The following is a 144179-nucleotide window of genomic DNA, read 5'->3' on the forward strand; positions in this document are numbered from 1 at the left end:
GTTCCTATTTAGGCAGCACTTAATCAAAATAGAAAATTATCATTCTGCAACATTTTTGAGAAGCAGCTGTATTTGTCCAAACTGCATCACCCACAAAGAAGGCAACTTTTTTTTTTTTTCTAAATAAAACCAGCATATTACTCTTTTATGAGAAACAAGGTTTTTAGGTATTCTCATGAATAACATAGCTGTTTTCATAATTTGTTGTGTTCTAACATAAGCTCACAAGCCTTCATACATAAGGGCAAGGATTGTCAAAGGACAGAACAGGTTTGAAAGGGCTGCTGTTCAAAATAAATATTTATATAGTTCATTGGGGAAAAATTCCCCACATATATTGCCCAACTTTTAATGTATTTTTGGCTTTGGTAGTGATCTGAAGCAGCCCCTCTTCTCTGTTCATCACCTCCCATTAGTAGTGGAGTGGCAGAGACACAGTGGCAAAAAGCTAAAGTACTGCCTGAGAAGAGCATCTCAAGAAAGGCTATGATTTCTGAACAGATAAACCCAATATGATTGGGTTTATTTTTGGGTTTATCTTGGGTTCCTTTAAAGAAGGAACAGCCATGGGGGCATTAAGGCAGTGAGACCACATACCACCCTTGTTAAAACAACCTTGCTTTAAGTAGACAACCACAACACCTTAGCTCTATTTTTTTTTTTTAATAAGATGCTGAAGTATGCCATCAAAAGGCAAGCAAGCAAATAAGGACTTAGAACTTGACTTATTTCCCTGTGTAGGCTGCTCTGAAGGCTCCTCAAGCAGAAAAGCTAAATAGAGCTTCCCTGACTTCAAAATTTCTCATCCTTCCTTCTCAAACCAGAGCAAGTCTTAGAATATTACACAGTAACAGATACTTGAGGTCTCTACAGCTTCAGTCAGGTGAGAGCAGGGGAGCTAGGAGAAGACTCCCCAGTCTCTCCTTGAAAAAGGGTAATTTCTACAGCTTTCCTGCCAAAAGCAGTAGGAATGAGCCTGGCACACTTTGACTGGAAAGAAATCCCACAAACAGTAAGGGCAACAGATACGCAGAAACGAGTTTCAATAGAACAACAAAAGGCAGATTTTCTGGCACCTCCCTGAGAAGGTAATAAATAAAAGTAAAATGCCTGACCATCTCAGATTCTTTGTGATAACAAATCAGACACTGGTGATGGCGGGAGGCTCACCCTGTAGGTTAAGCTCTGCTCTGTTCTTTTTTGTAGCCTGTCCAAAGCAATCCAGGACTGCAGTCCTACTCCAAACACCAGCAGCTCCCCACTGAGCAGGGGTGATGGTTTAGGAGTGCAGACTCAGCAAAAGGGCTCCTCCTCTTGCTCAGCCATTTCCCTCCCTGTCCCTCCTCTCTGCTGACAGTATCATGGGAGAAGAAGGTGTCTCTAGAGAAATGGGGACACTGTCAGTATCAGCACCTTTACATTTAACTCAATAGCAGACACCCAAGGCTACTCTAGCTTGGCATTTGTGACTTTTTTTAACATGAAGGCAACAGCAATTAGCCTGGTTTATGCTTTGTGTATATCCCCCAAACCTCACTTCTTACTTAAATAAATGAACCGTTGATCCAATTAGAAGATGCTCCATTTCAGACTTCTTTATCTCCTCCCAGCCCCTTTTTTGTACTATGAAAAATAGGAAGTTGAGGCAACTCTGATTTGATATCAAAATTAGCTTCTCTCACGCTCTCGAGCAACAAAGAAAGTTGTTAAATGGTCATCTGGAAGAATTGCTCATTTTCCTTAAATTTTCTTTTACTCTCATTCTCTCATTCCTAGAAGGACTGCAACAGAATGACATCAGTTTGTAACCAAGCTCACTGCCCATTTCCTGTGGCTCCACTCTTTAAAATTCCTAAAATCTCTTTGTGAAATGGCAAACTCCCAAACATCTACATGCTGTTCAGTTTTTCCAAGGTACAGCAAAATGAAGCTTTTTGTAGCTCATATTTATAACTCACCTGAACAAACACCTTTTAGGGAGAATTTTGGCAAGGCATGAACTGGGCTACAAGGCTGTCAGCTTCTATCCACTTTTTAGTGAATTAAAATAAGACAACAGAATCAAGCCTATTGTTTGACTAGTCATGTATTTATTTGTGGTTTTAACATGCAAAACCAGTATAACAATATAGAAGTTAGGAAAAAATACTCATGCAGAACGAGGCTTCTACTTGAACTATCCTCCACAATCACTAGTTAGTTGATTTGTCCCAGTATTTATAGTTCATCATTACAACTGCCAAAACTGGCAACCAACAGGATTGTTGTCTTAATTAAGGACAGTAAACAGATTGTCCTATTTTTTTAAATGTAAAAATCTAAAATGTAATACTTCACAGTTTAACATGTTTATTCATTTAAACGAGCTAAAAAATAGTGGTGTGACATCTGCTTTAGAGACACTGGTACCTAACATTTTGGCTGTCTCTCCACCAATTTGGTTGTGATTGAGGGGGCATAAAAGAAAGAGTAGAAGATTCTGTCAATTAAATACATTGATGAACTACAAAAATTAATTTTCCACTCACGGAAAGGTGTAGAAACACATCTACAAAACAATGTATTACAGCAATCTAAGGGGATGAGGGAGAGAAGTGTTGCAAAATATCTCCATTGGCTATTTCAGTGAAAAATAGTGTAAGCATAAGATTACAGACAATCTTTGCCAGTTTATTCATCTCATGGCTTCATTTCCCAAAGTGCAGGCATAATCCACTACAGAATCTTTTAGGAAGCAGTTCCAACATCACGTTTCTGCTGTCGTATTGATGTGCCATGCTGTTATTTTCTTAGTCATAAGCACCACTAATTATTGTGCTACTGAAACTAAAACTTGAAATACGATCAAGGTCTGGAGTATTCTTTTTGTTGACACTCTAACTTGCCTAGTCTGCATTTCAAATACAGTGCTTTACTGAGAATTGTCCTGAAAGAATTTGACCCTCCCCAGCTGGCTCAGTTGTGCTTTATAGGCACAGTTCTCTATCAGAGGCAAATTAAACATTCTAGCAGGAACTGTTAGCAATGTTTTCCACCCTTTAAAGGGCAGCATTCAGAACTTAGCCCTAAGTTGGGCAGATCAGCCTCTTCCATGGTAGCAATTTTCAAGGAAATGGAATGAGTGGGTTTTTTTAGGATTTTAACCATGCCTTCATGTAGTAGGGTTGTATAAAAAATTGTTTTCAAACACTTTCTTAGGTCAACTACTCTAGAGGACACCTAAGGGAACACATGAACTTGCCCATGTTGCATGTGTCTGCAGTCAGATGTTGCAGTCTGCACCCTGTCCCTGCCACAGCTGCTCTGATGAGGAGGAGCTGTGACAGAGCCCGAATCACACGATGTCTTTATGATATGCAGCACTGAACTTTTAAATAAAGTGTTCTTCAAAAAAAGTTTAAATGTCTCTCTAGGGTCCATTAAGGGAAATGTTTAACATGTCTTCTAAGCTTCCAGTAAAATATATTTATGGACTCTAGGAAGTAGAGTTAAAGCCTTTCCTTGGCAATGTTCACCGGTAGCACTTGTAAAGTTACTATACCGAGGCTTCTGTCTGAGATGGTCTATCTGCTGGTTCTGCTTTTGTAGGATCAAAGCGAAAGGGAAAACTGCTGAGGAAAGATTTACCGAGCAAAATCACTGCTGGAAGACTTTCATGCCTTCCTAACACGAGACTCTTCCAGATGGGACATCTGCTCCCACCCACAGAGTAAGGACCCAGTACAGGCATCTCCATCACAGCCTCTGCTGGGAAGAAATTCAGTTTACTCCACAAGCAGAGAGCAACACCAATACTGAAGTCTACCCTTCCTCTGGAGGTCAATGTCCTTGAAAAAAACTGCTCCATCAAGCCATGGCTGCTCTGTAAATGGTTTGATCAGCAATCTTTCCTTGAAACAAATGTATAAAAGTACTATAAAGTTAATCTGTATGAAGTTGATGGGAGCTACATGGAACAACTTGGCAGAAACAGATCTGCTCTACTGGTATTGGATAGGATGCCAAGGCAAGTTCTCTTTGTTGTCTTTTAAGCATTCATAGGCTAAACTCAGATTTAATACGAGCTTAGGGGCTAGAGCTGCTTAGAATAATACAGATATTCTAAAATGGGTTAGTAGCACTGCTCACATTTAAAGACTGCTATTAAGACAACTTTAAATTCTTTTCAAATGTATATACAACTCCATGTGATACTTCCAATACTAACAAGAGCACAAAAATAGTAAAAAAACATTTATTATTAAAATAGACACTGAGCAACTCATACAAAGACAGGTGGTCCAAAAACCAAGAGGCATATTTCAATCTCAAATATAATTAAGGGCAAAATAAACCATAGTCTGTAAGATTAAAATCAGCTTCTACTATGAAATATCAGGCATAGACAATGTAGCACTCTGGAAAGCATAAATAACCTCAAGTCAGATTCTTATTTTTCCTTGGAGTAAGTAAGTAGCAATTTCATGAACTCAGGAGAATCATAAATTAGTAAGTTCAAAACCAGACCTCATTGCTAATATAGCTATGCTTGAGCCTTTTAGAAAAGCAAAGATAACTAATCTTATGAAAAGTGGAAGCTTTTAGGTTTAAAAAAACTATCAACATAGTCCCAGGAATTATTGCAATGATAAAAGTGTATTTGCTGCAATATCTGCCATGTGCTTCTTTGTAGACTGAACAGAAGTCTCTCCAGTTTATCTAAAGAAATTTTCTTGTTCCACAAGAGTATCATGTGAATGAAAAGGTCTAACATAAAAAAAGCCAGTAGACAAACTGCCAACTATGGCACTTGTGGGCAATATGGACTGAAAAGCCACAAGTGAGGGACGCTTCTTCAGTCACATATATACATTCTTCAGCTTTTGTCTATGAGTCATGATGACAGGAAATGCAATCTTCCTTTTCTAGGAACTTCATAAATTTGACAGTAAGGATAGCTTGCTATTTAATGTAGCAGCTTTGGAAAGCAAGTTACAATACAACCTACATGAAGGGGAAAACTACACATCATTCTCAGACCACACACCACTCAGGGAGCTATGTGCAGACATTTAGAATGCATTTTTATGGAATAAGAAAATTGCTCATGCAAAGTAACAGGATAGTTCTGTGACATGTGGTATGGCACCGGTGAAGTGCCATATCCAAGAAGACAGCTTGTGCTATGCTTTTCTCTCCACTCTGTGGGGCCATGTGTCAGATATTGCTTCAGCATAAATGTAACATGTTACAAAGTGGTAGGTCATGTGTGGAAGTATTAGAGGACTACAAGTCATACGAATGCATAAATGTTAGGATTTTTTTTCAAGAACAGTCATAACTAGAAAATGAGAACTATTTGCATGTATATGCTCTTTCCTACTCTTCTTGGAAGACTGTTGTATTCTGAATTTCGAGAGGAGCTAGTTTGCATTGCATAAAGTGAATGAGGAATGTGACAGGTAGGAAGTGGATCCTTAGAGACTCATAAATTTTATGGTCACAGTTACTGTATGGTTTAAAAATTAACTGTATTGATTGAAGTTCCTTAAGTGGTGTTAATGGGACTATGTCAATTTTAAATAAATATATTTTCCATTATAATGTTTGCTATGATTTGTGTCCCTTTGTCTTCAAAATCACTGTAAGAAATCCTAGTCAGGTATTTCTGGAACAAGACAGTAAATATTTCAGTTGTAGCTAAGCCTAACATTCAGCCCTGAAATTGGTATCAAAGATAAATCCAAGCTAGTTTGCTAATAGGATTTCAAAATTATGATAGCTTTCTGGAAGTCAAACTATCTAACTCCCTTGCCTCATTCAGCACCAATGGCTCTATGCTTTTCTTGGTACAACCAGGTAAAGACAGATCACTTTTTAAAAGGATCAAAACTGACCCTTTACAACCACAAGCTCAGTCATACACCAAAGCTAAAGCCAGAATTTTATAGCTCTCTGAAGCTGCTTTGACATACTAATTTAGTCAAGCTGCTTGTGGTTAATCAAAGGGATCAGAAATGTTACACCTATGGTACTTATTCTGAAAGGTACTTTGCAAGAACTGAAGGAAGTCATGGAGCCAAGATAGTCCCAATTATTAGTATGGATGAAAAAAAAGGTTTCTTAGTACTTAACACTTCTCACATTAGTTTGATTATTAAAATTGTATAACTGGAAAGCATTTTTTTTTTTTACAACATACTCCTAATAGGTAGAGCAAGATGATACCACAACCAGCAGAAAGAGTATAATTAAAAAAACAATTTTGACTTCATATTAATAATAGAGCAATACACTAATTAAAACCAACATCGACTGAACTTTCTATTTACACTAGTACAGACAGCACAGGAGGCAAAGAACTGTGTTTTAGAGGCATATGTGAATGTTAGAGCTTCTGTCATCCAGGTGCCATTTCTGACAGAACACATGTGTGCTGAACAGTTGGCAAAAGAATGAAAAAGATTACTGCAGATATATGGGCACACAGAATCTGGGATGACATAAAATTAAGTCCATATAGGAGGTGACAGACTGCTTCTAAAAAGATTTTTTTTCATACAATTTTTCGCATCTTTGTGCATGTGTGTGTGCACAAATGCACAAGAAAGATTAAAAGAGAAAGGATGAGGGTTTTTTTGATATATTTTAAATACAAATCAAGAAAAGACTTTTCATTTGGTATTTCTGCTTTCATTTAAGAAAGGAAAAGGAAACTAATTTGGCTATTATGAAACTTTGATTCCTAAATTTGGTCAAGGCAGACTCTCCTCCTATGAAGTCAGTATCAATGTCCATTATAATTATAGCACCTCTCTTTTGACATCAAATTTCTCTGCCTGAGGAAAAAAAATATGTAAACAAGAAACTTCATGCATTGTACTGCTGCTCCTGGCTTTGGTGTTAACCAAATACACTTGCCAGGCACGACTGTTCTCTTATTTTGGAGAACTGGAATGTAAAAGTCATTGACTACTGCAAAACTTTCTTATGAATTTGGACTGCAAGAAATTGTATCATTTACTGTCTCACAGTGAAGGTTCCTACGTAGCCTTGTTGAAGCTGAAGAAATCTTGATGCTGGATTCATTGCATCTGTTAGTTTTCATCTGGATCCAGATCAAGGTCAACTTCATTGGAAATGTTAAGATAAAAGAAAGCATAGAAAGCCAACAAAAATACCAGTATAGCTGCAAGGACAAGGGCAACTTCCTGTAGAAATAAGAGAAAAAAAGAAAACAAGACATGTTAGAAATAGAACCATATTTAGGAAAAATCAGAAAAAAAATATTTTCATTCTACAATGCACATTAGAATAACATCAGACATATATAACTGCATAAGGCATTGATACTTTAGTGATTTTTTTCCTCTATGATTACTATTTCAGAATGGTGTAAAATCCATTTGCTTAATAAAGACTTTGGTGAGTCTGATATACTGCCAGCAACAGCATTTGGGCTTAAAGATCTTTGGTCTGGTCTAGAAATAGGAGCTCTATATCCTTTTATTATGCTATTCATTCTTTTTTTAAAAGAAAAGACAGAATTCACAAGCCACAGTTTTGAACACAAATTTAAGTTAGAATTTACACTGTGAATTTTGATGTTTTCTACCAATATGTTCCTGCTTTTTGCCAACAAATTTGTAATTTTTTAATGAAGCAAACACAGTATGGTGGAAGTCAATGAAAATTGCTACCTCTACCTCCCAACCTCCTGGCATGCATTACAATATGGAGCTACAAAATCCTTCAGAATTGGATGAAACTTTTCTTCATTCCCCTCTGCAATAAGGCAAAAAGCACAATTTGCACTTGCCTCTCTTCCCATAAAGTATTGCAACTTGCTGAATCTTCCTTAATTAACATAAAAGAGACTTCCAAAGTATACATGATTTATAGCAGCTTTCAGAAGCAGAAAAATATTTTTTTACTACATGCCATACTCATTATGGGGCTGCCTATCATATTCTGTCTTAAGGCCGGACTCCGTTAGGCTCCAACCCTGTATCTAAGATAGAAAAAATCATAATACAATCATCCTCTTTATAACACTACTTCTTTTAAATTCAGTATTTCACATTTTAACATTTTTACAAAGCACAGCACACTCCCCATTGCGTCAGCTTTCATTTTGGTAGACAATGAAACAAGAAATATAAATTTCAGAAAAACCCTTATGTTCCTTAGGCTCACAGGAAGTGCCACTTCCACAGCAATTATGCACTGCTAAATTCCCTATCATCATGATGTATTTTTAAAATCACACGCAGGGGTGTTCAAAAGGAACAAGACAGTTTGCAGCCCCCCCAAACCATTTTACCTCTACAAATAGAAGCAAAAAGGAACCCCCAAAATCTCAGGGGCATGTTAACCTGCAAACCATCTGCATGAGAGCAATCCACCTGCATACTTAAAAGGAGAAAAACAGCCCAATGAGTTTATAGAAACTATTCTGAATTGGTACAGAAAGAGCTACATCAAAAATGGGAATGAAAGGAGATGCCTACACCTCACTGAGAGTGTCATGCACACTTTACAATCCAAGGAGAGAACCTGACCCTCTTTGGTGTAAGGTATCATTGTGTCCTCTAAAAGAGTTCAGGTGAATTCTCCCTAAAAATGCCTGGTTCATTCTTTGGACTAGAAGACATTTTTTTGACATTATTAGTCAGGTATGGAGACCCCACTATCTCTAGTTCATAGTGCCTTTGTGACTGACTTTGTCCACTGCCAGGAAGGAGTTAAAACTGTGTTAGCTTCATTTGTTAAAGTCTAGCCCAAATCTGGCATTTTTCTATAGAACAGAATTTCATTTGCATTTACATGAATGCATTATATAGTTTATCAGAATGTTGGATCAATAATTCAACACATGCCATCTAATAAACTTTGAAATACTACTGCCTAGTTGGCGTATGTTCTATAGGAGTCTTTGTTCTATAGAAACCTTTGCTTTGCATTTCATATAGGTGATTGAGATGTACTTAAAAATTTATTTTACCACAATAAAAACACTCCTGCAAATTTGCTGAGGCTGTTTGCTACAGATTTGAACTACATTTTCCTCTTAGAATTATACCATCCTCTGAACCTTATCCTCCTCATTTCATATGATTTGATTAGAAAAAAAAAAAAAACCCAAACAACAAACATCTAATTCACTAATACATTAAAGGAAAGTGATTTTTGCTTTGTTGCAGTTGCAACACGTCAGTATCTCACAAAAGGGCATGGCTGCATCAGACAGGTTTCATTTATTTCCTTGTATCCACAGCTGTGCTCCCAGACCCATCTGGCCACACAGCTACTAATCTTAAGAGGATGTAATAAACAAGTGACATACAACTGCAAGCTCCATCTGCTCAGGAAAGTGGACAACAAAACCGTACAATGAAGGCACCATTCACACTTGACACAGAGAGCAAATTCATTCCAGTATTAAAAAGTTTTTTCCCCTGTTTGGATGTCACTCTTGCTATATTTTCTGCTTTACAATAGGTTCTCCTTCCCTCTCCCTCCTCCCCAGCATACCCTACGAAATGCTGTTGTAGCAGGAGCGAGATTTTGGGGAATGTTTGCACAAAGGGATTTGTTTTCTAGGAAGTGGAAGTGGGAAAGTCTTGGTTTTTATTCTCAGGCTGCCCAGTAGCTACTTTGAAGGGAGTGTTTTTTAATTCCTCTGCCTACATTTTACAGTGAGTAACATTAAGATAACATTACTATTTTCCATACACAGGGGTTAGGAACTGGGTAGCTGGATCAGTATTTATTAACCCTGGGAATGGAAAGCCTTTCTGAGATTCAAGGTTTGAGAATTATACCAGAAACTTAACTGTCAGTTACTGAATAAAGCAGACTAGCAAAAATCTAAAATAAACAGCCTAACAAAGGACACCTGGCTCTCAGCTAGGGACATAAAGTCTCTTAAGAATTGCATCCAGTTTATGAACTTTTATCAACATCAATTTTGCAAGTAAATTGAAAATGAGATGCTACACCACCATACTGTCTGTGCAACAACACTATATATCGTCGTTTTAATTCATTTTACTCTTACCAGGCTTTGCTATTTGTGTTTTAAGCCACACAGAGAAATGAAATGTTAAAATACTCCCTGCCTGGCATACATAACTCCTTTTCTCTTGTACGTTATGGATCATCCCCATCATCCCTCTGTGAAATCCATTTACACAGAGAATTTCACCATGAATAATTAACTAATATAGAAGAAGTCCTATAGAAATAAACTTAAAATGATCACAGGGCATTTCCTCCTTTTTTTCTTTCACAACATGGTACAGAACACTAGGAAATAACATCCGTGCTCTCAAATCCCAGAGCACAGAGAAAGAAGCCTTTAAAAGGAACACAGTTTCTATTATATTCTCTTATATTTAGAATAATGTCTGGAGAACCCTACTGATGTCAGCTTAGTCAAGTTTTTTAGAAACTTTTCCATAAAGGAAACATAAGCCATCAAAGCATAATATAGATTTAAATCTCCTATCAGTTTTTGTCAAATTTATGTCTCTCATGCCAAAATACTTGGATAATGTTCTCAGATTCACGCTCAGGGAGCAAGTTGCAGAGATGGAATCTAAATGAGATTATTCAGGAAATAAAAAAAAAAAAGGGGGGGACTAGAGGAAGAAAAAATGTTGGCTATAGTAACACAAACCTGGACACTGTGTATGGCAGCATCATATCCTACACATATAGAGAAATATCACACTGTTAGGAAATTCTAGATTTTTTCAGTTTTTTTTATTGTCTTTCAAAGAGAGTCAAATGTTTTCTATCTGAAACAAACTTATAACTATGTAAAACAGTACCCCAAATTGGTGTCTTTGAAATGCTAAACTATCACTACCTATTCCTCAATAGAGATAAAAAGAAAATTATGCTGATCAGGACACCTCTAGAAAGGAAACAACCATACATGGACTTCAAAACGAACTTCTAAATTCCATATAATTTTTAACTCGAAAACTTTATCTGGACATTCACTGTGACCATTTTTTCAGAGTTTCAACAAAACTATGCTTAAAAATAGATGTTTACTTCCTTAATGCAGGTCATTCTACATCTAATACAAGGCAACAAAAGTAATTCACCAACTTATCAGCAACTTTTTAGGTTATAAATTTTTTACTGCAAGAATTTTCTGATAGAACAAACATTATCATCTCAAATAATCACAGAAGCCCAGACAGTTAGGGGTTTGAAGGAACCTCAAAAAATCATCAGATCCAACCCACCTGCCTGAGCAGGGTGACCTACAGGAGGTCACATAGGGACACATTCAGGTGGGTTTCGAACATCTCCGGAGAGAGATGCCTGGGCAGCCTGTTCCAATGCTCTGCCACTTTCCCAGCAAGAAAATCCAAACCAAACTAAAAAAAAAACTATTCAAGAACAAGATAAAGAAGCATCTAAAAGGCCTTTCTATATGATAAAAAACTCAGCAGGATTATGGAATCATACAACCCAATGGTTTGGGTTGTAAGGAACCTTAAAGATCATCTAGTCTCAAGTCTGGTGACATAGGCAGAGACACCTTCCCCATGACCAGGATTAATTTGAAACAGCTGAATGCAAGATAATACATACAGGTATCAAAGATGTAGACAGTACTTACAAAGTGCAGGACCCTGCCTTGTAAAACTGTGACTCTAAAAAGGTCTTTGGATTTAAGGGGAAATCAGTCGCTCAGTGTGATCTCTGTATGTGCAAAGACAGAGGGATTCTCAGTAGGGAAAAGACTGGTATTTTATCATACAAAAGACTAAAAGGTTCTTTGGTTACAGCATATAACTATATATACCACACACCTGTATTTAAGTAAGGCTCTTTACTGTGTGGGAGCCTCCCATCTTGCTTACAAGAACCTCTCAAGGTCCAGCTGTGGTTAGATAAGCTTAGCCTTGAAATAAAATGCCATTTGCTAGGACCAGGAATGACTGAGCATTCCAATTACCTCTCGGGGAAAATACTAACTTCCACGGCTGTGAGTATCTTATGGTCAGATCTCTCAGAAAATAAACTTTTATTTAGGTGTTGGGAGGCGTGATCCTGCTTGGAGCTGGCAAACTCAGCCCTCAAGAATGCTCCTCTCCTTCAGAGCTCTGGAAAGATGGGGATTACTTACATTGTTAGTGCTGTATTCTGAAGTATACAGTGAAGTACCTGAAGTACCAGATTGTTAGAAGTAGGGACACATGCTTCAACACTTCAGACTCTTCTATACAGGAGCAAAAGAAGTTTCCTTCCCTTTTGGGAAATTAAACCAATTGTACTGATTTAATTTCTGGGATTTGAGGTTTTGTTGTTGTGAACTGTCAGTTGTAATGTCTGGTCATAAGTAGAGACCAAAGCTTGAGGAAGATGGACTACTGCTCCAAGATGGTACAGAAAACCTTCTCAAGCCCCTACCTGGTTCATCTTGTTCACATGCTCAAAGCCACCACGATTGCTGTACCTATGTGTGCAGGTCAGGCCAGGGTCAGATGAGAGCAATTTGATTTTATTTTTTTTCTTTGTATTGTGTTTTCCCCCCTCCCTTCCATTTTAAGGTCAAGGATCAAAACCTATCTGCTGGAATCACTGGCAATATCACCCTTTGTTCACTGGTGGCATATGAAGCTGCCCTGGTCATGATGTGAGGCACATAAATAGTTTGAAGATCCAGCATTTTGGCCACTGTGAAGTGTTTGAACTTTCTATGAAGTATTTGGATGAAATTTTATGATCTGTAACATATAGAAGGCCAGATCAAATGATCTAATAGTCTCCTGTGGCCTTAATTTCTGCAAAGTTATGAAACCATATTCCCAACTTTTCTTGGCAAATGTAGTTCACTAATTTAGCAGATTATGAATAGCATGAAATCAGAGAATATCCTTTGCCAAAATATACTAAGAATGTCTTGTTATCTATTCACACATAACTCATTCCAGATGAGATAAAGTCGTAGTAGCCAGCTAGCTAGCTACACGATAAAGTAGATATGCAAAAGAATAGACAGACAGTAAGCTCTCACTTTTTTAGGAAACATTTTTTCCTTAGTTCAATCAATGAACTACATTGCTAATAACTCTCTATGGAGTTGTAACGTGCAGTCGGTTAGGTCTTTCCAAGAGGGTGTAAAATACTACTGTTCAGATTTGTGTTTGCCTTTCAGCAAGAGGGAAAACTGCATCATCTACCCTAAGGTCCATAGATTCATTCCTGCAGATTATGAAAAAAAATATCTCCCCAAAAACCACCCATTATTTTTGGCCTCTGCAATACCAAACCCCAGATATCTGAGGCTGAGTTTCAACATGACTCAAAGTGTTTTCTGCTTGCCACTATCCTGCTGTCATCTCTTCCTCCCCCATGGAGAGCAGATTTAGCAATGACAGTGCAGATCTCTTGCTGCTCCACCTGGTAAGGACAGGCAGGTGGGCTTCCACCAGCGTGAGCCCCCCCACAGGGGGACAACAAAACAACCACACAGAGAAGGTTCAGAGGCTCCCTTTTTGGTACTGCAACAAAGAATTTTGTCTTATCCAAACACCAGGAGACATACAACACACAGCCTTCTCTCAAAGTTGTTTCTCCAGACAGGGGTCCTGCTTTTCCAAGAGACACCATATATTTTGGCACTTTGTGCACTACTGTCATATGTATACAAACAGAGCCAGCACAATAGCTCTGCTACAATATTTAATTTTTAAACATGTTTAAAGAGCAAACATTACACTCTGAGTACTAGCATGTTCACCCTGCTTGAACTAACTTTTGATAGTTATTAGTGCTTAGCTGCTTCTCTGACATTATCAACAGAGATAAAATCTCTCATTGGGGAAATTAAAAAGTACTAAAAGGCAGTGACTAAAAGAAACTTTGTTACTTTAAACCTTGCATTAAAATGACAACACAATCAAAGTTTGACAAGACAAGCTAATTAGTATGCCAGCAATGAAATGTGAAGGATCTCCAGGGGACTGGTTCTGAAAAGTTTTATGTCATTTATAGGACCTTTTCTTGAAGAGAATGTTGTCAGTTCTCAAGGTGAAATACACAATAGTAGTATTTCATTATCTTCATAGAAATTAAGGACTAAAACCCCTTCATGATTTTCAAATAATCCTTTTTTTTATTTTTAAATTTTTTCCCTAAGTACTGCAATGTCCTATTTTACAGCCATGAAGATAAGGTCTTCAGGACAGTAGTGCAAAACACAAGTGCAAAACTAGTGGTAAAAGGAGCACTAAAAATCCTATTGTTTCAAGTGGCAGTATGGTACTTACTGTGTTAGATTTTATGGAATTATAAAGTTTTCCTAGAAAGCTTGTACTTCTAAATATATGGTAAAGATATCCTTCTTCTACAATATTTTTATTAACTGCAACTTAGCTTTTTATAAGAAAATGTTAATAAAAATGTTAATATTCTGCATACTGCATCATGTACTGAAGTCTGGAAAACAAATAAAATATATAGCATATGTATGTGTTTCTCAAAGATTCACAAGCAGTTTGGACACTTTTACTGAAAGTCCTTCATACTTAGTACATTGCACTGCAGTTTCACCATTTTGTTTCCGACACTGACTGAAGTTAGTCAACTGTCACAGCACAGAAACAGGTCCCACATCATAAAAAAATACTAAAATCTCAGCCTTTGGAAAGAGAATCATGTTGCTTACCACCATCACAAAATTTTGCTAATATGAAGTGACAATTGTGATGATATTGTCCCAAAGGAAGAGCTCAGCCACTCTCAAAAGCTCTGAATATGAGGAGACCGTTAAAGGAACACACACTTAAGCCTCAAAATAGCTTCATGAATGCACATAACCTGATCAGACACCAACTCTGATGACTCTTCTGACAGCTCCAGACAGAAGGAATGGTTTAACACTCTGCTGTCACAGCAAGCAGGAGACTTCAACAAATTCTTATTTCAAAACATATTCAGAAGACAACAGAGAAGTATCTGGGGTAGTTGTGAAGGATGAACATAAGAGGATTGCTCTTGGACAGCTAGAAGAACTTAAAACCAAGCAAAACAAACCCTTCCTGAGAGGTGGGGAGAGGTACTGGGGTCTCACAGCAGGGACACAGAAGCCATGTTCCTAAGCAGCCTCTCCTGGGGTATGGAAGGTGATTTCACTGCAGACACTGCCCAAGGTGAAGCTCTGCTGAACTGGAGGGATAGGGCAGGGTGAAGAGTTGTCACTGTGAGATGGGAAGGTGTGCAGGTTTATCCCAAGTTATTAAATGTGCCTCAATCCCATGCTGAGAGTTTCAAGGTCTGCCAGTAGAAGTACAGAGTTTTACTCTACAGGGATTGCCCATATTGAAATAATATAACATTTAGTAAGCCTGAGGTTGTTGGTGTTAAGAAGGGTCAGTCAGAAGGATGCATACAAGAGCCCTGCTTTCCTTCCCTCACAAGCATTTCCTCAGAGGGAAAGGTGCCCAATTTACTTTCCCTTTTGTTTTAGATCAGCAATGAGGAAGCAAAGCAAATGACAGTGATCTACTTGGGGATGATTCAGAGTCATATTTTAAGGCCCAGGTGTACAAAAAATATTACAGGTGGAAGACAATACAATACTTTAAAGAATGGCTTTTTTTTTTTTTTTCCTTTTTTTTTTTTTTTAAGAAACAGAGGCAGAAATGGAAGACACTGCACACTGAAACTAGCAGAACCCCAGAAACACAAGATCCAATGACCTGAAGTTTACATGTACACCTTGATGGCAAAAGTCATTCTTAACAACTCAGCTCATATTCTGCTATAACAAGCAGGAACATATTTGTACAAAATAAACAGTTATTGATTTTTTTTACTCAGTAATACTTGATTCTTCATTATACATATGATTACACATATGCATTCCCATCCTCCCCTATTTTTTGAGAATTATTCAAGAAAAGAAGCAAACAAAAGAGGTTCTGAAGGACAAAGGTTCATAGTTTTCTTGCTTGTGAAAGACACGCAGAAACTTGCACGCTTTAAAAGAACCATGTTGTACAGTAAAAGCCCCCAAGTAGAACATCACTTTTAAAAGGTCACGTCATTGAAAGTAAAATGAAAAGTAAAATTTAATAAGAAAGAAGGAAAAAACATTGAACTCCAAAGGTTAATAATCTCCCCTTTAAACAAAAAAGGCAATCTACTTTTTCTCATTAAAACCTGACACACAGCACTAACTGAGGAGATTATGTTGTGAAAACATCCTGCACCACGCGGTAATGCTTGATCGAGATCAGCAATCAGGAGCAAAAAGAAAGCACTGTTTCGTGATTATAATAGCAAATTCTGGAAGACAACCAAATACATCATCTGGCAGCTCAACAGCTGTTACAGCTTGGTAGTAATACCTTGGCATTTGCTGTAAGCTATAACTTGAAAAAATTGATTTCTCATCTGCCAGAAACAAAAAAAATGTTCTCCTTTTAACATTTCTGAAGTTTCTTTCACTAGAATACTCAGGTATTTGATGAACTTTTTTATTCTGCTTGGGTTTCACCCTTGCTACTGAGCTAACTGTATATGAAAAATAAGTTTGTGGGAAAAATACCAAACACAACTTAAATAAACGATATGAAATCAGATAAATTCCATTTTGATGACACACTGGGTAGTAGATAGCACAGAATATTCCTGGTTTTCCTCCCTGGTCATATTCATAGCCACAATCAACTAGTCATTACTAGAATCACAGAATGCTTTGGGTTGGAAGGGACCTTAAAGATCATTTAGTTCCAACCCCCTATATGGGCAGGGACACCTCCCACCAGACCAGGTTGCTCAAGGCCCCATCCAACCTGGCCTTGAACACCTCCAGGGAGGGGGCAGCCACAAGTTCCTTGGGCAACCTGTGCCAGTGTCTCACCACCCTCACAGGAAAGAATTTCTTCCTAATGTCTAATGTTAAGTCTCCCCTCTTCAAGTTTGAAACCATTTCCCCTTGTCCTCTCACTTACATACTTATGTAAAAATCCCTACCCCAGCTTTCTTGTAGGCCCCTTCAGATATTGGAAGGCTGCTCTAAGGTCACCTCAGAGCCTCCTCTTCTCCAGGCTGAACAACCCCAATTTCCTCAGCCTGTCTTCAGGCTGTCTTCAGGTGCTCCAGTCCTCTGAGCATTTTAGTGACTCTATACTTCTATACTTCATACCTTCTTGAAAAAAGGACATTCCCAAAATAAAGTTCAGTACCTTTCCATGTGTTTTGCTGTTAGTTAAGGTGATTTTTTTCCAAGTCAGAGACAGTACACAAGGATGTAGACTGAGATAATAATGCTGAGAATTTACAATACTTAACAAACCCAGTCTTTAAATTACTCCTGGGTATGGGATAGGAAGAGGAAGAAGGAAGATGTTTATTGTAATTATGAAATCATTAAAGCATTTGTTCTGTGGGTAGAGAGGCTACCTGAAAAGATAAATTTTCTATGCATACAGTACTTTGTTGTCCTTAAAGAATGCATCATAACAAGGACATGGACTACATAAAATCTTGTAGCATTGTAACTATTCTAGTTATTTTAGCGTTAAGTTAAAAGCCATCCACCACAGATATTTTAGATTCTAGTATTCCACTTAGATTTTGAAGTGTCATAAAGAATATCTCAGAAATCAATATTCACACAGTACATTCATGGAGAAAAGAAACAACATATACACGAAGGTGATATAAACTATCAAATAGATCTCTACCTTTATGCCTACTGCAGTTTTCTTGGCCTCTGCTTTTAATCTTGTAGCTCTTAACATAGGCCTGGTTTTCTTATAATCTTGTTTCCCTAGAATAGAAAAGTACATTTAGTGAAAGAAGATAAAGAATGTCAGCAATTATTTCAGTTTAAAAGTCAAATCTAACATGTTCAAAACATCTCACAGTCCAGCACTTCAAGCAGGAGCTACTCTGTAAGACAGGGGCTCAGTCTGTAGAACAGCAATCCTTAACACAGACAATGTCAGCAACAAGTAAAAGCCAACAAAGCAGAGTACCTATTACTCCTGAGGGACATCAAAACACACGTAAATAAGTAGATTAATGGCGGATGATATTTTTACCTCACATTTCAGTCAAAATAAAAATTGCATTATAATTGCTGTTTGTTAGTCATCTCTAATTCATATATAAATGTGTAGTACGGGCCATTATGGTAAGTGTAAATGTTTCATCATTCTGAACTGGAACATTTGAAAGTATCACCTCAAGAGTCATGCTGGTCAGTCCTAGCAAGTGCTAATAAAACCATTGTTTCACACCATCTGCTTGTGGAAACACGTTACTTCTAGAATTGTTTCGGACCTCTTAAAAGCTACGGGGACAATCTCTTGCAGTCAAAAAGAATGCAGCCAAGTGCTTGATTACTGTGACTGTAAGAACTGAGTTCACAGAAGGACATGAAAATACTTACAAATGGCATAAAGCATTTATCTCAGTTTAGTAAGAAAGCATAAAACACTTGATTGTTCTCAGGGATATTTTTGCTTTGTCAAGGGCCTTTTGCTGCTACACTATGTACTATTAGTCATAGCTTCTTTAGGTCAACAGAAGTCAAAGTACAGCTACAGTACAGTACAAAAGGAGGAGAAGGAAAAGACTAATTTGTGAAAAAAACTTCTCAGAGAGGTAGAGCCGCAGTACAACCACTTTGGCTTTTCATAAAAGTCCTTTCCATTTTCTCCTCCCTAATGCATACAGGCTTTTTTGTCCTTTTTGCTTATTTCCAAAGCTGAGCTACAATACTTAAAGCAGTAATCTTTGGCAATTTTTAAACATTAATTTAATTTTACATTTAGCTTTCATCATCGTTACACTGAAACAATTTAACCTTTTTCTAAAACTGTGACGGTAGTTTTGTGCATGCAACACTCCCATTTGCTCAGCCACATGTGAATTTACATTCCTCACCAACAGTGTAAGCTTCTCATTTTATGGTCACCTTCAAAAGTGGGATATTATACTGCACTGATGAAATTGTGAAACATGAATTGGAAAAGGAAGTTCTTTAAAATGGATTCATGGAAACACTTCTTTGCTTTTGTCCATTTTTTTCTGTCACTCTGCTGCCACTCAATGCAAAGCTCTTTTCTGTAGCATATTGTGGATGCTCAACTTGCTTTATGAATTTGCGTTCACTGTATAATCTCTCCTCAAACCTAGGGATTATATATTGTGAAGATCTCCGTATTATCCTTTATGTCTTCCATAAAAGACCAGAAATAACTTAGAAAATGCTCAGTGACAAAAGGAAAAATAACTGAAATCATGTCTACTGGAAAAAACCCCAAACATCTATTCAAGGAAACTTCTTAGAGGACAGAGTGAAGAAAAGGTGACAGAATAATTACTCGTGTCTGATGCTCCAAAATTTATTCATCCAGCCAATGCAACTCATTTGCAGGACAGGACCACAGCAGCATTACTCTTTGGAAGTCAATGATACCAGATAAGAGGATGCATCAGGTGTACAGTAATTGTTTTGAATAGTTAGGGAAAAAATTGCAGGAACCATCAAAACAACTAAATCATGAGACGAGGCCAGACAGAAAGACAACATGCTGCCTTCTTCCTATAGTACTGCAGTCGCACCTCTGCTGTGAAATAGTTAAAGAGCTGTCAGAATTTCCACTATAAATGGCATGAATTTATAACTCATAAAAATTCACTCCAGGCTGAAATTTGGCATAGATATATCCCAGCCTTGAATTTTTTTGTTTGTTTGTTGGGAGCCAACTTTCAATAAAGTGATGCAGCTGTTGTTACTTACTTGAGAACAAACTATAGAAATGTATCCATCTGTTTTAAGCATGAAAAATACCTTTGTTTAGAAGTATGTAACTGACAGTGACTAGTTTCAATTTCAGTTCTCGTAATTCAAGTTTGCTGTTCTCCCATCTGGGGCAAATAATGCAGGACAGTCAGAGGTTTCCCTTCCAGTTATGCAACAGGATTAGATAATGAAAACTAGAAAGCTTCAGAAGGCCCATTAGGAATGGGAAACAAATTACCTACTGAAACCCTAACTCCCTTTCCTCCCATTCCCCAACCTCCCTCCTCCTCTCCAAGGCTCTACAGTGACAGTGACACAAGCAGAGGTGAATATTGCACGGGAGACCAGGTCTATGAAGTAGATCTAGTGGTAGAACCAAGTCGATTCCTAGAAAAGGGAAAACACATTGGTGTTCTTTCCCTCTGTTTCAAGCACTCTGGCACAGTTTATTCCAGTGTTCCAGTTTTGTGGCTATGGTTAAGACTGGATTCTACCTATCTACAGAATGCTTCCAGATTTATATTAAATCTGATATGAACAACTAACCTTCCCAATGTAACAAGTAGGCTATTTTAATAATGACTCTAGAGCTGGTCGTTCTCCAAATCTATGCACCTGCCTTTAATTCACCACTCTCCCTGCTAAATATGATAGCCAAAATGGAAGAGAAAAAAAAAAAAAAAAGGTAGGGAAACAGTCTGAGTCCACCAAGTGCAAAAGTTTAAAAAGGACATCTGTGAAGTCCTTTGTAATGAAAACCAGATTCATCAAACGTACTAAAAGACTCTTAAAACATCTGAACTTTCTGAGGCCTTGGGAAAGACATCTGTACAACAGGACTATAAAGAACTATGAAATGCAAAGCCCCTACCACGTGAATACTGATCGTTACCACCTGGAAAGCAAGGAGAAATTAGTAATACAGACTCCCTATGTCCTTCTGGGCCAGCAAATACAACCAGTTGGAATATGTATATTCATATTCCTAATGTCTGCTAGTTTTAGCTCGACTTATTCTGCAAAGTTTCTTGTACATTTATCTGTCAGTCACCAGTTTAAGCTGTTCTTCTCAGGAAGTGACCGTCAAAGCCAGTTAGGATGGGCTCATCAGAGAAAGTACCATTTGTCTACTTCACCCAATGTCTACTCAAGACGTACACTGAATTGTCCTGAGGGAATGTAGGGAGCTGCCAGAAAGATAGAATTGGAAAATTTCCAGGCTAAATCTTATTTTTCATGTTACTTACACAGTATATTTTCCTCTTTTACTTCTCCTTATTGTTATCAACTCATCTCTTTTCTCAAACTCCAATATTGGCTTTCCCTAGCTTTTTTTTTTTGGCACCTCAATTTTAATTTTTTTAATAAATATGCCACTTCTTCCTTTACAACTTTTCCCATGTCAATAATCTTCCTTCTGTTTTTAGACCCAAAGATCTAGTCCACAATAAAGTAACTTTTCTTGCTGACTACAGATATCATCTCCCTGCTTGTCCTGCCTCCTGCCAGTCCCTACCAAGACCAGCTTCCCACCTTCCAGTTTCAGTGCCTGAAGGCCTCCCTCTGCCCTTCTGAAGCTCTCCAGAGCTGACTCGTCATCCCAGCACTTCTTTCCATCCTTTTTCACAGTTTTTCCATTTCTTTGGTGGCAAAGTGACCTCAGTAGCAGCTGAACTGACTTGTGCTCTGTTTACAGATCCTGCTTGGAAAACTTCCCACAGCTAGAAACTAAGACTATTCTACTAGATGTAGGTAGAAAAAGGTGAAAGGTCAAACACAGGTACTTTTTGAGCTATTAAATAAGTTGTATTGTGAAAAATGCCGAAGTGTCTCCCTCGGAGGGAATATTAGGGCTTCCTACAATACGTGGGTTTGTTTCTCCACACATAACCAGGATTAAAAATCTACAAATTTTAGAAGATTTTTTTGTTATTTATGTTTATTCACATGAGACACTGAGATCTCCTGTATCTTGTATTCAATACTTTTAATAACATATTAGAGATGACCAGATTTTGTATATTGAGTATTCTTTGTAACTGAATCTCCAAAAACACTATGATTAACCAAAAAATTAAATCAAATAATACATATGATCTAGAAAAATTCCTTAAGTTCTGGGTGACCTGTTTTTTTTCAGTCTATAGAAATACTGTAAGATTACCAGGTAGTATGCCTAACACTTTACATTTGCATTCAAACCATGTATACATGTAACCCAGAATGCAAGATGTTGACCCCTGTATTTAAGAAAACTGACTGCATTTAAGATTGGATTTAAAAGTGCTGCCATTTAAGATACAATCTGAACAAATCTACAGAGTAACTTTAGGGGGAAAAAAGTAGATTCCCAAACCTTCTAGATATTTACTCTTTCATTCTACCATTAGCTCATTACTGGAACTGAACAACAGACTAGAGACCGCCTCTCTGCTTGTCAATTCATCAGCCTAAAGCAGAACCAGGGCTGCATCTTTGGCCTTTGTTGATGCTGCTGTCCAAGCTTATTATCATATGAATATCTAGTTATTGTTTTATAAATGTTTGCATTTCAGAAGCTCCCTGCTTTCTTTACTCTCAGTAGACTTGACAATATCCAGCTTCATTATCATCATGTGGCAGCATTGCTCTTCGCCTGCATTTGCTACTTTAAAAATTAATGCACTGCTATTTTCTGAATACTGTACTGTGTAAGCTGCTTATGAGTACATTATGCTATCAAGCAAGCACATGCAGAAAAGCTTCCTAAACTGTTATTCTTTCAATGAAAATACAGCTGGTTCTGCTTCAAAGGCACTTCTTTTCACCTGCAAATGGACTTGCTCCTATACTTATTCCTCAATTCATTGTCTTTTATTTGTGTCTGCAAATCTTTAATTGCCTTTAATTAGAAAAAAGTAAATTCAGTGCTTTAATCTTGCAAATACATTCAATCATAATTCTGTCTGGGATGAATACCAAGTTCTATTCACTGACTGATCTTTATAACAAAGGTATATAAATTTATTGTCCGTTTATATAGACCACATCAATTAAGCCACAATGGAAAAGCAAATAGATAAGAGTCAAAATATTTGAAATGAGAAATGTGCAATCTAAATTTAATTACTCAGACAAATTATTCAAAGATGAGTTATTTACAGCATGCCAAAAAACCTGACAGATAGTAAAATTTGCTAATCAACATTACAGATTTAAAATTCCTTTCAATACTTTCACTATAATTTGTAACAACCAACAAACTGCTGTCCTGAATCTTTCAGTGCTGCAATTATAATCATAATTAAAACATTAGTAAGACTTCTTCTATGCAGAGGTAATCCATTTCATATTTTAAAGTATTGTTTAAGGCATATAAAACTGCAAATGCTGGGTAAATTTTAGTTACCAGTAGCAGTTTAACTAAAGTATGTTAATATATTTGATGCTGAAACCCATATTAAAATGTGTACATAGCTAATTAGAAGCTGGAGCCAGACTGTGGCAAGCTTTACTGTCAAACTGGAAGCATGAAATTGTACACCTACTTAAGATGAAATCAATGTTCTTATTACGATTATGGATCTAAATTAGCAAAAGTTCCAGGAACCCTCCACAAAACCCCACAGAACAAGAAAAGAGTCTTCTGGTCTTTTCAGAGTTTCCACAGTCTGACTTCAAGCATCCTCTCCCTTTCACTGCTGTAAGAGGGGTAAGGGAACAGTGAGTTGGACTTGATGATCTCAGAGGTCCCTTCCAACCCAGACAATTCTATGATTCTATGAGATCTCCCTGGTCAGGGCAAAGGTCCAAGGTGGAAGAAAGCTCAGTCACAGTATCCTCCACAGCCTCTTTATATGCAAAACATTGAAGAAGACGACTTCAGTTTTAAGTCATTGTTTATTTAGGTCTCCCTTTGCATCCCATAGAGACTTCTCCAAAGAGAGAATAATAGCAGCCTAGGATGGTCTAAAGTGCTCCCTGGCAGCACCTATTTTTCTGTCATCAACAACACAGACAGTGCAGAGTTGTTCAGCACCCAAGTCAGGTGGCATTGTAACACTTCCAAAAAAGTTAGGTGAAATAAAACTAGATCTGAAGGAGAAGTGGAAAAGGATGATTGGTTTCCTACATTATCAAAACTCTCAGGACATTTGTAGACATTGCTGAAGTATCTTTGAAGTACTAGTACTATGGAGAGAGCATCACAGAGCCACGGAGGGGCTGTAAAATGCATTAAAGGCACAGCTTAGCTGGTGGTGCCCACCCTTGCTAAGGTGCCCAAGCCAGTTAGCTACACCTATGCTGCAGTACCACTTGTGAAAATTGTTCTTCAGAACCATTCCTGTGTAACAGCTGTGGTGCCTGGGGCTTTAAGCTAAAGACTCAAAGGACAGTGTAGGTTAGGAGAGTTTTCTGGAGGTCGCCTAGTTCAACCCTCCCCTCACAACAGAGCCCACTTCTAAATTGAATTTAACCTGAAAGTTAGCTTTGCTTACTCAGGGACCTAGTCTAGTTGAGCTTATCTAGCTAACTTTGAATATTCCCGAAAGTGAAGATTTCCAAATCTCTCCAAGAAATTTCTTTCAACATTTGACCGTCCTTCTGGTAAAAACATTTTTCCCCTACCCAATAGGAATGTTCATGTTCTAACTTGTCTCTGTTGTCTCCCCTACTATTGTGCACCTCTGAGGAAAGTTAGGCTTCACCTTGTCTGTGGCCTCCCATTAAATATTTGTAGACAGCAAAAACATCTCAGTTGAGATTTCTCTTCTTAAGAGTTGAATAAACCAGCTCTCTCACACTCTCCTTGCACATTCTGAGCTTCAGGGGGTTGTCTGAAGCCCTTCACTGGACTCACTTTACTACGTCCATGTTGTCCTTCTAGTTTTGAAGATGGGTATGGTGTTTGATTTTTTTTCCAATCATAAGGAAAAAATTCCCTGGAACCAGCTAAATGGCTAACAGCTCAGGGAGAATTTGGACATAAAATCCAGTTGTCTGAAATACCTTAAAAACAATGCTATAGCAATGTAACTCAAGTGCAGCAAGGAATTCAGTAGGGCCTACAAACAGCAAGTCAATGGACTAAAATGTTCAAATCAGTCTGCACTTTCAACACTTACATAAATTACAGTAGTTTGTTTTTTAATTGGAGGGAATATAGGGGTTTTTTCCTTCATGCCCTTGGACTCCTCAAAACTGAGCTCTGTCATCTCATACACAGTGGCAGAAGTTTTATTTAAGTCTTTTTATTAATGCCAGCAAGTAAGATGTCTGGCATGGTGTTTTTGCAAGTGCTTTGTAAGATGACCCAGATCCATAAAGGTTCTGGCTAGGCACCTAGCTTCTAAGGTGGGCATACATAAGTATATGATGAAGTATCTTTTGAGAGATTTAAAATCAGGCACTATATATACATTGAGTAATAATTGCAACTCAGTGAAACCCTATAAAACTATTCACACACCTGAGACATGCATGCCTTATCCATAACACCATAACTCTAAAACCAGAAGTAACTTCATTTTGGATGTTAGAGGAATCTCAGAAACAAAAATCAAAACCAAAACAACCAAAGAAAAACCCAAAAACCAAAAAACCCCACAAAACCAACAAAATAAAACAAAAAATTCCAAGGGAATTTCAGGCCTAACTTCAGTTAAAATCAGAAAGCAAATCACTTATCAGTAAGTGTGTTATAATCTATGTTTGAGAATCAGTGTTTGAGAATCTTACGTCTACAGAAACGAGGCCAAGCTTTCTTGTATTCATTATTGAATTTTGTGCTCTAAGTGTCACACAGATGTATTCAGTGACCATTTTTTCCCAAAGAAGCAGAAGTAAGATTTTCTTACTTTTAATTGTTGCGATTCCAAACAAACTTTTTGGGCCTTGGCTTAACAGATACATTTTGAAATGCCTTATGTACACTAAAGAATATGTCTGCACTCAGAGAAAGCACTACTCCCCTAACCCCCCATCCCATGGCCTCACTCTTTTTTATTCAGGTTTAATGGCAGCTCAAATCACTGATCATTTTTTAGTCTGGAGAGACAGAACAGCTTGATACTAATAATACATTTGCAAAGGACACATCATCTTTTAACACAACATTAAGTGCTCAGGGACAACTTTTCTTCTGTAGACACAATGAGCTCTGAGCTCAGGCTTGACATTTAATGCTACAAAGATAATCCAACCAGTCATTCAAGAGGGGTAAATTAATTTTCAAGCAACTATATTTCAGATTTAAGCCAACAAGAAGGATGCATTGAAATGAGTAAGTTCCTTTCATGCTGCATGCAAGACTAAAACCACACCAGAATCTAAGGAACCCTTAAGTGTATCAGAATATACCCATTAAATTATTACTCTCTTTCCCTGATTCCAAAATAGAAGTCTGGTCATATTTGTTAAATCTAATATTCTGTCTAGAAACAGAATCCCCTGAAGATCCCTCAGAATTTGCTATAAGGTGCCATGAAAAGCAGCATTTCAATAAAGACATACTTACATTTAATATTGTATTAGACATACATTGATTACAACATGTAAATAAGATCACGTTTAAATTAGTGTCTTTTCTGATATTTCTTTTAAGGAATATTTTAAAAATCTATATAAGCCATTAAGAAATTCAGAAAACCACTTATCAATAATGTACAAAACAAAAAAACCCCCACAAATACTTTAAATCAACTGCTTAGTCAGGTCATTTCATTGTTTCAGTACCTGCAGAATATACTCAATTAACTGCAAGGCAAAAGATCTGAAGAACAGCACTAAAAACATTGATGCTTACTAGATACTATTTGATGGGAAGTCCTTTTTTCCATGTTTCAGTGTTAACTCATCTTTTACAGGATTTTGCTCAAGCCCAACATGTGAATGCCTGAAGCCATTAAAAAGCAAAGCTCCATGTAAAAGGAGTATCCTGAGCACATACATTCTTCAATTAACCTTTCCAACAATCTCTTCAACATTTCATTTCATACAACTATGAAAACACTAAAAACCCTTTTTAAAAATAAAGACAATTAATTTGAAACAAATCACTGCTTGCACGCTTTGCTTCCTCACCATCTACATAATATATGCATGCATTAATGTGCATATGTAGTCTTGAGCACATTTCTATTTGCTATGGAAAAACAACTAGAAGCTGCACTTTGATATAAACAACCATGTTTTAGTAAATTCTGAAAGTTTAAAAGAAAAAAACCCAAACAACCATATAAGAGTAAAGTACTCACCTTTATTGCAAATAAAAGCCATATTTTTATCAAACATCTGGTTAGATGATTTTTGAAAAACAGAAGACATGGTACTACTTCTCTGATGATGAGAGGTGTGGAAAAGGCAGTATGAGGGACCCATAGCACAGAAAGAGCCTCTCTGCTTTCTGCATCCACTTCAAATTTGGCTTACTTAATTTTTATTAACTTTTCTGGCTGCAGATAAAGGAAAATATTATATGCCCCCCAAAAGTGGGAACAGATTTATGGGCAGAGTTTTCTAGGAAGAGAGGGGTATCATGCAGCACCATCATTCCAGAACTGTGCAAGTCCTGAGTGTGCTCTTCTGGTCTTTGCCATCTCAGTTTCTAGAGGTCTCATACTCTTTTTAATATATCCCATTTGAAAGTGTATTCATAGATCACTTAATAGGGTGAAAAGATAAACAGAGGAGGATCTGCCAGATAGGAGCTAAGTAGCAAAACCAAGAAAAGGAGATAATTTAATTATTGTTACAGATTCTGACCTGGAGGACACATCTAGTGACCATGTTCCACACAGGGGCTACAGAGTCACAGAAAAACAGAGACAGGACACAGAAAATGGAGATGGCACAGCCTCATTAGTTTCCCCCCTTCACCAGGTTTAACATAAAAAGTTTCCTCATGTCCAACATCTAACTCAAATCTCAGTATTGAACTCTTAGTACATTACTTTTTGACACATGCAACACAGGCTTGGAGGACAGTTGATTTGTTCCCTTCCTCCTGCACGAGGCTTTTGTATATTTAATGACTGCCATTACACCTCTCAAGTCTTCTGCTCTCCAGATAGCACAAATCTTTCAATCTCAGTCCCTCAGCCTTTTTTTTTTGGCCTCTTCTTGTTCTCCTTTGGACTTTTTCCTCTTCTTTGTACAAAATTGAATGCAGCACTTCATCTGAGACCTTATGGGTATCTTTTATGTATACAATTTCCTTACGCATTCAATCACAGTATCCCTGTGACTCCACACACTGTCATAAACCCTTTCTCCAAAATTATTGCCTAAGCATTTCTGATCCATATTCATTCTGCAGGGTGACTATGTATACCACAGGTACCTTGACCCCTTCCCCTGTTGGTTTATACTCTTTTTTTTTCCCAAGCCATTTCATTAACTACTCAAATTTAGTTTGAATTTTAATCTTAAATACACTAATCTTAAATATTTTTTAATACTGGCATAATTTGTAAAATAAATTGATCATCTCCCTTGCTATTAAAATACTGGGTCCAGGACAGACCCCTATGGATCCCTCATTACACTTTTATCAGCAGAAAACAAACCATTAATAAGACCCACGAACAGCTTTCATACCATTTTGGTACCTATAGTGCAGTAGCTTCATCATATTCATGCATCTCTAGTTTGTTTCCCAGAATGCATTTGTCAAAAAGCCTTGACAAGGTCAAAGCATATGGCCTCTCTTCCTCCTCCCCATAGATAAGGTTTGTAACTCTGTCAGAGAAGAAAATTTGATTGATTTGAGAAATCACATTGGTTGTTGCTCACCTACTTGTACTGTAGTCATGTGCAAGACACTGTCTGTCCCTGTCCTGAAGAGCTTGCTTTGAAGGATGAAGAAGCTGCATTCAATAATTTATGAATACTTCTGTCCCATCTGTTGGCTTTATAATTCCTAGAGGTGAGGTCCAATAAAAGCTATCCTGTACTTATGTGAAAATACTACTAATAGTCCTCCTCTGAGAGCACTTAAAATATAAGAAAAGACAATTTAGTGACTGATGACCTGGACATACACTTCAGTTGCTCACAGGAAAGCACACCCATGTAACAGATGCTCCACAAAAAAATCCTCACTGTTCTCCTTATCCCTGAAACTATAAAGCCAAACACTTTCCCTGTTCTCTTACTTAAATTACACTCTTTACCTTAAACAGAACAGGAACAACTGAAATCACAGGCAAAGTCAAAGATACTCTACTCAGTTTTTTTTTTTTAATAAAAAACCCCCACACATATGTAAACGATTCTAATACCATGATAAAAAGGAAAGGAATACCACTATCCCTCTTTCCCTACTAAAGAAAAGCCCTCCAATAGCCCTGGTCTACATGAACCAGCAAGAAACTCTTCCAGACCATGTCTCTTGCATTAAGTTTAACCTCTTGATCACATGAACAGACACAAACCAACCCCTGCTGAAAAATGTTTTCAGTACCAGTAATTTGAAATTTATTCCAAGTTACTGTAGTCTATGTCATGCTACTGTTAGACAACATCCTTCACAATGACCACTGAATATGCACCACAACATCACCAAGTACTGTAATAATAAAATTAAACCTTCTGCATAAGGGTCGGTGGTGTTTCAGAATCAATCATAGAACCATCAAATAATACAATCTGAGAATGGTTTGGGTTGAAAGGGATCTCACCACTCTCACAAGAAATAATGTCTTCCTAATATCTAACCTAAATCTCCCCCCCTCTTCTAGTTTGAAACCATTTCCCCTTCTTCTCTTGCTATACCCCTGTGAAAAAGCCCTACCCCAGCTTTCTTGTAGGCCTCCTTCAGATGTTGAAAAGTCACTATAAGGTCACGTTGCAGCCTCCTTTTCTCTAGGCTGAACAATCCAAATTTCTTCAAGCTGTCTTCAAAGGAGAGGTGCTGCCCTCTGATCATTTTAGTGGCTCTCCTCTGGACACGTTCCAGGAGCTTTGCATCTGGGGGACTCCAGAACTGGACACATTACTAGGGCTGGGGTCTCACAAGAGCAGAGTAGAGGGGGAGAATCACCTACCTTGACTGGCTGTCTGTGCTTCTTTTGATGCAGCCCAGGACACAGTTGGCTTTCTGGGCTGCAAGCACACATTGACAGCTCATCTTCAGCTTCTGGTCCACCACTACCCCCAAGTCCCTCTCCTCAGGGCTGTCCTCAATCCTTTCTTCTCCCAGCCTTTTATTCACACATGTGATTGCCTCAACTCAGGTGCAGAACCTTGCAATTGGCCTTGTTGAACTTGATGCAGTTTGCACAAACCCACATCTCAAGCCTGTCAAGGTCCCTCTGGATGGCATCCCTGCTGACTTCACCATACAGTTTGGCATCCTCAACAAACTCGCTGAGGGTGAATTTGAAGGATGAGGATCTCTCTCCCTCTGCTGTAGTAACCCCACACTACCTGATGTCTCCAACCTTATTAAATGACTGGGGTCTGTTCCTGAAAGAAGTCAGCAGGACTGTGGCACCACATGGATCTGGAGTTATCCTTTTGCCTGTGTCCCTGCTCTTCCAAAAGCACCCTCCCAGGAGGCACAAACCTCCCCAACTGAACCTGACTATTGATTCTGCTGTTGGACTTTGCTTAGAGAAGGGATAAGGACAGCTAGTCCAGGAAAGGAAGGACACAACCTGTCACCCACACCTTCCTCATCCCCAACTGGAACAGAGGGACACAGCTTCTGTCTCCACTTCAGCTGAGGGTGGCACAGAAAAGCTGAGCAACCTGGGAAACAGACAATGATTTACAAAACAGTACAGGACTTCCACAGCAGATTTTCCAGTATGTATTCCTAACAGTTTCACAGTTTTCTGTTCTCATACACCATAGTACGGCAGTATTTGACTGGTATTAATGTAACACCCAGCATTAAATAATATACCTGATTTTAGCAAAAGCAAAAAAAGTCTTGTGGCAAATAAAGGACATTGGCAAAGTCACATGATGAGCCAGGGACAGAGCCTCAGAGCCAGTGCAGTTCAGGAGAAACGATGGTCACTTCTCTCTCATGCTTGCCTTGTTAAGCTGAAATCCCTTTTAAAATTAGCCCAAGCCTTTGCTGCCAAGATTAAAACCTTTCTTCACTTCAAATCAACTCATTGTTAATTCACCACTGGCTCCCCACTTACTAAAGTAAAAACTTCCCAACTCTGAACAGTCTCTACAGGAGCTAGAATTTATGGGCAATGGACTAAATTTATGGATTCACAGCATTCAACTAGGGGTGCAGAAACTGTGAGGGGCACCCTATGACCAATCACAGCCACACCACACCCCAGGGACAACAGCACAGCCTAAAACAAGGAACAGACGATATCTAGGTGAAGAGACATGCGTAAGGTTAGACTCCAGAAGAATGGCACAGCCATGATCCTGAATGCCTTAACTTCTGATCCAGGGTCTCATCCAGTGGATAATGCTTTTCTCAGGACTGAAAATAAATGGGATGCTGTCTGCCAAGATGCAGTAATTCCTTCTAGTAAGTCCTATCATTCTGGACCAGCTGTATTTTACACAACCATCCCAAAATACAAGTTGTAATTTATTAATTCTGCTTAAGTAAAAGGTTTCCAGGAATACTGTCAGCATTTGCAATTCTCACTTCAATGAAGCATATTGCAAAGGATGCTTTGTCAGACCTATATATCACTGTCACTCCAGAAGTCAATGTGCTGACAGTCTTAGCAGAGGTGGATGTTACAGGATACTGTGAAAGTGATTATGTAAGATGGAAAGTCAGGTTTTTCGAGTCTCACTCCAGCAATGCAGAAATCAGAGGCTTTTCATGGAATTAGTGGGGAAGGGAACATCTCTTGTACACATCACCATTATCCCTTGGGATCCTAAAATTACTTGTAAGGAATAATCTCTCCAACTCACTCATAATTTTAGCACTCCTAAGAACTACATATCTTCAGTTCACCCATAATTTCAACTTATTTCTTTCAACAGAAACACCACCTGACAGGTCTTAACTAAAAGTGAATGACAGCAGCAGCAGCTTACTTAAAAGTGTAAAGGAAATGCATATTTATGAGTACCAGGAGTAATAGTTTATGGACCTCAGAACTAAAGGTGTCATAATATCTTGAAGGCATATTAGAAGACACAATTTTACCTTCAAAAAACAAACTAGGCTACAGCCAATGATAAGATCCATGTTTGTGTTACCATAATAGGATACAGGAATCTGCCCAAATTTAAAATTTACTTTCATTTTTCCAGACATACTGCTCCATCCTTTTCTTTTTCCTTTCTGAAGACTCACAGAAAAAGAACTATGTGTGTATAGATGTAGTGTATTAAAATATGCAAAATAATGGCAGATTACTCCTGACCTCAGGAGTGGACTAGCTGCCTTGCAGGGGAATGTCTGGTATCATGAACAAACACTGCAATCTTCAATATTAAGATGAAGAATAGGTAAGCTTTGCTTCACATCTCTTTAGGCATATAGATTTGTCAAGGAACTTAAAAGACATGGTTTTTCTCTAACCACTTTGCCACCAGAGTGATGGTAATCTGCTGATGTTTTGAATCAAGTCAGTTGGTTTAAATAATATTCTTACTGTGATCATTATTGTATTACAATCAATTTAAACAGTGAAAGAAGACATGTATTAGGGCAATTTATTCAAAGAAACAACAATTGCTCCCTGCACAAGTTTTTCCAAAGCTTGATTCCACAGCATCATCTTTTAAGTGACTACCTCTTGTAGGAAACACACAAAACCTGGAAAGACTGCTGAGGAAAACAGTTTTCCATCTGGAAAACTATTAACAGAGCTGATATAGTAGGGACCAGTTTTCTATTCCTGAATATTCTATAAAATTACTGTATGACCTTGGGAAATCTCTTTTCCTTCCAAAACCTTGGTAGTCATCAAAAAATTCTGAGATCCTGGTCTAATGGTGTAATAGACATAAAATACACTCATGAGTGTCATCTATTAGAGATTATTATCTGATAGTCTAGAAGAATTTCTTTTTCAAGATTTTAAAATCACATTTACAAATATAAGAAACAATTTAAAAAAGTAACTGAAGCTGCTACTGGCCCTTAAAGGCAATTTCTTATTCATTAAAAATGCATGTTAAATATTTATAAATCCACAGACAAAGCAATTTCAGTTTCTGAAACTGAAAGCATGCAAAATTAAGCAGATTTAAAAAGAAAAGTAACTTTCAGCTACACCTGTGCCTTCACAGATTGATTATATGGGTACTCTTGTGACCATAAAGGTGCTGCATAACCTCATGCTCCTCCTTCCTCTTCCTTTGTTGAAGCACATGATACAGGACACAAAACTTCAGGCACACACCACAGATAACCACTGACTTGGTCCAAGTGCATCTCCTGCAGGGAAGTCCTCATGTGCAGTAGCAGCAGAGAAAAGCCCTCACCTCCTGTGGTGGTGGGCTTCCAACAGGCAGGACAGGCTTTGCTCAGAACTGACAAGAGATTTTTTGTGAACCTCCTGAACAGTTCTCTGTTAACATTTCTTGCTCAGATTAATTCTGTTCTTTAATCATACTAGAAAGTACACATTTATTATACCTACCATGCAGAGGGAAAAGGTCAATGCCTTTCCTTTTCAGAGTAATTTTTCAGTTCCACACAACCTAGAGGCTTGTCTCAGGTTTGGAGTGTACTGTTTTTCTGTATGCCTCACTTCATAAATAGATACAGAAACACAGAAAAAACAAAGCCACACACCCTCTCTACGGTCTGTTTTTTAACAGTTCATTTCTTCAAGAGAGGAGACACAACTTCACTTGCAGCAACACCACGGTTCTTATGACAGACATATTTTTTCTAGATCCAAGAAAAGGCCAGTGGATCTCATTATGCCAAGTTATAAGAATTTAGCAAATGTATTTTGCATATGCAGAATACAAGACACTAAATTATTAAAAGAAATTTACTGCAACTTACATTTCAGTGAAATGTGCATGAATTTAAGATATACATCCAGTTACTTAGTTCTTTTACTGCAAAATCCATTGCAGAAATGCAATGTTAATTTAATGTCGGTGTTCTATTCCGCAATTTCTTTTTGCTTATAACAAAAGGGCTAAATAGCACAGCAAAAGGATTTTCCTGACAGTTTACTTTTGGTGGACTAGGGTTTTGGGTTTTTTTAATTGGTTTTCTCCACCAAAATACCATAAGAAAACTCTTTAGGCACCCACCTGTATTTTTAATACAGATATGGATACTAACAAGTTCAAAGACAAATACTGAAAAGTGAATTAATGTCTGCTTCTAACGTTTATACCAGAATATAGAATTTTATGAGTTTTCATCCTTTTATGACAATGTATACTGCTCAGAAGCCCCCTCCTTTGTCAGTATTTAAATAAATATGGAGAACTTGAATTGATCAAGTTGCATGAAATGTAAATGAGGCAAAGGACAAACGGTAGATGACATGCATTTATTGTTAGACTAATAGAAAAGTACAAGAATATTTTTTCATAGAATCATAGAATCATAGAATCCTTGGGGTTGGAAGGGACCTCGAAAGATCATCTAGTCCAACCCCCCCTGCCAGAGCAGGGCCACCTAGAGCACTTCCCTTTCTCAACCATATATTTTGGGTATGATCTTGGAAAAGCCTTTCATGTTTTATTTTATCAAACGTGCAGGCAGTCCCAGATAACAAGTCTTCCTTGTTCTGGGACAGGAAGAGCAGAGATGTGGTAAAGTTAACCATGGCAATAGTCTTACCTCATTCTTCTCTGAGGCCAGCATCCCATAGAACAATTAAATCACAGGTTTCACTGATAAGACCCTGTGACCAATAATCCACATAGATACATCCAGCTTAAGCACTTTATATTTCAGGTGTTTACCCAACTATAACCCACTCTAGCCAGTGTATCAACCTATAGCAAGATTTACTGGGTACTTCCCATGTCCTCAATACAGGCATCCACTTCCAAGACCTGAGTTACTTCATGCCAAAGATTGCAGTAATGCTTAGTGCTGCACACCCATATGAATTTCTTTCAAAATGTTAAGGTTAAAGGTTAAAAGGTTAAAAGAAACCTTGGGAAATTACTGATTTTTTCATATACTGTTCAATACATAAATAGATAGGTGGAGAAGGAAAACTCCATCTAATGACATCATTTCAGTCAGCAATGCATGCAGTGGAGATGGCCCATATTACAAAGCTCTTACTCCACATCCCTTGGCACCTGCAGCTTCTTATTTGCTTACAACATGAAACATGTCCCCAGGTTGCTTGACAACCTAAAAAATACCATGCTTTTCTCTTTTTTTCTCCTCTGGAAATAAGCTAATTGCTAGAAGTATTTGGTATTAATGTTTTTTTTTTTAGTTTCCCATTGGCATTTTTTTGATGACATGAATGTCTGTGTCATATACTGTTCCAATCAGTGGGTCATGCTGCAACAGCTGGGGCTAAGGGGTGTCACAGGAAAGTCCTACCAAAGATGTACAATTAGGGATCCTCTGAGAAATTGCAAGCTCTATTTAATACCAGACTTGTAAGTACTGCAGTGGTACAATATAAAGAAGAAAAAGAGCAGCAACAGCAAATGTACTCCCCCAGCAGTATATTAAAAAACATCTCAAAAACAAATGTTAGAGATGATGCTGTGGAAATGTTTTGATAGTTTCTCCAAATTATTTTGAGAGCCCAGACACTGCTAAAACAAGTTATGATCAAAATGTGCCCCTTTTCCCTCATTTCTCACCTTTCAACATGAATTTCATATTCTCTTCAATAAAAAAGGAAAAAGCCTGTGAAATTCAAGACCATGTTTTCAGTTCTCCTGAAATCTTGATTCTGGTGAAAATACTCAGCATTAATTTTTCCGCAAGTAAAAAGACAGTCAGAAAGTTATGGTAATCCTTCCAAATGCATTTTCAACTTATAAATAACTCAGAAAGCTGCTCCATTTCACAGTGAAACTTTGTCCATATGGAACATATGACTAGGAAGGACTTGGTGAACTACTGAAATCCAGTAGTCTGTGAGTGAAAACACCATTCATTTCTTCTCAGAGCTGATCATAGAAAATGATCGATTTGAAAACAAGATAGAGTTTTGGGGGTTTTTTTTGTCCTTAGTACTAGAAGTAGGCTATTACTCAAGAAGCTCAGTCTCCTGCTGGTGAGAAACTACCTTCTAATATCCAGATTTGTTTTGTTACAGGCAATTTGTATAGATACAGGTTGGGTATATATACGGACTGATGTCTTTCCCAATTGTTTAGTTCCAAAATATCCATTAAGAGGAAGCATATTAGTCTTAGTTTGTGTTCATCTGGTTGAACAAGACTCTTTTTGGTCATCCTAGTAGTTCTTCCAGCACCTCCTTCACTTTTGATTTATCTTTCTTAAGAACAGATGAGCAAAAAAATACTCAGTGTTTCAAAATAACTGTCTCCAGTGCCCTATTTAATGATTTTCCTATTTCTTATGTCTACTTTAAAAACATACGAGGATAAAATATATACTTTGGCTGACCATGAGAAACAAGGGGGTCCTTTTCTCTACGATTTCCAGCTGATGAAATGATAGCATTGGTATCAAGCTAGCTGGTCATCAAAGTAAAGCTATAAGCCATATTTTAAGATGATGATGCAACCCACCCTGACAGTCCCACCCAGAAATGTATCAGAAGTATCATAGCATTAGTTTTCTGGTTCTATATCTGCTCATGCCAAGGAGCATTCTGAGCAGCTCTGGGAACCTTTTCTGTGGTAGGACTCTATGTCAGTACCACTATAACCAAATATTCCCAGCATTTTAGAAACAAATGAGAATAAGAGCAGAGAATTTCAGAATAATTCATGGTGAAAGTGACCTCTGAAGGTTACCTTCTCTAACTAGAAGCTAGGCCAAACTAATTTTGAAGTTATATCACATAGCTCAGGTCTTCATACAACTCAAGTTCCAAAAAATTTCCAAAGATGGAAATGGCACAAGTTCTATGAGCAAACTGGTGTTTAACCCTCTTTATTGATGAAACTTCTCCAAATTACTAAGTCAGTAACAAGCACAGTTCTTTGATAAGATTTTGACAACAGACAACAGGCAAATTGTGAAGAAACATTGTAAGCCTTTCCATTATCTAGATGTTATTAATTTTACCTTCATGCTTACTGATTGGATTTTGCTTCCAGTTACAAGGATAAGCATCTGAAACAACTTTGCTAAATTCAGTAGTGTGATACCTGTCCCAAATCTCCACCACCATAAAATCTACCCTTCCTACTCACAGCCCCTTGACTGTAGGAAGTGTTTCTCTTCAGACTAAAAATTACCTGAAAAGTAGCTGGATAAAGTAAGAAAGTTAACACTGTACTGTGCTTTTTAATTTCTCTCTTTGCATTGGTGACAGAAGTAACATGGGGAAGACAATCCTCTGTAGGCTACATTTTTTCTGCTTTTGCCACAGCCAAAATATTTCTATCTCCTCTGAAGAGTACATGAAAGCAGTTGTCTCTTTGTTCTTTTCATGATGATTACTAACTTGAATTTGATAGTTTTCTCTACACAAACTCAACAGGTCATACTTGCTTTTTCCATTAAGCCATTTGGACAGGAACTCTTCCATGGAATATATGCTATTGGATTTGCAGTTTTCCAAGCTGCCTATCAAGATACATGGAGCCTCCTGTGCTGCAGACATGAGTCTGATTTTCTTGTAACTCTACCAGTCGCTTCCATCTGGTATTGTACTTAACAGGTTGATTTTCTGAGACTCTTCACACTATGAAGTATGTTAAGGATTGTACCTCCAGTTCTATTTGATTTGCAATTTATTCAATGTTTCTCCCTGTGCACTTCATTCTAGTTTGCACAGTCTCCATTTCTTCCAGAAAAGACAGGGGACTGCAGTCTATCTTTCTTTTCTGGAAAAGTATTTCTTCAGAGATAATTCCACTAGTCACTTCATTCCATTTCTTTCTAATATTCAGCAGGTAAAATACACTATAGTATACCTGAGTGTTATGGAAAAGGTGGTAGTAAAAAAAGGACTGTATTCAGGTTCTGTTGTGGCTTCCATATGTATGGAAGATGAAATCATTGTTCACTGCAGACAGTGTAAAATAAGTCTAAAAATACATGGGCTTGAACTACCATAGTTTTTAGTTTTAAACTAATTCAGCCAGTAGGACTGATGGGACTGACAGAAGCCACTAAATTGAAACCAAGGTGATTCTAAGAAGTCAGGGAAAGCCTGTGAAGGAAGCAAGTCCTTACACTTCCTCATCTCTACAGTCTGTATATTATATGGAATATAATATATATATACTATTGGAATACTATATATTCCATATATATATATACACTATATACTATAGAATATAATATACTATTTCTAGACTTACTTGAGGTGTGGCTTGGCTTTGCAGTATGTTCAACAGCAACACTGGCTTGTGGAACTTGATGGCCTGAGTTTTGCTCACCCTTCAGTCCCTGAAGTGTGCCAAGCTGCTCTTCCATGCATATTAGTTCCATTTGTGCATGCAGTCAGATGATGAAGCAGATCAGGGAATTGATTCAACTGAAAAACTTCCCAACATATTTTTTTCTTCAAGCTGGATCAAAATGGTTCACAAACAGCTGTGCTTAGTATACTCTATACTCAGCATGGTATACTATATTCAGGATGGTATAGTACACGTTGTGACATGGGGACAGGAGCAACTAAAGAGTTGTAGCTGTTGCTAAAGGTCACATTGTAATGTCAAACTGTACCTTCTAACTGGTAGTAGTACTGTGGCACAACGTCAATAGGAACTGGAAGTCAGTTCTGCACACTTCAATTGTTAGAACAGTCCCTGGCTCCGTTTGTGCTCAGAGTAGCCCTCTCCCATGCAATTCCTACACACGGCTCAAGAGTTAACATGGGCCTGCAGCAATGCTCAATAAGCACATTGCAAGCAGCTGCTCTGTTTTAGAGATAAAACAGTTTAACAGTATGGTCAGGGTCATTCAATGCCAGTTGGTTTCTGTTCCAGAGAGCAATATCAGGCTCGTTTACCTTGCAAGTGCAGACAAGAATCACCAGCTCAGACTCAGACTTCTCAAGCATAAGAAGAGAAGCCTACAGAGGTGATTCTTACACATCCCCACTCAATATCTGCAGACATTTTAACACCTCCCAGGAGCAGGTGAAAACTTCTTCCATCTCTTCACTGACAGTGACTGAAAGTCCCCCAGTTCAGGTCTACACAAACAGTTGTGCACTCGTTCTGACTGTGACGTGAACCCGGTAGGTGCAAGCCAACATCAAACCATGAGATGCACAGCCACAATGCACAGCATCATGGCCCAGTTAATTATGCTAAGAGGGAGGCAGGTCAGCATGAGTACTGTGTTCAAGAGATTCAAGGCTGAGGGTTTTAACACATCCACCTTCTGAGCTCAGACTTATTCACAACAGTTTCAATGAATCTGGGCAACACTCATCAGTATGCCATAACCTTGAGCTGAAGGGACCATGTCTAATGCTTGAGACATTGTTTCACTCCATATGCCAGTTCATTATCCAGCTCCTCTCTGTTTTGACTGCCAACAAATAATGATGTTTTTCAACACTTCTCCACTAGGAACTGAATGCACAAACATCGCATCATAAATGCCACCCAACATCTGCCAGGCAGTTACCATCTTCCCATAACTAACACCTAGGCTGAACCTGAGCAAGTGATTTAGTGACGAGCTGTGTCACCATCCTCTTACCTATAACACTCTAGATCATCCAGAATCAAATTCTTATAAATGAGAAAGCCCACAGGTAGTCTAGTAAAATACCATAGGAAAATTAATTCTACTAAAGAATACATTCTAAATTCAATTATTTTGTTAATTAAAAATCAAATATCAAAATCAACGATGTTGGTATTGCTACAAATCTTACAGCACCAATGCAGATATGGTGATAATCATATGATAGCCACAAAAAATAAACTAAGAAAAAGGCAGGCTGTTTCCAGATTTTCTATTTAACAGGCAGTCAAAACTCTTGAAAATATTATTATTTAACCTGTGAATTATTTAAGAACAGTGCCAATAGACACACTTGGTCTCCTGGTAAACAGAGTATATATGTAGCTGGGATGATGACAAGGACTAGATTTCAAGTAAAGTATTTCACAGATAAAACATCAAATTAGTGACATGCTTTGTATTATTTGTAAATTTATTAATTATGACCAGAGACTGAATCAGGGCAGGGTATTTGATTTGCCATATTCCACTTCTTATTGCAGAGCTCTCTGTTCACTTCATGGTGCTTTGCTGTACTGAACCAACTGCTACACAAATGAAACATCTCAAAATAACTTAGAATGTGTAAATATTTTCAATAGTGCTTATTTTCTGCCTTTACCATTGAGTAAATGCAAAAGCTAGTTGCATAGTATTTATAGTTTATGTAACTGTAATTCAAAAACAACAAATTCAAAAAGCAACTGCTTTTTCATATTTTTATTCTAGCAGTCTGAGCTTATTATAATCATTCTCCTGCTGCCCTGTTACTTCATTTCCCACCCAACACTTAAAGCCTGCAAGTAATATATAAGGCCTAGAAGACAATCCCATAAATAGTTCAAGACCTTGAAAACCACAATGTAACCAGTTCCTAACTTTCTTCCAAAATAAGGCATAATAGATCTGCACAAGCTTCCACTGAAAAGATATTAATACAAACCAGTTACAGAAATCCCTGACAATGTACAATTAATGAACCACATGATAGCAATCACCAGTGTAAACAAATTCCTTACAAAAGCCAGATGGTCATGCTTACCCTCAACACAGACATCTAACACATTTACTTAAGGCCACAAATAGGTGTGATACCTACTGTACTACATGCTGCACACACGGTCAAGTCCTGAAGCAAGAAGTACAAAAATCCCTTCAGTTAAAACTCTTGAATTGAGCTAAGGAGACTCCTATGTTGTTCTTAGACCATCGCCCTCTGAAATGCTCACCAAACCCCTTGCTGCTTTCCTTTCTGCTAGTCCAGGCAGTGGAGGGGAAACAGAAGTTTTAACAGTGCTGGACTGGAAAGGTAAAAACCTCACTGCACCAAATAGAACAGCACAACACCTGAGAGCATTAGAACTGGAGCACTTAGAACTATGCACCATGTCCATGATGAACATCTCTCAAGCATATCCTGACAGAGACATGTGCACTGGGCATTTCATTCTTATGCCTTCTGCATTGTTGCCTTATGATAAAATAATAAGAAAACAGATTTGTATTTCACTGCCCAGCACTGCCTTGATATTGACCTATTACTTAGAAATCTAAGCACATGCACCATATGCAGAGAATACACATACAGGAACACTGTATACACAGAAAAATTATGTCTGAGATTATTTTAGAAATGGGTGCCTATAGTTAGATTTACAGATTCACATTGAGATACAAGTACTTTGAAGTTCACCCTTCACACATACGAACTAAGATTTTCAAAGCCTGGTGAAAGAATTTCTAAAAACATCAAACTGCTCTGATTCTAAATGTAATATAGGCATGTTTTTATCCCTATAGTGAAACTTTTATGTATTTTGGAGAGGATGCAAAGAGGCTGGTTCAGGTTGACTTTTTTTGACTTCAAAAATTAATCCATTGTAAAATGGATCAGAAGCTGAGAATAACTACAAGCACAAATATGGCTCATTTCAAGCACCCTGTAGACAGCAGATACCTTACAGGAATTCAAAGTGTTTGAAATAACACCATGTTGAAATGCAGTTCAGCAACTGGAAACAGTATGTCAAATTTCACTCTCATTTACATTTAGAAAAAAATTCACAGCAACTCCAGGGAGTGAAATAGTGATATTGTTGATGAGATTAAAATAAGAGCAGGTTATGAGCCTCCATCTGTATAAAAGTACTAAGCAAGTGTGGTATAAATGTATAGCAAAAGTGGTATAATCAAACAAGTTCAAAGAAAGTCTAGATTTTTCTGTGGAGAGGGTCAAGAGCCAGGGGTTAGATATACCATCTTCCTCTGTACACACTCCCACAGTCCCCTGGTTCAGCATCCACCTCTCCAGTCCCCGCTCAGGCTGGGGCTTCATTTACTTGGCAAACGAAAACTAAATAATATCTGTGCAAACACAAGTACATATCCAGATCAACCATAATCTTTTATGCTCTGACCCAAGGCAATAAAATATACTTTTACTTTGGACTTTTAAAAATAAGTGATCACCATACTGTATGTGCTTAAAATCCATCATCAGGCTTCACAGAACATATTTAAAACCATCCCAGTCATCACCAAATCTGGATTAAACTAGCACAGCCAGACAAGGTTTTACTTCAGAGCAGTGTTTTCCTCAGCCACTTCTGCTTTAGTTTCCAAGAAGTGATGCTACTGGCACAAAACTGAAATCCAAGCAGCAATCACTGACCAAAAGAGCTAGTTCAACTTTTGTGACAAAGAAATTCATTCTTCATAAAACCCCCTCCCAAACAAAAGGGACAACACATGGTACCTGTGCTGTATCACTGTGAAGTATTAAACTCAGCATAGGAAAAGATTCTAAAACTTGCCAACAGTCACACATAATAGCAAAAGGAGGAGTTTTTCCTATTTCTCTTTATTATGTGCTTAATAGTACATTTTACTAGAGAAAAAAAAAAAAAAAGAGTAAATGTAATGTTCCATATGAAAAAAAAAATCCCCAACAACTATGGCATGTAATGGAACTGCCTACTTCTTGGCTTGTTTTTTTCACTCTAAATAAATAGTAGGAGAGATGTCTTCCCATTTGTCTCAACATAAAACAGTAAATAGGTGACTGGCAACAAACATGGGGGAAAAAAAGATCACTAATTAAAAAAAAAAAGGTTGGAGAATTTTCATTACATTGACATCAGTCCTGCTACACCTTTGCTTGTGACTGCAGAGAGCAATCTCAATGATGCAAATGCTGCCTTCTGGCCCTGTGTCTTTTCTTAGCAGACAAAAGATGTAAGAATTCCTGTTTTGTGGCAAATAGTGTGAATTTGAAATTTTCAGCACATGTTCAGTCGAAACTTTTTTTGCTGTTGCTGCTGTTGTTTCAGAAATTAAATCTAAAACTTTGATGCTGATGACTAACATTTTCTGACTGAAAACAAAACAATCACATTTTACTTCAAAGTATTTACTTCAGAAAAAAGTATCAAAATGTAAAACTTTTCCTAGAATGCTAGTGGCCAGTTTGATTTCAGTATGGCACTACTCAGAATAAGGAAGGCAGAGGGACATGAACTCTGTAAAAAAGATAGAGAAGGTGAACAACAGAAAACAAAAAGTTGAGGTGCTAGAGAGTAAAGACACTTCTTTTAGCAGTAGGGCAAGTAGAGACGATTATGTGCCACAAAAAGGGTTTTCCTTTAAAGTGAGAGAAGCAGCAGGGTCATACTCATCAATGAGTGGGTAGCTGGAGGTGGGAACCCCAGAGACGTTCTTGCTGTCCTCATCCATCCATCTCACCAACATCTAATCTTTCATATTGTCAATGCAGCCGTATTACAACAAATGACTCCTGGTTTGGGAGACTGGGACTGCTCTCCTTTGCAGTCATCCCACTGACATCTGAGCTAATACATACAGGAATCTGGAAGGCAAGAGAGCCCAACTCTGTTTGCCATACTCATGCTGGCAGACAAGATCTTCTCTGTCTCATTGGGACCCTTGGCACTAGGATGAGATGTCTTTCTTCCATAATAGCCACCAGGTCCCCAACCAAGGAGTTTTTAAAAAGGGGTGACTTTACCAACAGTTTTATCTGTTAGTTCAGGTGGGCAGTTATCTCTCTCACTTCCTGTGTTGCTAAGGCCAGGGTCACAAGAATTCCACCCCATCGCTCTGCATGTGCTATAATAAAAAGCACCACCCCATCATGCTCAGCCTAGTACCTTGTGCTTTCCAAAAAAAAAAAAAAAAAAATTTATTTTCATTCATAACTTTCACTCCTTCCTGGAGAATGTAAGGAGCCTTGTTTACTCCAAAGATCCCCTGGGTTATGCCTGTATAAGCTCCAGCCTCTAAAGGATCAAGCTGGCAAGTTGGAAGATACAGAACAGACAATAAGCAGACCTTTGAGTCTACAAATTGGAGGTTGAATGATTGGCAAACAACCTCTCCTCATGAAAAATTATGTTACAGCAACACAATAGTATGGGAGCCAAAAGTATGTCTATTCCTGATTTGTAGACCAGGTTTTAGTTATGCTATAATCCTCTCAGTATGCCTGCTTAGGATCCCGCAATCACACGAGTCATGAACACTACCCACAAATCCTGTGGCTTCCATGCCGAGCAAGCAACACACCAGATGAAGAAAGATGGAAAATATACATGTGGAATTGTTCTGGGAACTTAAAGCACACATAACAGTAAACAAAGCAAATATGGTGCAAAACCTGTTGCTATTTTCACAGCATTTGCGGAGCAAGGCTGCATAAATGCAGAAAGATGCAAACTGCCTCACACCTTTCCTCCAATCTCAGCAAATTAGGCACAGCAGCACAAACAGCAGCAGTGAGAAGGAAACGCTGTGCAGAAGAGCTGCTTTGTTTGCTGCTGTGCTACAGGTATGTGTTTGTGTATGTGAGAGAGAGCTGAAGAAATGAATGTTTAAATTGCTTTTGCTCATTCCTCCCTCAGAGCCTCCACTGTGCACGGGGATTGAATTGGGAGATTCCCTTGCTGCTGTCCTGCCTTTCCATGCACAGTCTAAGCCAATTTGAAAAAGGTTGCTGCTGCTGTTCCTTGTCCCAGCTGGGGATGTTCTTCGTGAAGTCAGTGCTGGTTTGGTCTGGTAAGTAAAAGGCTTCCTCTGCTCCTCATAGAAAAGGCAGTGCTGTGGTCAGACACGGGAGCACTTTCTGAACTATAGACACTACAGAAAAATTTTGGCTGGTGGCAGGAGAGATGGCTGAAAGCCAGCTGACAGACAAGAGCAATGTTGATCTCCAAATCCTCTGAGAATGCTACTGAAGCAAAGAGCAACCACTAGCAGCATAATGGCAAAAAAGACACAAGTAGTCTTCCCTCATGGAGGAGAGAAAAAGGCAAACGGCTGAACTGAAGCAATCAACACGAACTTGAACCATGGCACAGGGCAAACATGTGGCGTGCCGTATGGAAACTCAGAACAAAACAGAAAGCTTGGAATGAAATTAAATTAAAAGTCTGCTTTTACTTCAAATTACTCCACGAAACATCTAAGTGAAAATTATGTTGAAGTTGACATGACTTTGTAACATGTTGTTCATTGAAGACTGTGACTTTTTCATTAAAAAAAAAACACAAACCAGGTATTAAAAATGTTTCAATCTGTTTCCCTTCTATCCATCAAGACTAGAAAATATTAAATTGTTAGCTAAAAATTATGCCCCACCACTAGGCAGCAATACCTATTTAGCCAGCACCCATCATATTTTCAGGAATCCATAGATACCTACTGCATGGAAAGGAATCACTCCAAACTTGGATTTAAAACTTTAAACAGGTTAGATAAAACATTTTTTTAAGGATAGGTGCCACACAGCCTCCCCTGGCTCACTGTTTCTAGATATAGTCCCATAAGCAATGCAGTCCTGGAGCATCATGGCATTCTTTATTCTAAGAGATCTTCTACTGCATGGCGTCCCATTAAAGCCTTCCTGCAAAAGTACTTATGCTGCCAAATCCAGGGTTTATTTGATAATTTTTTTAAGACAACACTGAAATTCTTCCTATATAATTTTTAATAAGTATCTGAATGAAATCACACAATGAAGATTTAGATCAAGAGGAGCCAATATGAAGGATCTGAACATATCTCCTATAAGAAAAGTCTGGGAGATCTGGGACCGGTTATCCACAAGAATGGAAGGCTTGGGGAGACCTAATCAATGTACATAAATATCAGAAAGCAGAGTGCAAAGAGGATGGGGCCAGGCTCTTCTCACTGGTGCCCAGTAAACAGGACCAGAAGCAATGGGCATATACTGAAACACAGGAAATGACATTTAAATATAAAACCACTTTTTATTTGAAGGTGGTCAAACACAGGAACAGTTTGCCCAGAGATGTTGTAGTCTCCCTCCCTGGAGGGATTAAAAAAGATGTTTGGACATGGTCCTAGGCAACTGTCTCAAGGTGGCCTGGCCTGACCAGAAGGGTTGGACCAGATGACCTCCAGAGGTCCTGCCAACTTCCACCATCCTGTGATTCTGTGATAAAAAGATGGAATTATCATCACTTGCACAAAACTATATAGCAAGAAAAAAAACCATTAAAGAAGTAATGGGAAAAAAAAAAAAAAAAAAAAGAAAGATTTTAATATTCATTATGGCAAGATAAGTTCCTTATTGCACAATATTTTTATTTATTGTACCTAAGAGCATAATGAGAATAGAAGGATGGCTCCACTAAGTTCAGCCACCAGGAATAAAGCTTGACCAAACTGCTTATACATGAAACTCAAAAAACCACCACAACACTGAAGTATTAAAACACATCCACAAACGTTCAATTCCCCCCTCTCACATTCATTAAGTTCACTGGTGAGATCAGAGAACTCATTTCCATTGGCAAACTATGGCTCAATCAGTCAGTGTCCAGGGTGGGAGCTGAAAATATTGTCATCAGAGCACAAGGCAGTGGATAGTCTATTTTAGTTCTTGCTCTCTGTCCCCTAAGGAATACTGCAATCACAGAAACACCTCCTAGGTTATACACTTGATTTGCCTGCTGGCATGAGGTTCTTCCCCACAGTAATGTTTAACACTTGCTTTTGCCAAGTTAAAAGTATTGTGTCACGTCTAAGGAAAATGAGTTTATTATGAGCCCCCTCAGACACTGTATTTTGCACTGCCCAGTGGATCAAGGTGCTGCATCATATAACAGGGAAGCTGCCAAATTGTTCAGCCAACATGCTAACCTAAAACCGGAAAGTCAGCTACGTAACAGGATCCCTCTGAGTGCTGGGCCCAAATACAGATCCTCACACCCTCTTGCTGCAGCATCAGTGCTCTTTCCTGCTCAAGATACAGCTGATCAGTCCTGGGGCATCTCACAGGTGTGAGAAGTAAAACTGTGGTGGTAATGTGCAAGAAATAGACCAAGCTGTGGAAGAGCAAAAGATAATTTTGTGAGTCTCATATTTAGAGGCAGCTTTACACTCTGCTGCTCCTCCAGCAGCCCAGCCTGCTCTCCAGGGATCCCACTGGAGATCATCAGTCCTATAGAGTCCTACAGAGGACTTTCCAAAATTACTTCAACCAGTGGTCACAAAAGGCAGAAAAACAACCCTAAAGAAGGTGGTTGAAAAAGAGGTGACCACGACAAAAAAATATGCAGAGAAAATTCCAGAAAGCTGATGCAATCGTCCTCTCCCCACACAGTTACACAGGAAAAGCTGTCTCAAAGATGAGCTGCAGGGCTCCTACTCCTCACCAAACCTATTTGGGTGAATTATTTGTGCTATGATTTGTTAGGTAATGGTTTCCTTGAAAGGTTTTCTGTAAGAAACCTACAATGCACAAAAGAGGAGAGTCCACCTATTTAAACATTTTTCCAGTATATCTGCTTCCCATCTGTAAAGGTACTCAGAAGTTTTCAGCAGTGGTTTTAATGATCAGAGAGCGAACCAATGAAGCTAGACACACAAAATGACCAAGATTAAGAAAATATAGAGCATTCCACTGCTATCTAAAACAAATGAAATATAAAATAGTTCCTTACTTTCAACTTTAAATTCAGAAAAAAACATAAGCCATATTAAAAGTAATAAGGCAGCACTTAAAAAAAATAAGACATGATAAAAATAAGATAGTTCATATACCCCTCTTTTGCCACGAGAATGTACATTATAAACAGCATTTTATTCCCAGACACTTGCTATTTTTCTGCATATTTAAACACAGATGTGGGTGCTAAGCAACGTGAAACAAACTCATTTACTTAAATAACAGAGTACAGATTAAGGTACTTCAATTTATATACATACTTTTTACATACTGTGTCTGCATTATATTTTATTTTATTTTTAGAGAAGCAGAATCCTCATATATGGATTCCAAAATAAGCCATTTGCATTTAAGCAATTCTGCTATGTATGTATCTGTGTGAGTGCACAGGTGCCCATTCATACGTGTGTGTGTGTATACAAGCTTCCTACACATCTGAATAAGAACAGGAAAAAAAAACCAACTAGGAAAAGAAACAACAGGTTAAGAATATTCCATTAGTGTGAGAATAAATGCAGTTACACAACGTTAAGGTCTCTATAGTTCAGCATATCAAAAACTGTTATGATGTAAGGAAGCATTTTGTCTGAAATGCCTGTATTTTAAACTGGAGACAAACAGGAAAATCAGGGAAGTTCCAAGAGCCCAGAAACATTGTGGAGCTGCCACACTGCAGTATTTCACTAGTACTTCCAAAACCAGAACATGGACTTTTTCAAGTTATCCAAAACACTCTCTTCATTAAAAGTTTTGCTGAATAAATCAGTCAACTGCACATAAAAAAAAGTTTCCCTGTGTTATGCATTATTTTTTACCACTTGGAAGCAAAACAAAGTGTTAAATTCTGTTACACTAACTGGTTTGGCTGGAAAAAGAGGTTTTTTTTCAAGCACACAAAGTTTTCTTCATATCTCTTACCTATTTGCTTCCTGTATTGGTCAACAGGAGTCCTTGCTGTAGAGGCATCTTTTCTACCCATCGTTTTCAATCCAAAAATTGCTGTCAGTATTAGAAAAAAAATATGGATTACTCCTAAATCATTGCTGAGGAAATCAATGACTTAAAGCATCAGAAAGAACTGTAGCAAGCAACATTTACACGATTATGCACAGACTTCCCAGAGTACAATGAGATACTGACTTCACTATTCTGAAGACTAATAGACATATTCTAAACATACCTTTCCCCCCATTGCATGGATTACAACATTACAGAATGGCTGTTAGTTTGAATTAAGAAAAGGGGGGGGAGAAAAAAAAAAAAAAAAGGTAGGGGGGGAGGACAGGGAATGTTAAAACTGATTGCACTCTAATTCAGCATTTGGTACCAGTGAATTAATTACTATATTATTTTTTTCTTTAGTAAACTATGGAGTGAATGTGGTATTGTGAGCTGCTTGTATTGGTGGCAAACACATTCCCACTATGCCCAGGGTCTGAGGCAAGATGAGGCAGATGTGCATCCACAGGTGTAATTACTCAGGAAATCCACCTGAAGACTCAGCCCTCCAGCCACCCTGAGCAAAAGGGAGGAACAAGATATCTAAAATGCAGCAACCCCACACTCTCCTATCTTCTTGGCATGGGGTCTAGAGATCTATGAATGAAAAGAAAGCTGAGGATAAAGGTGAAAGCTGGGGCTGTGCCCATTTTACACCTCCCAGCCAAAAATACACTTAGTTAGAAAGCACCCTGAATGGGCTTCTGTTATTGCACAGCACAAGCAGGTGACACCATTGAATAAGGAACTTTGCTATCTTTCATTTAAGATGCTCTTTTTGGTACTTTGGTGCTTCCACACCGTCCATGTAACTGAGAAAGTATCATCTGAGTAGTATTTTTGCTCCCAACACAGCAATTTAACACGCAAAACCTTATAGTGTCATATTCATCCCTTTTCAGGGCTGCCACCCAAAAGATATAGTAAGAGCGTGCAAACATCCTAATTTCACTTCTTTTTCCATAGCCATAAAAACACCTGGCATTTATAGTCATACTTGTTGCTCACAACACTGGTTTTCAACCATTTTGGCTGGGCTTAAGTCACCACTCAGGGTGATGAAAAGCCCCACCAGCTGACCACATCCATGATGCAAGCATCCCAGTAGCAACTTCTGCATTCACAAGAGGACTGACATTTTTCAGAAGTGCCAGATTTACCACGCAAGCACAGATGATGCAAAACAGCCAAGGTTTTTTTCTCAGCTGGCCTTGGTGAGCACAGGGCTGAGGACAAACTTTGGCTGAACCATCCCAGGTAGCCTGCCTGCTCCCCCTCCTCCCTTTTTAAGCTTCCCAGCTATTCTCCTAAATTGCATTTCTTCCATAAAGTTCACATCGTAAGAAGAGTGCAAAATAAAAGTAGCATTTAAACTTTCAGCTATTTAAGGAAATAACATTGTAAAACTAGTTCTTGGCTTTTTTATGCCAGTGTTAGAGACTGTTTTGACTTTCCTTTTGCAATTTCAATAGCCTACTAATGTTTTGCAACAAAACATCAGCTGTGAAAGATGTTAGCAGTTTTAACAGTGCCAATAAAACACAAGGAAAAAACACAGGAAAAAATTATTTCCCAGCTTAATATAAGCCACAAAGATTCTTGTATTTGCCCGTGTGGCTCAGTGTCACCGACTCCTGCATCTAGAACCTCAACTCCTCTTTGTTCTTCAAAGGGATGCAGTAATCATCATTCATTTCCAGTGCTTTGATGGTTAGATAGCAAATGCCTAGGAAACCCATGGAGACATTAGCACATACAGCCGTGATGTCTAATAAGACAGCTATTTGCATAAAAGATCAGCCACAATTTAAAATGTGTTGTGATAGATGTGGAAAGGGAATAACAGATCTATATTAGCATGTAGGAAAGCAAGATTGTTTTCACAATTTAATTCCTCAGGGAGTGTGGCTCATCACCTTCTCTTGTAAAGAATCCTGCACTCCCTGAGGAAGCAACTTGCCACGAGCCAGAGTTAAACTAAAATATGGATTAATAAGAGATAATATTTATTATTTATGAATCTTGCTGTAGGTTTCTGACATAATTTTCTGATCAGATTTCCATGAAGAAAAAGCTTGGATACTTTATGAGCCACAAAATGTTTTGAAAAACACACTTTCTCCATTTAAAATCATATCCTACAAGCTGACCATCTTAACTTCACTGAACAAAATCTGCACTTTCTTTCCCAGCTACCCCTGGCTGCTCCACTGCTTCCAGTGGCAGTGTCTGGAGGATTTGGTCTTCCCTCCATTTCCCTGCCAAACTGAAGGGATAGGCAGAGCACTGCTCTGCATCCACCTCAAGCAGCCTTCAGGACCCTGCAATGTTAATGGCTACATTAACACTTTAAAAATGTATATATAAAGGAGGCTGTCATTGCTCTTTTTACATATTACTAAAAATACTTCAAGAGTAATTTCAGATCATTTGAAGGCAATGTAAGCTTTCCACAGTTTTTAAGCTTTTATTAAAGGTGGCTTTATGAAAAGGAAGGCCCACTTCAGTGATTTTTTGTTGCTGTTTCAGAGATGTTACAAGGTCAAAAGACAGTTTTGGTTTTGTGGTTCCCTTACACTGTTTTTTTACCCTCTTTCTCTTGCCTGCTAGTAAGTCACCTGTGAAGCCTTACACCCTCAGAAGAACATTCTTTTTCTCTTCCTCCCATTTTATTCACAAGCAGTGACTAATAATAGTACATGCAACAAATTGCCTGTTTTCACCTCCAACTGTCAATAGCATTTTAAGAAATACATTCTGGATGTCCATTCTAACCACAGGAGTGTTTAAATCCCAGCTCACTATCACAGATGCTTACGCTGCTTGTATAAATAAACAAACAAACTAAAATAAGCAATTACTTTAATGAAATAAAAATATACTGTGCATGTCTTTAGAAATACTAATTAAAAAAAAAAAAGTACGGAACTATAGAGCACAAAAAATTGAACTCTGTGCATTTATAGTGCAATACAAATGATGAATAAAAGTGGTAAGGCTTAAAGCATGACCCAGTGAACACACAAAGATCTACACACACAAACTTTCTTAGTGGTGATATTCCATATTATGTCTGACTACTTTTAACAATAAGCTGCCTAAATATTAACAGTGGGCATATTAAAGAAATTATCAATGAAGTGACCGGTTTGCAGCCAAAATATAGCCTGTTAGATGAGAAAAAAGGAAGAAAAACTTCAGGATAGAAAAGAACAGCCACAGAACATAAAAATACTGGGCCAAGTCTTCATCTGTAACTGAAAATGCAGGTGAATGCCCATTGTATAACTGCAGAAGTACCTTATCTTTAATTGCAAATTGATATCTGACTTTAAAATTCTTTTTTTTAATGGTGGTTGATAATTTGAACTCATAATATGAATAATTTTAAAATATGACTGAAAGCTTACTGGAGGCCATGAAAGAATAGGTCTTTCACCAGTCAATGCCATAGCTCACAGTTTAATAAATAATGCATATTAAAACCCTTACAAGTTACAAGAGAGCAAAAATAAAGCCTCCTCAGGTAAAATCCAGGGAGCACATCACATTCTCAGTGAACATCAAGTTATTCCCAAGAACTGCTAGAACTGCACTTAAGTGGGAGGCTATCTGCATGCAGGTATTTTGGAAATCCTTGCTATTGATCATGTGAGTTGGGTTTTTGTTGTATTGCTGAAGTACAGTAACTAAGATATGTCTGTACAGCAGTGGAAGAAATGCAATGGAAGTAACCTGCAGCCAGAATTGCAAGAATAATGCAGATGAACAATTTAACCATACTTCAGCTCATGATTTTAAAAATTTTACTTGAAAGAAAACAGAAAAAAGAAAAAAAATGGAAAAAAAAAGCCCTTCTTCATGATAAGTCTTACAATAGCATTCATGATTCCTCTGGAAAGTCACTCTCAAAGGATGAGACTATTATTTCAAAAGAAAAACTACCTGACCATGATGCTTCTTGCAGAAACTGGCTCACCCTTCTTTGAGGATTTATTTCTGTCATGATTTAGGCCCAGCCATTCATAAACAGGCTTTTAGTAAGAGGAACATTTTAATTTTCATTAATTAATTTAACCTTGAAAATGGCAGAGCTTGATTGAAATTCAGTTATATTTGGGAGGATGAATCAAAAAACCCAAGATCCATGACTCCAGATGAAACAAAAATTACCAAAATAATTTTAACCTTCTGCACAAGCACAACGAACACACAACCATATCCCAAGATACAAACCATCTAGGAATTACAGCTTTTATTCTGGCATGTATCAGGCTGCTTCATGGGTTCATACAAGCAGTAGGAACAAAACATGTTGTTACTTCCAGTAAGAGCTCTTTGTACTCCAAAGAAAGAAGCTTCTCTGTTTGTTATTTACACAGCACCTATGAAACTCATGAAATTAGCTCTAAACATAAGTAACAAAGTAGTACACAGTTAGTAGTAGTTTATTCAACACTCAGCATATCCTCCAGGCTGTTTCAAAATCCTGAGGCAATATATTATGAAAAATAAATTTCATCAACAACCCAGATTAGTCCCACCCAATTTCAGGAAGGTAAGTGAGACACCAGAGTTATACAAAAGGCCACCTCTGCTCCCTTTTACAGTGAATGAAGAAATGCAATAGTAAGGAATCCAAACTGCCTCTTGTAATCTTGCTTTCTTGCTATGCACCTAAATGTCCCCTAGGTACCTACAATTTGGTGGGATTATTTAGGCCCAAATATTTGCATTTGTTCCTTTAGCAAAAAGTCTACTTACATTTGCTACGTATAAAATGCTTTTAAACTTTTCAACTCTTCAGGTATTTCTCATTACATGTAGTCATAACAGACAGGAAGAAAAGTGAAAATTTCAAGGACTGCAAAACCTGAAAAAGATTTTTTCAAAAGACTTCACTCTTATGCAATTTTTTTTTTTTTTTTAAAGCAAGTAGAGGCTATTAAAAATGTCAAAGATTCTTTCCATTCCCAGTAAAATTTGTCACACCTTCTCTGGTAGGAAGAATCAAAACGTACTTGGCAAAAGCTCCCTTATAAAAACATTACCTATATAAAAGGTAGTTCTTCAGCAGTTTTGGTGCTACACTTTTTATAAAAACAATATGGTATTTTGCAGAAGAATATTCCTAATTCTGTGATCCTATGCACCTTACATTTACTCTTCGTTATTCAGATTTGTCATTTGTCTTCAGAACCAAATACCCCACTCACTTCAGAGCTGAGTAGTTATACCATCTGTGAAGCATACATTCATTTCAATATGAAGACAGATCTTATTCTGAACAAATTTCAAATTCCAAATGTTCAAAGATGAACTTTTTTTTTCATTTTTATGAATATATGATGGCAGTGGTGTGTCAAGAAAATATCCTTAAGGAAGTTCATGAAGGGATAAAACATACATGTGGTTCAAGTCTGCTTTACCAGACAATTCAAATGTAGCATTTCCCAGAGGAAAGAGTAATCTCTGCTATAGGCAAAACTACACAATAAATGACACCATATGCAGTATTTCAGAATAACATTCTTCAAAATAACAGAATCTGTTTGTTTTGGTTTGGGTTTTTTTTTTCTTTTTTCTTTTGGGGGGGTGTCTATGGTAGAAATCAGAGGTAGAGAGGGTGAGAAGAGAAAGGGAATCCAGACGACTCTGGTTCCCAGATGCACTTCCACCAAGGATGGACATAGCTTCCACAGGAGCAACCAGAGATGCTGTACCTTCAGACCATAGAGGAGGCTGTAAGTACAGAGGACACTACCACCACCACAACTGCACAAGATGGAAACTAAGCACACACTCATTGCCTCACCAGTTAAAAGTTCATTGAGTCAAGAGCACTTACAAGAAACAATTATTTGTTGCATCTCAGAAGCTGAAGTGGCAGCAGCAAACACTTTGAGATTCAGTTAAATCCAGGCAGTTATATTCCCTCTTTGATCCCCACCACAAAACCCTTCACCACCTATTTCCTTTGATGAAGAAGGGAATAATTTAAATAACAGGTACAAAGCTAGAGGTCATACATCTTAAATTTCCAAATCAGCTAAGCCTGCCTCAGCACTTCACTTCTAATATGTTATGATGTTACAATTCTGGAATAATTCTCAGAGCACCACACGGTTTCACTGAGGTCTTATTCCAAAACCTCAGAAACTTCATTTTGCCCTGCCAGCTGTTACAGCAGCAAGGTAAGAGCCACTTCTCCTTCCCCTTCTTTAAACCAGAAAACAAATCCTCTATTCTTTCCTCTCATTACTTTTGGGAAGCAAGAAAAAGATCCTACTCCTTTCCTAGGACTGTCACAAGTTATACTTCGCTACAATTTTCGATATTGCAAAAAGTAATACAACCCAGTGAAATCTTGTGACTTTTGAAGCTATTCACACTAAGTTATTCTAATAAGTAATTCAATTTTGAGCTTTTTTTGTTTGCTTTTACTGTGACTTTTTTTTCCCCTTGCATTGTCTTGGACTATTAAAAATCCAAAATTTAAGTGACTTATTTAAATATTGAAAAAGTTTCAAGAAATGTGGCAAAACAAGGCAATTTGATTAATTTTTCCTATTTAATTCTAATATTGATATTCCATGTATTCTGACTCTATTTTCACTGAATTTTTGTCTATAGTTCAAGAAGAAAACCAGTTCTCAGGACATAATCCATTCCTGCTTAACTCAGCCTAATCACTGAAAACCAGAGGAAGTGAAAACAGTCACAAATGAGCCACACAGGCATAAAGCCGAGAGGCAGACAAATGTGTCCTTCTGTTACATATTTCACTGGATGGGATACAATATCCCATCACATATGACTTCAAGTAACAGTAATTGCTAAAACTGGTCACTAGGTTTATAGCTTAACTATTTCCTCCCTTCTTACCTTGGGCGAGCATTCAAAAGTTAAAAACAGGCTACAAATAACATCAGCAAATAACACTTCAGTACACATAGACCTAATTGTAACATCTCAGCAAAACAGAGTTATTAGTTCCATTACAAAACCTGGTGTTTGAAAGGACTTAAAAGCTAATCTTTCCATCCAGTGCTCAGAATAAAGTGGGTACTTTTTCTTTCTCTGAGACTACTGCAGCTCAATAAGTATTAAATAGACTGATCTATGAATGAACAAAAATAGTTTTATGCCACTTTTGCAGTCTCACAGGTATTCAGGAAAGCAACTCAGCTTAAAGAAAAAAATAAATACTCCAGTCACCAGGCAAAAGAAACATTAAGTGTAATGAATTTCAATTTGGCCATTTTGGCATCTATGTTTTTTTTCCATTTTTCAATAGTGATTAAAGACAGGGTAACCTATTAAATCTTCCCCATACAGATCAGAAGATAAATCTGCCATAGCCATAGTCTTAATGCAACACATATTTTTGTCTATTTTTTTTTTTTAAATTATTTGAGGTGAAAACCAGTAGATATGCCAGTATATAACAGTGTTAAGATGTCAAATACCAGGTTCAGCCCTGCAGCACTTAAAAATTAGCTCAATAATCAGACTTAATAAACAGATCTATAAATGTTAGAAGCAGTATTTTCAAAATCAAGTCCTACTCTATCGACTTTGAAGAATTAGGCCATAGTTGGATGAAAACTTTAATAATGGCTTAAGTAACATCAGCTCAGTAGTTTCCAAAGTAGTTCAAAACAATAGGGCAGGCACACTCTGCAGATTACATCTTAATTGATCAAGATGTAGCTCTCTTGAAAACTACCTAGACATTCCATTAAAGGCAATGATTTTTAAAATAAAGAATAAAGTGATAGTGTACAAGATACCATCTCTTGAGAAGCCTTATGTTCTATTTGGGCAAAAAGGGAATACAAGATCACTGATATCCATCAAAAACCGGAATTGAACAAAAACCGAATTAAATGAGTGTATCAAAATCAGGCTAAGACCTTTGTATGTGCTAAAGGAAGAAAAACAAAAAAACAAAAAAACCACAAAAACCAAAACAAAACCCAAAACAAAACAAAAAACAAAACAACAACAACAAAAAACAAAAACAAAACAAAACAAACAGAAAAAAAAAAAACCCAAGGTTATGATAACCATTAGAAAATATGGTAAATTGTTCGTCTCACTATAAGGAAGAGGAGACAAGTACGGAGTGCAGCTGGGTAGAAACGACAGCAAAAAGAAATATCAGCAATTAGCAGTGAAGTACCAGTTGAAGTAGCAGAAAGTGATGTGAACATCTGAAGGTCCTGGATGAAATCATGTGTGCAAATGTCTGCCTCACTGCTTTTCACAGCTTAAGACCACAGGATGGGAGGGGACTGTGTAACGTTCCCATTACTCCTGAGCAGCATGTGTACATGTCACAAAGAAGATGGAATTTTGCTGGTTCATTGTCCAGTAGAATCCCTCCAAGGTATGGTATGAAGACTAACATACTGGAAAAAGTACAGCTTTGAATGTTTAAAGTCATGCAGCACATGTGAAATTCTAATTATTGTAAAAATAGAAATGAAATTCTAAATGTAACACTGTTTCATGGATTGCTGCTTTTGGAGACTACACATTTTTAAAATTCTGGGCTCTGATATGTGAAAGATTGCCTTTCTCTGACTTAAAAGATGCCTCTGATCATGAGATTCCTGTACCTCAGACTAGTTAGGAATGGAATAGTTATGAGACTTCTAAAAGATCACCTTGCATGCTTCTTCAGAAACCCTACTAGCCCAAGACAAGACAGCAGAGGACAGCCCACTCCTCCCACTCTAATTTCCTGGGTGCACATCTCTACCCAGTACAGGTTTGCACATGCCCTTGGCTAGAGTCAAAGGAGAATAATTGCTTCAGCACTTCCATAAAGTTTTATTTGAAAGAGAAGGATATACTGCCTGTAATCTACCTGGTAGGTTGCATACAACAAAAACAAACAAGCAACAAACCCAAACAACCTGCTAGAGCATACAGTAAATCTATCTCAGATCACTTCTCGTAAGAACAGGTTCAACACCTACATCACAAGAAACTGCAGGTTTGTTCTGCTCTGCTGCCTGGCCATTACTGTACCAAAAGATGTACAACCTTGTAACCAAGCTTAAGAAGTTTAAGGAGAGCTGGGTCATTTCTGAAAATTAATTAATCTGTTTCTGCTTTTAACTTCCAAACTACTCTATCCCACACACTCAGCTTCACAGCCAGTGCAGTTGTTTCCACACTGGGAAACACTCAAGGTGAGGTTGAAGAGTCTTCTGGACAATCTGCTCCAGCTGAAGTCCTCCCTGCTCACTGCAGGGCGTCAGGCTAGTTGGCCTCTAAAGGTGCCTTCCAACCCAAACCATTCTTCCCTACTGATTTTTTTTTTTAATGCGGTGAGTTAATGAAAATCTATACCTACAGAGTACAGGGGAAACATTTTTCCAGCTGTTCTCTTTTTCCAGCACTGACAGTCCTTCAGTCTCGTCTGAAAAGTTTGATCAGAGAGCTGCTGCCTTAAGCTTTTCTCTGCAAACACCATTCCCTCCCCTCAAAGGTCTCTGTGGTTCAGCACATATTCTATGGAGTCCTTCTATGGTCAGGATATGGAATTGAATTGAGTCTATACAATATACATTACTTGTGTGCAATAAATGACAGAATGCAAGTGCTTTGAATTCTTTACTCTGCATATATGGTTATGTTTTAGAAAGATACCCACATTTAGATCATAATTTCCATGGGTCTATATAAACATGCATGAAGATAAACAAGCCCTCTTCCCATGCAGAACTGGAAGAATTCATCCAGAAGCCTTGCTTTGTAAATCATTTCAGATGTATTTTACTGAAGCCATAAAGGATATTAGCAAGTGTGCTGGGACCGTTTGTTTTAAATTATTATGGTCTGTTTCTTTAGCAGAAGTTACTTATATTATTTAACCCCACTGGTGTACTTAAAATGAAAATAGTTTTAAGATTTTTTTAAATAGGCTTTGTTGCTATAATAATATTTTTTCCAGAGTACTCTATTTCTAGTTAGCTATACTCTATTTCTAGTTCTAGTTAGCAACAATTGAGCAATGCTTTAGTTACCTTTTCACACAAAATTACAGGAAGAGGTATTCATAAATTATATAGATTATGTAAAAAATTCCAAAGAAAGCAACATCCATCCTTGCTCTGACCCGTTCATGACTGCAGAATCAAAAACCTCCCAAAATATTAGCTGTTGCAATACCTTCTGGTTCTACTAAACAATACTTAAGTTTAAAGACACCAAGGTCTACATTTGAAAAAACACGTTACAGAAAGCTTTCCATGATGCATATATACAAGAAAAAAGAATTTATTTCTGTAATGGGAAGAAATGACAAATCCACAGAGGTGCAGCCTAGCCTTTCCCAGGACACCCAACACTGTATGTAGCAGGGCCTCTGCAGGAGCCAAGTGGTGTAGCAAACCAATAGAACTTGCTGAGGTCAATAATGGGAGAGGTAAGGAGGTACCTGGTCAGAAACATCACAGCAAGCCTGAACTTACTCTCAAGCCCACTTGAAAGTCATACTATTGAGGGTAATACTATTAATAGAAGTAAGTTTATGTCCTCCAGGACCTTTATCATTTTCAGATTTTGCAGGACATGTTTTTTGTAGGGATTAGAACTAGATGTAACATTCCAGCAGTGATCTTATTAAAAGGTTCTAAACAGCCCTCTTGCCCCCCCCACCCCCCAGCAGCACCAGCCTTTCTTGCCACTGCCCTGCACTTGAACCCCTTTTGGCTACAGGCTCTTCTGTAGTGAGACAGGACCAGGTGCCCTGAGTTATTGATGAGTGGGTGTGGGTTCACCTGTGTCTGGCCTCCCTCCTGAGCATGTGCAGGAGCAGGGGGCCAATAAGAGAGCAGCTGACACCCACGGAGAGAGCACTCACTCTTCAGTGAGGATTGAGAAGCCCACAGCTCGAGGAGCCCCAGGAGCAGGCAAGAAGGGGTAGATCCCAGAGCCCCAGGAACAGCCCTAGGACATCGTCCAGGAATGGGCTAAACCCCGAGGCCTCAGGATCAGCCCTAGGAGCAAGAAGGGCTCCTCCCGCCTCACTCTTCCTCAAAACCCCAAGCCTTCCCACAGTCAAGGCTTTACAAGATAAAATTTTCCATTTTGCACATACATCCAGCATTCCTTCTTCCTCAACACATTAACAGACTCATGATACCATGATCTCAGATACGCTTTAAACTTCATCCCTACTTCATCAATCACTGAACCACCCATAGTTTGTTGTAATTGCTTTCACGTTTACACACAGACAATTGACTACAACAGGAAAAAGCATCACACCCAACCAAAATGCTGGGGAAACTCCCCACAAGCACTCATCTGCTGACACTGGCCCCCAGCCATTACTTCTAAGTGCTGGCAGCTCTCCAGCTCTTTATCCATTTTATTGTTACTGTACAGTCCTAATTTTTTAATTAATTTTTGTTGAGTAACAGTAAATCAAGGACCTAATCAAATTCAAATATTAGCTATACAAATAGTGTACTTTCAATTTGACAGCCAAGACACAAAAACAAGTAATACACTGCTCCAGGTTAATGTTTTCTTTTGGCAAGGATGCAAGCAATACAAAACTGGACTACCAATGAAATAAAGGATGTAATCTTAACTGGAGGCAACATAATCATCTCCACACACAACAAATGCAACACTAAAACTGCCTACTGGACAATTTCAATGGCATGAAAGATCCTTCTATATGAAAGAAAGATCTATAGTTTATAATACAAGCTTTAGGCACTATCCCATTTAAGATTACACAAAAACATGAGGTGAGAACTTAGGTAGAGATGGTGACACAGTAAAGCCAAGTACTGAGATACCCTCCACACTGACTTGGTACAGCATGAAGTTGAAAACACAGGTAATTTAAAACAAAGTTTAAAACATGTTCAACTTTTCAGCTTGAAACTGCAGAGAAGTCTCATAAGCAAGCTCTGGGTATCTGAGAGACAACAACGTTACTGATCCTGGATGTTTAATCACCTTTCTGCCAGGGATGAGCAACCTGTAAGAAAGGGCAACGAGAGGTGTTACCTTCTGTCCCTGAGGCCCAGGACTCCACTCCCAGCCTACAGATCAGCTCAAATCACCCTTAAAGAAATGTGAGTTAAAGCGAGAGATGGAAACTCTGAGGTGCAGGTATTATTGGCTCTTCTGTACAGACTGCAACCTGAGGGGTGGGGAAATGGCAACCAGCTGGCAGCACCTTTAACGACAGCATCTAAGGCTTCCAGAGCACATCTGTCAGAGACATTCCTGAATAAATTTGAGCATAAGAGTTTGTAGAATTGAGAACTTAAAATGTAAAGATTACAATGAAAACACAATAGATAAAAGCACAAAAAGCTACAAAGGCTGATTGATAATGTAAATGTGAGAGGGAATTATCATGGGTAAACTTAACCTTTTCTTCATTTATACCATACAGCACAGCCTGAGAGAAAACAACTGAAACATTGAAATCTACTACATTTCCAGCCCAATCTGTTTCCCCGCTATAAAAAACAGCTTATAACATAAAGGTTATTTTGTTCCATTATTTATTTCAGTGTAAATAAATTTGGCTTTCAGGGTAGAGGCAAAGAACTGCGGGTAATGTAACCCCATCTTTTGGTATTTTTGTCTTATTTAAGAATAGAAATAACACCATTAGTAGCTAACGACAAACATGTACAAAACAGTGTGCCTCAGTCTGCCTGCTGGATTTTAACTTTCCAGCACCATTCTCAACATCACCCTAGTGCTGTTCTCTCTCATACTTGCCCTTTCTGGAATAAGTGACTTCTCCACCATGAGCTACTGCTGTCAGAACACTCATCCTCCATTTACTCAATTCACGAGCTCTGCATCCCTTCCTAGATTTCTATTTCAGCCTTCCTCTCCTGACTATCTTCCATGCTACTTATGCTGCTATTGGGTTTACATTGGCCAATTCATCACAAAGTGTCTTTCCAATTCTATCTTGTTTTTGATGGTGAAGCTTAATGGATGGAGGACAATGCCAAGAACAATCACAACACATGAATAAATTGTATTTTGTTGATGTATGAACTATCACACTTGACATACTAAAAAGTCCTGGGACACAATAAAGTGTATTGTGTAAAGCTCCACTGTATCATTGCAATATGTGATTAGGGAGACAAAACTGAACTTAAAATTGCTAACACTGATGGCTTAGCTTTGCTGCAAAAAAACACAGAAGAAACTGGAAACAAAGGGATTAGCACTGTCCATGTCAAGAATGCCTGGAGTGTTTACTCAGCCCACTGAATTACAGGTGTATCTATGCACAGCTAGTGATATAAAATCACCTGGGGTGCCTTGACATTTCCCTGTGACCTTCAAGCATAGTTCTAATGAATAAAAACATATCAGAAACCTTAGGCTGTTGTGCTAATGCAGTTTTAATATCCCAATCTACAAGTCCTACTTGAAAAAACACATGCAAGTTCTTTTTTTTCTTCTGTAGCAGTACCATTGACCATGTCTGTCATTATGTAAAACAGAGTTCCCTCTTAAATGGCAACTTAGTTCTTCTGGAACCATCTTTCCTTATCTCCTTTCCAAAGGGAAGAAAGATCTTACTGGCTTATTCTATGTGTCAAAAAATACTTCAAAACTAAAACTTATTATTAAAGTGCTGTAACATAAATTGTGTTTCTTCATCTCCTCTACCAATGACACCAAGATGTTTATGTTGTGCATAATGCTACAATGATATATGAGATCATCAGCATGGTAACTAAAAACAGTTTCACTGTGCCTGTGATTGATAAACTATGGAAGTATTAAAACATTAAAAATGTTAATCTTTGTAATAATCTCCTGAAAAGTTTTTATATTAATTTAAACCATCGATCATTTTAATATTTAATCATTGCAGACTTCATTTGAAATGAGAATAGCCATTCACTGAAAAGCACTTCATTTTTTATATTAAAAAATGATCAGCTTGTATATATTCTGTAAATCTCTTTACATTTTTTCCTCAATAAGTAAACCTTCAAGCAAATGAGAGAATCTACCAGAGCAGAAAAATTTAAAAGAAAATTTGTGTCAGACAACATAAGTTTTAGAAGCCCTGTTTCCCAGGAGTAACTGTGCATTACAACAGCATTATCATAAGAGGGACAGAGGGTTGAGGAAGACTGTAAAAGAAAATCATTAGCTTCTTTGTCTGTACCTCACAACCATCTATGCTTAGTTCTCTTTATGTACCTTATAACACACAACCATTTACTTAGGAAGAGTAATTACTTAATAGAGTGACTCGAATCTCTTACTATGTAATCCCATCTTGTAACATTAGCCTTCTTTAGCAACATATAAAGACTTTCCAAAGTATCTGATCCTTCTCTGTAATTCAGTTTCTTGCTTAATGACAAATTTACATTAATGTGGAAATATCTCAACAAAACCAAAACAAAGACCTTCCTAGTTATAAGAATCTCACAGAAACTCCAAAATTCTAATTGTGATTAATTATGAATAATCTTGTCAGTGTCTGGCTTCTTTTGGAAGATTTTAAAACTTAACTAGCAAACAAATTAATTCATGGTAGTGACAAAAAAAATTGCAAAAAAATCCAAGGGAAATGTCTTCACTACACCACAAAAAAGCCCTCTCATCTTGTTTGCTATGTGGAGTCTACTCAAACTGGATGTTTCCTGGAGGTATTGCCATAAAGTACATTTATCTTAAGTTGTCCTTTTAAGACTGACCTACAGGATTTGGCTGGGATATTTCAACAAAGCAAATCCTACATATACACTGGGCAATATTACAGATTAAAATATTACCTTATATGACTAGTCTTTGTTCTGTGTTTGTGAACATTAACTAGTCAAATAATTTTTCCCTGTCTGCTATAAAAATTGCACACAAATTGGCCTTCTTTTCTGAAGAGGCTGCAGAGTATAATGATGAGAATTACGAAAAAGTCAGTGAGCTGGCAGAAGAGGGTACAGAATCCTCTGATACATATGAACTTATGCTGTACAGTTCAAGATTATGAAAATAAAGACAAAGTAATAAAGAGATGTCTTCTTGATTTTACAAATACAAGTACGTATCTTGTTGCATATTACCTTTTGCTAAAGTCTCTTTATCAGGAAAATTCTATGGAAAAATCCTGCTCATTCAATGTGATGCCACAATAGAATTCAGGAACTCAGGTGCTTGCATCTGAAATGGAAGAGACAGTCTTGTTTCTGTGGACTTTAACAGACACACATATATGTGTTTGTATGTATATTGATATAAGATTTTAAAAAGTTAATCATAACACTAGTTATACCAATACTAAGAGAAAGTTCTGTTCCAGTAATTTGATTTAAAAAGATCTGTCACAGAATCATCAGACTTGGAAGGGGCCTCTAGAGAGCATGTAATCAAACTCTCCCACTAAAGCAGGATCACCTAGAGCATATTGCACAGGACTGCATCCAGGCAGGTTTTGATTTTCTCTAGAGAAAGGTACCCCACAACCTCCCTGGGCAGCCTATTCCACTGCCTTGTCACCCCCACAGTAAAGAATTTTTTTCTTAACTGGAACTTCCTATGTTTCAAAACCTAGATATTTGTCACATATTTGTGTTGAACCAATGTGGTGTTTTCTACAGTGCTTTTGCATATACATAATATTGTTTTAGACAGACTAGGAAGTGTATAACACTGCTGTAATCTCTACTTGGTTAAATTAATATATTAAATTTACAGAACCACAGGATCATTAATGTTGGAACGGACCACTAATGGTCATCTACTCTACTGCTGCTCAAACAGGTTCAGCTAGATTATACACAACTTAAATTATAAAAAGGATTCACATATTGAAGCAAGAACAAGAAAACATGAGCACTTGCACTTTCCTAAAAAAAGGTGTCAGCTGTTTGTATTGGTGTGTTTCATTTATTTTCAAGTCCACACTTCTTGTCTTCTCTATACTCTACACTTACAGTACAGATCTGAAGTAGGCTTACATCTTCCTGGCTTACATGAAGACAGAAAGTAAGTCACAGGAGGGAAAATTGTACTTATTCACAATTAAACATAATCATGGCAACAAAGGCATCTGCCAATTTCCTCAGTGAGTACACAAGCCATTTTCTGAACAACAAAGTTTATCCCTACCCTCTTTTGTACCAAGAGGTGAAATGATTCCGCCAAGGAAGACACACCAAATAGCACTACTTAAGAAATGGTTTCATTTTCCCCATAGTCACAGATTTTTGTGTATCCCTTAAACACAACTTTCTGCAGCTTTTGACTTTGAAATTCACACATCAGTGGCTGGAAGAAAGTTAACATGACTCTAGCAACAGGCACCTTTTCAGTCTGATTAGCTCTTCAGGAATGAGCCTGGTCCTCAGCATCAAAGCACTCAAACCCTGGATGACATGTAATTGAATTACTGCGTGACTGTGTGCCCTGTACCCACAGACCAGGTTTACCATAATCTCTTTCCAAGTGGCTTTCTGGTACTGTGCTCTGTCCTATTAACTATGTAGGCTGGCATAAGGCACAGCAGTCTGAGGGAAGCATGAATACACTGGCAGAAATCCCTGCCAGCATTTCACTATTTGAAACGTTGTGCCTCCCATATTTCTGTCCAGGGTTCTCTGAATGTATGCGTGACCACCACACTCTGCAGAAAACACAAGGGACTCTAATGTACCCGGAACACCTCACACCTGCAAGGTAAACAGAGCCAGCTCAGCGAGCCCGGCTCCGACCAGATTTACTGCCTGTGCACAGGTGGCAGACCGCATACAGCCCCGTTACACACCGCATCGGCAGCACCTCCCACACCTCCTGGTCTCAGTGGATCTGGGGGTGTCAGCCGGAGCGCCTGGGAACACACAGAGCGCTCTGTCCCCTTCCCAGACAGCAGGAAGCCTCACGTAGGCGGCGTCACAGCCACACCGCGCTGCCACACGGGCGGCATACGAGGAGCTGCGGTAAAGTTGCGGGGTGTCGGCGGCACCGTAGGCTCCTGTCAGCGCAGCCCGCCTGACAGCCCCCCGGGCCAGGCTGGAGCATAGCCCACGCCGACGAGACCTCCCGGTTCGGGGCTCCTTTCCCTGCAAATGGGCCAATCGCAGCCTGATGAGGGACCCAGCCAGGCGCCGCCAGCGGGAACGGGGAAAACAGGCCAGACAGACGAGAAGGGCTCGGGGCTGCGTGAGACAGTACCGCCAGCCCTGCCCCCCTGAGAGGTGCCGCCCGCTCTCGCCGCCTGGGCACAAGCGCTCTCCCCCAGAAAGCGGGAGCTGCCGAGAGGCGGCTTATCACGCCCACACCCAAAATGGCCGCGGCTGCTGCGGGCGCTGACCCCTCCCGGACCCTCAGCCCAGGTTCCGAGGGCGGCACCCGGGGGCCCGCGGCGCCGCCCCGATTGGCAGCGCGCTCCGGCCAATCGCGGAGGCGAGCGCTTCCCGCCGGCCAATGGCAGGAGGCCCGCGGCGGACAGCGGGACGGCCGAGGGCGCCGCCGCTGCGGCCGCTCCCTGCCCGCAGGCCAATGGCGGCGCCGCAGGAGCGGCGGTCGGCGCGCCCCGAGGGGGGGCGGTTGCCGTGGCAACCGCAGGCCCGGCGGTGCCGGCCGGCCCTGGTACCTTGGCCCCTCGCCCACCCCGGGAAGCGGCGCGGTACCTCGGGCCGAGCGGCAGAGCTCCGCCTCCTCCCTCCTCTCTCGGCGGGGCGACTTCCTGTGCTGGCGGGGCTGCCACCGCCTCCTGCCCGGGCGCCCCCGCCGCCCCGCCTCCTGTTCCCGCCCGCCCCGCGGGGCAGCGGCCTGCGTGGGGCTGGGGGGGTGAGCCGGCGGGGACCGGGACCTTGCAGGGGTTCTGAACCTGTAGGCGTGTAGACTGTCCCCGTCCTGCGGCACCTGTGGCGGAGGGAGCTGTGCCGGGCCCCCGCCCTCCCTTCGTGCCCAGCAGCTGTTCCCGCAGGTGTGTTGGGGAAGGGCGCTGCACCGGCCCGCCGGAGGTCAGCTGTGGCCTCTGCCCTCAGCACCTGTGTGCCTGCCGGGAGGTCGCCGTCCCTGGTGCCTCGCCGAGTTTTGGAGGAGGTTGAAAGTTAACTCGTGAAGTATTTCAGCATCCCCCCTTCACGCCCGTGGCTGTTTTACCGCACTCCTGCCTGCCTGCATCAGAAATGTTGCTGTAGACGTGCAGAGCAAAAAGCAATTAGCCACTTTCACAGCATCATTATCACCAGCCCGCTAAAGTGGGAATACACTTTTAAGGTCCTAGAAACGTAACACATGGGAAATTGTTAACCCCGTCAGGTACTTTCTTACCACCTTGAGATTATCGTAGCATCCTTTGCAACATAATTTATTTACTTTGGTGCAAGAAGCCACTGACTCGAAACAGCTTACTGATTAGTATGGCAAGTGCATGCTTCTCTTCCTGCAAAATGGCAGTTGATAACCAAGTGTAACACTCCGCTGTAAGGAAAGATACACACGCACACAAAAAAAGAGAAATATTTGCATTTGTTTACCTCTGCAGCTTAGAAAGTGAAAGCCACTCCCGGCTGAACTTTCCCATCTTTCTAGATGACGCGCATACAGAATGGAGAATGAGCCTACAGAAAAGTTGATAAATCAGTATCTATCTGGCATGCATACCACAAGACAGGGTTTTCTTCAGTCGTTTCTTTTGCAAGCTTAACAAATGGCTGAAATAAACCAGCTTTCTTAGAAATACAGCCTGTCCTGATATCGAGTGATAAAACACAATGTTTTTTTATACCTTTTCTGAAAAGAAATCTCCCTCTGAGGGTATTTAGCTGCTCTGGACATAGCAGCTGACTGGACATAAGGTTTTCTTCCCCAAAGGCACACCTACTGTGAGCATCACCTCTGATTTTTCTAACCTATCTGTGTTCAGAAGTTTCAACAATATATTATTTCATTCATACTTAAATGGTAAGCCGGGAATCATATGCGTGTCATATATTTTAATATTTTTTTATTCCTCTATTGTTTTAAGATGATTAACCAAATTCCAGATTATGCTCATGGATATTTGAATATAGTACTATGTGCAAAACAGCAATCACATTGAATTAGCTGTTACACATGTTTTTTTGACTGCATAATCCAAACCAAAATAAATAAACATGAAAGTATCAGTGTATCTGGTTACAGGATTTTGTGTTATCTGATTCTGTGGAGCTTGTCCTTGTGAGTCCTTGTTGCAAAATCCACTTAGTCCTACTTCAGCTTTACCTAATTTCACATCACCATAATATCCGTTTCACTACCAAGTTATTCTTCTAAGTAATAAACCTGTGTAGAGCAAGGAGGCTGTGAAGGGATCCAGCACAAGTCCTGTGAGGAAGGGCTGAGGGAGCTGGGGGTGTTCAGTCTGGAAAGGAGGAGGCTCAGGGGAGACATCACTCTCTACAACTGCCTGAAAGGAAGGTGTAGCCAGGGGCAGGTCGATCTCTTCTCCCAAGTAGGTACCTATTACACAAGAGAGCATGGATTTAAGCTCTGCCGGGGGAGGTTTAGGTTGGATATTAGGAAAAAATTCTTTACAGAGAGGGTGATCAGGCACTGGACTGGTCTGCCCAGGGAGGTGGTGGATTCTTCTTCCCTGGAGGTTTTTAAGAAGAGACTGAATGTGGCACTCAGTGCCATGATCTGGGAACCACAGTGGCAGTGGATTAAAGATTGGACTTGATGATCTCAGAGGTCCCTTCCAACCCAAATGATTCTGGGATTCTCTGTATGCCCAGAAGCCTGGATACAGACTCTGTAAAGAAGAAGTCATAAGGAATTACAACTTAATGAAAAGGAGGTCTACAACGATGTAGAAACAGTCATGATTTTTAGTTTCACTGCCTTTAATTTCTTCTTATTCAATTCTCATTTTATGGGGAAAATGTTTGTTTCCTTTTGGGAGGTGTCTTCAGCAGACTAAGCATGAATGTTGGGGGAATGGTCAGGGAGGCAGCTGATATTTAGATGATAGAAAGTACTACTGACAGCTATGCTATGTTTCGCAGGGCAAGAAGCAGCTTAGGTGTAGATGACCTGTCTTTTGTCCTAGGTATATATACACAATGAGTACAGTCAATACATAAATATAACTGAAATATGTATCAATCAGAGTGGAATAACCAGTACCTTTTATTGATCTTGCCACCCACATCAATTTGGTGCTATGTCCCGTGAGCAGATGAATTTAAAAATCCAAAAGTGTTTTTTAAATATACATGTTTTTATTATAACACACAAAAATTTGAAGAAAATATATCAGCTGCTGTTGTCAATGACTGTATTTCCCTAGTTTTTCTCTTAATTTTTGTTTCTTCATGAGTTCTTCACCTCCGTCTGACTATATGACAATAACACCTTTTGTCCCTTATTGTTCTCCTTCTGTGCAACAGTTTTTAGCTTTCTGATTCATAAAATTTTTCTCAGCATGTTAAGCCTACTGAAAATAGAGTTCCTTTCTTACATCTAGAGCTCCTAGAAATGGTTCCTGAGCTCTAAGCATTCAGTAGATAAGTGGCTGAAATATGATGCGCAGCATCCTTATTCCAAGTCAACAACACAGATTAAATTAACAGACAGAAAACTAACTCCCCAAAATCCATCAACTTGTCTACTGCCTAACATGATGTTTCTTCATGTATGTCTAACCAGCAGGTTAAGCTCAAAAGTGTGAAATAATGCTCTTTATTTTTATTTCATTCATTTTGTCACCATTATGGGTAACACTTTTGCTACATCTCACACAGGAATGTAGCCTGGATGTTTCAAATAAAACAGCTATTTAGTTGGTGGTGATATTCAGAGTATCATTAAATCTTTCCACTAATATGTCACTCCAGAACTTCTAAAAGGTACAGTATTCCCTGTCCATCCACAAACCTAAAACTCTATTTATGCCCCTGTCACTTCCAGCAATATCATTTCTGGTGGTTTTGACAGATACAGTCTTGCTCTGCTCATATCCAAACAGATCTGCTGCTGAAAGAAATAATCCCCTTAGCTCATCCCTTTTCCCTTGTCATTCCCCACTTTACATCTCTCCAGTGTCTCCCAACTCTGCTGGCTCTGCATGCACTTTGTTTTCATCTGGAAACCTTTTATTCCTATCCTGCCTTGTTTTTGCTTATCTTTGATGTGTTGCTTCTTGCCTCAGATTAATGTAGGACACTGGCTTCCACTATGCTTTTATTCACATTTTGGTTTTAACAAACCTTTAATAACCCCATGTTATGCTATTACTCTCAAATCCACTCAAAAACACTTTTATGTTTGGAAAGCTACTGGAACTTGAGGCCACTGGTGTGCTGAGCCTACTTTGTAATCATGCTTCTCCTGTATTTACCATTTCTGTCCATTACTTCATGTCATGTCTTACATTTAAGTTGCAATCTCTTCAGCACAGGTACCTGCCTCTTGCTCTTTGCTTGGTTAATATTTAGCACCTCTGTCCCTAAAATCGGACATTCCTCTGCAGCATAGCCCGTAGCAGAGCAGCCTGTTCTTACCTGTGGTAGAAGGGATGTAGAGCCCAAGCTCTGTCTTTCCAGCCTTCTGGATGGAAATCTCAACACAGTGTCTGTTATGATGGATGGTGCATTTTGTGACACAGACAGTCTGCCATTTGGACAAACTCATTTCACTGAAGAGCTGCCTGATGGTAATGACTTGCAGTCACAGACTGATTTAGGCTGGCTCGAGACAGTGTGCTGGAGGTGAAAGGCTCCATATTCCATTACCAGTACTCTGAGCCATCAAGTTTGCTCCATCCTACCACTTCTTAATCTGTATTGATAGAGTTGGTAGCATTTTCCTAACTGCTATCATCCATACATATGTCTGATCTCATTTTCTTTATATAGTCAATCAATAGTACATTAAATATTACCTTCAGTTTACTCTTAATTGTCTAAAGTAGATGTGGTATTTTTATTATTTATACAGCTATGACATGCAATTATGCATTCCAGATTAAAAGAATAAAATACTTGTTTACATTATTATTATTGCTCTGGCATCCACTTTTGGATTTCTGTGTAAAGAAATTAATCTCCTGTCGGAGGGGGAAATGAGGACCAACAAGCACTAGCTCCTGTTGCCTTTGGGACATAATTATGCTTGCAAATGCACAACTAGAAAAAATCATAAGCTTAACACAGTAGAGGCTCTTGAAAGTTTCATCTCAGCATGAAGCTATGTTTTAATTATTATTTTTGTCTGCATTGTTCAGATCGACAGTGCACCAACTAGAGTAAGTGCTTATCCTACTTAATTCTTCATGAGGTTTATGTCACTGGAAGATGCATTTAATTTATTTCTTTTTTCATTTCTTAAGCCAGCACTGACTAAGTGGTTATCTATAAACATCCAGCAAAGGTTTTGCTTCTGTAGAGCCAGATGCAAACCCTGTTAAGTTAGTTGGAAGCTTCAAAGGTCTGTGGAATAGGCCGTGTTATAAGACAGACAGGTAAGCTGTGATTTCTTTGAGGACCTTGCTGGATGGAAATGCATTTTTTTGTATTAACAGATTTTCTATATGGTAGAGATTGGCTGTTCTGATCAACTTAGGATATATACGTGCATGCCACAGTACCAAATGAATTTTAATAACATTATATGATTTCATATGTTTATATATGATTATATGATATATCATTATATGATTTTCTAATAGAGAGTCCTTGGAAATGTGGTTCTATGTAATATGCACAGTTCGTACACTAAAACAACCATGCCATCCATGTGTAGGAGAGAATTTTCATGTTTACTGATTTAACTAAATAATTCTAATGATGCATTTCACATTAAAAAAATCATAGATTTTGAGAATTATAGAGACAATAGTTTGGTTCATTAAAAAAAAAAATCTAACCTGTTAAGTATCAATGAACAGCTACCTATTACAACATCAAAGAAAAAGCTCAGCCTACAAGAATGTCAAAAAAATTAATCAAATGAAACTGGCGTGATGATGGATCAGCTGTCTGAAAATCTCACATGTAAGGGACAACTGAATGCTGGACCTTTTATTCACATTTTTATGTGAATATCACCTAAAGCACATATCAAGAAGGACTCGGTAAGACCTCAGCTTCATGAACCTCAATCAATTTAATGTAAAAATGTAAAATTACTGGATGTTCTGATCCTCATCTCTGAAAAGCTATCTACACAATCAAAATCTGGTAACAAGGACTTCTTAAAGCAATTAATTTTTCTGATTATGCAAAGTAATTAAAACCAATGAAAAGTAAAACTGACTTCAAAGACTAGCAGAAACACACCAAGAGTTTGCATTTTTAAATGGCTGATGAAATCCAGCAATAAGAACTTCAGATATACCAGAGGCAAAATGTTTATCCATTGAAATGATGGACAACAACACCATTATCTGCAAACTTGCTGAGGATATGCTGTTCCCCATCATCCAGATCATTGATGAAGATGTTCAATAGAACTGGAGAGAGTAGTGACCCCATGGGGTACACTACTAGTAAGTGGCTTCTGACTGGACTTGATGCCACTAATCACTACCTGCTGGGCCCAGCCATTCAGCCAGTTTTCCTCACTCAGTTCAACCTCACTGCTCATCCAGCCCTTACATTAGCAGCTTTTCTGTGAGATCTCATGAAAGACCATGTCAAAGGTCCTGGTGAAAGCCAGGTAAACAATAACCCTGCTGCCCTGTTGTCTGACAGACATTACATTACAGCAGTTTATCAAGTTGGACTTCCCCTTGGTAAAGCCCTGCTGACTACTCTCGATGATTTTCTTATTCTTAATGTGCCTGGAAATTGGTTCCTGCATTAGCTGCTCCATCACCTCCTCAGGGACTGTGGTGAGGCTGAATCTATTCTACTTCCCTGGGCCCTCTGTCTTGAAGACAGGAGTAAAATTTGCTCTCCTACAGTCTTCAGGCACTTCTCTGAGTTGCCATGATCAATGAAAGATTATTGAGCATGGCTTCTTAATGACATATCCCTCAACACTCCTGGGTGCATCCCATCAGGGCCTGTGGGCATATGTATGTCCAGTTTGCTTAAGTATTCTCCTACCAAGGATACATCTTTGCTCCAGCAAAGTCCCTTTTTTCTGGGACCTGAGTTTCCTGCAACTTTTTCTTTCAGAAAAGACTGAGGCAAAAGCAGCCTTCAGCACATCAGCATTTGCCACATCCTGTGTAACCTGGTGTACAAATAGTGAATTTGCTGCTTCCCAAAAATCAAAAATAAGAGAGCACTAAATGAAAACAAAAAGAAAAACCAAACAAACAAGCAGCAAGTTTAAAACAGAAGTCCTTGCTGGACCATGGACCTGTTTCCTTGTCTTATCTGGAATGGTAAGTTGACCCAGTTGTCTCCCCCTGCTCTGCCCATCATGTACAGATGCTGTGGGTTTGGGTCCTGCTGGTGAGGGCAATGCCTGTCCTGCAGCTGCCAGCAGCTCCTGGCCATCCTGCCTTGTGGGGAATCCCCACTTTTTCTCCTTCCAGTCAGAAAATTTGTGATTTACCCAGAAATTCCACACCTGGCTGTATGGTAAAACTCTGTATACAAATAGATTTGCATTTCAACTGGATAAATATGTTATCCACCTCTTTTTTAAAAAATACTTTGTGTTATTTTAAGGTTACTAACATCAGAGTAGAATTTATTTTACAGTTAGTTAAGGCTACTTACAAATATTTCTTCTCAGTTAATGCTTTTTTATGCATCCAGTGCTGGACTCTTATAATTTCATATATTTTATTGATGTGTGACAATATTATTCAATTAAATGATTACATGATTCCGACCAAGTAAGTATTGCTTCTGCAGAATTTTTTCTCACTCATCATAACAGGTTATATGTATTTCAAAGAAAGCATAATTTGTCATGGCCACCTATATAGCAGTGCCTATGTTGCCCAGGTTCATAGTTTACAGTCAGAAAAGAAGGTCAGACCATCTGCTCTCATGGTCTGTATATCCTGTGCTATTAAAACTTGCCTGCTTACTGTAGTGCTGATGGTTGCTGTGCACAAGGATATGAATCCAAATGTGTTTTATGCTCTGCAAAGGAGCTATGGAAACCCAGAGATGGAGAATCAGTAATTTTTCTGCTGCAGCTTGTTCTCACAATTAATCATCTTTGTAGTTAAAACTTCAAAAATGACAAATAAGAGCCAAAGGAAGTTATTTCTAATTTGTCCTTTGAAACTGTTTGATTTCCTCTTTCATCTGTTGACTCTTGTTCTGTCTTGATGTATCAGAAAATTCTTCAGTATCTGTTCACCATGGAGGTGCTTATACACTGTAATCAAACCATAGTTTAATGCTTCTTTTAATAAATTTTATTCACTGAGACTGGGGAACTTTTGCTGAGATTTCTTATGGTTAGAAATTTGTTTCAGCTCTCACATAATTTTTACAGTTTTCTGCTGTGGTCTATCCAGTTTTTCAAAGTGCTTTTAAAAATACAGATGATAGGAGTGCATGAGCTGTTCCATAATGGTCCCATCAGTGACAAGTTCATAATTAATCATGGCACTAACACTGACCATTACATTATGACATGATCTTATGTCCAACAACTGAGTATGTGCTTTGTCAAAACCTTGTTTTGGCAAACTGCATTGAATTATTTGGAATCAGTGACCATAATAGTTTCAAATCATTGCTTTTCAGGATAAAGCCTCCTTTGTAGGTATCACTTGTAATTTTTTGTTTGGCTTCATGGTTTTGGCTTAATTAAAAAATGGTCCACAGGAGCAAGAGATTCTTATGACTCGACACTAGTTCTGTCTTCAGTGTTACTACCTGCCAGCCTTTCTGCTCAAACTTTCTGCTCTCATTTTTTATCAAAATGAATTTAGACTTCTTGCTGGAGCTTTGGCAAAAATCTTAACGTGTGTGTGGTCTACTGTCATTCCCTGTAAAACCTCAGTAGAAGCATATCTTTAAAAATATCTACTTCTTTTAGTTCACCATCTATTTCTTAATATGTTTAATGTGTTCTTGATTTTTTTTGTTCTTAGGAAAGTCAGGCTTTGCCATTTCTTCCCACAGACACAAGTGGACTGCCAAAATTTCCTAATTAGCTCAGTAACAAATTCACAATTAGAAAGCAAGTCTTTTAGTTTGACAGCCTTTGCCTAATTGATGGGCTGTGTTGTGGCTACAAGCCACTGAAGTGTGGAAGAGACCTCCAGGCTGTCCTTTGGACCACATTTGCTGCCCATCCATCCTTTTTTGCTGTCGGGAGGGAAGATGATAGCAGTTCCCTCTCTGTGGCTGGCATGCTGTGCCTGCTGGGGCTGCCCCCCCAAACACCTTTTCCCTTTGGTAATGATTGACACAAGGCAGAAGGATCCTTCCTAGAAAGATCCTGGCATCACCTGCTAGGAAAAACAGATGGGATTTTTACACAGCCTGAATTCAAGGATAATGTGGATGCTTTCTCTGTCAGCACTTCAAACCACTTAAGTAAGTACAGACATAACCCATATTTCCTGGCTGGCCACGAGTCCAAAGATGTAAGGTAATTTGTTCCTTAATTCCCCTTGACTGCAGTGCAGTTTTGTGAGTGTCATTGTCCCCTGTGAAAGCTCTATTTAAATGTTATCAGACCCAGAGTTTGGACACTTAAACTAATAATGATGGACTGTTCTCCTCCTTGGTTTTCAGGGATGGAATACAAGGAGAGCAGTAACAAGCTGGAACTCCTCAAATCTTACAAATGATTGCCAGACAGTGCTCCCATTAACTGAGAAGATACTGAGGGAGAATGATGCAGGTTCACACAGTAATGTTGTATCCAAGCTGCTGCATATTGTGGCTCTTCTTGATGCTGCCCTGCTTTAATGGATGTGTGGATTCTATTTTATTTTTTTTAATGAGATTTATATCAGTTTGATATAATTACAAACTAAAATTACCTAAAAAAGGATATTTTCAGGGTTAGTATAGCCAAAGTGAGCCATCTTTTAATTTTCATCTGCTTATGGCATCCACTGCTCCAATCTTTATCCCAATAAAACATTTACTCAAATGAAAGGCAGCCAGGCCTGATTGAAAATGTTTTGACATTGTAAATATATTCTTACTAATACCGGGGCTCTTTAATTTCCTAGGATGTATTTAAAAAATATCAACACCAGTTTAGGATAGGGTGTAAAAAACCACCCAATAGCATAATAAGAAGCTATTTCTTCAATGCTATGTGTAAAAAGACTTCAGTAGCTGGAAATAACTGGACCAATCTTGGTTAAAGCCCAACCTGTATTTATAAATTAAAGCTGGTTTCTCGAAAGATCAGGAATTAGGTTTAGCTTTCTACTGGGAAATATGTTCCAGGATAATTGAATTCTGTAGTGACAAAGAGGAAGTACATGCAAATAATTAATTAGCAATAATTCAGCATGGAGAATTAATACTTACCCTCCATAACAAAGTGAAAGGTAGCATAGCTGAAAGATGTTATTAATATTTTGTACATATTTTTCTTTCATCCAGTATCTAATATCTTCTTTCTTACTGAAGATATTATTAATTCATGCAAAAATCCTCATTCTGCAAACACTTATGTATATGCTTTTTATGATATAATACAGTTCTAAGTTAAGAAAAGTTCCAGCTTCTAGGTACTACAGTTCTGAAACACTTCATTTAAAAATCAGCTTAAAATGAAAACATTTTTTCCTCCTTAATGGCCTGTACATTTTCATCTTAGCAGAATAAATAATAAATTAATGTGACAGGAGGTAGAATAAGTATGAAGACTGAAATGCTGCATTTACAACTCTAACAGGTTTTGAGAAAAATCTGATCAAAGGCTTTTTATGAACAGAAATTTTCTGGTTCCCTTTTGGGATAAATTGTCTTTACTGTGTGAAGAGAAGTACTACTGGGAGCAGAGAATCTTGTTTTGCAATCTGTTTTCCTAGAATGAATGCTTTACTTTTGCAGTTTCATAGCCGTTAGTCTTTTTCCAGCACTAATCATGCAAGTGATGTCATAAAAAGTAACTTTTATAAGTTTTAATCACTTATATTTCAAATCTCAAATAGGCTGTTCAGACAATACAGTGTTTAGAAGACCCTATTATACCATGCAGTAGTGTGTGATGAGGAGATGCTACATTTATTTTAGGAGAGAAGGAAATCTGTATTTCATTTGTTACACTGCTAACTTCACTTTAGGTAATTGCATTCAGCTTTATTATTGCCCAGAGCAATAACTGATTGTTAGTTATTGAAGTCTGAAATGATTTTCTCATTTCCCAGGGGAATCTGGAGATTTACATGGTGCACAGCAGTAACTAATAGATATAATCTGGTCATAATGTAGCCCTATAATGTGTTATTTACTTGTTGAGAACACTGATGTTGAACATTTTAACATTTCCTCAAGAAGTGTGGCAGATTTTAATCATGATATGTGAGCTTTAAGAGTGCACTACTCTTCATTTCACAATAGCTGAAATGCCAGCAGCCATTTAAATGTATATAAACAACTGGGGATCACACACCTGGAGTAACCCAGCTGCACTGGAAGTTGGACAGATTCTATCCTTGGTTTCAAAACTGTATTCATGTGAATTAAAAATAGCCTCTGATAAGTAAAATTTCATCAGCAACAAATACTCATTAGTTTGACTCGAAATGCTCTCATTATAGAATAAGATAATTACACCAGGACAGAGAGAGGCTTTTATGGAGAGCTTTTCTTGCTCTCCTCTGACTTGTTTCTACGTTTCTCTACCAGTGTATATGCAACCCTGAGTATTTGCAGTACCTATGTGCCTTGTTTTATGAACGTCTGGTGCCATTCTGTAGTCAAAAGGACATTAAGAGTGTGCAGTCACAAGCAAAATGAGCTTGGTTGTATTCTAGAAACAGCAGACATTTTAAAGAGAGGATTAAGTTGCCTGCACAAAAGCATCTAGGGCTGTTTTGCATGCCATGGTGTGTTAAGAACCTCCCCACAGGACTGGCACATAAGGCATAAAGACTACAGAACATTTTGGCTTTCTGAAGCAGCCAGGTGAAATACCTCTGGGCACATCAGGTGTCTTGTGACACCCCTTTTTTAGTCAACAAACTACCCTTCTCTACTCTCTTGCATTTATTCAGTATGGCCCACCACAAGGGACCTCAACCTAACTGTGACCTTTAAAGCAGTAAAATAAACCTTAAGTAACAATCACTTCAAACTCAGCAGTTTTATGGAACGGAGGTCTGCCTTTGAAGCCACATTCAGAAGTATGGCCTTAAAGAAAGTAAAAAGAAACTGTTCTGTAAACTTAGGTTCATTAAAGCTTACTTTATTAAAATACTCAGTTTTGAGGTTACAATAATATGAATTGTTACTGTTAGATAAACTAATCTATAATATGAAGGAAAGTGATCTTGACCTTATAAAATACATTGGCAATGCAAGTGTGTTATACATGATACCAAAGCAGACAAAATACCAACTGCTGATTGTATAGGAATGGTAAACATGTTTTATTAAAGTAGGTTTTCCTTTCCATCAAATATGAATGTTTTATGAAGGTTTCAAAGTATTCCTCATGGAAACATTAAGGAATCTGTTCTCTCAGTTCCCAGGGGATTTGTGACTATTATTCACATTAAACCTAGTGAGAATTACTGACATAAATACCTGGTGCATCAAGAGGCAACCAAACTCTTATTCCTTAGCATCTTCATCATCCCTTCTCCACAGGACCCACCTCTTCCCAAACTGCTGCTGCTTCTACTCCTAGTGCTCATTTCCTTGAACAAAAACATTTCTGCTCATCTGGGAGCACCTTCTTTAGTGTGGAAGATTGCTTGAGGAAAATCTTCCTCGACTAATCATGCTGTGTTGCTTTCTTCTTCGTTAGAGACAGACCCTACACCAGACAGCTAAGATCTGGATGCCATTTTAAAGTTTTATTGGGTGGGGAGGGAATCAGAGTAGTTTCTGCTCTCTGGATTCAGCTCCAGACTGTTTATTGTCAGGATGGGAGATGAAAGGACAGAGAGAAGGAAGAAAGCAGTAAAGTGAGGACTGCAAAAGAAAAGGGCAGGGGCGGGAGTGGGTGGGGGTGGAGGAAGTGGGGGAAGTGTGAAAGGACAGAATGGGTCTGTGCTTTGATAAAAACAAAATATACAATTAAGAGTTCAAAGCCATTCCTTGCTAAACTGCAATAAGAAAGAGCAAAATAAATGAAATCCAAACAACACCATCCTCCCTTGAAACAGCAACCCTTACAGTTGTGTCTCCCAAAACACAAAGGAAACAGCTGGACCTGAGTCTTGGAGTGAAGTGTCCCTTTAAAGCCTGGGATATCTGCACAGTCCAGAAGGAAGGCGCTCTTTATATGCTAGTCTAGATTCACTGCCTCACATGCACCTGTACAAACTATAAATAAAATCACCAGCAGCAAAAAGACTGTGTTCCAGCAGGTAATCTTACATATTACACCATGATGGATCACTGCTGATAACACTAAAAATGCCACATTTCACACTAAAGCCATACATCAGGTAAGTCCTATGCTGGACCATCAGCCAAGGCCACATATATAATCACTAACAGATTATGGCTTGAAATTTCTTTTGAGGATTTTAGTCAAAATTAAAATGACTCAGTCTCTCCAAGTCTTATAGCTCTGTTCATTTTCCTGCATCTTCACCCTCATCCCCTGTTGTGCTACATTCTCTTCTTTTTCTTTATTCCCACCTTAGTCACTTCCATGAAATTCTCTCCCTGTTGTTCCTTTACTTGCATGTTATAGAGGTCCTGTATTTCAGAGCCTTTCAAGCATTTTAGTTAGCATCTAATGACAGCTGTCTGTCACTGCAGCACTTATGTCCTCCTGCTAATCCTGACTCCCTCAAGCTGTGCCTTTTAAATTATTTCAGGAGCTTTTTTCATAGTTTTTTGAGGGGTTTTTGTTGTGGGTTTTGGTTTTTTGGTGTTGTTTTGTTTTGCTTTGTTTTGTTTTGTTTTTTTCCTTTTTTTGTTCATAAGTATTAAAATCTATACAGCGCTAGGAAATAATCTTTTGAGAAATTGTCATATGGTAGCTTACCTTGTGAATTTACTTTCTTCACTTCTTATCCTCACACAGTTTCTGCTTTAGCCACACATATGGGCATCTGAATAGTTCAGAACAACAGCTCTCAGACTTTTGATATAAAAATTCTCTTTTCTAAACTAATTATATCTCCACCACTCCATTACGTACATGCCATAGCTCTCCACCCCGATAACATGTTCTTGTCTGATGAGACTGTTTATGCAAGACTTATCAACCATATTCCAGAAGAACCAGATGAATCTGGAACAGGCAATGAAAATTTACCATAGATTATTTTTATTTTATTATTGAGAAGATTTCTAATTATTTGATAGCAGGAAGGCTCAAGTAGCTTTCAATTGAAGTATTTGAAGGAAGAAGTCCAAACCTTTTTAAAACAGACATTAAGGAGAGTTCCTGATGTGGTGCTTGCAGTAGCTGAGATGTAGGCTTGGTGATCCAGTCACCTTTACTATTCCTATTTTTTTTTACACTGACCTTGAGCACATAGCTGGGAATATTTTATCCCTTTCTAGGGTGCTATGTAAACAATCACCTCTGCTGTGTGGTGTTACATTGCTGCCTTCCAGTCTATCCAAAATTCAGCCAACATTTCCTCCTTGGAAAACATCTATCTAAGATCAAAATCATATTTTTGAATTTTAAATGTATAAGCAAAACAGACACAATTTAGTTTTTTTTTCTTGTTATCTGCATTACTAAACAAACCAGGAATCGAAATACCCAGCATCCTTAAGACATCCAGCATGTCTTAACTGTTATCAAAGCCCAAACAACTTACTGGATAAATATGTCAATACCATACATATCCTCTTTGGCCTGCTACCCTTTTCCTGTTTCAGACAAATTAACTCAGCAAATAAACTAAGTACACATTAACTGCACTGACTGTCAGGTGAATAACTTATTAATTATATATACCTAAGTTAGATTGCATTATCAATAGTGAAACCAAGATCTATTAACATTGTTTTAAAATTAACTGTTTCAATGGTTGCTATTGTTTAACATTCTTAGGCTGTGAGCTATGAACAATTACCAGCTCCTTCATTTCCAGAATATACTTCATTAGAAAAAGGGCTTTCATTTAGAGGCCATACTGCTGTCCATCAAAGGCTGACAAGCAGCTCTTCATCTGCTGAACCAACTTGTGTGACTAAAAGAGAGAAACCTGAATTCCATTTACAGCTTATTATAATACTAGTAATTTTTGCTGCTGTGTTAATTGCTCAGAAATTGTTTTAATATCTCATTACATCCCATGCCCACACCTTTATTTTTACTACTTTCTGAATGAAAGAAATATTCAAGTAGTTGGTGGTTTATCTGCCCATGTGAAGGACTCAACTTTCCTTCAGAACATGCCTAGACCTCTTCAAGGCTCACACCGAAATATGCCTGTGTGTTTGCAGACATACCCTAGAAGGACACCAAAGGTCAAAGCCTTTGTAAGAATGGCCATACAAATTTCCCTAGACCTTGAAACACAAATTCTAACATTTTATCTCTTCACTGTCTCTTCACACGTGATAGGAGGATTGCCACTCAGTTATCAGAGGATAAAGTGACAAAGACTTTTGTATTATTCATATCTTCCATTAAACTGCTCAGGAAAATTATGTTTTTTGATAGAACAAAACATTTAGCAAGACAAGAGGACACAGTCTTAAATTGTGCCAGGGGAGGTTTAGGTTGGATATTAGAAAGAATTTCTTCATAGAGGGGGTGATCAAGCATTGGAATGGGCTGCCCAGGGAAGTAGTGGATTCTCCATCCCTGGAGATATTTAAAAAGAGATTGGATGTGGCACTCAGTGCCATGGTCTGGTAACTGCAGTGGTAGTGGACCATGGGCTGGACTTGATGATCTCTGAGGTCCCTTCCAACCCGGTCGATTCTATGATTCTATGATTTTTTGTGATGACAGAGAAGCCACAACACTATTCTTGCAATTCCTTGGATCAGTTAGCTTTATTAGTAATTTTTCAGCAAGGCGAGAGCCACCACCATGAAATATAAATGTTTTTCTAAGAGGAAACATCACTGTCCCTGTGTACATGGAAAAGATATTCTGACTGATAAGGCCTAATTGTACATAGGCTATTACACAATCTTCCACTCATATTTCACATCTTAGGCTGCCCCTGTTCAGTTACAGCAAAAGTCTGCAATTCTTCTGACTGCATAATTTTTAATTGACCGATTTATTAATAAAGCTGAACTACATTAAAATCTTGTTCTTCCAGGCTTTGGGGGATTATTAAATGACCTTGTCAACTCCTGGAGGACAGCAAAAAACAATGTTTTGCAGTTAAAGTGAGAATTTTTCCCTGTTGAAAATTGCCTGTTGTTTTTATTATTGTAAGAACTGGTCCACTGAACTTAGCACAGCCTCTGAGGTCTCAGTGAGAATCCTATGATTAATGAGGTAGCCATTAATGTCAGTAGATTGAACAACTGAAATCTGATTATATTAAAGTGCTTCCCAAACATTAGGGTCACATTAACAGTTTATTGAAACAAGCTGATAAAATTTAAAATGGTCATCTAATTCCCTAGGGTTCCTAATTGTTGCATGATAAATCACTCTGTAGAGAAATCTATTACAATGTTCCAAATGAGAAAATGTAATTTACTGTACCATTAGTGGGGTGTTTGAAGCATATCAGTTCTTTCATGGGGGAGTTTTGCCAGAATAAGGCAAAAGTCTGTATATGGAGATATTTTTTTTCTTTTAGGTCAGGAAAATGCTTATGTCTTGAGCTGCCTAAATTATGTAAGAAAAATGAGGCATCTTATGGAAACAAATCATCCGACAGTGACTAGAAAGTCTCTTAATAAAGGTCCAGCATGAATGAGCATTCATCTATGTTTATGGTATTACTCTGCTTACAAGCACATTTTTTGCAGAGATTAAAAAGTTTTCATTACTCAGTTATAGTCAGTTCTTAAAGGGAAAGAATCAGCAGAAAATTCACAGTTCTGGTTTCAAAACCTCAGGTGCTTGAAAATAATCTCATCACAGAGGATCTAAATTACTAAAATCGATGCACAACTAGGGTCAGTCTTCATATTTGTTTCTCCTGGTGAGAAAAATTCCCCCACACTCACCTGTATTTATGTCTTGCTTTTCTCCAGTTTATTCATGGTATACTCTTTTTATTCTCATTCTCTGTTTAAGTAGAGCTTGAGCTCCAGAGAGTAATACACATACTTCATTTTGTGTGTGTAAATTATGTGGTTCTAGTGCTTAATATAAGTTTATAAAATGTATTCCTCTATCTGGGGGCAAAGCTGATGATTACTGTTGTGTTTGATATTTCTCAAATTCATACAAAACTAAAAAAGACATTACAACTTGAAAGGTCTGTCACAATCACAACTAACATGGGTAGACAGGCAGATATCCCTTTGTCTCAAAACTAAGCATCAGACTAAATAAAAAAAAAAAAAAAAAGAAAAGAAAAAGAAATTGAGACATTCTAGAAACTGATGTATTTGTTTGTGAACAGTAGAAAAGAGTTGCTGAAGGATGGAGACCCCCTGCTGGCTTAAGCACCTTTATTTTTCTTAAGTCACATTGGAGGAGAAATGGTACAGAGTAAGGGACAACAGTTGTGTAATGTAGGGGTAACAAGTAACTGAATGACAAGCATCTCAACAAGTACTAATTCAGATTCTTATTTAGTGGTAACCCCACTCAAGCAGTCACAATGACCATGCCCTTAAAATGCAGCAAGAATGAACCATGGGTTTAGATCTCACTGAAACTATGATTGTAGGGGGCAAAAAAAAATCTCAGCTTCACCCTTTTTATGAAAAGAGTGTTAAAATATTGTAAAAACAAGTGACTGAATAGGATAAAATGCTTGTATCTTACCAATAGATACCTGGGGTATTTTGAAGTGTGTTTTTCTACCTGTGACAACATTTTACTCACATTGGATATAAAGAGGAGATCTGTACATGTTACACTTCAAAAAAAAAACCAACAAAACAACAGGTGCAGGATGTGGAGTTGTTTGTATTGTTGCAGCTTTTAAGCATCTGGGAATTTCAGCTGCACAGCAGAGTTCAAGGTACAAGGAGAGGCACAAGCATAGGACAAGAAATGTTTCTGTAAGCTTCAGAGGGTAAAAGAAGACATGGCAGATGGATGTAGGGAAGTTAAAGAGAACATTAAACAAGCAAACTCTCAGCATTATTTGCTGTAGGTTTCACAGAAAAGGGAAATTCTAGGCTGGCAGTGCAAAGAATAATAAGGTGCAGCTTTGTGAAAATTTGCTGTTCCCAGAGAAAACACATCTGGAAAAGGAATTACTGCCACTGCTTCCATTTTATACAGTGCCTCAGTGGTCAGAATTGCCCCAGGGGAGACTCAAGTGCCATTTGCCAGCCTCAGTGGTGTGGAATTCAGGTTGAAGAGGATTCACAATCATTTTTTGGAGTGCAAAACCTGTAGCTTTTTGAAGAGAAAAAAAAAATCATGGAGTTAGTGAGTTGCTCTTTTTTTAAATGGATTTGGGTTTTGTTTTTTTTTTCACGAGAGGAAGCAGCAAACTGAGATTAAATAACAGCAGAAAGTAGTGGAGTTACTGGTAAGTCACTGTCTGTAGGGGACTTGGGAGATCAGGCAGCAGACTTAAAATACATATTTAAACTGTAGAACTCATTGCTACAAGATACTGGAGAGATAAAAAGTTGTTTTTTTTTAAAAAAATATATTAGATTTCTATGTAAACTGGGTTCATCAGTATCCATTAACATGACTGACCCAAAGGACTTTTTGGCTTAAAAAGTCACTAAACAATGCTGTTTTTTCTTTTCCTTTCTTACCAACTATTTATTACTTTGCTTTCAGATGAAAGGCACTAAGTCCTGAACAAAAAAGACTCACTGAAGATGATGAACATACCAGTCTTCACAGGATGCTGATGAAAATACCAGACTTTCATGCACCCTTATGGAAGCACTGGAATGGGTCTGCCTGATCTTTCTGAGAGATTGAAGCCTTCCTGGGCAAAACACAATTCCTTTTTAACATCTCAATATGTTCCCATGGCCTGATGGGGCTCAAGGATCCAGCTGCCTTTCCCCAGTCACTAAGCCCAGGGATGAAACAGCATGAGATCCAGACCACTACATTAGATCTGCTTTCTGTTCCCTAAGCTGGGCAGTTCATTATTGTCATCTCCATTTATTTTTGGTCCTTGTGTTAACTTTCACTTTTTTCAGCTATTCAGTCATCTGGGCAACCTGCAAAACAGGGAAGAGGAACAAAGAAGAGTCCCAGGAACCACTAAATTTTTCTGTGGAACACATTAAAAAATGCACTTTTTTTTTTTTCCTTAGATTAAGAGATGGAATGGAACAGTGAAAGAAAATGTGCAGAGATCAGATTAGAAACTTCATCTGAGACTCAAGAAAGCAAAGGCAAACCCAAGAAAAGAGATAAATCAAGGGATGTGAATTAGTGTGATTTTGATTCATATTCAGTGTGACTGAAGTCATTCCAGGGTAGTTCTGATTCAGTTCAACATAAATTTATTATTCACTTGGGAAGTCCAGCATAATCTGGATGAGTTTGGAAAATTAATGGCTGTAAAATGCAGAGATGTATGTGACAGGGACTGGGCTACATGGCAGGGCTTCTGTCAGGGAGAAACTTCTGCTTCTCTTCTCACCCATGGGCATGCTTTCTGTCTTCTCAAGTCTGACACAGGGGATGGTGGATTTGGAAAGAAGTAGAGCAACACAACATGTGCAGATCATCCGGTGCCATCACCATAACACTGGGAGCGGGGAAGTGAGAAGAGACAAGGTTAAAATATTCATTGAATGTATCAGTTTAGTAAGTGGGAGGACTTGGGGGGTCCAAATTTGTTTTATACCTATACATGGAGTAATGCAGCACACACCATTGCATTAGCAGAAGTTTCCCCTTCTACTGGAAACAAAGCTGAAGGCACACACCAAGGCCCATCTGGGTGGTCCACCTACAGTGTGGCTGCAGGATCCTCCCCCAGTTTGTCCTCTGTGTGCCTGGGGCTGGTATCTCATCCAAAGCTCCTCACCATTGAAGTTTAGTCTGGATTTACAGTACTAGACCCATACAAGGTCCCAGCAAATCAAATCCCTGTCATACCTGTTGGTAATGTAGACCTACCCTTAGTGTCCTTCCTTTCTTGTAAATCCACATCTAACCAAACACAACATAGAGGAACCGAAAAAACACATCAGTGAAATACATTGGTAGAGCTGCTGAGCTCAAGCAGTTATTGATGGAAGTAAGAGCACCTGGAGGGCAGGTTTGCAGATCCAGCCATCACCCCCGACCAATTTTCTCTCCCATGCAGTGAACAAGAGGTGGGAAAAGGGGGCGCAAGGGCTGTGGATCTGCCCCATGTAGCACAAACTTAGGTTTGCATTACACTAGGTTGTCATGCTGGTTAGCTAAAATTTCTGCCTCTCAACCCAAAGAGACACCACTGGGATTTCCATTGTACTCACTGCCTTACTGGGCATCCTGAAGAACTGGTAAAAAGAGGAATAAATAAGAAAATAAAGTAATAACAAGCTAATAAATTAGCAGACTGTTTCCCTGACAGTAACTGATTTGCTAGACTATGTGATGGTAATTTACTGCACAGCTATTGGCTTGGGAGCACAAAATTGTACATCACTTGCCCACTTTTTTATTCTTTAGGAGTTGGCTGACTTTGAATTGAAGACTGCAGAGTCTCCATGGCTGTGGATGTACCCCCACAGAGATTTTTTAATACACTATTTTACTGAGGAAAGGTTCTTCAGATGTAACTTGTCTGTCAATTTTTCCCTAATTATTGTTATTACTGCAATCTATGAATGATATCTATGAATTTCCGTGGATCTGTGATAACTATGGATTTCTAAGTTTTGGCATTAGAAACATGAATCTTGCCTAATGTGCAATTCAGCTCCTCTGAAGCTGCTGAAGGGTTCCATGCTGGTTTGCAGGGACTGCTTGCACACAACACATTGAAAATTGGCCCTTTGAATAGTTGGCAGTAGAGTTCTTTGTCATACCTTTTGTGTGAAATTACCTTCCTAGTTTTGGTAAAGCCCAACTGAAGTCAATAGAACTACTGCAGAGATGAATTTGGACCTTTGTATTTTGTTTATTCTAAAAAAGAAAAAAAGCCTTTTATTGAGTAAGAAAATACACATAGTATTTACCAGAATGCTCTCAAAAGCTTTTTCATAAATACATGTTGTATTTCCATTCATCTAAATGTGTATTTGTATTTTTACAAAAAAACCTACTTATTAGTAGCACAGTTAAATAAGTGTTTTGGATGTTTAGTAGGAGTTCCTGAGCTCAAGCATGATTTACCTTATCGGCTATAATGACTACCAGGATAAATGCATATTTTGCTGTAACTAAAAATGCATATTATTAATATTTTTATCACAGTTTACATTTATATAGTGCCTTTCATCCCCCAAACCATAGGGTATTATGTATGTGAATAATCCTATTGAACTGGTGTGAATAGTCCATTGAAACCAATGGGACTATTCACACAAGCAAGGCTATTCACATGAATTAGAGCTATAGACTCTGGCCTTCATTCTATAATGCATTTTTTCTCCATAAAATTGACAGTCACCATACATGTTAGTTTTAAATAAATTAATGGGATAGGAGATTAATTTGCAAATGCTGCTTCTTTCAATATATTTTCAGAAATTCACGTTTATGAATGAGGGTAGGAGGCCAAAGAATTTAATCTCTCTCAAGAGTATGTTAATATGATAGTTCAGTACTGATGTAAAATGAAGATGTCTCTTGTTAATGGCTCATCCCAAAACAACTTCCTACAAATAAGGGGCTTAACCCTAGAAATTTTTACTTAAGGAAGCAGGTTTTAATCATGTTAAGAATCTTATTTCAGTGGGATTACTCACGTGAGTTATCCTTGATCCAGGATCAAGATTACGGCCAGGTAAACCAGTGGCTAATATAATTGATTGCCTTTTTGGTCTATGTTAAGTATTTTACACTGAAAAAAAGATGTGAGGAGTCAGATTTGGGTGACATTAGAGATGCTCAGGAATCAAACTTCTTGCAAAATTCAGGATGTTAGTTTTTACTTTACCAGTTCTAATTCAACAATGCACCAGGCATAAAATTCCAAGAGAGAATAATTTAATTTGGCACGACTTTTTGTAAAAAGATTCTTGCTCTGCTTTGCTTCATGTTGCTTTCTCCTGCCCTCTCAGTCCACCCTGGCCTATGTCCAGCTGAGCGGTCGTGGAACCACACATTGATCATCTCAAGGATCAATCTGTCTGAAAACCAACTAGTTTTTGTCCAGTTCAGTTTTGACCCATGCTATTTTCTCAGCTGAAGTCCATGACTGCACAAATAGTTGTACCAGCACCAGGGAGACAGTGATCCTCCTCTTAAAGTTTGAAATGGTGGAACCGTGTCCTTCAAAATTGCCCATAAAGCTACAGCATTAGTGTGCAAGCCCTGAGGTCACCAGTGACCTGATTGTTGGAAATGCTTAACACTCAGTGACAGCTCAAGTTGTTTTACCTTCTAACAGGAACAGTGTTAAGTACCTTGGAAAGGTATCCTAGCACACAGAGGTAGGAGTGGTGGACTTCAAGAGGACGTAGCCATTGAAGGGTTGTGTGTGCTCTGGAGCAGCTCTTACCCACCCACCTGTATGTAGGACAGCCAGGGTTAAAAAGAATTTTGAGAATGTCTGGTAAAGCAGAAACATCAAAAAAGAAGTGTGTTGATAGCACAGTGTCTGAAGTCACTGGAGATACAAGCAGCTTCCTTTCAGATCACCATAGTGCCTGATTTGGAGCATTGGCCCCCATTTTTGTGACTCTCACATAAGGTCCCTGCACACTGGCTGAGGGATCAAGCCTCTTGCCTTTCTTTCTTGCCTTTAAAATGCAATGTAAAGCAAAAAACCTCCCATGAGAGGACACCCTGGCAGATGGGGGACTCCCTTGCAGACACCTGAGACCAGAGCTTATGTTCTTGCTGTAAAGCAGGCAGGGGGATGGTGAGAAAAAAGGAAAACTCCTTTTACCTACCAGCTCACTAAAACTGAGCATGCCACTCAGCTGGACATGTCCAGTGAGGGGGAAGTTCTGGGAATGAGCCCTAAATGAGAGTTTGCAAGAATGATCCAAGTGGCCTTGCTTGAGGTTACCCCGGGGTTAGGCACAACTGGTGGGATTAGATTGTCCCATTGGCAGGAGTACTGCCATCTCTTGGTGCCTAAGGAAATGAATGTAGGCATTTAGTTGTTTTGGAAGACCTCAGTTTTTCTTACTGCTGAAGTTAAGTACTTCAAGTAGCTGAGCGATGCCCAAGTCTCCTTGCAGATTAGCCCTAAATTGTTAGAAAAAGTGTAATTTATTCAATATATATATGTTATATTCCATGTAAAGCTTACTATGCCTTGGCCTAGAGGTTGTGTTACCCTGCCTTTAGGAATGATCACAACCATGGGAGAAATATTAGACAAAAATTCTCTTTTTAGTTTTGTATCCATTATTTGGCTTTTTTCTTGGTTCTGAATATCACATGGCCCAAACAGGTCTTATTCTCTCTCAGAAAGGAAATATATGCAAAAGGGCATTTAAGAATCTCTGTTCAAATGTCTTAAAACAGGTGGAAAAAGCTTTTTCAGCAAAATTTTTTAAGAAGGTATATTTAATACTTTGTTTTCTTAAGCATTTATTTCAAATACTCCAGATTCACTATGCTTTTAATACTAATGTCATACTTAAAATAAATCACAATGTGTACTTCCTGTGATCTTTTCAGAACGCAATAAAACAGATTGTTTTTAATGGCTGTTCCAGCAATGAAAAATATCTGTGTTAGGTGGAAACAACAAATTGATGCTTTTTCAATTCCTTTTAATGGCATGAGGATCTTTGCAACATGCTGTGAAAAATATTCTCTTAATGATAGGCCTGTGGCACAACTTAAAGAGTCATCAAGAAATAAATGCTCTGCTGTCTGGCTGGCAGCTTGGTGTCCCTTAATTGAAGTATTATAAGATTCTGTGCAGAGTAAAGCCTCCAGGGTTTTGTAGCTAAATGGCACGGACACCTCTGATGAGACATGCAGATGAAGATGTGTCAATACAATCTTCACCAATTTGCTGTAATAGCAGAGACTGATTAATTTTATAACCACGGGTACTTCTATTAGCTAACCTAAGGAATGATTTAGACTTTATTAAGTGACTTATTTCTATCTTTTTTTGAGAGACTTCTACAACATAGTTTATCTCCAAGTGCTAGAGAGCAACACTTTTTTCTAATAAGGTTTCTAAATTTATTATTTTAAGAAGGATCATGAGTGTGAATCAGTTACATGTAGTTTAGTCAGGGTGAGTCTTTGTGACTTGGCAAATCAACTGTACTTAGATTGGTGTTTCTCAAAAAATAGCATCTTGATATCCTGTGCAACTGAAGTGGCAGTTCCTATATGCATTTTTAATGTACAAAAAGGAAAATTGAAGCAACTAAATCAAAAGTATGTGGCTCTATATTTTTATCTTTTTTTGCTAGACAATAAAACTCTTTTAATATTTTATTATAATTGCTTATGGTCATCTAACATGATATGGTTGCTCTTAATCAGGCAACACTTTATATTTCAGGGCTTCAATAAAATATGAATTACCTTATGAACATACCATTTCATGATTGCTCTGCACAGTGCTGGCTGTGCAGTCACGCTGTGCTTTCTCTTAGGAATAAGGAACCCAAAATTACTCTTGTACATCTTGGACCCAGCATACAGTTAAGAAAATTGTCTTTCTTGTCTGGATGGAAAAAACACGCATTGATGGCTGTCATTGGTTTCCTTAACCATTGTCTTCAGCAGGAAAACTGATATCCATATTTTTTCTATAGGAGATACCAGTGTGCCTTCCACTGCACACCCTGCATTGTACTCACTGCTTCCTCCTGACATGGGACTGCATCCTTAGTGCTGAAGGAGAGGGTTTTGTCACGAGGTGGGGAGACAAACCTCCTTCCTTGAGAATATAAAAATCTTTCTTACCAAGAATACAGGAGACAGACTGACCTTATCTTTTTACTTTTCAGTTATTTTGGTTTGTTTTGGGTTTTTTCCAGCTAGCCAGCTCTCATACAAACTAATAATGAATATGCTGCTCACAATAGCCGGGTCAATACATCACAAATTATAGTAATCGACATGGGTATGGAGTAACCCATTTCCAGCCCATGGCTCAAAGTTTCCCTCATACCCAAATGGCAGAGAAAGCAGTTGCTCTTTGCTCATTGTGATCACATTATAACCCAGCTGTGTATTAGTGTTTTGTCTGATCCTGGGGTGGACACTTGCTGCAGGAAATATATTACAAGGTAGGAGAACTTCACATACAATCTGAGGTTCATACTTTCCCCCATCAGCAGAAATGTGTGAAGATACAGATTTGGATAGGAGCTTTTTTCCTCCCTTTCCCCTGTTGCTTTGTATTCTGACTTTTTTCTTTGCATGTGATTATTTTTTTTATATATTATCAATAGAGGCTGAGTTAATCAACATATTTCAACATTTGTCTGTTTAAAAATTGTTCCCATTACTTGTTTCATAAAGTTTCTTCTCTTTGATCAGCTTATGAAATTATGAAACAGTAACAAAAAATTCCTCAGGAGTAAACAACTAATTTCACTTGTTCTTATGCATACGTGCAGCTTACTTTAATAGCATGATTCTCCAGAATCACAGTACATTAAGTATTAATTCTTGCAGGCATCTGAAAGTTCAGCCTACAAGATTTATGGGAATCCCTACTTTTTGACTTGCCTGAGATCTTCTGAAGGTCAAATTATTTCTGACTTTGTCTCCTGTAAGCTCCTTATACATTTTTCTCATGTGTCTGGTCCTAGCTGTGTGCAAGTGGTTGTTTCATCTGGCATTGTAGACCCAAATGCTTGTCACTGCAGACATGTTCAAAGAAGTAATTCTCTAAAGGTTTGTGACAACAGCATCCCTCTGGAATTCAAGAAAACATTGGTAATCACTTTTATCGTACTTAGTTTGCCTTTTTTCACTTTCCTGTATGTGCAGGCTTCATTTATTCCTCTATCCTAACTTGGCTCTATGTCACCCCCACGGTTTGGAGTTGCAGGTTAGAACTGGAGCAAGAATGTGAAATCTGGCTGCTTTATGGCAAGCAGGTAGATGCCAGCTATATAAAGAATACTTCTCTCAGTATTGCAGGCTTGTTCCTCCTAGAAAGACGAAGAATAATGCTGCTGATTCAGATTGTATTCTTGTTACTGTAAGACAGCTGATGCTTTCATTTCTTACTGAATGCTGCTGTGGCAGCTCCATGATGTCCTGCCTACCAGTTAGTTTTGCCTTCAAGACCTTCGCAAGGAAGTGAGACTGAGGCTGATGAGAAGAGGTACTGGGGCACTTTAGGAAGAACCATACCCTGATACTTGAATTGGGAGCACAAGGACATGGTTGAGAAATGTCTTTAAAAAGTCTACTTATGTGTGTGTGTCTCTGTGTGTTTGCATTTATACATTAAACACCAGAAATATGCCTTAAAAAAGAATCCTGTATGGTTAGATCACTTTCCAAATTAAAACACAGGCTATTACTTAGCTTATACCTGCAATTTTAGCACCCTGACCTCCACATTGTCACAGGGAGACAGGAAGGAGAGCTAAGCTCAGATGAGCTCGTTGGCACCATATTTTCCCATCCAACGAAGCTCCCTAACCCTTAGAGCAGCTCTGCACCTCAGACTGATTGAATCACTAAACACTATTGATTTCAGCTTTCTAGAGCAGCCATTCACACAGCCTACAGTGTATAAAAGAGCTTCTATTCTCCTTAAAAATGATTTAATAACTAAAATAAATGTCAGTGGGAGGACTGTGAACTTATTAAGAAGAGGTAGACCTCTTGGAGAGTTGCACATAGACTGAATGTGTATGCATATAGATTTAAATAATGATACATGTATTTTCAGCCCAAGTCTGGCACAGCAGCAAAATGGACCTCAGAGTGGGTGCAGATACATGAGACAAACTGCATATACATCTGCACAGGGAAACCCAGAGCTCAGGTGCTCCATGTCAAGTAATCCTTCCCTGGAGGCTTCTAAAGGCTGAAGAATGTATACTCACAAAAATGGACTGTGTCCCCTGGTCACACAGGCTGTCCCCAAAGACCCATTCACACCCACCTTGGTGAGGTGTTTTTCTGTCTTGAGAGTGACAGCAGGGGAAGAACTTCTGCCTTGCAGCCCAAAACACACCAACTTGGGTCCATCCTGGTCATCAATGAGTGGAAATGCTACTTTCTTTGACTGTTTAAATTGCGTATAGATTCCTAGCAATCCAAGCAGTTTTCCAGTGCACCTGGAATTTTTTTACCCTTTTTTCCTCCCATCTTGCTGAAGTGTAAGCACTTTGGTGGATGCTGGGGAGGAGGGACCAGGTGCCTTCCCCAGCTCCCATCCCTGCCCACCTTGGGAAGGGAACGGCTGTGGCTGTGCAGTGCCTGCTCTGCACCTCCATGGACCTGGAGGAAACAAAGAGTTCCTGCTTTGTGAAGAAGTAGTGCACTGCCCTGGCTTTGCCCCAGCATCTCCCAATCTTTAAATAGTCCTGTTTGTTTATTCTTTCTGGAGGTGAAGCACAGAAAATACAAAACCACGCCAGGCACTTCAAGTTAACTCTGATTGATAGTCTGTTGCAGGTAGTAAAAATCTCTTATCACCTCTGATAGACAGTGGATCAGGCAGACACTGAGGCACTAAGAAAATCTAAAACTCCATATACATGTGGACACATTCATACATTATATACATCTGTGCATTGCTTTAAATTTTCATACTTATGTAGCATAATGATAAATTATAAAGTGGGACCGTTGCTCTGCTAGCTTTTGAAAAATAAAAATATGAAATACCTACCCTAAAAATGGACAAGATTTTTTATATTACATGTTCTTAAGGCATGACAACCATTGAAAGAGCTATTTAGTATGTTACATGGTTTAATAAAAATAACTTGTCTGGCAATGTCTGAAAGCTTTTGCAGCTGCAGGGGTACTTCTTGGAAATAAATTTCTGTTTACACAGGTGCAGCCATATTTAACAAAATTTTTATATGCAATGCAAACAGCTGCCTGTCTGTTTTCTTTGGCAGAGCTCCTTCCAACTGAAACAATTTGTATCAAACATATCTCTCTGTGATACCTATATAAACAATAGACAGAATTCCTGTGAAAGGAAAAGGTTTTCAATAATGTGTCTTTTAGATAAACTGGAAAGCAGAAGCAGCCTTATCAGAAAAACCTGGGCCTTTGTGAGATATTTTACGGTTGAGAAAACCTCAGGAATCCACCAGGGAGGTGCTAAGCACTCTGTAGGATAACTCAAGAGTTTTATCAAGTTAGAATCAAGCTGAAGGATTCTATGATCAGTAAAAGATACTTGGCATATTGGATATTTTCCTTAAGAGCAGTACCATAAGTACTGAGGTACACTACATTCTTCAAATTTTGTGGTATTTTTATATAGAATGAAGTATTTGCCAAAATATTTAGCTTTCAGTCAATTATCATTTTTTACTATACAAGAAATATTTTTTTAATTTTTTCTATTTTATGAAATTCTAGGTTATTCAGAAAAACATAATTTACAGGAGACTTTGGAACCATGCACTTTTCCAATTCTTTGCAAATATATATGCTTTTTTAAAAGGCTACCTTATCTCCAGCTTGCTTTCTTTCATTTGAAATTCAGTAGATGAAAATTGGATTTTAAGCAGCAGTGTGTAGTTTGGGTTTCATAGGCACCTTCCTTCTTCCCAACCAAAACAGCAAATAACAAAAAAAGATTTCTTTATTTGTCCTGATGTTCACAATTCCTTCCACTATTTGTGCACATAGACATTTTTTCTGTTGCTTTTGCAGCAAAAAATGTTAGCACTAATATTTGTTGCTATTGATTCAAATTCTGTTCAAAAAGTTATTGCACACACACAGAAAATACAGCTCTAACATTAAATACCAGTTCAATTATTGTAGCACTCATGAAAAATAATATTCTGCCTGCCATGGAAAAGCAAACTCTCCAACAACATCATCATCTTATGAATGCATTTCTTACTTTCTTTCTTTTGCAGCCTTGCTGTAGAGCATGTGAACCCATGCACCTGATGTAATTGATAGATCCTTTGACTTCATCAGAGAGTGAAGAGGAAAAAGTAGCAATGCTCCTGGGATACTTACTACAAGAGAAACCATGTGTCTAAAGATTTTAATAAATTGGTAGAACTCCACTGACTTCCACAGAGATTCTTTGTGAGTTTTGTGCTGCGCTTGCATCTGTGTGGAGCTGATGCAGCTCCTGAGTGCTTGGATGACAAATCTGCACTCAGCTTTTCTGCATGGCTGCAGTGCTGTGGAAAGCCCTTCCACAAAATGCAGCTTTGTATATCAGCATCATGGGGGCTTTTCATATCCCCTACTAGGCAAGGTGCTGGAAGAGTATTTTTTGTGAAGTGGATTGTTTGTTCTTTCCCTAAGGATTTCCTTCCTCAATATAAATACAGTCCAATAAATGACCTTCTCTGAAGCCTATTCTGCTCGTGATATATGTATCTCCACAAGGTGTGTTTACATATACATATTATATCCCTATATAGAATGAGGCAATACATTACTGGAAGTTGGAATTATGGCCACAGAAGAATGTTCTGTGGTTGTATGTCTTCTACACCTTCTGAGTTTGTTCTGGCCTTCTGCTTGAACTTCCAATTTGATCAGCTGAGAACCCAAAAGACATGCTAAAGTTGTGCTTCATGTATAAAGACAGCTTCATGTTTAAATGACTTCATTAGCTGCAAGAAGCAGTTAGAAAATGAAAATTCTTTGTGGGTATTTAGCTTCTCTTTCTCATCTAAGTAGCATTTAAAGCATTAACTATGGTGTGATTATTTGTTCCCAAGGTTAAGAGACTCGCTTTTATCATCAGGCAATCCTGCACATTTGCTAATTGTGTAAGCTTTGTGGTTTCGGTAGGAATAGATTTACTAAGTGAATGAGAACTCCACATACCCCATAAGCTCTTAAATTTTCAGACTGAAAGATTGTGCTCCAGTGTTTTTAGTTGAACAAGACCTTAGGCTAAATTAGGAACACTATTCACTGACAACCAAGAGTTGGAAAATCCAGTACATAAGTTTGCAATAGAAATCTTTTTCCTAATAAGTGAAGGGTTAGATTAAAAAGACTATTAAGTTCAAGTGAAATTAAAAGCATTAATAAAAATAAAAATAAAAAATGGAGAAAATTTCACCTTGATGGAGAAAGTTTATTTACAGACTAACTTGGGACCTGTGGTCAAGGCTGATGATCTCACCAGACATTACAACAGAAACAGACCGGGGGCTGGGGCAGCTAACCAAAAGTGTTCAAAATGGCACTCCTGTATTTCAACAAGTACTAACCAGTGGTTCTTAGCACTGCTGGAGACTTTTAAGCAAGTTTAACTGACTACTGGACCATGACACCTTTATTGTCCTTTAGTGTCCTAGAACAGGATACTAAAATTTGAATTGGAATGCTACAGAAGCTGAATCTTTAGTCTTGGATCTGACTATGAGGAAGAACAAAATGTGGAAGATGTACTTTAAAGGGATTGCCAAGTTCTTGTTTAAGACATGCAAAATCTCCAAGATAATCACATCTTTGACACAGAGATGTTTGATGAATACTACTGGGATCTTCCCCTTAAAAGGAATTCTAGGACAGCAACCATAAAAATAAAGAATAAGACTGACTACAGGTTTAGCAAGGCTGGGATACTATGCAGATACATTAACTCAGGCATTAATATTAAAAAGATACTAAAGACTGTCTTGATCCTATCAGGTAACTATGTTAAAGATGAATTTTAAAAACAGCTATGAAGCTTAACTGCATTCTTTGGTATAAACTGTATCTTGAGTTATGTCTCCAGAACAAAGACCTGTACTGCTCTATAGTGGGCAATGGATGAAGGGGCTTTATTCATTCCTTTATCATTAGCTTATAAATCACTCTTCCTCCCTTTCATGCTTTTCTCTTACTTCCTCTCCTTGAAGGTCCAACATTAATTTAGGTTGTATGCTGTGTGACTGCTTCGAGAAACTTCAAGTATGTCTACAAATTGGCACCTACACCAGACATTCCTGGTGGAGCAGCCAGGATGGTGCTCCTGTGCTTCCTTTACAAGGAGAGAGTTCATCCTATTCCTTTCTGATGCTGTCAGTACAGTGTCATTCATATACAAACATAGGCATGTGTTGTTTTCCAGAATGCATAAAGATGAAGTTAAGTCACTGGGAATTAATCCTTCTAAGATAATGTGGCAAAGCAGTGGTGCAAATACATTACAGCATCATTCAGATTAATCAGGGACACAGTAAAATCCTGTTGTTTGTGATAGTGCTAGCTGAAATAAATTATCATACAGATACCAGGAAATAAAATGGGCCAAGGACTGTTTTCTAACTTTCAAAGCAAGTGGCACATCTCATATCCATATCATTAAATTTAATTTTTTAAAAAAAATTTCTTTCTATCCCCCAAACATAAAATAAAAGAGGTTTTTTTTCCCTACACAATCCCTTCTGGGAGCAATCCTAGTCCTGTTCAGTCTCCTTCAGCATACCTGCATGTTAGCTGCTGACTGGCACATGCTGAAACTGGAGAGTTTGTTAACAATATATAATGTGGACAGCTCTGGCCATAATTCTTCCATGGCCAGGTTTTGACCATGGTCACCCTTCTTAGCTTCCTGGCACTCTGCTTTATCACCTCAAGGTCATTTTGAAGGCAATGAAATGTTTTAATTTATTTAAACTAAGGAGTTAAATAAATCCCAGAACTGTTTCTGCTTTATAACAGAAGTGCCTAGGTTCCAGCAGACTCCAAAGGAGTTTTATGATTTTCAGAAAAATGTTATATCATTTCACAAAGTCAATTTAGAAGTAAAAATAAATTATTATTTTATAATTAAAATGTTTCTTAAAAGAGTACAGACCAGGGATATATTGGGGTTTTATGTTTCTTTCTTACATGCCTCTCAAAGAATAGAGGCAAAAAAGTCTACCACCTCTATGTTAATAATTTCTGGATTTTTATTTTTAGGATGAGAATGAAGATTTCTATTTAGTACATGGCAACGTGTCTAGTTCACACTGGTGATTAAAAAGAGATCTATATCCTAGAACTTCAATCAGAATTCCTGCAAAACAAAAAACATTTGATAGTGAGGATAAACAGTTTGCTAATCAATATGGTCTCATTGGTCAAGTGCTTCTCAGCTTTACAAAGCTCTTGAGAACTCTGCCACTTTTCATGTCTGGAGGTTTTCAAAGCTGTTCTTTGGAGCACAGAATTCATTTGGCTTTGTAATCAGCAGGTGCTGTAATAAAAACATAATTTTAAGGTGCATTTGACCATATTTTTTCCGTAAAAAATATGGAGTCAGATAGCTAGACAGCAGACACAAATGTCTAAGCACTCCTGTCTATCGACTTCAGACCACATGCTGGTAACTGCAGATATAAACATCTCTTAGCATCATCTTTTACTATGTAACCCAGGTTTCATGTTATTGCTTCCTCCGTCTGCCTGTGATCACCATACCACTTCATTGTTCTGGCCTTTTCTGTTTGAAACAGATGTTTAAAAACATTTGAATAAGATATTTTAGTTTGTAGACTTCTTGTCATCATCCTGCAAATTTACAACAGTCAGCAATGTAAACATGTACTTGACAAACTCCAGCAGCTTGTAGACTTCAGAGTTCATCCACTCATTTTAGTGAGGCAGATGTTTTATTTTAATACTGTTCATACTATAGATTAGGATTATGGTTTTTTCTTTCTTTTTCTTTTTTTTCCTACCCTTTTTTTTTTTTTTTTTCTTTTTTTTCTTTTTTGAAAAGGGAACAAACCTGACATGCTACTAATGTCATTTCACACTGCGGGCCAGATGGCGAAAAATGCAAAGGCTGCAACTCTGTTTATGTATGGGGAAAAAAGGAATTTTGTTCCTGAAAGACTTTCAGCTCAATCATTTGTTACTTTAAACTAAACACTAAATGATGAATAAAGTAGGACTATCTGAACTTCAAAAAGGTCCTTGAGATTAAGTGCTTAACAATGTAATGCATCTGGAGGAAGAGTATTATATTATTCCAGCTTGCTGCATTGGAAAGATGTTGGGAACGTTTTCACTATAGTGACTGCCTAAGAGCAGGGTGCTTCAAGACAACATTTGACAGTCCTTTAGAAATTTCTGGAGATGTAAATCATATTTCCATCCCTTTTTTTTCATTATTATTAGCAAAAGACAGTGCTCGAGCAGAGGACTGGAAGACTGTCTGTGCTGAAATAGCTTATTTTATCTGTAATATCAAAGCAACAAAATTATATATTTACCAAGAATTGTGTAAAATGTTTGCAAGGAAATTCTGTGTTATTGCAGGTAAATTCAATTTAAACTCTAAAATTTAGGAGAATATTTTCACTTCTTCTCCCCTCCCCAGCAGGTTTATGTTGATTTGGAGATTATCACAGAATTCATCTGGAGTTTGTGATTATACATGGCTTTTACAGAAAGGTTGAGAAAACTATTCTTTGATTTATTTATTTGTAGAGCAAATGTTTCAGAAGAGATTATGGGGATCAAGCTATTTTGCCTTTCTTTCCCCCCAGTTCTTTCATACAATTGGAATATATCTTGGATGTTGTGTTACAGTTGCCTCATCCTGGTGTGTGGGTGGGCAGGGTGGTATTTTCCATGAAATACTATTACTCTTTAAGAATAGAAGTAGTCCTTATGCATCACTGGAGACCCAAGTTTCCTGGAGAATCCCTCAGACAGTGGTGGAAACAGAAGAGAAGCAAATCCCAGGTAGCAGTGCAGCAGCATCTTCAACTTTAAATCTTTGCATTTAGGGCAAAGTATTAAAGTTCTTGAGTTTTTACTTATATTTTATTAAAACAGTGGTGTGTCTTTGTTGATTTCTCTTTCTTTTTAACTGGGAATTTTGCTTCCCAAGATATCTCAAGTAATTTCCAAACCAATGTGAGAGTAAAGTGTGGACCAAGAGAGAGAAAATCTTTTGTTCCTCTGTTTCATGAGGTATTTTTCATGAGTTTCCCTATGATCATGTCACCATAGCCTCCGCATGACACCAGACTGTGTCTGGAGAAAGAAACTCCTATGCAGCTCTCCTCAAATGAGTTATGTCAGATTTGTAGAGGCAGACATTAACTATGTAAAGAAGTGGAACAACCTTTTGAGATGAAAATTGTCTGGATGAACTCAAGAAAAACTAAAATAGAAGAGCATTGACCATCCTGAGACCTCACAAAATTGCTTCTTTCACTCTTGACTGAACACAATGATGATATATCACAGTATGCATGAGAATCTGCCCAGATTTGTTAGTGTATTAGGCCCTAGTTAAGATTCAAAGGCAAAGGTAGGATACACACAGGCTACATATTTCCCTGAAAAATTTGCTGGTGCTGTAAGTGCACATGACTTTATCCAGCATCAAAGTGATCAGGAATAAAAAGGAAATACATAAGAACTCCTAAAATAAGTACTCGGCCATATTTTTTACAGTTCTGCTGAGTACAAAGGAAACTAGTATAAATGTTCAGCTAAGTCAGATACATAAATGCATTAAAAATGAAACAACATCAGGTGTGTGTCAGCAAGATGAGGTTTCAGTTTAGGATATTATCAAATATTACAAACTGTGACTAATGCAGATGCAGTCCTAAAGGTCACAGTCATAATAATAAAACAATCCTATTACTTAAGAAAACTCAATATCTAAGAGATCCAATGTAAAATTAGTTTAAATACTGCTTATATTTATTTTTGTTGTTTAAAATACAGCTTAATTTTTTAAACTATGATACAAGCCAGTAGTAGATGAAGACTGAAAGCTCTGACTGAACTTCTTGAAATGCCTGAACTATTTGACTGTATCTGAATCTATCTCATCCCCATACATTTTTTGATTCTTGGCCAAACCCAAATACTTACCATTTTAGATACAATTCCACTTTTTATGTAAGCAATTGACCTTACAAATTTTCTAGCATTCACACCAAAAGTTCTGAAGAATTATCACAAAAGATTTCTGCCATTGCAAAATACCAAGCCCTTATACCAACTCTAAAATTATTGTAATCTCCAAAATATATATAAACTTCAGTTTACACCCAAACAAGGTTCAAGTATGTGCTGAACTAGCAGTGGCTAAAGTTTTTGAAATTCTGTAATACATTTTTGAATAAATCTACTGTCAGTCTTCTTTTGGTCTTTTATATTGATTCTATCAAAAGTGAAAGGGAAGTGTTTTTAGACATAGAGACTCCCTTACAGGAGCAATACTCTGCAGTGTGACTAGGAAAGTCTTATAAAATCTCTCTGAGTTACTTAATTAAAATATGATGGGCAGAAGGGATAATAGGTTGTTTCTCAAATTTTAATGAATTTTATCATTATAATGATGATTACCAAATGTCTGTATTAGCAAAAGAACAGCAGTTCACAAACATCAATTTTGTGCTATTATTAACATGCAGAATGTGCCAGTTTTTATCAATATAGGAATCTGGTAATTATCACTAAAACTATTCATTAAAATTAAGATGTAACTAAATAAGGAATAGGAATTTCACTTATTTCATAACATCCAAAGAGAAGAAATTTCTACCTATTATCCTTTTCAGACATCTGACACTGTGACAATAGAAAAGAAGGTTGTCATGGTATAATAGTCCCCAGCTGCTGGGTGAATGTGAGCCAAAACTGAGGCATTTATCAAAAATAAACACATGGGGAACCTGGGAAACATCAATCCTGGGACAGCATTCTTAAATCACTGGTATTTCTGTTCCAGCAAGTGACTGATGGGTATGATACCACTTGGTCTGGCAGGTGTCAGAATGGCATGACAGCCCCACTGCCCAGTTGAAGGGGAGCTTCTGTGGGGGCTTTGTGAGGTGTCACACGTTGTCACCCTTCTGTCACCCTCCACCTCACTCCCAGCCTCCAGGTGGTGGTCTCCACTGTTGTTTCTTAATCCAATGAACAGAGCTGGTGAGGGGACACCAAGTACAGATTACCCGGTGGTAGAGGGGATAGGTGGGATGTATGTCTGCCTCCCACCCCTGCCCTGGAGACATCCATGGATGGCTCAGTACAGACCCTGAGAGATCTGAGGAGTGACAGGGGGGTGAGCGCCTCACCCCTGGTGTTGGTCCTTGGTCACTTCAAGCCTCACAGGCCCTTGGGAGATGGTGCATAGTGGGGCCAACACTCAGGAGCATGAGAGGCCTGAGGGGTGAGGCTGAGCTGCCAAAAAGCAACCCTAATTTCTCCATCATTGCTTTGGGAAAAATGGATGGGAGGGTGCAAAGTGGCCAGGAGAGAAGAAAGCAATCAGGGAGCAGTGGAGGCTTTGGAAGAAGCTGTTGCCACAGTGATCTTCTAGTGGAGCTGAAGTCATGCGGGAAAAAATCCTGAGGTTCTGTGGGGAAACAAACCCATAAAGCCAGGAAGGTTGTTAGTGTGCACCTCCACAAATGCAGCCATCAGACCCCCATTTAGACACTGTGAGCCAAATGAGGTTTGATATGTTGTGGGGGGGTTTCTGGGAGGTTCTATTGTCATACTTAGCAAGACATTAGTACTAGCCAGCAAGCCTCATCTGCACTGGACAGTAAAGATTTTGAAGCAGACCCATCTTGCCAGACAGTGAGAGACAAGCCAGTAAGAAAGCATTTTTTTTTTTTTTTGAGGCAAATACCAGTTACCTCTGCTGCATAAAGAGCTTTCTACTCTCCTGGCATTGTGTTATATACATCTTCAGCTTCGCTCTCTGCCCCCTCCTGTGTAAAATTTACACAAGCATTGAAAGATTGTGGAATACCCAAGGAAATCATTTTTCAGTCGATTGAGTTCTTAATGGAAAAACCTCCCTGAATGCTATCTTACAAATTAGAAGATCCCCTGCTTTCTAAATAGTTCAATTGAAATCAGCTTTTGTATTTATCCTTCAGGTCATTCAGGCTCAAATGTTGTTAGCTCTGAGTCAAAAAGTCAGATTTTTAAAGGGAAAATGTCAAGTCCTTTTAGGCTTCAGATGACCTTTTAAACCAGATTAGGGATTTGAAGCATTACACATGGATTTCTACATTTTATATCACAGTATTTAACAAATGATCAAATACAACTCCCAAGAATACTATTTTTACAAGCTTGACATTTCAGGCCTTAAAGGATGTTGCTGGTCTTCCTTTTACATAAAATTACCCTGGAGAAATTCAACTTGTTTTCTGCTCTTCCATTTTTCTTTCATAAGAGGAGAAGTTCTGTGCTATTTCATGCTATTGTTCTCTCTCTGGCATTGCAAGCAAGCAAAATATCATTATGAAATCCTTGAGATATGCTCAGAGTGATTACTACAATAAATTCACTCAGTGGGTGTCACATATGGTTAGAGTACAACACAGACAATTATAGATGCCAACAGGGCCCTAGGAATAGATCTGACCTCACTTTTGTGCCTGGACTGTCAGATAATGCCACTAAAACTACACTAAATCTTCCTCAGAGGAGATAAATAGAAACCCTGATTTGGTTCCAAGAGCTTCCCTGGCAGGTAGGACAAAGAAACTGGATGGCAGAGTGGGGTGATGGATGTGTGAGAGGACACTCATGACCTGAAGAAGCAATCTTGGTCCTGCATCAAGAGCTTGCAGGCACAGCAGGAACATGAGGAGGAGTCTCACTCTCAGCTACTGTGGTCTGTAAGAAAAGAGTCTTATGCCCCTTGAGATGAACAACCATGGTCATCTGATACTGCCAGGTGATGTTACTCATGTAGAAGATAAAGACAAGGTAAATTTCCTTCCCTGTGGATTCTCAAGGAAGAGAGATCCTAATTCAGAGGTAACTCACTAGAAGGCTCAGTGCCTTGTTGGTGGTTCAGCCCTTCTCCTGCCTCGTAAGATTGGCTTGTTACTGCTAATCATTATGCTGGAGTTTGTAGCTGGGCCATTTATCTGATCATGGCTGGAGGGAGATCAGCAACTGGTTTCACATGGATCAAGCAGACATCAGAAAGTAATGGGGTTCAAGTTTAAAAGACTGTGACTTAAACCACCAGACAGAATCACCAGTGCCTTCTACATCTGTATGGAAGAGAGTTTGTCATATGGGTACATGGTTTTTTTCATACCAAACTAAGACCTGCAGATACCCTGACAAATTTTCCTGGTAACTACAAAATCTTATCTCAAGAGTGTTATTACAGAATGTAGAGGCCATCTCAAAGCTTTACATATAGTTCCATTTTTGTTAAAGGATTTTGCCCAGTGACTTGACTCCAGCAGTCAAACACAACACAACATTCTGCTATACATTGCAGTCCAAAGGGGTGGAAGCACCAGAGTTTGTTACTAGTCAAGCATCTTTCATCCTTTGAATGAAAAAAATGAGACAAAAAAGTGTAAATTCTGAGAAAAAGAGATGAGACTGCTTTCAAGTTGCAGCTTTGTGTTGGTAGCATTTATTGCAAGTGTAGTGGAACAAAGCAATCAGACACCTCTGATTACTGAGAAGTGGGTGTGAGCCGGTATCAAATCCACCTGTGCCCAATTAGGGCAGGCCCTCTATTGAGCATGTGCAAGACCAGGGGCCAATAAAAGGTGAAACTCACAGCCACAGACTAGCTCACTCTCAAGCACCATATTACCTTTATTGCGCCACTAGCGCTCATCACCTCCAAGGTGACACTCTCACGGCGCAGCTGGTTAAGACCCAGTACTGCAATGCCGAAAGCCCCAGGTTCGAGACTCCTCAGAGACTCACCCTGAGGGCAATGAGCGCTAGTGGCGCAATAAAGGTAATATGGTGCTTGAGAGTGAGCTAGTCTGTGGCTGTGAGTTTCACCTTTTATTGGCCCCCGGTCTTGCACATGCTCAATAGAGGGCCTGCCCTAATTGGGCACAGGTGGATTTGATACCGGCTCACACCCACTTCTCGGTAATCAGAGGTGTCTGATTGCTTTGTTCCACTACAGCAAGTGGGTTTGTATTCTAATTCCCTAACAGGCATTTACTGTGCACATCCCTGTATATGGCTAAATGCAGGCTTCTAACATCTACACATTTTAAGTAATCCTAGAGCTCACCTTCTAAGGTGAACTTAAGACAGAAGGTTAAAGTTTAATTTGCATAGGTTTCTGTTGCATTGGAAAGAATTGAAGTGGTAAGCCTTTATGCCCAGGATAATGCTGACTTTGAGTCATTTCTGATAATTGCTAACAGCAAAGTAAACACCATTCTCTGCATAAAACCTTTGTGTGCTTTGATACTTTCTACATCATGACATTAGTACTGTCAGTATAGGATCAGAAAAATGCACTTTTCCAAAATCTTACACCTAAAGGGAAAAATATAAAAGAAGCAATAAGCAGTTCTGTGCCTGGAATAAAAATCATTATAGTCTGAAGTTAACATATCAGAATTACTTAAAGCAATTATTTGGAGTCTGTAATGTTAATTCTGCTGGTGATTTCACTACTTGAAGTTCTTCTTAGTGACTGGTTTAGGCGTTCTAAATTATTCAAAATAATATTTATAAAAGAGAAGTAAAAAAAAAAACCAAAAAGGAAAAAGAAGAATTGTTTGCTTATAGCCAAATGTAGAAAGTCATAATAACATCTAATGATAAAATTACCAAAGACATCTGACAGATGCCATCTCTGTGATGCTATTGTTTTTTGCAAAATAAAATCAGCATCTATGCTTCTGTTTTAAAATCTTTGTCAGACATTATCAAAATCATTTACCTATCACCATATATTTGTTCCTTGTAATGGAAAATACCTGTATTATGACAAGAAGATGAGGTTAATCTGAAGCAAATCAACATGATAGTTTTCCATTATTGGAGCTCAAACACACTTGTCAAAAAGGGATGACAGAGAGTAACAGCGCTGCTGCTGTTACACAAACAGGCGTTCACAGAAGAAAGAGTATTTTGAGATATATTTTTCTTCTTATTTGGCAACATTATAGAATAAAAATTAGGCTATCCTGTGAAAGTTCAGTAAGGCAAGCCCTTTTGAAATGGCATGCACTTCTTGAATCTTCAACTTTTTTCCAGGTTTATTTCCTTTCCTTCCAACTGTCTTTCATTATTTTAGTCATTATTAGAAAAACAGAATTAAGAAAAACTTGCCAGAAACATTTGGACTCATCACATGCTCCAACGTTAAACATCAGTGCGTAGTTTCTTATCCAAAAATTGTACCTAGTTGATCTGTAAATTTTATAGGACAGAACTTCTGGTCATCTGTTATTTCTCTGGAAGCAAGTATACATGGAGTCTTGTTGGACCCTTCATCTGACTATAGTCACTTTTGTTTATGTCAGTCAGTTCTGTGCATTAATAATTAGATGTTCATTTGAGTTACACTGAATTTTTTGCAAGATAAAGCTCCTAAAAAATACGGATATTGCCCCCACACCTCTCATTCAGAGTGTTCTGGACTTCCTTTCTCCATTAACCAGATGTGGCAAGGAAAAAAACCCACAAAACTGAACTGACTAGTTACTAATGATAACTTAATGTATTTAGCGTCACACTTTATCTCCAATTTGGGGGACATCCTGTCACAACAGAGTTCTATAGTAGGTGACAGGAGTCTATGAATTTTCAAAGTCATAATTTTTTTAGTCTTAACAAGCAGGAACTGAAAAAACTAAGTCTAGGGTGGAGAAAAAAGTCTGGGAAGTGTGGGAAATTGTTGTTCGCTTGCTTTTAAAGAATACTAAAGCATCAGCTCTTGTTTCTTGTTTCTTCTTCTTTCTCTGCAGCATGCTGCAGGAACAGTTTTCATAAAGCTACTCCAGAAACAGCGTAACTAGTGAGGAACTCAGCTGAATTTCTTAAGCAAATATACCACTGAACTTTAGTCATAGAGCTTCTGGTAGAGGTACTGGTAACCAGTGGGCCATGGTCCTGTCTTCACCATTCTGCAGGGTGTGATGAAGAGGTTCCTGAACTTGTGCCATGCCTGGCACCATGTGAGTGTCCAAGTCAACCATGGGATGGCATTTCTGACTTGCTGTCTCAGTTGATATATGTGAAGACTGTTCAGTAGCAGCATGGACCAGGCTACTTGGGTGCTGCTAATAAAGTTCTTGCACTCTGTGACATGCTATCTAACAGTCTTCTTCAGCAACTGGCACTTGAGGATGTTTTGCCTTATTCCCCCAGACACACCCCCCCCCCGTTTTTTTTTTTAATTTCATTTCTTCTGTCTGAGAAGACGCAAGTTCTCCCTCACTTGCCCCTGCTCCAAAAGCCTGAGTAAAGCCATGGTTTATGGTTTTATGGATGCTGTGTTCATCCTGCCCTTTGCCTGGGAGCCATCCATTGGAATAATGACTGAGGCTTGGCTCAGGATTTTGAGGAAAGGATTAGAAACAATAAAGATAAATACAAAGAAAAAATATTTTCTTTTTCTAAACCCAGAGGATGTTTCTAGGGCCTTACGTCAGGAGAAAGGTAGACGACATATTTTTAGAAGCATTTTTCAGAACATAGTTGCCTTGATTCCATTTCCTGTGTGCCTTTAGCAGGTTAAACTAGCCAGAACAGGAAGATCTGGCAACCATTCTCTGGGGTTCATTCTGGTTACCACAATACTGACTCAGTTTTTGCACCACTCTGCATGTGCTTTATCCCTTCTATTCGCTCCCTTTCTCTCATCACCCACTTTTCTTCTGCCTCTTGCTAGAGCAGCCCCTTTTCAAACTCCTGCATGTGCCACACACTTCAGATAGCAGCAGAATATTTCTCTGTCTGAGGTCTGTGCAGAGCTTCCCCTGCCCTCCATAATTTTAGGCCTAAAGCCTTTTGTTTGCCTGAAAACACTTTTCCTTGCCCTTGACTTCCAGGCAAAAAAGCTTTTCTCTTCTAACTATTACTTTACATTTATATTAGGTCTATCTTCTCAGAGCACCCCAAAGTACTTTACATACTCTATGCAGGAATCAGTGGAGGGTGACTGTAGTGTGGCTTTCTTCTTATTTCTGTTTTCTTAGTTATAGCATTATGTGTCATGGAAGCTGACTTGGTGACTGACAAGGTTAATTCTACTTTGGCTAATTCATTCCAGCAGAGAAGCCATGAAAAAGCACAGTTTAAGTGCATCACATTTTAGAGGGAATATCAAGCACACTTTCTGCACAGTTTTAATCTTGATTTAAGGGAATATATGAGAAGCACAGTTGATAGGAAAGAGTATTTACATAACTTAGATTACTCCAGAGCACTTCATTATAATACCTAGAAAGAGTGGGAAAAAAAGCCTTTTGGAGCTTGCTGCCTGAGCACCAGAACCATCCTTAGCCAGTGAGGCAATTCAATCCTTTCAACAGTCAAGAAGACTAGTGTTTGGGTAGTGTTCATCAGAAAAGTGTACAATATGTGAGAAAGAGAATATTTTATATTTCCAAGGACAGGTTTCTATTTTATTTCAGCAATTCACTAGAAAAGCCACCAACAAGCTATGGAAAATGAGATGCTGCTACTTTTGCTTAATCAAAAAAACCCATGTTGGTATAGCTGTCATCTTACAAGGACAAAATATAAGCACATGTTTGATTGTTACAACCTTGTAACAAGAGTGGTTTCCATGCTTGCATCAGAACAGAGGGGGAAGTATGATCATATTTAAATTTCAGAAATCAATACTTCATAGCAGCCAAGGAATAAAGAAATATAGCATTCAATTTAACAAGCCAATTCCTTAAAGAAATATGGTATAATAACTCTTATTTTGAAGGTAACTTTTGGAAAGGTAGAGCACAACTGATGGCAGTGAGATTCCATGTGGAGATTGCTGACAGAGCAGTCACAAGTAATGAGCAGTGAATGTTTGCACTGTACATTTGCCACGTGCTAGCAATGGACTGACCCACTGACTTCAAATTACTGTAAAAGGACTTGGGGTTTGTTCAATCCACCACATGTTTCTTATTGGTCTCCATAACTCAGTGCATCCATCAAACCTACCTACTTACAGAAAACACAAATGGGTATCTGCTTAGCACAGCCCCTGCCTTTGTTCTCAGGCTCCCCTCTCCCTGGTTAGTGTGTAAAACACCTCCTTGTACCTACTTCCACTTCTGTGACAGAAGACAGACAATGACAGAACAACTCCAGATTGAAATATCCACTGTTGGCAGAAGGGATACTGCTTACAGCATGGGGAGTAGCTTAATTATTCTACTAGATGTCCAAACTGCAGTGAATAAAAACTTGAGACATACCCCAGAGAGAGAGACTTTAGGAAAGTCACACTCAGCACAAGCATTTCAGTCAAAGGTCCTCTTCTTCCAAAATGCCTCTGGCAGGTGCCATGATGAAGCCATCAATTCCTTCCACATTCCTCTTGGCTGGAGCTTCTGTAGGAGATGGTCTACATTTACACTGAATGTCATGGGCATATTGACTGAAATGATCTAAGCAAGAGACATTGAGTTTGATCAAGCTTGGACACAGCAGATCCCAGAACTTGTAGAAGCTACATGACAGAAATCAAGACTGGCAAGAAATCATGCAGTTCAATGTATTTTTGTTATTACAAAAGACCATTCCAGGAGGTATATTGCATAGCCCTGATATTTTGTGGAAGGTCACTGGCCTAACAGTTTCTGCTTACAGTTACACTCAGTTGAACCTGATTATGTGTGCAAGTTCATTGAGCCCTACACCTCAGATGTGTGAAAACATCAAGAGCTAATCACTGACTTTGACAGGAAAAACAATGATATATTCTTCCCTGTTGGCTAAAAATCACTTCACCAGCCTTTAGCTGAAATCCTTTTTATAAAACTTTATTCCCCATACAAACTAGGAATGAAGGCTAGTTTTGGAATATCTGGAAGAGACCTCTGCCCATCTGGCATGATCTCCTGATGATGTCCCAGCTGTGCTTTTCTAGAAGAAAAAGCTAATTCTTACTCTTCACATATAGTTACTGTGTCCCAAAACAGACCACCATTAAAAAAAAACAACAAAAAAACAAAGTATCATTGTTTCTAGCTAGTAAGTCACTAGCAAGGAAAATAATAGACAGTCTGTTCATGTAATCTTGTTATTTGGTCTGCACTTGTAAGGGGATCGTTAAACAACTGTTCCACACTTGATATGGATTAGAATATAGTTATTTCTTCCAATTTATCCAAAGCTCCTGCATGCTCCAGCATTTAATCACTAACAGTCAGGGATAGATAAACTCATGGTCATTAAATCTGATAACTATATTTTCCTGAATCTGAACTTCTTCCTGAATAATGCATACCTATAATGCTTAAACATTTCAGTGAAAAAAACCCCCACAAAAATAACAAAATGTTTGATAGCAATTAAGTGGAACTCCTTTTCTGTGTCATTCTCTTTGATGAATGCAGTATGAAGACAAAAAAGTATGTCAAAACAAGAGGTAATGGACACAAACATGAACATAGGAAGTTCTGTCCAAACACGAGGAGAAACCTCTCTACTTTGGGGGTAGCAAAACACTGGAACAGGATGCCCAGAGAGGTAGAGAGGAATCTCTGTCTCAGAGACATTCAAAACCTGCCTGGATGCAACGTGTTCTAGGTGAGCTTTTCCTGGCAGGGAGTTGAACTAGAATGATCTCCAGAGGTTCCTTCCAATCCATAACATTCTGTGATTCTGTGATGTGCCATCATGGCATGGGTGGCTCTTTCTAGCAGTCATAAGTACATTAATTTTGATTTCACTAAGGTTCCTCAAGGCAATTCAGTGAAGATTTTTCAAAGACAGCTCTTCACTGTTCTTAAAAAAAAGTCAAACTTGACTGAATAAATGGATCCATGTCCACCTTTAACCAGTCTAAAGAGCTTTCATTATCTCTCTGTGTCCAGACTAAACAAAACACTTCTTTGTAAAGATGAATAGATAGAATTATAGAATTAAGCCTGACCTTTTGCAACACAAGAGTCCCAAAATTAACACTGTTTGTTCACATTCAATTCCCACAGCAAAAAGTCAAGTATCAAATTAGCAAGCAACTTCACTCACCAAGAAGGCCTTCAGGCAATGGCATTGCCATTTGGAAGGTGACCCGTGTCTGATTCAGGCTTTCATAAAACTTAAGAACTTCAAAAACCTCCAAAAATCCAGGATATAATTCCAAATTCAAGGATTCTTTTTCTTCTCTAACACAGTAAGTGTTGCCCTGGCCTGAGAACAGCATTCCTCAGTACATGAATATCTTCACCCAGATAACACCTTCAACAGCTTGTAATTATCTTATGATGCTTCCATTTTGTCAGTGTCTCTGTGATCTGTAAATTACCATCCAGTATCAAGGTCAGATCATGCCAAAACTTGTTTTCCATGGAAACAAACTGTGTCAAGAAAAAGTCTAGTCTTCATTCAGTATTTCAGATCATGAATAAACTTCCATTCTTCAAAAACTGATTTTACACTTATGGGCCAGTAGATTAGACATCTCACATTGTGTCTGTCTTCTGTCAGACAGATCATGAGGAGTCAACCCATGGCTCCAGCCCTGCCTGGGACCCTGTTTCCTCTTACATGGAAAGTGCAAGTCTGTTCAAATGCCATTGAAGAGGCTGAGGGACACTGTGGGAGACAAAGCAACTGGGAATGGGTTTCCAGTGCTGGAGTAATTCCTTTGGTCTGTCCTGTGCTGAGGAGCTCCTGGGAAAGTAGAAAATCAAATCAAAAGGTCTCATGTGTTCTACATGTGGAGGACACCTGGGCCTTCCCAGGGGATGTGCCACTATGTCCTGCCTTTCAGAGGCAAGTGGGATGATCTGCGTAGCCCACCCAGTGGGGAAGGTTGGGCACCCTTGGTCAGAAGCAGTCATTTTAAGTAGCAATTAGGGAAACATTTGGCTTTCATGTGTTCAGATCACTTGCCCTCACAACACAGCTTCAGGCCCTTTCCCCTCACCTTTAGTTGCTTCCATGTCACTTTGCCCCCGTTGCATCCTTGCCAAGCAGCTCCTCTGCCTTTACCTTATACCCATAGTGGAAGGTGACCCTTTCAGGCACAGCCCCACCCAAGCTTGGACCTCTTTCCTGAAGGCAGATGGGGGGTCCAGTCCTCATTGGTGGGGGGAAGCTTTGTTGTACTGCTGTCTCTGGCTATTTGGCTTTCTGAGACCTGATATTCTCCAGGACTCTTTGCACAAACAGCTGGGGAAACTTAGGGGACAGAAAGGGCCTCAGGGTGAAAGGTTTACTCTATTGAAGTAAGATGGAAAACTCCCTTTGACTTCAATGGGGTCAGAGTTCCACCCTGTAGCTTTAATTAGCCGGCATTGTCCTGTGTCCCTACATGTGGAATGTAAAGTATGGCATGTGCAATAGTGATGTACACATAAATGATTTAAGAGGATGTTAAAGTAGAGGAGTGCATTTAAATGGCATGAAGTTGCAGGAGCAGGCTTGTTTAAACACTGCCCAGTCTGTGCTTCACAATTAAAATAAAGTCTATCTGCTGCCCTGGTAATTTAACAGAACAAACTGGCTCCCCCCAAAAAAGATCTGTGAACCACTAGGAAGAATGTCACCAAAAAATGATCTGACAGAAAAGATCTGTAAAGGGATCCCACTCTCAAACCATTCAGAGCATCTCATTTGATAAAGGCCCTAGGTTTTTGTACAGATTTATGGGTTTCAAGCAGAACAAAATGGCTGCTCTGCCAGGGAGAGGAAGGAAGAAAAATCTTAACAGTCCTGCAAATGGGAAGGGGATATGTGGTATAGGATATTTAGCATGCTGGAGTGTAGTGGACATAGGAAACATATGTCAAGGTGTCACAAGTGGTGCATGGTAGCCAGAGAGCCAACATTGCAGAGTGACGGATATTTTGACAGGAGTCTCTGTGAGAAGAGCGCTCTATGCAAATGCTTTGCCTGGGATAATGAATAGTATAATTTTTTCCTCTTCTGAGAGTTTCAATGGAAAGGACACCTGGATTTCATAGAAAAGCCCCCACAGAGGAATTAAAAAAATGTTTTATTCATTTATGATACAGACTCTGTCTTGTGTGCAGATTTCATCATTTCATTGTCTTGGTATCTCAAAGAAGAGCAAACAGCTGGGTCCTCACTAGATGCTTCCATAAAGGATTTATTTTATTATATTTTACTTCACTTTTTTTTTTTTTTTTTTTCTGCACAGGAAAATAAGAGTCTGTTTGTATAGGAAAGAACCAGGCAAAGTTTTCACATTTCCTGTTTCTTATCCATGCTGGGAGAAGAGAGTCAGTCCAGCTTGGAAGAGTAGAATGGGAAGAGCCACATAATTTTCTGGAGTATCTGAGTCCTTCCTCCTGCACTGGCCTTCCAAGTGCCGCAAGAAGGAGCAGTGATGCCAGGTGTTACCAATGCCCTTGAAAGGCTGTCTGGGGTGTGCACAGGGATTCAGTTTAATAGAAAGTCCATAGCCCAGGATTCAACTCGTGTGTATCATTGCTATGTGTTCAGCCACTGCTTCTGCATCACAACAAGCAAGGTAACTGAAGCAAAGTATCTCATGCTTTTCTTTAACCTTCCCTAAAGCTTCAGTCTTTGGAAATTTGCCTTTTGAGATTCTTTTGAGGCTGAACCATAGAATCATTTCAGTTGGAAAAGAACCTTAAGGTCATCAAGTCCAACTGTTAACCTGGAATACTGACCTGTCCACCTCTAAGCCACATCTACATGTCTTTTGAATACATCCATGGCTAGTGACTCAACCATTTGCTTGAACAGATTCAGTGCTTGACAATACTTTTGGTGAAGAGGTTTTACTTAATATCCAGTCTAAACCTCCCTTGGTGCAACGTGAAGCCATTTCCTCTCATCCCATCACTTGGTACTTGGGTAGCTAGGATGATATCAGACATTTTCTTCTTGTGGTAGAGAGGTCTGATAATCATTCCGCTCTGTGCTTCAGTTGTACAGGCTTTCTCCAGTTCTTATTTACATTAACAGATTTCAAGGTCCTCGTATGCCATGTATCGTAAATTTAATACTAGCAATTCTATTTTGCATCATATTCCTAATTTCTTGCATTGTAGCTGTGAGAACACATAATATAAAGCAGTGTGCTCTGAATTCTCATATGAGAAGAAAAAGTTGTCTTTGTTATCTCCTCTGTTATTACTTTAACAGTATTCTCTGCTAATGCTGTTTACAACTGAAATTTAATATTTTATTCCTTAATTTTCTCTAGATTCTATATTGTGACTCTTCTTCCTTTAAGAAAACTCCAGGGAGACAGAATGTCTCTATCAAGAGAATCCCCAGCATAAGGGAATTAAAAAAACAACTTGTAATGGAATATGCTAGCAATTGTATAAAAATACATTGTGTGGGACTTTTGCCTGTGGCAGTATGTATGCACATGAATGACAGTATTGTGTGAGACAGAGCATTGTGTTGTGCAGTGCCAGTGTATAAAGCTACACTCATTTTGCATAAATATTTTACTGCTTTCTGGGATGTCTAGGATTTTTTCTAAAAGTAATGTTCCATTTCTCTTTCTCTGGAAAAACTCTTTGGATTTGCATGTTTTGACCATGGCTGCCACAATGTTCATGTGTCACTTCAGTAAATTTGATCAAATCAGGGAGGAGAATATGTGGGAAGAAAATGCGGGGCTTGAAAATCAACAAAAATCTTATCTATTTTTCACACATAAACTATGCAATAAATACAAGATAGTTTATGCTTTTAGGGAGAGAATCCTTTAAATTTCTACTTTGCAATGCTCCGTGTACTTATAGATGACTTATGGACCTCCACAACTCCATGGAAATCCAGATATAAGATGCCTGCTGAAGATGAGGTACCTGTACAGTTATCTACAAATATTTGTGTTTCAGTGCTCCAAAGCTCAGTGCTCCAATGTAGGTATTTCTTACATAGCTCATTTGATGATAAGAATAAGTCACTCATATTGATCACAGTGAAATAACAAATTACTGGGGCAGACCCTATGTGCCCTGGAAGCTCAGTCAACACTGGATGCCTAGAAGGTGCCTGATTTACCATTCCCATTCTGTCACAAATTTTCGTCAACCCTCAATGTAAGGATAACTGGTAGGTGTTAATATATCATGTTATATGGGAGAGCCAGTGAGAAAATCTTGTGCTCCTCCATGCTGTGCAAAGAAATCTCTTAGAAGGCTGGTCCAGGAGAGAGTCCTCCCATTGTTCCCATTTTGCTGCTGTTTCTGCCCAGTCTGTTCACTCAGAGCTTCTAGATGTCATCTGTGAATTTTCCTATAGACATCAAAATAACCAAAACTGAAGGGAAGTCAGGAATCATGAACAGCTTGAAGCTTTGCCCAGTAACAAGCTGGCAAACTGAGTCATCATGTATGTATATCCTGCTGTCACTCTAGGGCAACTACAGAAGTGCAAATGTCTTTTCAGCCCTGGATATCTCTTGGAGAGCATTCTCAAGAGGTATACTGACTCAATAAACACCCAGTAAGTCTTGTTCTAACCCATTAGCCTAGCTAATTTTTATATGCACTAGCAGGCCCATGGAAAAAACTGCAGAGGACTTGCATCACTCTGCAGCTGACTAGCAAATTTTCTGTCACCTGTTGCCTGTGGCATGGGTAACAGGCCTGAAAGAACAATATCCAATTTTTCTGGCTGCATTCTGTTCCTTGATCCCTGAGCAGTGAGAGGCACCTATTCTCCTTCCTAGGCTGCTCTCTAGGGACAGGCAAAAGTAGCCAACAGGGCATGGCACTGAACTTCCTAAGCATCGAGTCAGCTGTGACTCAATATCCCATTCAAACAAATCAGGTTGTATCTCCTCAGACTGTCCTTCTACACAGGGCTGCAAACTTTGAATTTCAGGGTTCTCAGCCTGGCCTTAAGAGGTGGGTTATGTGCATGGTAGGTGAATTAAGAGGCAAAGTTAGACAAACTGGGGCAAAACCCATAGGACAGACTGTACCAACTATATATGCAAGCTATAATATCCACAGATTTCAGAGCAATTCCCAAGGTTGTTTCTCTTGTGCATGATTTCCCACCCAAAAGGAAGATTAATATTCTAATAATGTCAATTGGCATTTTTAAGATTCATCTGCATTGCACAGACTGCATCTCTTAAGAGGAAGAACTAAATTTTTGACATCTTTGTAGGATAATTTTTGATCTAATTAGGTATATGTTGGTTTCATCTCTGCTTTGAAGACAAGCAATGTGTACAAGTGATGTTATACAAACACATAAGACAAAGCCTAGAAAGGGAAACAAAGGTGGAGAGAGGTCAAGGTACCTCTTTCAAGATTGTTCATCAGGTCAATGGTAAAGTCAGGACAGAGAGTTGCTCTACACAGTCTCTCCAAACAGATAAAGCATTACTGTGAGAGTATCCATATTTTCTAACTGAGATATTTTCACTATGTTTCCACTGAATTTTCCTTGGCAGGGGTTCTTCATGTTACTAAACTCTGGCTATGATTTTTGAAAGACTGATTTAGTTGCTGTAGGTTAATAGATGTGGGGTTTACTGTCATAGGGAAAAGCCACTCTTTTCAGGCCTTTAAAAAACTTGTGTTCTGGTGAAGGAGGTGAAACAGCTGAAAAAACTTACCTAAATTACTGCACATGTTCAATGGAAAAATCAACACATGACAAAAGTTAAAACATGTTGGAATAAAGTGAAATCAGCTACACTTTATCCTACAGATTCATTCATATGGGCTTAGCCCTATATGAAGGAAAATACGGTATGTTTTCCCTATTGCAAAAGACTCAACAACAGAATTTATCAAAAATGTCCTGGTAATTCCTCACTCCTATATTACCACACTGAACATATTTTTTTTACAATTACTGATCTCATAGACTGTTTACTTTTTAAAAGCAACTTTCATATTTAAAGCTGAAAAAATATATATTTTGGGGAAAAATATAGATAATTAAATATTTTTCAAACTCTGTATGCAAAGGAAGAAATGCCCTTGAAAGTGAATTTTTTGTTCTTGGAAAAGAATCAAAAGCTTCATGTCCATTCATGTGAAATACTTATACAGATACAAATTCTCTTCCTTACTTTCAAGTGAGCACCAAGAGCAGTTCAAGAGTTTTTGCAATAAAATGTTTTGTGACAGAAAAGCAGTTTCTGCAAAATCTAAATTTCCACAGGGAAAATTTATTGAGTTTCTTTTTCTCTAGGGAAAATAGAATTAAAATATTTAGTTCTGAAACATGCTTTGAAGTGTATGAATTACCTCCAAGCTTAAAATTCTGCTTTCTTGCATCTATAAATAAGCTGTGTGTCTCTCAATCATGCATATCGGTAATGTTAGCAAATGGTCTGAGCCTCAGGCACTTTCTCCTGAAGGGCATGAAAAGGCATCCATTCTCTCTTAACCTGTATTTCAAACTTGACCAAATACAATTCTGTCTTAAGAGAGACTGTGCATAGTGGAAAGCATTGTATATTCTGTATTTTCAGGCAGAACTGGTAAAAGGTAGGAGTGTGAATAAGTTTGGTAGCATTTAAACCCCCATAGCGTTCCCCTATCCATGAGGTTTTTTGTTACATTTCTCAAATGATTTGCCTGAGAAAGTCACACCAGTGCAGAAACAGCACTGTCTGTGGTTCAGAGCCCAAACCCAACAGGGTCACAACCCAGTACAATTCCAGATTTTTAATTATGCTCACTGGCAAATAAAGTTGCTGAGCTACCAAAAAGAAATTCAACACTTTTGGTCCTGATATGTGAGTTTGATCTATATAAACTCTGGACTAATGATATATTATATTGTTCTTTTTATTAGTTGCTATCAGCTGTTATTTATTTACTGCATACAACAGTTATATGTTATATTCATTATTTTATCTTCTATCAATAGCTGTGTTGTAATCTAAATTGTCTGAATCATGGTAAGGAAGATGGCAAAAATATATGCAATAAGAGGCACAACTTTTTTTCTATTGGGTTTAAATAATAAATTATTGTAAGTAAATAATCTGAACATTCTTATTACCAAGTTGTAGAGTAGTTAAGTGGAAATAACATTGCTAGCAAAGGTTTGCAAATCAAAGGTTAAGGTAGTATTCCTTGTGATCACCTGGTATGTTTGCTGTTTATTTCTCCTCTACTGAGAACCAAGTACTCCTGTAAAAGCAAAAGCAACAAAAAAATCAGTACACATATACTTCTGGAAATGAGATTCCAGTGAGTGTCAAGGAACACAGAATCAAGTGTAGGATTGTGTTGTTCAGGATCTCACACATGACAATAAAGGTGAAGCAACCTCTGTAAAAGGTGAATGCAGAGCTCTGTTCTGAAGAACTCTTATCCAACACCCTAAAATGAGAGACTGACTTAAAACCAATACCTGAGATTTTCATAAGTTTTATAAGAGTTTTGTAAGTAGAGTGTAAAAGAACAACAGGAAAGGTGTTAACACTGGAGATTGAGCTACCTGTAATACCTGTATTGCTTGTGTTTTCCATATCCATGCTATCCCAAGCCTGTTGCACCCCATATAAGAAGAGAAAAATCATACAGGGAAGGAGCATTCTGAAGGAAAAATTAACTTGTACTACAGTATATTATCCATATAATTCTCTATCCTGTTTTGAGCATTGCACATGAAATTGAAATCTTCAATTTGTTTTACCTGACTTTACGTATCACAAAGTACAATTCTTTGACAAATCTTGTAATAACCAGAAGTAGTATGAAGGCAAGTTTAGAGTAACCTGATTTGTGTCTTTCTGGAAGAGAAATGGAAATAGTTGCAAATATTGAGAACACTTGGCCTAGTATCAGCAAGGTTAAACCTGAATCGATTTCTGAGGGATCTCTTTAAAAAATCACCTAAGGCAAAATAGCAGGAGGCAGGGTTAGGCAGGGCACAGCTATAACACTGCCCAGGGCAGGGCTGGCAGCCCCAGACTGAGCTAAAAGGGAGCCTTGAGCCATGGTCAGGGGTAGGGAAAGACCTCAGGGGAGGCTGGACAGGGCCAGGAAAGGCTACTTGTACCCCCAGGGCCCAGATACCTTGACTGTCATAGTCACCCTTATCATTCCCTTAAATGTCTATGAATGATACTGGCAATGAAGGAAATGCTTACAGGGTGTGAGGAAATTGCAAGGCTTTCAGAAAACTTGGAATGTTCCCTTAGATGCAATTTCTGGAAAAGAGACTGTCTTTCCATAGGGCTTTTCATACCTATGAAACCCATCTCCTGCCAAAGGTAGCAGAAACTTTAATGATAGTCTTTGTGTAAGAGCTTTATGAAGGGAATATTTTAAATAAGTAAATAAATTGTCCTATGGAATAAAAATAAAATAAGAAAAAAAAAATAAAAAAAAGAGAGACAGATCCAGAGGTGTTAGTTTTACAGGAAATCCTGTCTCACTTGGGTGGGTATAAAGAGCCTGAAAAACAGCAGAACTATTAGGTAGGAGAGGTGAGAAAAAGAGTTATAGAAATACTTTACAAAGGGACACTATTCAGCTTGTGTATATATGGGCTGCACATACAGAAGGTTACACTCTTTAACAGAGTCGTACAAAACTCCTGTACAAAGTACTCTTTTTCCAGCTGTCCTTGAGCCATGTCACAGCGCATCCCTGTTGCTGGACAGGTGCTAATACTCCATTAGGAGGTGTATCCAAACCCACTTCATCAAGGCAAGAAAGCCTGTGTCCATCACAAGAACCTCCACTGAAAAAAATACAAAAAGAAAAATAATACCTAAGGGGAAGAAAATGAGTCTTAAAACTGGTTTTGAGAAGCAGCAGACTTGGTCTCTGTTAAGCAGAGGGTGACAAACTAGTTCTAGATAATTAAACTATTTTTCTTGAAGTTGTCTTGTACTGAGACGCAGGAGTGAATTTCCAGAGGACCCAGCAAGGAGGGTGCACTTTGACATCACCCTCACTTACAGATCACACCAGATGGTTAGCTGGCAGTTGCACAGTTGCAAGTCCATCCCATGTGCATTCACCCCCAGCCAGATGTACACATCAAGTCTTGTCTCTTTAGATTCTGTATCTGCCAAGATGAAATGCAATGAGCTTATTAATATATACAGGATTCAAAGCAGGGTGGGCCTTATAGGTCAAAATTAACCCAGAATTAATTATGTGCCAAGGAGCAGAACTTTGCAGAAGTATGTCTTATGCCTTCTGCTCGAAGCTCTGTAGGCAGCAGCTCAAATCTAGGGAGTGCTGAGGTTAAGGACAAAGAACTTCACCTGTTAAACTTCAGTGTGACTGTTAAATCTTGGGCTTGAACAGAGCTGGATCAAAGTTAGGCAGAAAATCTGACACTGGGTTGTGTTCTGTGGAACTCCTGTGATTTAAAATGCAGGAAGGTAAAGGCAGAGTAGCAGCAGACCCAGAGCAATTCTTCTTTGATTGCCATTTAGGATTAAAAGCAATATGATGCAAGGCAGCACTTTATTATGAAACCTTCACTGCCTTTTTTTGGGCAACCAGCTGAGTTTTAGGGGTCAGCTTTTATCCGTCATCAATCAGTATGCAACACTTAGTGGCGGACTGTAATAAAGCAGTTCATTAGAGTATGATTTGCAATAGGGTGAAAATATTTAGATTCAGATTTCTCCATTTCAGTGTGTGTGATATTTCTGTCTACTGTCCATAATGAAACCCAAATGTGATAGAGGAGCATCCATGTCTGCCCTAAATATTCAGGAAAGTATAGTTATGTCCTCTTTCATCCTCTCTGATTACTACATGATGCCTTCCAATCACTTCTTTGTACTATTCTACACTAAAATATTTTTTTTTCTTTTAGCTTTCCTAACAAGAATCCAAAAATGAATTTTCCACTGCTACAAAAGTATTTGTGCCTGGTTTTCTGTTTCATGATGAGCTTTATCTCCTGTGTGGCAATAACTTATTCTTACTGCAGAGATTGTGATTAGTCTAGAAAAGCAAAGCACTGGACCATACCTAAGCACTCAGAAACCTCAGTGATAACAAAAAATTTGTGCACAGGAAAGAAGTACAGTTCTGAGCCATCTGTGTATCCCTGGCTTTTAAATCCAGTTCACTTAGTAGTTGGATGCATGTAGACATTGAAAGGGACTAGAGAAAGAATGGGTCTTTGTCTGGTTGAAGACTTACTTTGGATTCATGCCACCTGTCAGACTTGACATAAGGTCAACAGTGCCAAATACTGCGAAGATATTAAGGAGAATGAGAATGGATTTTTCCCTTGTATCTGTTGACAGCAACAGACCTTCTGTGCCAGTCATCCATCAGTGCCGGTGAGACAGATTCAGCTCACTGCCCTGGCCTGTGTCTGTGTCACTTGTGACCCTAGATTAACATGAATAAGCTTGTAAGTGAGCTCTCTATGAGCTTGCTTTAGAATACCAGGTTTGATGGTAGGTGGCAGATGAACTGAAATTATCTATTCAGGACAAATTACTGGGAAAAAAACTGAGGTTGAGTACTGCTAGAAATACAGAGATTCCCTCCCTGAATTAAGCATTAGCTCTTTCTGCCCAGATGCTAAAGCAGAGGTAGAACGATAACACAGGTCCTCAGATCTTTGAATCCTTGTCCTGTGGGTGTAACATTAGCATAAATTAGCAAGCTGTCTAATTTGCTAGAGCCTGGGAATCCCACAGTTGTTTTAGGACCACCAAGCTTGGGGACGGTCAGGGAAATTTTCATAGAGGGCAACTGCAGAGGCACATGAGCACAGGAGAGCTCTGTAACCTGTGTTAGTAAAACTTTTAAAAAAAATGGAAACTAGTCATGCATTGTAAATCAGACTGAGCTGCTAAAGAGGTGTATAGGAGGGGGTTACAAGGTTGCTTGCAGGTTACTATTTTAATGGCTGTCACTGGTTCTTTTTCACCATAGCATTCCCTCAAACCTGACTTGTGATTTGTCACAATTAACATAGAATAACAAAGAAATATTTTACCTAAGTCTGTGAAGCTCTGGTGGGAAGGTAGGAGCTTTCCCTGAAAAGAAACCAAACCTCACTTTCATGTTGAGAGGTTGGGTAGCATTATGTAGAAGAAACAGACAGTCAAGACCACCTAGTCCTTGTGACAAACAATATAAATAATTCAGCCCGACTGATGTTTTGATGTTAGGCTATTATAGATGGCTGGTTTTCAGGCAAACTATTAAGAACTGGTAACAAAACTGTCTTAATATCCATGCTTCATTGAGTGGCCAACAAAACTAAACCAGAGGAGCATCAGTGAAACTGTGGAGATGTGGAAGATATTAAAGCTTCCCTTTTTCCCTTGCTTAGGCTTTTATTTATAGTTTATATGAGAACTTTAAATTCAATGTAGGGGACCTTATGCAGAATAGAAGGCTGGTTCCCCATGATTTCAAGTGCAATTTTTCCATTTGACATGTCACAGGATCAAACAATATTAACATGGAGTTATCTAGCAAAATGTATACATCTTTTCAATTACAGTGATAGTTATGGAAATAGGAATACATTCAAATGACTAGATTTTAAAATACTGTTTTGGAGACCAAGTGGACTTGGAAGACACATGCCAGTTTTTTCTCTGGATTTGACTTAACTGAAGGAGTCTTCACTATCCTAAAATTAAATATTCACATCTATTATTATTCACGGAGTAGGGACAATAATTTAAATTAATATCAAGATGCATTTTTAAAAATCATCAATCTGCCATCTTAACTACATTATTTTCTACCTTCAGGCACTTGTTGTAGGTTTTATGAACATGATTCAAATAAATTGGCTCTTTTTCCTCAGTGGCTTCTTTAATTACTTTGTTATTATCCAAGGAACTGGTTTAATTTAAATGAACATAGTGTTCCTGCTACTAGTACCCAGAGAAAACACAGACTCAGAACATGCTGTTTTGTAGTTACAGTGTATGCCTCTGCATGTGGATGCCAAAACTGGCCTGGACTTACCTATTTATCTACCTTTGAATGATTTAAAAGACTCCTACCAACCCAGCAAAATCATTTGCCCTGAGCACCGTCTTGTGAGTCTTTCCAGATAAAGAGCAAAAGTAGTCAGACAATTAGATTAAAGGATACTTCTACAGAAAATTTATGTCATCTAGACTGCACAGTTACTTCGTCTTACCTGGGGTAATGTTCCCTTATCAAATATTTGTGTATTCTTAATCAAAGATATGTGTGTAATAAATAAACACAAGAAACTTACAGTATTTACCCTGTTATGTCTTTATATTCCTGTTACAGTAATACAGGTTGGTAACCCAGCTCTGTACATAGGTGTAAGATTCTTCCTCCCCCTCCTTTTGGTGTCTTTCCAACTAAGGTACATAATAAAATACATAAGAGGGTGTTTTTTTAAAAAAAAACACATGCAAACATTGGTACTTCATAAAATATTTAAAGACCTTACAAAAAAGCAGAACTGTATTTCATTTCCTGAAATAGTTATAGTTTCAAACTCCATCTATTTCTTTTAAACCAAACCCATATGTGTTCAAGGCAGTTTTAAGCTGTGGAAATACTTTGTTTTTGGCTGGCCTGCATGAGTGAACCTTAAGTATGAAGCAACAAGTACGGAAGGTCAGGATAATGAGAAGAAATTGCTGTATCTCAAAGACCAAATTGTTAAAATCTGAGAAATTCCAGTTTGTCTTTTTCTGTGATGAAATATGAGATAAGCAATCAGATTTTACTGATAGTACCCGGGTAGCCAGCAAATTTTGATTTTTCTGTGTGTTTTAATGAAAAGAATTCTTCTCTCTCCTACAAAGCTGCCATTTTGCATCTCTTCCCTTTACACAGGACCAGTGCACTCGTTTCTTTTAGAGCAACAATCACATATATGGTCCAGTAGGGGCCAAATCATCACAGATTACTTTTTGTACTTCCTTTATCATTTTTTTAATATCAGAAAGGAGCTCTCAAGGACAGATTGCTGGAGACACGAGCACTGGTGTCCACTGGGAGGAGTGGGGTGGCAGTGAGGAAGCCTCTTCCCCCCCCATCACCGGTGTCACAGCACAGACACCTTGAGAAGTCATTTGCAGAACATGTGCTCTGCATCCTGCTGATTTCATGGAATTCCACACCGCCTTCACACAGGCAGAAATAACTGCTCAAAACACAAGTCAGAAGAGAGCCGGGGCAGGCGACTCTCTGTACTTGGTCTGTGCTTGCTGCAGATAATGACCCTGCTGGCCCTGATGTATCACCAACATTTAATGTACTTTCTGTTGCCATTAGCTGATTAACATTGTCATCACAAAATCAGAGGGAGAAGCAAATACAAGAAAGAGTCTGTGATTATTTTCTTTTTTTAATGTGATCTCTGCTGAGCATAAGGTTTATATATGCTTAATTAGGAATTCACTATAAACATTAATGACCCTAAGGCCAACCTGATTTGTTTGAGAAAGGTAATAAATTATCTGCCAGAACAGTTTGATCTCTGTATAGAAGTCGTGCTCCAGCTGGAGCCTGACTGCATCCCCAAGCTTCCCATCAGTTCAGCTCACACGTCTTTTGCTGCACCACAATTCCTCTTGCAGCAGCCTCAGACATGTCAGTAAGAAAAAATATCAAAAGCCTTGTCTCTCCTTTTCAGACGGATGCTCTGCTGCCCACCGCAGTGCTATGTCCTGAACAATCATTGCTTCTTGCCACTACCAGGAACGTGTCAGGATCTTAAAAGAAATAATTAGATGCCAACTTTGGATAATAGAGTATTTAAAAATCAATTAGCCTTAATGGGAATACTTTGCAAGTTTTCTCATGATTCTGCCATTTGACACTATGTGTTGAAGTGTGTCTCACAGACAAGTAATAGCCCAGTATCTCACGGGAAAGCGAAGCCTATGCTGTGATGTACTAAGAGTGCATTTTACTGCTTCTGGAGTCCATTCATTTCTTGCCATACCAGCGTCAATGAACTTCCTAGCTGCTGTCAGCATGTTTAGTGCACATGTCAAGCCAGCACTGTGCTGGCCCTGACATCAAACAAACTGGCAGCAATCAAGATATTACCTCGAGCTGGCAAGAAAGAAAAATAACGGGACCCTATACGGAGCAATAACTGAAACAACTTTTTTATCGACCACCCCAAGTTTTCTGTAATCTTGTGGCCATAGAATAATTAATCTGCTACAGACAATGGCATGAGGGGTGTTGAGAAGGAACAAATTATATCTTTTTCTTCACACTCCATGGAAATGCTATTTTAAAGCTGAGGGTTTGGGAGTTATGTTCTGCTTTCTTGTTTCCTAGGGTCCGCCTGGGAGCCAATCTGGTTCAACTTGGCCTCCTTGCTATAAGTGCCTCCTTGAATACCTCTTATCCTTAGAAGGCAGATTACAGACATGGCACTGCTGATCTGCTTAGCTATTTCAACATTTTTGGGTATATTTTTTTCCTCACTGCTTTCTCTGTGGTGTCCTGATGTTATATGATGGGGCAGATAACTGAGTGATCATTGGTTTGTATGTCCTTCTTAATACAGCTGTCACCGAGGCACTTCAGATTGACTTGACTCTTAGATTTACTTTTTGTCCAGTTTCCTTAAGTCCATAAAAATGCACATTTTATTTTGCCACCTCTATGGAAAGAAACCAAGCAACCACAGAAATGACAATTCTCAACATTTTTTCCCTTTGGTCCATCCCCAGATCACTCAGCAAGTGAGAGGTGGCAGATTCAGGATTAGTTCCCTCTTTTCCTGAGGGGTACCTGAACCCGTTTTTCCAGGGAGAGCGAATCCAGTACCACATACACCTATTGCCCTCCACTGTCTTAGGTATGTGATGTAAATGTTGTGTCATGGATAGAAGGGGACAAATAAAAGCCCCAGTCCTGCCTTCTCCCCACTATTTTGTAGCTGAAACACCTCTTCCTACGTAGACATGCACACACAAAAAAAGCAAATCCAAATCAAATGAACAGCTATTATAGCATTCTTGGCCAAAGAAACTCTATGTTTTGTTGTCTTAAAATGTTTTTGTTGTTGTTGTTGTTGAAATACTTCTATTTATCTTAAATGTTTCATTCTTTTAAATGGCTGTTCATGTAGGAGACAAATATTTGTCTGTTATGTATATTAATAGCATAAAGATACTGAATGGGTAATGGAATTGTAAAGACTTTTTAAAAAATGCTTCATAAGCTAAGTAAACAAAAACACATATATAAATAAAAAAATAGCATAAATCAAATTTTGTCTGTGGGGTGCCTTTTCAAGCATCAGAGCGTGGGAAGAGACTGCTGTGAAACATTAAAAAAAATAGCTCTATTTGCATGATTTCAGTGGCTCCAAACAAAACAGCCATCATTGCATCAGATGAATAAAGGATGCACTTTCCCCTGTCATTTTGCCTGGCACTTTCTGACATCAGCTCAAAACTTTAAGCAGCTCTTAGCCAGTAGTGCAGCATTATCATATCACTTTGACCATAAAATAAATAAATAACCAAACCCACCCAGATGCAGCAGCATATCAGCTTAAATGGATTGTTCAGAGATTTCTCCTTGAAGTTAGTTTCTCAGGCTTTTTAAATGGGTAGCCTTGAGCCCATATATCTCTTTAAGTACCAGCACTATGAATCACCTTGAAGAACTTAAAAAAAAAAAAAAAAAAAAAAAAAAAAAGAAGAAAAGAAAAAGGAAAAAAAGCCTTTACTGTTGCACTAAAAATGAAGAATGGAGTTCCTTCTGGCTTCCACTGCCTGAGAACTGTGTCATAGGTTTTTTCTTCTTCTTCTAGTTTATAGACTTAAGGAATAAGCATTTCCCAGGGTTTGACTGACAAATATTTGTATACGAAAACACCTGCACAATTAAACAGAACAACATGCTTATAACTTCTCTTTTACTCTGCTTAGCAATCAGTTCTTTTGCAGATTTACATATTTATGATGACACAGTAGCAAGGAGCTCTGAGCACTTGTTTCATCTGCCTCGTTTTCAAGTGCTTATCATTCAACTATGCTAAAAAATATTGCTTTGAGCTGTGAAAGCTGCTAGCTAGGACCCTGAGAAAAGATAAAGGGAATATTGTTTCACAATCCTCCTGAAATCCAAAGGGAATGAGGGTTATGGCAGTACTGTGTCTTCTTTTCTCAAAACAACAGGTAGAAGGAGGTAACTTGGTTGGAGTAGATGGACAGGACTCCTTCTTAGCTGCCCTCATCGTGTTGTGGGTTGTTTGAAGGGTTTATAAAGTGCTGCTATTGCCAGTAAAACCAACCTGCAGCAGAAAGGGTGCTCTCATGTCCAAGTCCCACTCCCTTGAACATGGAGCCAGCCCTTGTTCTCCTGTCTTTCTGTCTCTATTTTGCTAGATACAGTAATTGCAAAAGTTTATTTTTGAGTTGGTGCCATCTATAATATTAAAAAATAAATGTTTGGAATCATGAGTATTTTATTTTTCTGAAGTGAATATCTTTAAACAAGACTTTAAAGAAAAATAACTGCCTGGTTTTTATAATTTGTTGCAAAAATTCATTTCAAGGAAAAAAAAAAGAAAAACAAAATAGAGGAGATAATAATGAAAAAAAAAAAAAAAAGAAAAAAAATGGAGGAGTTAATAATTAAAAAAACCTCCAGGGCTGTATTTAGCATCTGAACATGTTCAAGTATGTAGGTATTTTCTATTATCTAGTTAACAAGGAGTTAAGTTTGAGGTTTTGTTTCCTCCTTTCCCTTGCAAGCGCAGTAAGACTATAGGAACTGCTGAGGAGACAAAGGATGGGAGTACAGGGAGGGAAGGCATCCTGCTGATGGTTTTGTTTATTGCTGTCTGGCTTCCTGTTCTAATTTGTTTGCATAGAGGTTTCCCTTCATCAGCCCATTGCCTGCTTTGCTTCTGCTGTCCAGTCCTTCCAGCTCTGAGGGCAGCTGCAGGAGCCTTGGATGTCACTGCATCACCAGGCAGAGCCAGCCATGACCCTGTGGGACACTGAGAGACTGCAATGTCCCCCGGGGTGCTTTGATCATGATTAGGCTCTGGAGGGGCTGAAGGAGCCTACCTCTTCCCCTCTGATCTTGCCAAGCAGAAGCTCAGGGGAGGAGGGGGACCATGTCACCTTCAGTGTGGGATCTGGCATCGAATCAGCTTGTGGGGATGGGATGCAGAACAGGAACAGAATAAATTCATCTGAAAGGAGCTCTTGTGCCCAGACGACAGTCCCATAGGCAGGCAAGTGAAGCTGTGCATTTATATGCAGCGTGGAGGGTTGGCGAAGCTGCTCTCTGGGCTTCAAGCACTCTCTTGGTTAGACTTCAACATGACAGACAGCCATCAGGTGCAGACACAGATGGGAGATGTAGGAATTATTCCTAGAGAGGACTGAAATAGCTCCTGACATTCAGAGAGCTGCATTGGAGATGGACACTTCACAGAAACAGGGGTAAAAACCACCACGGCTCAACATGAGAGGATGGAGAACGTCGAAGAAACTCTGTTTCCTGAAGAAAATATCACACCATCTCCTGAAAAGAGCTGTCTTCTCCAGTCTGTGTCCCCCCAATGCTACATACCCAATCTCCTTTGCTGCCATGGAGCAACTCAAGCAGCTGAAAATTTTATATTCTTTTTCCAGATCCAGATTTGGGTGATCCTCATTGCTGCTGTCAGAGCACCTCCATTTCTGCTACCTACCAGGTGTAGACATGACACTTCACTACTCCTTGGAATGCAGGAGCACGTCACATATCTTAAATTGTGTCCAAATCAGTGATCAAAGTGGGTGTTCAGGGCTGAATTTCTTACAGTATTTCAATCTTGAGTACTGGCATGGTACTCTGTACACGCAGATTAGGAATCCTCTTCCCATTATACCATCCCAATCTATTCGCAGTGTGGGTTTTTCCTTTCCTGTGTACAAAGCTTTGCAGTGCCAGGTATTGGGCTGCCAATGCTTTTGTGCTCCTGGTCTGTTTTATGTGCCCATCAGAGCAAAGAGGGAGCAAAGAGTAATCTCAGGTGGAGTAGTGATGCTTCAGATAGAGGCTTGTTAAAAATAATCACTACTGCATGCAGGCTGGGGAGAAAAATGGCACCCAGTGGTGCACTTTTCAAAATAAAAAAATAAAAAAAGAATAAAATTGAAGAACATGGAAAATTAGCTGCCAGGAGTGACAGAGAGGTAAAATCCCCTGTTGTCTGACTTGGAGAAGTCTGGTATTACTTAATCAGTGCTTCAGCAGCAGCACTGTGTGGGACCGACACACTTCAAACCTGTGGTAACTCACAAGCAGCACAGCACATTCCAGCAGGAGCAGCCATGGAATCTCAGATGTGTGATGCTTTTTTCTTCAGACAGGTTTCAGCAAAGCCTAACTCAGAGTTTCTCACAAATCATCAGAGAAATTCTTTGTCCGGCTTCAGATATATCCAGTCCTAGGCTGGAATGAAGAAAATGCACATAAGGAATCTAATGAAATTACAGTGGGATTTTCACAGGAAAAACTTAGAATGAACAACATCAGACCATGGTGCAAACCAGTAGGATTTTTATTATGCCCCTTCAAATTGCGAGTTTTACGTTTATCCTTGCTTGCACTCCTGAGGAAGATTGTTGAAATGAACCTTGGATATTATATTCTGAAAAGGGTATAACACAATGCCTCAACCTGCCCATATACTGTAAGCTTTTTCTCTGCCCCTAGCCTCAACCCCAGTGGACTTGTCAGCAGTTTCTATCATTAGCAACATAATCCCTCCTCTCTCCCGCTCTCTCTTTTTATGTTTTCCCAGGGCTGCACCAATAATGAATAATTTACCAGTGTGGAGAAAGAAAAGTGTCACTACTGGAGTCTCAAGGCTCATCACTCACAAACCTGTCACATGGTCAAGAGTCATCAGTGCCATTATTTGTGTGAAGAGAAATTAGCACTAATCTACTGCTGAGTCTCTTGCTCCAGCCACTGTAAATGGTGCCAGGTTCTTAACAGAGCAGATTGTCTATGCCACTGCAAATTGCTTATCTTGGTAAAGTTTATGTTTTTAAAAAAAAAAAAAAAAAAGGCAAAAAGAAGCCTTCTCACTCACTTTACAGAGGACATCCCACATGTGTCAAGAATTAGAAGAGGGGCACCATAATGCAAAAGGCTGTTACCTTTCCCAGACTGGAGAAGGGCTAAAGATCCGCCTCTCTGCCTCTCTTAAAAAGCCATTGAACCTGTAGAGAGAATTTCAAGCAAGACTTTCAAAGATTTACTTTTTTGTTGTTTTTTCTTTTTTTTTCAGAAAGGAAACATGGCTTTCCATGTCACACAGTCAGAATGTGAATGCAAAGATTTTAATTTTAGGAAGAAAACCGAACCAGAAAACATAAACAAGGTACAAAATAGAACAAAATGGTGTTTTGCCCTTGAATCAGGGCAACTGTGAAAATTATTGTACTGCGAGGGGCTTCCTCTTATGAAAGAAAGGAAGAGATAGGTAATGTGCTTGGTTTGTTTCAGCAGTCATTTCCATCCATCGATCTGTGGGTTTAAAAACTGCAATGATCAGCAGGTTTTTGGAACACTCCCTACATGAAATCCACAGCTAAAGCAAAGCTGCCAATGGCCCAGCTCATCCTCACAGCAGCAGAAGTGACAGCTGGGGCTCAGAAGAAGAAAATCCCACAGTCCCTCCTCGAGGCCTCAGTGGATACCATCAAAGGGCGAGGTTTGTTCTCCACTGGGGACCAGCCCCCACATCTGCTTGGTGGAGTCCAAGCAGAGCTCGTGGCAGGGGGGAAAAAAAAATAAAAAAATAGTTTCTGTCTCTAAAGGTTTGAAATGGATTCATTTTGTCTCTTCCTTTGTTCAAAATAATTTTCCTGTTTTAATTGCGAGGAAAATAAGCCTGTCTGAACAGGGCAGTCACAAGTGAAAAATACAGTCCTTTGAATCATGGAGATACTGGCCTAAAATCAGAAACATGCCATTACAGAACAAAATTTGGAAAAAGGAACTCCTTTATTTTTATCAGGAAAGGACTTAATTTGTTAAAGTCTTGCCTTTTCTCACTCTGAGAGGATCTACAGGGAGACAGGTCTCCAGCCTGGCTCCGTGCCTGGCAGCCAGCCTTTAGGACTGCCCTCACACTTCTCCTTGGCAGCTCTGCTCTGCCAAAACATACTCTGAGGGCACCCCCCAGCTACAGCAGCCAACATAATCCCCAAAGTGGGAGGCTACATGAAAAACATACACAGCCTTGGGCTGTATTATGGTTTGCACCTAAGATCCTCCAAGGACATTATGCATCCTCCCACCACAGATTTACCTCCTCTCAGCCCTTGAAGGCCACTCTGTCTTCACTGAAACCTGCAAGGAGACTGTATCTGCTAATGGGTAAAACAAGGATAGATGGAGTCTATCCTGGGTCACAGCAGGACTGGTGTGTGGAAGGGCTCCTTACTGCTGGGATTGGGAAGGACCCCAGAAGAACCCATCTCTTACAGAAATGTCTGTATCCAAACACCAATGCAAAGCCTCAAAGATCTTCTCAGATAGCAAAATAAGTGTAAGTCTGAGTATTATTTTTTTTTTTAGAATTTATCTTTCTTCTCTTTTTTAACAAAAAAAAAAAAAAAAAAAAAGCCAGCATTTCACACCAGTCTCCTGTCACTGATATAAAATAATGATGTTGCCCAAAAGCTAGATTTCTGACTGAATTTCTGAGTCCCTTTCCAATGTTTATCCTCTCCACTCTCCGTCTTCTCTCCATTTTTGATTGTATTGCCACCCAAGAGTGGGAAGTTGTAGAGAAGACAAACCAGGTGCCTTGAGTTGCCAAAGAGTGGGTGTGAGTCCACCTGTGCCTGATTAGGACAGGCCCCTATTGGGCATGAGCAAGACCAGGGGGCCAATAAAGGTGGGACACACACCCACAGAAGAGACCTCAGCTCACTCTGGTGCGAGGTGTGGAGAGGTCAGCAGCTTGTTGAGCCTCTGGAGCAGGAAAGGCTCTTCCTGCTGCACTTCTACGCTGGAAGCGCTGTGTGGTGGCTGGAGTCCTGGAAGAGACCAGCAGCTCGTCGAGCTTCAGGAGCAAGAATGGCTCCTCCCACTACAGGAAGTGGCCATTACTGAAAAAAACATAGCAAATGGACAGCCCAAAAGGCATTCAGATTCTCCTTCATTCTCAAGCTCCTTCTGCTACCCAAGCAAGGAACTAAACTGAAAGTGCCTTACATCACTCTCTTGGCAAACAGGGGCTCTCTTCAGATGGCAAAGAAGTATGTAAAACCCATGAAACCTTCTGACTTCAGGTCTGAAAGGCAGATCATGGATTTCTCTATGATTTTCCAGTATCTCCATCCCCACAATGGTATCATCTGGCAGATGACAGAGTAACAGGTAGGTACCCACAAAAGGCATTTTGGTTTTCTGCAGCTGCATCTATTGTGCCCAGCATTTCAGTCTTTTTAGCTACATCCCTTTTGCCTTCAAGAAAGAAATTTATTATGACCTTTGCTCAGACCTATTGGAACAAGTCTGAAACATCAAAACTATAACATACCACATCTGATGATGTCAGCTCACACTTCTCTGCAAGCTTCCCCCAGACTTAATCATAGCAGGAAAGTTCAAACTGAATACTTAACACCATTAACTTAAAGATATACTGCCAGTGGGCTATTTTATCAGTAATTCAGAATGGAGTGTTTTTTCCTGACTTGCTGGTACTGCCTTCTCTGTCTCCCAGTGAAGATGAAGCAAGATGCCCTTCTTGTATCTTGGATGAGTAACAACCTTGACACAATTGTCATTTACAATCAGCTGCATTATTTACTTGAGTTATTTCTCAGCACAGACTTTACACCCTTGTGCAGTGTCAGATATCAAACCTTTAAATTTATATTAAATTTGAAATTTGAAAATATACAGGAATACCCTGGCCATGTTTAATACATTCATGACAAGAGGCCCTCTGCCAGGCATGCATCTCAATGCCTTGTTCAGCAACTGTAGATGCTCAAAAGTGACCCTAAAACAAATCAGAACATTAATCTGCCTCTGAACAGTAAAACTCAGGTCACTTGCTACATGTATGACCTTCTGAGAAAGCTCTTATATTGATAAAGAGAACATCCATTAGGATCTCCTGAACAGATGCTACACACATACTGAAACTTCTGAATGCATCGCTCTTTTGCACCACTACAAGGCCTTAAGGGCTGGATATCATATATATTGATCTTTCAGTGTTTTAATACACAGTCCACCTCTATGAGTGGCTGCTCCCAGAAGCAGAACGTGCTTCTCAAGCAGGTGATGCTCATTTCTGTCTCTGCAGCACTTATGTTGAGTTTCTTGCACTGCCTTGGCTTGGAGCAGAGCATAGTCAGCATACATCTGCAAAAACAGCTGCTGCTGTAGGTTCACTATGAAATTTGTCAGACCACTCATGAATGGCCAGCATTTCTCAGTGACCTGATGGGAGTCTCTGAAAAAATATCTGCTTCACCTCCCAAAAAACCCCTGACTGGTACAGTATGCAGTATTTGTCTTCTGTCAACTCATGCTTACCTCATGGTGCTGTGATAAATCACAAATGCTCCAATTCACTAGTTGGTTTCACTGCAGACTGAACCCATTGCAAATATAGACTTAAACAGTTGCTTTGAAACTTCACCTTTTTTTTCCAGCTTATTTTCCAGAGGTATATTTTACGACAACCTACGTCTGCTTTCTCTCACACTTTATTATTATCAATTAGCAGGGTCAAAGAGCCCCCCTTAGGAGGGTTTAAACTAACACTTTTCGCCTTTGGTTTTAATGCTTTACACCAGTTTCTGTGCCATCTACTGTGCAGCAATGTACCTCCCACTTGTCTTTGTGATCCTGAATATCTGTGCCCTGATTCATGGCTGGGGCATGGCAGTGGCAGCCAGATCACAGCACTTCCATGCAGATCTTTTTATAAGAGCACAACGGTATCTGTAAAAAGAAATGAAATCTCTTGCTTGAGAAAAAACAAAACCAGACATGCACACACAAAAACCCCACAGCAACCTTATATTATAGTCTGCAGCTAAGTCTGAAGCTGTGTGAACCCTAAGCCAAAACATAACCACAGTTTAGGGAAAGTGGCATAATTTGTATTGTTGGTACAAGATTCTACCACAACAACAGACCTACAGAGACAGACAAATGTTGAGCTTATTTGTTTTTGTTTGCAGTGAGAATCTGTGTAGAGTTTTTGTTCTTGCTCACATCTTATTTCCTTTAAAAAGGGAAAATGGAACATCCCCCTTTCCCCACCACTCTCCACTTAAACTGCAGCAGGTGGATCCCTCCGTGCTCTGGCAGATGAGGGTAGCTCCGTGACTCAGGTGTCTTTTCCCTGAGCTATCTGAGTATCTGTAATGGTTTATTATCTGTGTGACACAGCCTCTGGAGTGGCAGAGATACCCCCTTTTTTCTGCTGACAGATTGAAAGGCTAAATTATAATTTAAGGAACCAGGCAACAAATTCTGTCAAAACATCTCTTGTGATTGTTTCTTATTGAAGAGAGAACTGTACATAATAAAGCAAAACTGTTTGAGGGTTCCAGCCTTAAAAAAAGGTATCTGGGACATATTAAATAAGTGATATTAATGTGAGGAAAATCTTCTGGCTATTGTAATTTTAGGGTGTAAAAGTTGAAGAAAAGCACAGTAAAGGAAAACAGGTAATTCTAGCTTTGCTAAAATCAAAACCTGAAAATTATTCCAAACCGAAGAGAAATTGACTGTCTGAACTTCACAGAATACATAAGAGAACAAAAAAGTCATTCATTCCCCAGGTGAGAGAAAATACCTGACAGTTTTAAATTCTTTCATTTTGAAGACTTCATGATTTTAAAGCCTATGAACTAACACAATTATGTGTTATACTAGAAATTTAGTGAGTGTTTTTCCACTTAAATGAACAGAAAATGAATTTTAAAACATTAAATGATTTTTCGTGAAGAACTATATATAACAATCCCAGTGCAAGTTTTAACAAAAATCAAGGTTCCCTCTTCTTGGCATCCCACAGTCTTAGATTTGTGAAGCAGTTTTTATCTACTTTAACAGCCAGAAATTATTTAAAAGAAAGACAGGGAAACCTGTCTGTACCAATTTGTTCTCTCTGTCTCAGACCTCATAATTTGTTCCTCTTTCTGTGTGACAAACATTGATGAGAATGCTTGTGGCATGGTTTTATACTGTTCTGAAACAAAAACTTCGACGGTATTTTTCTCCCAACTATACAAGATATTTATGCAACACTATTCACTTCCCTTATTCCATATATTTTGGTATTTTAGGAACAAAAATAACAAGAGACCATTCTAGAGCTCTGAGGGACACGATCACCTCTAACCCAAAGGTTTTACATTGAAAACACCTGCTTAATATGAGGAACAGACTTTACAGAAGTTAATTCACAAGAACTTAATTCACAAATTTGTTTGTATCACCAATCCTCTATGAGTTTCCTCATACCAACTCCTTGTGGGGGACTCCCTGCCCTTAAAAAGCAGCCCTTTTTTCCACATTTAGGATTTTCTGTTCTCCTCACAACTGTGGAACATCAAAGTAGAAAGTAGTTCTTTTTGCTCCAGGTGTATACAAGGGTTACGGGGCCACGCCTCCCCATTTTATTCCAGGTATTTCCATATCTATGACAGCAGCACCCTCCTGCCTGCCTTTATATGAACTCTTGTTCCTTCCTCTGATGGGTTATTGGGGCAGGATCTGGTGGCACTCAGCTGGAGATTCTGCAGTCCCAGCTGCATCAAGTAAGGCAAACTGCACAGGCTGCATTTCTGTGTTAATGGTGATAGCAGACTGCTTGTTCCTTCTTTCTCTCCTTCTTCTGCAGGTTCATGCTTTACCCCAAAGCAAGAAGTAAACTCTGTTGAACTTGCCTCAACTGCTACAAACTCTGATCCGAGTCAGATGGCCATCCTGGCTCACCTCCCTTTGCTTCCCCTGCCCCATGGCCAGTTACTCCTTCTCTTACAACAATAACTTACCTGGGATGACAGCAGGGAATTGCTTTGCTTAGATGTTCTCCTGAACAGTAGTAATGACTGACAATATGCATGGAAAATTCCCCACTTTCCCTTTATATAGGTAGTAGTGTTTTAACTTTTTTTTTTTTTTCTCACAGCTTATAGATCCCAGATTCCCTCCTGAAGAGCCCATTAGCACCCAATATTTTCTCAGCCTACAGGAGAATCTAGAGCACTCATATAGCCTTTCAGTCACTTTCTCAAGAACAACAACAAAAAAATAGATTGCTTGAAGCTTGCAAATGCAAAGCATTTTCTCTTTAACTTAGGAAAAATGTGTATATATATATACATATATATATACACACAGAAATGTGTTTAATTCCTATCTGAATCTTTCAACATCTTTTTTGAAGCACAGAAGCATAGACACATGTCCATCATAAAGCCAATGCTGTAGATACTTCCTACTTTGTGATTCAGTGATTACAATAGCTATTTTGCAACAGCTTGGGATGGGGAGCTCACTTTGAACTGTTTATCCCTAAGACTGCTACTACTTTTGGAGCCATTGCTTGCCAGATCTGCTGCTGTGAAAGTCTGCCACCATTCTTTTTCCCTGTTTGTATCCCTGCATTTATCTGTGCTGAAATGCATTTTCTTTGACTTTACCAGTTTGCCAAACTGCATATGTATTGCTCTGTCTGACTTTCTTGTCCTTGTTAGTGTTTATTTTTCTGTCTTTTTCATTATCTGGAAAGGTTGCCAGCAGTCACTTCATGACTATAAAATGAGCACTGAACTTCAAATAAATATACCTACAGATTAGCAAAAAACATACATTTTTGCATTCATTTTTTATTCAGCCACAAATTTAATTTAGCCACAAATGATCTGATCAGCACAGGATGACTCAAAATGACCCATAACATGACAGCTTCTCTGGATGTGACTTCTCAAGACCTCTCTTCTTCACTGGGCTAACTTTTCAATTACAACACTTCTCAATATTAAGACAAAATATCTGTAAAATGTCTGTGTATTGTTGATTAAACTCACAGCCTCAAAGAGTGCAAGCTGCAGTGATGACCAGAAGTGGTTCTGAGCAGAGACTTGCTGGCCAAAAAAAAAGCAAATTGGTGTGTCCTAGTAGTTGCTATCCTATGACACTACTGATACAAATCATGTATTAGTTTTTATGTTCTGGTGCTCTGTGTTGTTGACAAGGATGATAGAATGACACCAGCTATTTAAAAATTATTCCTCAGTCGCCTTAGACTTGCTAGACAGAAATTATCACTGTCTCCCTTATTAAAGTTGTAGACATCACAACTTGCCATCTATTTTCCCCTTTTCTACGTATTAAATATTGGGGTTTCTTAAGTTGTCTCATTGTGGTTTTTTCCTTTCATCAGAGCCAAATGAACTTTATGAAGCAGTGTCATCTGTTTCGACTGGAAAAGAGCAAACTTTCTGGTCCTCTGACAATCTCCTCTGGAAAATTTGTTATGTTTTTTTTCCATCTTTTTCCATGTCTTCTTTCACTTCTTTAACTTTGGGAAATCAGCTTTTTTGAAGTGTCAGATATGTTAATGGCTGAGGTTTTAGTCCATTTTACCTTACTGAGCCTACCAAGGAGGTGAAACATGGTATATCTGAGATGCCTGGTTGTACTCCAGAAATTAATTTTATTCACACAGAAATTCAGAAATAAGTGTTCCTAATGTCTAAAAAAGCCCCACAAAACCAACCTTTTTATGCTAATCTGTATTTTGTGAGATCTCCAGCATACACAAGCTAACTGAATGTCTTTCTGTGAGTTGAACACTTAGATGTCAAGTGTCCTAGCTGTGAATGTGGGATGTGTGATAGATTCCAGACAACACCTTCTCTGAACTTTGCTTCTTAAAGGATCGATCTATACCTGCTCAGTTTCCTGTGGTTCCCATCCAAAGCAGCTGAACAGCCAGAGCCAGGGGAAGGAGGACAAACCAAGAGTGCAGCATCTAAACTGAGCAGCTCAGACAAAAGCAAGGAGTGAAGGTGACAAGGACCTCCCCAGAAAGCAATCAGGTATTTCTGGCAATGCTAACATTCTCCAAGTACATGACTTTCCACTCTTTTGCCACTTGTTAGTGGAGATTTTAACATCACTTCCAAGCCACTCAAACCAGAGACTGCAGTGATTACAATTACGTTCAATTTTGTCTCAGTCATCAGTGTTTGATTATTTTCCTCCTTACCTTACTTCCTTCCATTGGCCTTTAAATAACAGAAATGTTTATGGTTTTTAGTAGACTAGTTCAGTCTATTGACAACCCATTGAGCTGGAGTTCACAACACTCATCTCCTTATGTAGCTACTTCAATTTACCATTACTTGCTGCAGCCATTTCCATGCAGGAAATCAGGGACCTCATCTCCCATGGCCCAAGCATATACTACTTAGGTCAAATTTTAAAGAGGCAGCCAGGCAGTACTGCAAAAAGCCAAGATCTCCAGCTCTATGCTATCTACATGTTCACCAGATCATCCTTGGTATTTTCTGCCTTTCACTGCTCACCATGAGCTCTCCTCCTGTGTCTAGTACCTGTTATACTTGACCTCTCCTCTTTCCAGAGAGGACTTCCATCACCAGGACAGGCTTCCCAGGTGAGCAATCATCATGGCCTCACCACTCTCCTATTTGGGCTGGGCAGCTGAACCAGAGCCAGAGCCTCCCAAGCTGCACAGAGCATATGCCAGCACCTGGGCTTCAGCCACAGAGAGAAGTCAGTGCCTTCCTTCAGGCTATGCAGGTGCCACAATCTTTAGTGCACTTAGGAGAGTTTTAATTACCCTGTTCAGGCCTTTGGGATACACAAATATTAACTAGACCCAAACTTTTAAACCATCTGAACAATAACAATTCCCCTTTTGGTGGAGGTTTATGTATATAAGTATTTCTCATATCTCCAACAACTCATTCTCTAACTGTACATAGGCTTTTCCAGGAACAGCAGTGTATATTGAGACTGAATTTCTGACATAATAAAAAAAAATGCAAATGTCTCAGGCCTTTTTTTAAACATCATAAAAGAAAAAAGAAGGGCAAGAAGCCCATTTCTTCACCTTTTGCAGAACTCTTTTAAGAAAACATGGCTTTGTCAAGCAACTGAACAAACACTCTGTGAATATTATTTCTTGCAGAGCTCTTGTGGAGCAGAACCTCTAATGAAAAGAGAACAGGAGGACTTCAGCTCACCTTATGTAGGTGGCAAAAATGAAGTAAAAACATACCCAGCAAAATAATCCCTTGGTGTTCTCCCACCTCCTGCCCTTACTGCAGGGCAGCACTGCTATCTTCTGTACATGCCTCTGGGACTACACCGGGCACCTCTACTGCTCTTTATTGCTTACTCTCTGACTGTGAGGAGAATGGGTGGCTTTTACTTGAGAAAATAATTTATTTAGCATATATATAGTTAAAAGCACTCAAATAGGAGAGAAATAAAGTCAAATATGATCACAGCTTTCACAACGCTAGGAGGTTTTTTTCACACACAGGCACACAAGCGATACTTTTGTGCATACATATTTAACAAAAAAGGAATTTTTAACCTATTTTAGCTCTGGTACTAGGAGAATGTTTCAAAATTCTCTCACCTGAGAGAAGTATGCAGCAGTTACAAAAATGCCCCAGTGGTGCCCATGCTATTCCCTCCTTTCTTTGATGAGTATTATTTTATTTCTCACATCTCCATTCCAACCTTCTCACTCTCTTCTTCTGAAGCACCTGTGCTTGTGGGCTAAGAATAGGATCACTATTCACTGCTGTCACAAAAGCAAAGGGGAACATCTGGGCTTTTGTGTCCCCATTACCTTCTGGCAAACATTGTTCCATACATGCCTGTTTCACATTTTTGTCTCTCCAGGATGCTGGGAGGTTTCTGGGAGCTCTTCACTGTCTTGCTCTGGGAAACCAGGGGCAGATCATTTCTCCATAGGCACTGGAGAGACAATTTTAGTGCCTGGTAGCTAGACCTGAGAAAAGTGGTTCAGATTCATTCCTGGTATAACTCTGTTGACTTTAATGGCTTTTTCTAGGGATGAATTTGGCCCCATGTTGTTAGATGTGTGCATATTAGAAACAGAGTCATTTGCTACAAGGGAAACAGTCAACATCTTATTTGCATCTGTGCATATCAACAATGCAATTAGGGCAAACTTCTTTGAGAATTGGATTCAGATGGTAATTAAAGAATTGTGTTATGAATTTTAATTCGGCATTAGTGAAGTAAATTATTCTGTATTGCTCTGTTCTCACAGTTTGGGCAGAATACATTATGCTTTGCTTACTGAGACCTTTGCATTAAAAAAAGAAAAAAGAAAAAAAGAAAAAGAAAAAAAAGAGCCTAGTCCCTGTGTCCTTAGAATCTAATTGTGTGGAAGAAAATGAGTTACATAAAGCATTTGCTAGTGATTCAAAGTCAAACAGCAGTGAACATCATTCCTTTGATTCCCTTCCACAATTTGAGGACTAAGTTGGAAGGGTTGGGAAGGAAACGCTTCTAAGCAGCTATAATTTGTAAGATCTAGTAAATAAATAAATAGCTCATAGAAGTAACTGCTTTGAAACGACAGGTGAAACAGAGACATTTTAAAAAGCAATAATTGTCAACATCTATATCTGTGATAATGATATTTGGACAACAGAAATTACCATAGAAATTCTGGATGAACTTACAAAGTTATTTTGGATCCTTGGCGTATATGTACAAGTACATATGTGTGTGTTTGTGTATATGGAAATATATATGGATGTGTGTGTGCATTTGTGTCTGTAGGTCTGACCTCCTAAATAGCACAAACTCAGCTATTTTTTGCACTGCTATTGTGTTCAGTAACTAGATGCTATTCTTCATGGGTCAAACTCTATGCTAGCAGTCGGCAGGTGCTTTAAAAAAGACCAGTAAAGACAGATCTAGTGACAAATCTATCATAACTATCTGTGAATGGAAGAAGTCTTGTTACATACAGATAGGAGGAAAGGGAGTGTAGATTTTAGTAGTTATCAGAGTAATATTTAATGGCTCTGGTCATCAGCAGAATGCCCCAAAAGGGTTTGCACTATGGGGTTGGCGAGGGGGCAGCCCCCACTCCCCACTCTCCTCAGCACTGCCTGTGTTCTTCCTGACAGATTTTTGCCCAGCCTGCTTCCCAGGACTTTTGATGATAAAGCTGCCACGCTTTCTCTAGGCCCATCCCAGTATTTCATTGTCTTACTGTTAAAGTTGTTCTTTCCTCATATTTAACTGGCAGCTTTCTTGCACCACTGGAAGTCAATCCAGTGAGGAAAATCTTCAGATCCATGTCAAGTCAATGAAGCCATGCCTCTTTCTACCAGCTAAAAGTATAAAGACAGAAAGTGTTTGAATTTTTTGTTAGACAGGTGAAGTGCAAGTCATTCTGTCTTAACAGGAAAAAAGTAGCAGCTAAAATTCCAGAGCATCAAACTGCCATACAAAGGGCTGCACTTTCAGTATTTCTCATTTAGACAACTGAAGAGCCAAATGTTTCACAAGGACTGGGCACTCTCATTTCTCCATTATTTTTATTGTAGATTTAAATGCTCGAGACTTAAATAATCTTTGGATGAGGTCCTGACCTCATGTTTGTATAAATATGGACATGTTCATCTGAACTCTATAGAGCTATATAAAAATAACACCAGTCTGAGAGAAAATCCAGCCCAGAATATGTCAGCATATTCTCAGTCCCATGATATTGCCCAGCACCATACTGGCTGGCCCTGTGTGCTTCCAAGTGTCCTGACAGAGACATTTGCAACGGCTGTTGGAGTGCTCAGAAATGTGCTACAGTAGGAAACAGATGGTAGCTCCATGTAAAATAATATATCCAAAGGCACCCATGGTAATAACCCTCCTGGTATTTTTGTCTTTGAGGTAAGTTTACTACAGATGTTCGCCAGAGGACATACTAAGCTTATTCAGTGGATGTCTTTAGGGAAGGTAGATGCTTCACTCCTTAGGAAATTAAAACTATATTACATTTTCCTTTTTTTTTTTTTCTTGCTGAGATTAGTGTTTATCTTCAGATGTTATGATTTGGTTCATGATGCTCTGTGGTTCCAAGCGTGGGTGTTCCCTAATTTTCCAGGGAGGTGTGGGCAGCTGGGAAGGCCATGGGTGCTACAGAGACCCTTTCTGCTGTGGGTGTCATGGTGGGAGGGCAGAACCCGTAAGAGACAACATCTTTTGTCAGCAGCAAAGAGCAATAAAAATTATAGCAGTGGCAGCCAGTATCCAGCATGCCCAGCTGCCCAGTCCTAAATGCTTCATAACATTAAAAAGTAACTACAACAAGAATAACAACAACCCTATGTTGTCCCTCCTCATTACTTTTTAAAGCTTCTGCTCACTTTGTGGAATCACCATTCTATCGTGTGGTCAATAATGTATGAAATGAAAAACTCCTGTCCATAGTGAGATGAAAAAAAGCAGAGGCACATTTACAGTAAATGCTCAGTGCTGGTTCTGGTACTCCTGAATGCTGATGCAATAAAAATTAATAAAACAAAACCAAAAACAAGCCTCCAACAACAACAAAAAGCAAACAAAAACCCCAAACAAACAAACAAAAAAATCAAACAAAAATTCCACAAACAAAGCAAAAAAACACAAAACATAACAAAAACCCCAAAATTAAATTAATATTAAAAGATATATAAACATTGCAAAGGCAGTTGTAGTGAGAGAGATATTATATTTCCTTTTTTTTTAATTTCTTTTACTCTTTGTCATTTGCTCATAGGAGAGCCACAGGCCAGGGGAAAGCCATGCCTTTTTTCTTAATTTCCTTTCAAAAATGAATTTATTGCTCATGGAAGACACCTGCCTCTACTAGCCTTTAAGACCCAGAATTAGGAATAAATTCACATCTTCAATCCATCCTCCCATCACTAGCACTGTCCTTGACCTATCTCACTGCTAGGCTCAGATGAAGCATCTGTCCAGATGTAGAACATGGCAGGATTTTTCTTCTCAGGGGCTGAAGAAATACTTTGTCCCATGCAATTAACACATCCATGTAGAGAATGGAGAACAATGAAGAAATACATTCCCAGTCCTTTCTTTCTAGCGTTACAAAGTGCTTGGGGTTTGGCAGGATGGGCCAGCTGAAAGAAGGCAAATGACATTTTCAGAAGCAGATTTACAAAAATAATGTGCTTAGCCTGCTGTCTGTCTCCAGCATGATTCCTCCTGCTGCCACTGCTTCTGAATTCTCTTGCAGAGGGAACAGCACTGACAGATCCACATACACAACACCTGCAAAATCCAGATTTGCATCTGCAAAATCTAATTTGGATATGGCTGTCCCAAGGAAGCTTCCCAAGTGGCACTCTACCCACCCTTACCCCTACTAACATCTCCTGCTTCATGACCAGGGCTCCTGCCTCAGCTAGCTCCAGCATTAGCACACGAGTTGGAAAATTCAGTGAGGGACAGCAGCAGCAAGTGGCCTCTTGCACTTTATAACAGCCCACAGAAAATTTGTGTAATCTGTGTTTCCAGCTACGGGAGTTTTTGCACAGAATTAATTGAAAATGACTTCTAGCCTAGTTACAGTCTAAAATACTGTTTCATTTTGGCAGTAGAAAAGAACTGCACTCTCTGCATAAAGCCAGTGCCTATAAAACAGAAGAAAGCAAACCATGATCAGTGTGGTGAGCAGAAGATAAAACAAGCTCCTTGGCACTGGGCAATGGCAGAGGGAGTCTGTTTCCTCCCTGATAGCTAAGGCGAACATTGTTACCCTAAGCTGGGCTGGTTCTCCTCCCACCAGGCTGTTCATATACCATCTGTCCATGCTGAAAATTATCAGGAGCATTATGTTTCGTCTTCACTTATTAAAAGGCTGAATGCAAACTTTCCAGAGCATACAAAGTGTTGCAGCTTACTGCACTGGAAACTTTATACCATTATGTCTAGCGAAGCCCCAGAGTCTCTTTTTTTAATGCCTTGGAAATGCGACAGAGTAGAGCCAAGAAAGGGCAAAGCAAAATGCAAAACTTTGAAATCAATTCTTTTCCTGTTTCCTCCCTTCTTTCATATAAAACTAGAAACAAAAAAAAAATAATACTTATATTGCATTTTTAAACTGAGGATAGAGTAAAATCTTTCCCAGAAGCATTTTGCCTGTGATGCCTTTGAGAGGCAGAAAAGCCTTCAGAAGAAAACCATAGTGCCAGCACTTTTCTTTTCCCCCAGGTCCCCCATCAAAAGTTGCTTTACCTAAAATGTGAACAAAAACCCATCTTCAGATGCAGTCTAGTTAAGAGGTGAAACACAATTCTGTCTATTAATATTTAAGAATCACATATTCTCCACGTGTTAAAACACTCTATTACCACCACCAGTATACACTTTCCCTTGATGGGCAAG

At 38.8% G+C, this 144179-nt stretch overlaps 1 protein-coding gene across 1 annotated transcript; it reads right to left on the reverse strand.

Annotated features, from left to right (window-relative positions):
- Window positions 1–6658: 6658 nt before the first annotated feature.
- TRIQK (triple QxxK/R motif containing) lies at window positions 6659–66224 on the reverse strand. Its single transcript, XM_030445634.1, has 4 exons — window positions 66180–66224; window positions 48436–48516; window positions 17700–17785; window positions 6659–7190 (listed from the first exon to the last, which is right to left on the reverse strand). Exons 2-4 carry the CDS (start codon window positions 48494–48496, stop codon window positions 7077–7079), a joined length of 261 nt encoding a protein of 86 aa, XP_030301494.1. The 5' UTR covers window positions 48497–48516; window positions 66180–66224; the 3' UTR covers window positions 6659–7076.
- Window positions 66225–144179: the final 77955 nt, after the last annotated feature.

The sequence above is a fragment of the Calypte anna genome, chromosome 2, assembly GCF_003957555.1.
Source record: "Calypte anna isolate BGI_N300 chromosome 2, bCalAnn1_v1.p, whole genome shotgun sequence".
In the NCBI taxonomy this organism is placed as follows: domain Eukaryota; kingdom Metazoa; phylum Chordata; class Aves; order Apodiformes; family Trochilidae; genus Calypte; species Calypte anna.

Bases quoted from the DNA above. Each gene is read 5' to 3' on its own strand.
- TRIQK (XM_030445634.1), bottom strand. From the start codon at position 48,496: ATGGGTAGAAAAGATGCCTCTACAGCAAGGACTCCTGTTGACCAATAC. The intron at 17,786-48,435 runs GTAAGAGATATG...TTTCTATTCTAG, and splicing joins CCAATACAGGAAGCAAATAG to GGAAACAAGATTATAAGAAA. The intron at 7,191-17,699 runs GTAGAGATCTAT...TTATTTCTACAG, and splicing joins AAACTGCAGTAGGCATAAAG to GAAGTTGCCCTTGTCCTTGC.